Here is a 144,179-nt window from a genome sequence, read left to right as displayed (position 1 = left end):
ATTGACAGAGCCAGAAGAGTACCCAGAAGTTACCTACTACAGGACAGGCCCAACAAAGAAAATAACAGAACGCCACTAGCCATCACCTTCAGCCCCCAACTAAAACCTCTCCAACAAGGATCTACAACCTATCCTGAAGGACGACCCATCACTCTCACAGATCTTGGGAGACAGGCCAGTCCTTGCTTACAGACAGCCCCCGAACCTGAAGCAAATACTCACCAGCAACCACACACCACACAACAAACCCACTAACCTAGGAACCTATCCTTGCAACAAAGCCCGTTGCCAACTGTGTCCACATATCTATTCAGGGGACACCATCATAGGGCCTAATCACATCAGCCACACTATCAGAGGCTCATTCACCTGCACATCTACCAATGTGATATATGCCATCATGTGCCAGCAATGCCCCTCTGCCATGTACATTGGCCAAACCGGACAGTCTCTACATAACAGAATAAATGGACACAAATCAGATGTCAGGAATTATAACATTAAAAAACCAGTCAGAGAACACTTCAATCTCTCTGATCCCTTGATTACAGACCTAAAAGTTGCAATTCTTCAACAAAAAAACTTCAAAACCAGACTCCAAGAGACTACTGAATTGGAATTAATTTGCAAACTGGACACCATTACATTAGGCTTGAATAAAGACTGGGAGTGGATGTGTCATTACAGAAAGTAAAACTATTTCCCCATGTTCATTCCCCCGCCCCCCCACTGTTCCTCACACATTCTTGTCAACTGCTGGAAATGGCCCACCTTGATTATCACTACAAAAGGTTTTTTTTCTCTCCTGCTGGTAATAGCTCACCTTATCTGATCACACTCCTTACAGTGTGTATGGTAACACCCATTGTTTCATGTTCTCTGTGTATATAAAATCTCCTCCCCACTGTATTTTCCACTGCATGCATCCGATGAAGTGAGCTGTAGCTCACGAAAGCTTATGCTCAAATAAATTTGTTAGTCTCTAAGGTGCCACAAGTACTCCTTTACTTTTTTCAGATAGTATTGCCATCTAAACTGTTTCTTCTACGAATATTAACATTAGTGAGCTAAGCCTGCTGATGCGGTCTTTTTTCTCTGTCTGGCTGATTCAGCAAGATATCAATGAGCCTGCAAAACTTCTCTAAGTGCAGCTGAACTCCCTGCTATGAATTGCAGTGCCAGAGTCATCTGATAGTTTGTTTCCTAGCTGTTACTCTGTGCTGCATATTTTAGGTCTGAAGTGACTCAATCTGCAGCCCAGGTTAAAAATAAACAAAAGGGGGAAAAATTACAAAGTTTAATTTGGTTAAAGATATTTTTGTCCTCAACCTTCTGGTTCAATCTTGGCCTTTTAAAAGGCCACCTTCAACTTGAAAGGCAGCCTTAATTCCTAGGCATTTTGGCTCCTAAAAGGCAACATAATACAATATATGGAAACTGTACTGTTCTGGATTCAGAGTCTAACAAATTCATAGAACCGTCCAGAATAGGAATGGAATGGTATCAGTTACAAAGGGGGAAAAATCTATTTCCAGGCCAATAAAAAGGACCCCCCCAGCATTATTTTAGTCAGGCGGCACACTCTCTGTACCCTCCAGGTCTAAGAATTTGGGGCCTGATTTTCAAAGTTATCTAGATGCAGATAGGTGGGATTTTCAAAAGCTCCCAAACTGCTTAAGCACCTAACTCCCATTGAAGTCAATGGGAATTAGGCAGCTAACTCACTTAGGTACTTCTGTAAAACCCACTAGGGCCCAGATGCTCACAGGCCTAGGCCCAGCTCCTGTAGGCCTCTTTAGGTACCTAAATCCCATTGGAAATCTGGCCCTTTGACTCTGCATAGCTGGCCAAAGGACAAGGCCTTGCTTTGTGGGTATGTTTACACTTGGAGCTGGGAGCATGATGTCACACAGACATAGTCATGCTAGTTCTGGATGAGAGAGAGCGAGAGAGCAAAAAGTAGTAGTGTAGCCAGGCTAGAATGGGCAGCAGCGAGCAGCAGCACACGGGCTAGCTAAACTGAGGACAAATCTGCCTGAACCTTGTGGGTGTGTATTCAGCATGGCTGTCCCGTGCCGCCGCTTGCCACTGCCCATGCTAGTTCAATCAGAACTAGTACAAACATGTGTCCGTGAACTTGGAATCACACCCCAGTTCCAAGAGTAGACATAGCCTATGTGAACCTGCCTCCTTAGAATAATATTATGTATTTTCCCCCTCAATATGGCCCTGATCAAAAATGCACTGAAATCAACAGACCTTGCATTCAGAAAGCTGTGCATCAGGCTTTATTTACAGAGAGTCACAGATTTTCAAGAAAGAGATGGAGCGAACGATTATTGAATAAGAACAAGTGTGGGATGGTGACAGGGAAGGGACAACAATGAGCTAGTGAGAAAAAGAGGAAGGCAGAAAACATGCACAGAATAAAATCTTCCTGCGGTCCCTGGGATTTGTGGACAATTAACAAGCTGAGGATAAGGATCTAACATTGCTGCATCTTCAATTCATTTGCGCCAAGTTTTGTTTTCATAAAGGAAAGAGATAACACAGTTACACATACCTATTTGACTTTCATTTATTCTTTTTTGGTGTTGCTTGAGGATTGCTACACATAACGCAGTGGTCTATCAGACAAACAACACAGATGTGAATTTTCCTACCAATTAATTAGTTTGAGGCAATAATACTAATAGCAGTACCCATCTTTCTAGTCCCAATGGGCCAAATTCTGGCCCTGCTTCTCCGCCACACTGGAGACCAGCTGGAATCGCATGGCTCAGGCTCAGTCTACAGTGAGAGTGCCAAGAGATGTTTCTCAAGAATGGCCATATAGCCACTAAGCGCCTTACCTATGGGATTTATTGACTCTGGGACCTAATAATTTTATGGGATAATTAACTTACCTCAATATGGGGTGTGCAATAATTCCATAGTCTCTAGGAGTTGTCAGTGTGACTAGAACTCAGGGCCCTTTGCTTTAACATCCCGCGCTACTGCTGAGCTAATGCAGCCCCTGTGATACCCATAGTAGTATTATAGCTTATATCCTCTCCGGAGACTGAAGGCACTAAAGCACAAAATAATCAAAAACGTGTGCAAGTTTGATGAGCCCTGCTGCAGAGGACAGTGATTCACATCCACACATTTCTACAAAGGTCCTTGATTTATTATGCATTTCTACCCTGTTTCCGTAATAATACAGTATTGTTTTCACTGGAGAAGCATGTCAATTGTTGATTTCGGTATGGCCTTGTTGAAAGGAAGCTTTGTAGGTCATTTTCTAAAAGCACCTATAACAAATTCAGCTTTATTTCCTTCCTTCTTTTTCAAGATTGAACATACAATAAGTATGCATTTGTGAATTTTTAGATATATTGAATAAAACTTTTAAAATTAAAGTTTAAATTAAAACGTTTGTGCACGAGAGAGGTCAGTGGTCATGCTTCACCTGCAACATTTTAAATGGTTAACATTTCCTGCAGTCATGGTGCACTTTCCTGCAACCTTAATGGTACATTTTAAAATCTAGATTTCTTTTTATAGGGAAAGGTGGAGAGGAAGGACAGAAGGCACCAGGTCACAGGTACATTTATTAATGTACCTGCTACTAGCCCAATGCACTATATATATATATATATATATATATATAAAGTAGAACATTGGGCCAGACACTCATTTGATTTACCCCAGGGTAAATCCAGAGTAACTCGACTGACATAAATGAAGTCACTCTGGATTTACACTGGCATAAATTATAAGAGAATCTGGGCCTATGAGTTCCAATAGGAATATCTTATTTTATTCAATAGGATGTGTGCATGTTCTACCCTTAGATACATGCACACATCCTATTGAAGTCAACGAGACCCATGGTTCAGCCATGGACATGTTTAGCCCTGTGTGTTTAGTGCTATGATTGGTATATCTAGCAAAGCTGACAAATGTACTGGGAAGTGGGAAAATAAAGAATATCAGCAGCAATACATGGCAGAAGACAGAATCATAAGCACTTTAGCTGCCCACAGTCAACTTTCACTTATATCCCTTTCTGAAAAATTAATTGCTTTTTTCAGTAAAAGAAACTACCTGTAAATCATTCAAGCTGGCCCAGCTTCCACTCCTTTGCAGCCCTTTCTTCTGGGATCTTCATCATCTCTCTCATACTTGGTGAGCTCCCTATTGTGCACGGGGCATTTGGAATGCCATTTTTGTACCACTTCCATGAGAGACCCATGTTACTTGAGCAGGTCAGTAACACTGTATTGATCTTAGGCATTTCTCATGATAGCTAGATATTGGGAAAATCTGAGGTATGTGCCACAGGTGAGGAGACCAGTTGCATAGTGATATGGCAATAACTTAGGTCAGCCACTAAAAGCCACATATATCTTTTATTAAGCAGTAAATGTGATGCTACAGCAGCTTTCATAATGGAAGAGAGATTTGGTTTGGTTTCTATATTCAGTCCATGATAGTGTTAATCCCATAAGAATATAAAAAAGCCAGAATTTCTTTCTAATAATTGTAAACATTGCTTCCTTTGTCAACTTTTTGATATATTGGAACTTATTATACAGCTAGACGTTATTGTATTTGCGTATGATACCATAGTAATCTTTTCCTAGGCTTTCACTTTATTTTGTTACATTTATCTAGCAAGCCAGATTCACACTCCCACAGTAACCATATGGAGAAAAGCCACAAAAGCTGTTAAGTACATTTAATTACTGTTTTGATGAGCTCATATTTTAATTATGTTTATTGATTCTGTGTGTGTTAAAATAGTTTCAGCATTTCAAGAAAAAAAATCAAATTAATGTACTGTAATTAATGGGCTTTTTATTATTTTTTTGTGTAATTAAAACTTTTATAAAATAATTTTTAAACACTTTTTACTGATTCTTCATCTGCACTTGGCTCCATTTCCTACTATGCTTAGGTAACCTCTAGTTTTCATTCTACTTGAATATAAAACTAAATTCAGAGCTAAATGTATTTGCTGTCAATCCTTACACCTCCTTCTTAGGAAACTGAAGATAACATGCATATAGTATTTAGTAACGAAACTATCATCACAACACAAGGGTAATTGATGCAAGCTTCCCTGTGAAACTGTACTGTCAACACAGGCTAGCACTTAGCTGTCTCAGCCATTAAGCTATTGCTAAGTAATAGGTCTTCTTAAAGTATCTATCACCATCCTACTTCATAACAGTAGTTGGTATTTGTATAACAGGATATTGTCGTTTGCATAAAACACCACAAACAAATCTTCAATTACACCTTTGGAACAACATATTTAAAGCTCTTCCTTTAGTCATGGGCATTTTAATTTGATCTATCTAGTTTAATCTAGATCAGGAATATTAGATGACTTAACGTTGTCAGGAATTGTAATATATGGAGAGAGTTATGAGGCCAGATCCTCAGCTGGTGTAAAACTGTTATAGCTCCATTGGTTTTTATGGAGGTGTCACAGAGGGTCTAGGCCTGCCCATAATTCATATTCCTTGACAAAAGAAAATTGCTTGGAACAAGAGACTTAGTTGAAAGTAGATACAACCAGACAATCTAGTCTGCAAAAGGTGGTATCTGAGCTACTTTTGGCCATTAATCCTCCTGAGGGGAACTCTCTTCCTCAATGGACCATCTTGCTGAGGGTGGAAAATGCAACCTTTATGGTGGAAGTTAGTGTGAAAGCCTGAGTAGCTGCCCTGGACCACTGGAGGCATGCAACTGTACCCGGACATAGGGATTTGATAAGCGGGTTCTGGGGACAACAAGAAGTGTTGGTATCTGCACAACAAGGGTGGCTACTAAGATGACCAGAAGGGTCAAGGAGAGGAGATTGTTTTCAGGAGATGTAAGCTGTTTGCCTTTCCTTTGTTTTTCTCTGTAACTAAGCAAAGGAGGCTTTACAATCCATACTTGATGGCAACCACAACCTGACAGAAATCTTTCCCAAACACTATCTTCTGGCCTTCAAACAACTCCACAACCTCACCAAGTTCATCATCAGAAGCACATTCCCCATAGCCCAGGATATACCAACTCAAAAGAGCACCCAATCCTGCTAGAACAACAGATGCAAAACCTGCAGACGTATCTCCATTACTATGATGATCAATACCCTCCACAACACACCTCTGAAGAGCCATCGGTCCTACACATGCCTACCACAACTTATGGTGTACCTCATCCAGTGCATCAAATGCCCCAAAAACAACTATAGGGGAGGAACCAGACAATCACCATGCTCTTGAATGAATTCACACAGAAAAATGATAGAAAACAAACATCCTATTACTGTGGGCAAACACTTTTCACGAAGGGATCACTCTGTATCTGACCTATTCGTCCTCGTCCTCAAAAGAAAGCTCCAAAACACTTTCAAAAGATGAGCATAAATTCACAGCTCTGCTAGACACTAAAAATCATGGTCTCAATAGAGGCATTGGTTTTATGACTCATTACAATTGCCCTTTGCCCTATAACTGCAGAAGTGTTAATTGCCTACTTAATTTTAAGTATTTTTTTGCAACGTGTTAACTCCTTGTGCTTAACAATCTCTCTCACCTTGTATTTCGCTGTGACAACTCAGGTTACGTTTTCCAGACCAGAAGAACAACTTTCTGAAGCTTGAAAGTTCATCTCTTCCATCAACAGATGTTGGTCCAATAAAATATATATATTACCTCACCCACTTTGTCTCTCTCAGATTATGGGACCACTATGGCTACAACATCATTTCACATACCTTTCCTATGGAATTCATCTTATATTGACCCAGACATAAGATGTTATTAGTAAAGCTGGCAAACTAGGTGTTGACTGAGGCAAATAAGAGGACTTCCATCTATTTTAGTACTGAACACCATCTGAGGGTCATAAGATTATTGTGACAAGGGGCAGTCACTTAGGCAGTACTTATGGCTCTAATGACAAAGAGGCAATGAGGATGAAAGAGAATATTTCCATAATTGATATAACTGGAATTACCTGAAAGGAAAGTCTAACTGATAGGAATAGTACAGAAGCATTAGATGACTGTCTCTTAGGAACATGAGGGGACATGGTTGGAGAAGATTTCAGTACAACCCCTATTATATTTAATATAATATAATAGAAGCCAAATCTGCAGAGCACTATACGGCCTAGAACAGTCATCAGAACCCCATTGTCCTGGTTAATTGCTACTACTCAAGACTAGAAACATCCTATAGAATTTAATAGCAATAAAACTAATGGGTGTCTATAGAAATTGCTCAAAAAACTATTTAATTTAATACAGAACACTCTCCATTTTATAGGGTTTTTGAATTATTTTAGAGATTTCTATAGCAGGGATAAGATTTTATATTAAACTATACAGGATGCTTAAAAAAACCCATAGAAAGATTATCAGTTCCAGTTTAGTTCCATAGAGCTTTTTCAGAAGGAATGAGGCAGAGTGGACATTGAAACAACATGAAGACAGGACCTGTCTGTCTTTAACTTGACTGGCAACAAATTGCTGGTATCATCTTCTGCAACCATCACTGAGCCACAAAGGCAGTGGCTGGTTTTCATGTGTGTGGTGCCAAGCCAAAGCCAGGCTGAGGGGTCAGGCTTCACAGTAGAGTCTCTTCAGGAGTTTGTAACATAAGGGTCTGATTTAATGTCTACTGAAGTTAATGAAAGTCCTTTCCACTGACTTCAATGGGCTTTGGATCAGGTCCTTCTTGTCCATTAGGATGCTTCATTTATTTTATTTATAGATATTCCGACTGCGCTCACCACAGCAGCATCTGAAGAACATTGATTTTGTTTATTCCGACATATTTTCCCCAATCCTTCGTTAATCTGGTTTTCCCTAAAAAAAAAAAATAGAGCTTACGACGGGTTTGTAAGAAGGATCAAATAGATACAACTAAGAAAAAATACCGAGTTAATTAAAGAAGAATCATTCTTTCAAGTCAGAAGCTAGAGGTATACATTCTAAACCGAAAGGGCCAAATTCTGTGCACCGTTACAACACTGTAAATCCTGGGTAATTCAGATGAACTCAAAGGAACTATTCACTATTTACACCAGTGAAAATCAGAGTTGAATTTTGCCCCCAAGCAGCACAACTTCTTACCATTGGCTTCCATGGTAGTTTTGAGAGCTTAACGACTGCAGAATCAGGTGCTAAAGCGGAGGGAGCAGACAGCAGGGCCCTGGTGATGGAGTGCTTCTGTTTAATTTGTGCTCACCTTAGTCCTTCAAAATGAAAGATTTTAAGTGAGAGAGACTTTTTAGCAGTGGAGGTGAAATGGTTGATTAGGCTGATAGTTGTCAGAAGCATGAATTAGGAGCAGTGTCAACCATACCTTTGAATTTCCTGTCTTTAGTGTGTGCAACAACATTAGTGTTGTTTCAACATTTTTTGTTTGTTTTTCTTTTCATTTTTAAAAAGAAACTATAATTTATTGAAGGTAATAAATTGCATATTTTCTACTTAAGAAATGCTCTTATGGTCTCACTGGCATATATGTATAGGCAATTTTTTAAGCACCGTGTTATTTACCTGATAGACTGGTACAGCCTCTGAAGTGGTTCTTGTCTACTGGATAAATAGCCATTTATAAACTTCTTTTCAAAGGTGTATAATTTACCTGACAGGCTGAAATGGCTCCTGTGGATTTGTTACAGCTCCAGACAACTGTGCAAACAACATTCAGAAGAGCAGCTATATATTAGAAAAGCATTCTGCAAATCCTTTTGAAAATTGGTGAGTACACAAACACAGTAGACATGTTTAATAACTCATCTGTTTTCCTTCTCTCCTCCACCATTCACCCCCTCCAAAAATACTAACTATGGCCCCAATTTGGCAGTTGCCATGCACATAAAATTCCCATAATGAGAGTTTTGTGAGCAGCAAAACAACTACAAGGTTTGGCTCATTGACTGGCTTTTTTCCTCTTTTACAATGCATTTCTAAATTGAAAACATTTTGAGTTATAAAAAACACAAAAAGCATCATACTTTGGCACTTCCCTCCTTTTCTTTTCAATTAACATTTTGGTTGCTTCACAGGGGGGGAGAGGTATGCAAGAGTCTCCATCATTCTCACCACTAGATAGATTTGAGACAAATAATTTAGTGGTATTAGACTTTTATATGGACAATGAGAAGATCCACAGTTACATTAGATAGGATACAAAAATTAAAAAGGGTACAAATGATCAAAGTTCAAGGAATAAGCCAACCTCAAGTTGACAGGGTAAGAAGAAACTTCCCCATAGGTTTTTCTATAATTGTGCACCACTGGTTTTCTTGCATCTTCTGCTATAACACCTGGGACTAGCTATTGTCAGACACAGGACACTGGACTAGAAGGACCACAGGAATGTCCATACCAGGTCAGATGCATGTTCCCAGCTCTGTTGCTATGATGCAATAGCATGGAGTTTGAAGCATCGTCCAGCGGGGTTACTCAAAGTAATGCAGCTCGGCAGCAACTTTGACAAGAAGGATAGTCACCATGCTATGCCTCTGTACAGAATTTTACACCCATTAGTCACATTAATTCCCACCATTGCTTAGAAGCAGAGCCTCATGTTCTCCTGCCTTCAGTCCTGGAATTGGATCCGCCCCATCGTTACCCAGTAAACCACAAATATCCTCAGGCATGACAGAGTTTAAACCATGAAATTGGAGGTAAATTAGGAATAGTTTGGTCCTCATGATTTCATCACATTTAGCATATCTTTTTGAATAGAAATATATAGGTCAAACCCAGGTCAAGCTGCTCAGGAAATGATTTCAGTGCTTTGTCAGCACCCCTTAAGACACAGCCTGATGGGCACTTCCCAATTGTTCAGTTTTAATTAAGCAGTATTTTCAGCTATTTTATAGGTATTGCCTAAAATAGCTTCAAATCTGTGTTCACTTTTGCTTACTCCTTTTTTAGGTTAAGGGGACTCTTTTGAACATCCTCTTAAATTTACTGCTGCAGGTTATTTTCCTACATACAAAGGGAGACCTTAAACATTGTTATTCAGGAGACCAAGGTTCAGAAGCAAACTCGAGACTTTCACTTCAGACTAATGAGCTGAGAGCCTTAAATAGATGGCCGGCATGTTCTATAGGGGAGGGAGTCAGCTGGTTCACTTGTTGAGGGCCTGCCAATGAACAATTCGTGTAATAATGCTAACCTCAGCTTCCCTAAGAGCCTTTTCTTCCAGCGAGAAGTGACTATGGCAGTTAAGGAATAGAGAAATAACAGAAACAAAATGATTAGAAAGAGTAGCAAGGGACAACTCCCCTGAGGCCCTGTGTATGAGACTAATATCCTGCAAATTCAGAAGGAAAGAAGCTGGAGGAGCCTCTTGATCTCAGAGGTTGCCAAAAACAGAGTCTTAAAGTGATACTGATGTCACGAAAACCAGACTCTTACAAGGTGCTGAGTAGCTGCAGGGTCTGCAAACAAGTATGGAAGTAAGGTTGTAAGTAGCGCAAAAATCTATGCTATCATCACAAACTGTGCAACAATTGAGCCACCTAAACTAGTTATTGCACATTCCAAGTAATCTCACAGGGCTGCTAAACATGCTGGTTGACTGGCCAGTCCTAGAATACTTAAGGAGCTGCTGCACAAAATATTCTTCTCAATTCATCTCACTGGGCCAGATTGCATACGGAATCAGAGACTTATAAATTAAAATGCATATCACCACTCCCCCAACAAAGAATACCCTCAAAAACTGGACTCCATGGGCTCAATTCTCATCTCACACTGCTTTTACCAAGTGTCATTGATACCACTGATTAAAATGGAGTGATTCCAGATTGGCACTGGTGTAAATAAGTTCATAGTCAGGCCCCATGGGGTTTGAAACAAGGTGTGAAGGTTGGGCTCGTCTTTTCCCCAGGTACAGTACACAGAAGAGGAGGCCTGAATTTGGTTGCTAGTGTTTTAGTGTGGGAATTATTCTTAAAACACAAGTAGTGCAGTGCATAAGGAAAAATCAAATTAACATTGCAGGGAAGAAGTGGTTAAATATTTTTGCTTCAGTTAATAATCTGTTAGCAGACATCAATAACCATTTATTTTACCGGGAGGTCACTGTTCCCCACCCTCGCCCCCAGAAGCTCAGAGCAGGTTATTTAGGGGAAGGGGAAATAAGAGTGTTCATGATGATAGGGAGAAATCAGAGAGCGTACAAAGTTTCACTTAGCTTTAGATTAGTCTAAATTAAATAGAGTGGCCTGGTGAGGGGGTCTCAGCCTCTGGGGCAACCTGATAGTGAAGCTAGAATCACATTCTATCTATGTACTAAATTGATGGCAATGAAAATAATACTCCCCAGACACAAAAGTACACTTGTTTTCAGATTAATGCATCCTGAATGTTAGCTTTTCATCCCCTTTCTGAATGAGTTAACGTGTGCTCACTCTCCTTGGCCAGGGTCTGAGCTATAGTCTCACTATTTGAAAAACACATTTGCTTTAAAGTCCATATGGTCAGTTGCTCATGAAGATTATTATTTTTTGTTATTTGTAGTCCCATAGCACAAAGGAGCCCTAATCATGGTGCACAACCCCATTGTCTTAAGCACTGTACAAACACAGAACAAAAAAACAAAAAATCCAGTCTCTGTCCCAAAGAGTTTTCTATGAAAAACCCGGTTTCACAGGCTGTCCTTCTGGGGAAAGTTGTTTTCCAGTGGTCGATAAGTGGATCCACGACGAACCCATGATTTGCATCTTATGTTTGGTCAGCAACGGAAATGGAAAATGATCAATATGTAGCTGCAATGGGGCCTGATCCAAATCCCACTGAAGTCTACAATGGCCTTTACATCAGGGCCACAGTGAAGATAAATTATATGTTTTTTTAAAAATTCATACCACACACTGATTATATGTTTATGCTGAGCAATGTTGTCACCTTGCACCAGTGTTTTCTGTTCTCTCTAATTAGAGAAGAGTTTGGCTATCTCCTGTTAACTGCCTGGTTTTACCTTCATGTAAATTAATCCCTGCAGTGCTTTGTAAATTACCAATATGAACATGAGTACTGTAAAATGGTTTTAAATATGTTGTCATTTCATTTGCATTTTCTAGATGCTGTTGTTATTGGCCCATTTTCCAAGGTAAAAAGTCTTGGAAAATCATGATGCCTTTTCAGGCTCCATAGGGATCTCTGATGTACTGTATCATGGTTTTCTTACTTATCTGTGGTTGAAGAGTCAAGGTAGCTACAAAAAGCAAAGGGCAAGATAGTTCCTCAGCTGGTGTTTATCCATGTAGCTCCATTGATTTCAGTGGAACTAAACCAAATTTACACAAGCTGAGGATCTTGTGATTTCTTTATTCTACTTGACAGAACTTGAGACAAGGTACTACATCAAAGGAGCTAGTATGATTTTTTGGAGAAACATACAGTTTAACAAAGATATTTTATGTAGACTGGAAATTCTGTTTTGCAAAGGATTCCAAAATTTTGAAATTGGAATGAGAACTGAATTGGAATGAGAACTGAAAATTTCAAAGTTCTCCACAAAGAAGAGTCTGAATTTTTTCCTTGTTTTGAGCCAGTTTCATTTTTACTTTTTAAAAATGTGTATTATAATATAATACAAAATCAAAATTCAAAAAGAGAAGTCATTTGAAAATGAAAAATCAAAATGTTTCATTTGGCAAATGTTGAAATGGGATATTTTGGCATTGTTGGACCTTTTCTAAAACAAAATTGACCTGATTTTATGAAGCATTTTTATTTACAGAACTGATGGAAAAGGCTGTGTTAAAGTTTCTCCAACAAGCTCTAATTTTATGTTGCTCGTCAGGAGCCCATTTGGGTAATTCCAAAATAAATGGGGCGTATTTATGTGTTTGGATGCTGCTGAAATCTTGCACAGACAACTATCTTTAGTCCTAAACAGTAGAACTCTTCCAAACACAGTTACCAAGATATTGGTACTATTGAATCTGAACTCCCATCCTTGCCTGCATTTGACTTCAACCTACCTAAAATTTTCCTCATGCTTTCAATTAGACACAGTAGACTTTAGTTTTGGCCCTGAGCTACTGTACAATATTACCGTGCACTTTTAAATGTTTGCTGGTGTCCATTCCTGAACTGGCTATATTTTGAAGATGAGGGATGAAAGGCATTATATATATAGCTACACAGAGAGAGAGAGAGAGAGAGAGAGAATGGAAGCTGGTTTGTAAACTTGCAGAGTGCCTTGTGATCCTTAGCTGAAAGTTACTGTCTAATTATCACTATTATTTATACCACATATGTGATGGTGATATCTATATGATAAATTGAGAAACCATCTTAGAAATATTGTCTTCTTTCCCTCATCTCTGGAATTTCTCTCAAAGTCATCCTGGCTATAGGCCCAGGACACACAATCTTCAATCCTGTACCAAAAAGAAAAGGAGTACTTGTGGCACCTTAGAGACTAACCAATTTATTTGAGCATAAGCTTTTGTGAGCTACAGCTCGCTTCATCAGATGCATACTGTGGAAAGTACAGAAGATCTTTTTATACACACAAACCATGAAAAAATGGGTGTTTACCACTACAAAAGGTTTTCTCTCCCCCCCACCCCACTCTCCTGCTGGTAATAGCTTATCTAAAGTGATCACTCTCCTTACAATGTGTATGATAATCAAGTTGGGCCATTTCCAGCACAAATCCAGGGTTTAACAAGAACGTCTGGGGGGGGGGGGGGCAAGAAAAAATAAGGGGAAATAGGTTACAAGGGGAAATAGGGTGGTGTTTATGTGACCATCGTTTATTAGCACTGTAGTGTCCAGGAAGTGGAACTCTTGTGTGGAGTGGACCAGGCTGAGGTTGATGGTGGGATGCAAATTGTTGAAATCATGGTGGAATTCCTCAAGGGCTTCTTTTCCATGGGTCCAGATGATGAAGATGTCATCAATATAGCGCAAGTAGAGTAGGGGCGTTAGGGCACGAGAGCTGAGGAAGCATTGTTCTAAGTCAGCCATAAAAATGTTGGCATACTGTGGGGCCATGCGGGTACCCATAGCAGTGCCGCTGATTTGAAGGTATACATTGTCCCCAAATGTAAAATAGTTATGGGTAAGGACAAAGTCACAAAGTTCAGCCACCAGGTTAGCCGTGACATTATCGGGGATAGCGTTCTTGACGGCTTGTAGTCCATCTTTGTGTGGAATGTTGGTGTAGAGGGCTTCTACATCCATAGTGGCCAGGATGGTGTTATCAGGAAGATCACTGATGGATTGTAGTTTCCTCAGGAAGTCAGTGGTGTCTCGAAGGTAGTTGGGAGTGCTGGTAGCGTAGGGCCTGAGGCGGGAGTCTATATATACAGACAGTCCTGCTGTCAGGGTGCCAATGCCTGAGATGATGGGGCACCCAGGATTTTCAGGTTTATGGATCTTGTGTAGTAGATAGAATATTCCAGGTCGGGGTTCCAGGGGTGTGTCTGTGCGGATTTGATCTTGTGCTTTTTCAGGGAGTTTCTTGAGCAAATGCTGTAGTTTCTTTTGGTAACTCTCAGCGGGATCAGAGGGTAACGGCTTGTAGAAAGTGGTGTTGGAGAGCTGCCGAGCAGCCTCTTGTTCATATTCCGACCTATTCATGATGACAACAGCACCTCCTTTGTCAGCCTTTTTGATTATGATGTCAGAGTTGTTTCTGTGGCTGTGGATTGCATTGTGTTCTGCACGGCTGAGGTTGTGGGGCAAGTGATGCTGCTTTTCCACAATTTCAGCCTGTGCACGTCAGCGGAAGCACTCTATGTAGAAGTCCAGTCTGCTGCCTCGACCTTCAGGAGGAGTCCACTAGAATCCTTCTTTTTGTAGTGTTGATAGGGAGGTCTTTGTGGATTAGTATGTTGTTCAGAGGTGTGTTGGAAATATTCCTTGAGTCGGAGACATAGAAAATAGGATTCTAGGTCACCACAGAACTATATCATGTTCGTGGGGGTGGAGGAGCAGAAGGAGAGGCCCCGAGATAGGACAGCTGCTTCTGCTGGGCTAAGAGTATAGTTGGATAGGTTAACAATATTGCTGGGTGGGTTGAGGGAAACCATTGCTGTGGCCCTTTGTGGCATGTAGTAGTTTAGAAAGTTTAGTGTCCTTTTTCTTTTGTAGAGAAGCAAAGTGTGTGTTGTAAATGGCTTGTCTAGTTTTAGTAAAGTCCAGCCACGAGGAAGTTTGTGTGGAAGGTTGGTTTTTTATGAGAGTATCCATTTTTGAGAGCTCATTCTTTATCTTTCCCTGTTTGCTGTAGAGGATGTTGATCAGGTGGTTCCGCAGTTTCTTTGAGAGCGTGTGGCACAAGCTGTCAGCATAGTCTGTGTGGTATGTAGATTGTAATGGATTTTTTTACCTTCAGTCCTTTTGGTATGATGTCCATCTGTTTGCATTTGGAAAGGAAGATGATGTCTGTCTGTATCTGTACACGTTTTTTCATGCAGTTGATAGATTTCCATTCCATACGGCTAAATGCAGTGCCTTGAATAATGACAGGTTTCAGAGTAACAGCCGTGTTAGTCTGTATTCGCAAAAAGAAAAGGAGTACTTGTGGCACCTTAGACCTAAGGTGCCACAAGTACTCCTTTTCTTTTTGCGAATACAGACTAACACGGCTGTTGCTCTGAATCCTGTACCAGTGAATCATCAGGAATAGAAATGGGAACTTTACATGATCGGAAAGGAGTTGGACTGTCCCCTTTAAAAAGGCAGAGAGTTGCTACCTGATTACTCACAAATGATCATAGCTTAAAAGCACACCACCATGATTTTCAGAAAAGCCATTTGAGAATATTTTGCGAGACCCTTTGTGGCCTGTTCAATGGGTCTCTTATCGTACTACAGTAACCTAGTAGCTATTTTTCATTATACAAAAGTATCCGGAACGTTTTTTAAAAATATTTTTAACATACCAAGAACTAAACTTTGTATAATAAACTTAATTTATTTTCATTCTATATAGAACTAAATATTTCTAAAGTAGTAGCTCTGTAAAATATATGGCACAAAGAAGATATGAAGGTCTGATTGGCATGGCATGTATAAATCACTTTTGGCTTTACCACTTACAAATTATGTTGCTATCCCAAGCTAAGGCCAATAAAATCTTTTCATCACAATACACAATCACGTACAGAAACAAGATCCTTATGATGATGCCAATGTAAGTCAAAGGTATAATATGATCCAATGGTGGGAAGTTGAATCTAGACAAATTCAGATGGGAAATAAGGTGTAAAAATTTAACAGTGAGAGTAATTAACTATTGGAACATTTATCAAGGGCTGTGGTGGATTCTCCATCCCTGGCAATTATGAAATCAAGATTGGATGGTTTTCAAAAAGCTCTGCTCTAGGAATTATTTTGGGGAAGTTCTATGGCCTTTGTTATACCGCAGGTCAGGCTAGATGATCACAGTGGTCCATTCTGGCCTTGGAATCTATGAAATGTCAAGTTAAATCAGAAAAAAAAAAACAATCCCTAACATCAGTGCTATTTTATGAAAATGGATATATACGCTTAAGCCTCTCCTTGACTGCCCTTGGGAGTTCTGCATGCACACCTATACTTGTACTGGTGGTCCATTGTAGCCTAAATGATGTAATCCAAAGTAGCCTTTTGTTCTTCAGTTTTGCTATATTTAGATTCAATGTGCTATATCTCAACTTTAGTAAGGCTTTTGACACTGTCTCACATGACCTTCTCGTAAACAAACTAGGGAAAATATAGTCTCAAAAATATACTATGAGGTGGTTACACAATTAGTTAGAAAATCATGCTCAGAAAGTAATCATCAATGGTTCACAGTCAAACTGGAAGGGCATATCGTGTTGGGTCTTTCAGGGATCTGTTCTGGGTCTGATTCTGTTCATTATCTTCATAAATGATTTGGATAATAGACAGTACACTTATAAAGTTTGTGGATGATACTGAGCTGGGAGGAGTTGCAAGCACTTTGGAAGACAGAATTAAAACTCAAAATGATCTGGACAAACTGGAGAAATGGTCTGAAATAAATAGGATGAAATTCATGAAATGCAAAATACTCCACTTCGGCAGTCATTTCCCATTTTGAATTTGTGCAACTGATTCCTAGGAAGGAGTACTGCAGAAAAGGAACAGTGGATTATATAGTAGTTCACAAACTAAATATCAGACAACAATGTAATACTGTTGCAAAAAGAAAAAAAAGTGAACATCATTCTGGGATGTATTAGCAGGAGTGTTGTAAGCCAGACACAAGATTCTTCCACTCTACTCAACAGTGATAAGGTGTAAACTGGAGTTCAGTTCTGACACCATACTTCAGGAAAGATGTGGACAAATTGGAAAAAAATCCAGGGGAGAGCAATGAAAATGATTAAAGGTCTAGAAAACATTACCTATGAGGAAAGATTGAAAAAATGGCTTTGTTTAGTCTGGGGAAGAGAAGGCTGAGTGGGGACATGAAAACATTCTTCAAGTATGTAAAACGTTGTTGTACAGAGAAGAGTAATAAATTGTTCTCCTTAACCACTGAGGACAGGACAATAAGTAATTGGCTAAATTGCAGCAAGGCAAATTTAGGTTAGACATTAGGAAAATCCTCCTAACTGTAAGGGTACTTAAGCAAGGGAACAAATTAGCTAGGGAGGTTGTGGAATTTCCATCATTAGAGGTTTTTAAGAACAGGTTAGATCAGTGGGCCGCAGGTTGCCCACTACTGGGTTAGATAAACGCCTGTCAGTGATGGTCTAAATAACACATAGTCCTCCCTCAGTGCAGGGAACTGAACTAGATGACATATTGAGGTGCCTTCCAGTCCTACATTTCTATGAACTCATCCATGCTCTCCTTGGTACTCAATCCCACCTGCACCAGGAATTTTGGTGGCCTAGCTCTGAGGTTATGAAAATTGGTGTTCTACCATGAGATAGTCAACCCTATAGTGCAGCTGACATCTTGGAGACCTTGGAGGTTGGGGCTGCAATTCTCCGACTTCTCCACAAGCAATGCGGCATCATTGGTGTGGTCTTGGTTGGTAAACACTTCTTCACCAACTTTGATTGCAACATGTGGAGTGGCAAATCCTAATAACCAGTCAATGACTCAACAAAATAGTGCCAGGACAAGAATGTATCTCTGCCACACACCTGAGGTTGTGCAGAAATGTGTCATACCTACACACACTCTCACACCGGTACCAGTGTGAATATCACCCACCAGATTTAGCAAAACATTCAGAACACTGACTCCTTTCAGTTTGAGCCAAAGTGCAGACCTGTCAACTGAATCAAAAGCTACTTGGATGTTAATGTATGCCACATGAAGTGGGCAGTTAAATTCTCAGTGCAGCTCAGCCAGAAGCTAGAGGGTAAGAACAGTGTCCATTGTTGATTGCCTTACAATAACACCTGATTGTTCCAGATGACAATGTCTGGTAAGGAGCAGCTGCATCCTACCAATTGGAATGAGAGCAAAGACCTTTCCAGAGATCATCAATGAAATTGGTCTTTAGTTGCCACACACAGTGTGAGATCCTTTGCCTTGTACAGGGTCACTATGATGCCACCTTTCCATTCGGCTGGTACTTTGCCTAATGCCCGCACTTTTAAGAACAGTTGATTCAGGCTGATGCTCACTGGTTCCAAGACACCTTTTTGCAGCTCAGGTGGAACACCACCAGGTCCAGCAACACACATCCACTCCATAACTTTTGGATGGCCTTTTGTACTTTCTCAAAATGATAATCAGTGTTCATCCCCGGATCTGCAGTAGTTTCCAGACAATTTCTGTGTCATCCGAAAGGGTTGCAAGGCCACATATGTGATCCTGCATGACCTGTGTGTATTTCATGGCTTCAGCAGGATCCTCAGACAGACGCTGGACATTGTACTTTTGATAGATGTCTGGCTTGCGAGGCAATGGACGATGAGTTAGAGCTGAGCACCAACTAGTCTATGGTCTGAATTTGCTGGTGCTTCTGCACTGCTGAAGACCCAGTGAGATTTCACTATGGAATGATTTCTGACAATGATGTGGTCAAGTTCCTTCATGCACATCCACTGTTTGAAATCCAGGTCTCATGGTGGACATTAAGGCATTTTAATCAGGACCACATAACAGATAAGCCCTCGCTGGCATAAATGTCACAAGCAAGGTGTTGTAGTCATTTGGGGAACCCAAGCCCAAAGGGACCCAGCACAGCTTTGTACCCAGTTCAGTCACAGTCAAGCATGGCATTGACATCTCCAAGCACTAGCAATGTGCCCTGTGGCGGAGCTGGCTGGATTTTTGCTGCTGGCAAATGAACATAAATTGTGTTCACAAATCAAAAGTTAAGAAATCTGCACTCATTGGGGCTTTTAAAAACTGGGAAATTTTACAGTCTGCACAGGTTAAATACAAATAATCATTTTACTTACCATGTACTTTTAAATCATTACAAAATACACAATCATCTGTCAAAGTGAGAATATAAATTCCCGCATTCTAACAGTTATTTGACTGAGCTAATATTGAAACACTTAATAGCATTTAAACAAAAAAATGTTGAAATTTCTTTTTAAAAGTAGTACTCTGATCATGAGATTTAAATTATCATATTCATTAGAGATAGCCTGTGTTAAGAATGAAACTATAACATTATAGTGAACAAAATTGACACACAGAAATATATTTGCCTTAAAAAAAGAGAGACACTAATATGATTTATTGGAGTACTGAAATGCTCCTCTTCTTGTGTTATTGTATTTTTCCCCACTAGAGCAAGTTAGTGCGTAACTTTCCACCCAGCTCCACAAATAATGAATATTTTGCGTGGACACATTAAATAGTAGATTTAAAATGTGATAGTATCACAACAGTTAGCAAATGGATCTGGCATGGTCGAATATGGCTTCATTTTCATTCTATACAAACGAAAACATGGGTGTTTATCTTTAAGCCTGTAGACCAAAGCATCTAATTGATCCCACTTGGGAGACAGGCTTTGAATAAAGGGCCATTATATTTTGATGAGATACACAATTGCCTTGAACTTGCCAGGAGTTCAGGTGTGGGTATATCCGTACCACGGGCAGTTGCAGGAATGTCAGTTTCTACACAGTCCTGCTCATGCATCTGCCCAGTGGAGCTTTGTAGAGACTAGCTCTATTTCACTTGAATAACTTGGCTATTTCTAAACAATAAGGTTCAAATTGTACTTTTCTTTAACACAACATTAACTCTCAAAGAGCTGGAAATTCAGTATTCTGTTTCTTGAGCTTAGATTCCAAATCAGTGACTGAGAACATTATATGAGCAGTAATCCCATTAAATATATCATCTTGCAAATATCTAAATCCAGTTAATTAACTTGTATTGCAAAAGAGCTCAAAGATATAATGTTCAGTGAACAACCATACATTTTAGGTCTCTATACTAAATGAAAATAAAAGTTAATTTCAGACTTCCCTTTTTATAAGAATTGGAATAAAACTGTTTAAAAAACCATCATCATCATCAATACAGTGGGTACTATGTACATATTAAATAGAAAAACAATCCAAACAATCATAAAAAATATTGAACTTCTTTTAATTCAACTCTTATCTTGTAAAGAGATTATTATGTATATTATAAACACCAAAATGCTTAAAACTGAGAACATTAATTTTCAGAAAAGAAGCTAAAAACGTGCATTACATGAGTTACAAACTTAGCCCAAAAAAGGGCTGGACAGGTGTTTTTTTTGTTTTTGTTTTTACTGAGATTTGCAGTCCATGAAAAATGCAGCAATACAATCCTCGTATTTACTGTAGTTTACTTCAAGAGTTCCATTGTGGAACTCAGTTTACTAAAGGTTAAATGATGAGAACAGGACTTGGTTGGAAAAATGTCAAAGATATTTGCAGCCTTAAGTGATGAGGAGGAAAAAAAAATTCAGAGTTTTAAGGGATATGAACCATGCTGTTTTCCTCTCATTGATCATCTTTAACTATGCCAGCAGATACCCTTCTCCAGCCTGCACCATGCTCTACATAAAGTTCAAAGTCACCATTTCCTATGGAATCACTTCATTTACAAACAACAAAGACCAGCTATGACTTTCTCCTTAGGCTACTCAGTCCACACCCTAGACCTTCGCCGCCCTTACATTCAGAGGGGTAATGAGTCATCTGCCTCAGTAATTCAGCAGAACCCACCTAAATTCTTTTCCAGAAGGATCAACACCTGCTAACAGGTCGGGTAGTGTGGAGGTCCAGGAAAATACTTCCAGTCTGTTACTGAACCATAATTTGAACCAGTATTCCCAGTATGGTATATGAGGGTATGAATACCCAGACCTGAAGAAGAGCTCTGTGTAAGCTCAAAAGCTTGTCTTTTTCATCAACAGAAGTTGGTCCAATAAAAGGAATTACCTCACCTGTCTTGTCTCTCCATATGAATATAATATTTTAAAGACTGCACATACTTGTTCTCTGGGCTTTTCAAAGGAACCTATACTAGTGTTTAAGAAGTATTTAAAAAATAACTTCCTTTACAACCCCCAAAAGTTTTTACTCTTAACAAACATTCTGGATTTCTTAAAGTACTGATTGATATAACAATAAGCGGCTTTGCTTGAGTGCTTCACCCCCCAGGCCTTTGTGAAGATAGCTTCATATTTTCAAAATCTCAGTTCAGCAATAAATATTCCCCAGATTTGTGCAGTGGAGGCCTGCGGGTCGTGGATCTTGGCTCACGCTACCTGGCTTGTTCAGAAAGATATTATTCCATTTGCCAACCGCTCTGATTATTTTCTGGCTGTACCATATGTAGGATTATATAGTATAATACCCTTTATAAAGGCAAAAATAGTTATTTTGATTGCCAACAGGGCCTGATTCTTTTTGCACTTACATGACAGAAAATCAGGAATACAGCCGTGTAAGAAAGAACAAACTTAGGGCCCACTGGCTCTACAGACCTGTAAAGTCAGTTGGAATTTTGTTACTCTCTTCACCAGCAGAAGGAGCTTTCCCAAGGCCATGCAAAAATCAGATTTTTGGCTCTTTCATAGGTTTGTGTGGTTTTGCATGTTGTGGGAATGCATGATATTTCATAGACGGTCATTTTTGTACAGACAAGGCCAGATTACTTTCTAAATTAAACCAGTTTCAAATCACTATCATTCCACTGACTTCTATGGAGCTACTCCTGAGTTAGGATCTGATCCTGCACTCACTGAAGTCAGAAGCAAAGCTCCCATTGACTCCAGTAGTGTGGCATCAGGTGCACAATTAAAACAAATGTTGAGTAAAATTCTACTCTTGGTTACAGCCGTGTATACGATATACAGGGGATATACTTTTCCATTGGAAAATGACAGAGGGGGTGGCCAGGCCAAATTTGAGTGAGTGGCATTGTGAGGGTCACAGAACCGCCTGGAGTGGAGAGCTGAGCTCTGCCCTGCGGGATGGGACCTGCCACTGCTAGGTGAGGGCGAGTCACGTGCACTCTCCAGCCCCATGTGAAAAGGCACCACACATACGTGCCATCAGGAGTGGGGCAGTCACCATCATCAGCTCTGCCACTGACACCAACCTATTTGGATATTGATATTCTAGTGACTCTAATCCATTTGCCTAGCACTTCACAGACAGCAGTCAATATGGGGAGCATAAGAAGCACAAGTCAGACCTGTAGAATCTACATAGAGCTGCTGACATGGGCCTAGTGGGCTGCATATGAGCACGCAGATATGGGCTGTATCAAAGGAGTAGTCAATCGGCAGTGTCACATGTCTAAAAATAAATCAAACTAAATCTAAAACTACAGGAAATGTAGAAGAAAATACATTGATCGGATTGGAGGGTTCAAGGAAACAGTGTTCAAATCCAGATTCGTTTTTGGGTATGGTTCCAGGCCAAACGAGGGCTGCATGGTTTAAAATCCAGCAACTTTTTAGCACTAGGTGGCTAAAGTTTCATGAATCATAGATTCATAGAATCAGAGAATATTGGGGTTGGAAGAGACCTCAGGAGGTCATCTAGTCCAATCCCCTGCTCAAAGAAGGACCAACACCAACTAAATCATCCCAGCCAGGGCTTTGTCAAGCCAGGCCTTAAAAACCTCTAAGGATGGAGATTCCACCACCTCCCTAGGTAACCCATTACAGTGCTTCACCACCCTCCTAGTAAAATAGTGTTTCCTAATATCCAACCTAGACCTCCCCCACTGCAACTTGAGACCATTGCTTCTTGTTCTGTTATCTGCCACCACTGAGAACAGTCTAGATCCATCCTCTTTGGAACCCCCCTTCAGGTAGTTGAAGGCTGCTATCAAATCCCCCCTCACTCTTCTCTTCTGCAGACTAAACAAGCCCAGTTCCCTCAGCCTCTTCTCATAAGCCATGTGCCCCAGCCCCCTAATCATTTTCGTTGCCCTCCGCTGGACTCTGTCCAATTTATCCACATCCTTTCTGTAATAGGGGGCCCAAAACTGAACACAGTACTCCGGGTGTGGCCTCACCAGTACTGAATAGAGGGGAATAATCACTTCCCTCAATCTGCTGGCAATGCTCCCACTAATGCAGCCCAATATGCCGTTAGCCTTCTTGGCAACAAGGGCACACTGTTGATTCATATTTAGCTTCTCATCCACTGTAATCCCCGGGTCCTTTTCTGAAGAACTGCTGCTTAGTCAGTCGGTCCCCAGTCTGTAGCAATGCATGGAATTCATGAAAGCAGGTAATATTGCATAAATTTTGCCATCTTGGACTCCATCTGAACCTGGTCCAGAATACAAGCTTTCTACAGTTTGGGATTTGACCTGGCATCAAAAATTCACAAATTCAAATCCGAGTCCCTAAACCTACAAATACAAGAAGCTTAGATTTTAATGTTTATTCTGGGGCCCTCTGTAGTTTAAAAGACAAAATAAAACTTATAAAAAACATTTTGTTCATAGACAAAACAGTTGCTCCTTGTTTTGAAAAAACAATCTCCACTAAGCAATGCCCTGGACTGTAGCTTAAGGTGTTACCAGCATATCCAACTGTTTGTGTCTTTCGGTCAACAGCTCACTATTATGAATCTCAACTCAAACTAACCAGCCAGCATGAAGAGGCTCCTAAGTTACAAGCAGATCAATTCTAAAGGCTATAAAATGTGTATTAGTTCCCCTTCAATTACATTGTGAACAAGAAATATCATTACTCTGACACACTGGATCTCTTTTGGTCACAAAGGAGGTTGTCATACATTTTTCACTTACAAATTGTTTTGCCAATAATTTTTAAACACCTTTGACTGGTCTGAGACCCATGAAGAGGAGGAAAATAGTATGAATTGACTATGAAATATTAAAAAAATTAAAATAAGCTGCAGTCTTTTAGTTGGCATGAATATTTATATTTATTTTCATCTAAAGGGTTAAGTGCCTCAAGTCATTTTTCATGGCTTCAACCCTTTTTGGATCATGTTGTTGAAGAAAGCAGGGCTTCACGCACCATAGCAAACTGCAGCAGTATCCTAATGACAGTATAATTAGAAGTATCATTGTGGTAATGATCCTTTTCATCTGGAGAAAAGGCTTAAACAGAAAAGGTCTCTTATTCAGCTAGGTTTCACCTGCCCGTTCTTCTACCTCTGCAGTGTTTCATTCCGTAGGTCAGTATCATAAGTTAATACTGGGTGTTTGACAAGGCCTCGGACTTTTGTGCTCGTCAAACTAATTAAAGAGAAACACATCCAAATTCTAGTGAATTATTTTACTTTTTAAAAATGCTGCCCATTCATCTTGTTTCAAGGTTTACCTGGCTCAGTGGGTTTGATTAATGAAAAGGACAATGGGGCTCTTGTCAGCACAACCTACAATCACTTGGTTCAGGGTCAGCGGGCTGAGCGAGAGGCATCCATGTCTAAATTTAGTCTCTCTTTTTCTACTTGAAAATCCAAAGGATTGAAAAGTTTCTGATTTTATCAGCCTGGCTAAGACCTGAAAGAAAAGACAAGCACTGTCTTGATCTGCAAACTTTATTCAACTTGTATTGGTTTGTTTAACTTAAATACCACACAGCAGAACTTCGCTGTTTGTCACAGACATTGATAAGTAGGACGGTTTTAGTTAGGCTAATACCAAAAACGGCTAATACCAAAAACGGCTTTTAAGTATTTTAAAAATAGGATCTGTGCTTTGAATAAGCTCATGAAAATAGATTCCTGTTAATGGTTATAGGGGGAAACACACCAGTCGGCTTCAGAGTAACACAGATTTTTACACAAAATATACAAAACAAGAAAAGCAATTCTTATAAGCACATGTGTGATTAATATTAAATGACAGAGGATTTATAAAATAATCACCAAGGTTCCAATTCTGCAAACACTTATGCATGTACTTTACAATCATGAAACTGCTCACAGTAGTAAAGATAGGCATATGTGTACATTTTTTCAAGAGTGGGGCCTAATTAATAACAAATCTTCAATTGTGATTTTGCTACAGCTGCAAGCAAGGGGCAGCCCCTATTTATACAGCCCCAGAAGCAGACTAGGAACCAGATTGTGACTCAGTCACAATGTGATTCGTGGTTCCCCCTTGCTTTGGGCAGAGGGAACTAATCCGTACCAGATTTCTATTTAGCCCAGATTACTTCCCCTGCTGTTCTGTCTCAGTTGTGGTGCTTTGGGGAGGGCAGAGTCTCGACTTCACCCATTCCTTATCCACTGTTCACCACTCCCTGCTCCCATGCATGGGAGCATGAATAGTGGCCCCACAGAAGCTACCAGCCATGGTACAGTATGAGCCCAAAATGTAAGAGAGTACCTTAATTCCCTTTGCCTCCCATGCAGGTGCCTAGTAGGGATCTCATTCTGGCCCTAAGTGGTTAATACATTTAATATTGAACATCCAAATACCCAAAGATCTCTGGTTGCTCTTATACAATCAACAACATTGATAATGGTCACATTTAATATTAAAGAAACATTCAGAAACAGTTTATAAATAATTAATAATTAGTTAATAGATATTTTAAACAGTTAATTAATTGTTAGAGTGTCCAACAGCTTGCTTATAACCAAGGTTTATAATAATCAATTATAAATGCCTTCTTATTGATGTGCTTATAACCATCTAACACAAACTACTCATGTCTGTAACATGCTTATAATAATTTATTAACCTTTTATAAAGTATTTATAAATGTACCTTAAAATAAAGTATGACCATGATAATCTATACAACATATAATAATCCAGTTAGAAAAGGGTTTAGAACAAATTGATAACCTAAACAGTCAAAAGTCATAAGGACCAGATGGTATTCGCCCAAGAGTTCTGAAGGAACTCAAATATGGAATTGCAGAACTACTAACTGCAGTATATAACCTATCGCTTAAATCAGCCTCTGTGCCAGATGACTGAAGGATAGCTAATGTAAAGTCGATTTTTAAAAAGGGCTCCAGACAAGATCCCAGCAATTACAGGCTGGTAAGCTTAACTTCAGAACTGGGCAAATGGGTAGAAACTATAGTAAAGGACAGAATTATCAGACACATAGATAAACAGGATTTTGCGAGGCGAGTCAACATGTAGGGTTGCCAGCGTCTAATGGCACAAACTCAAACATCCTTGCCCCGCCCCCTGCCCTGCCCCTTCCCTGAGGCCACACCCCTTCCCTGCCCCTTCTTCAAGGCCCTGCCCCTGCTCACTCCATCCCCTCCTCCCTCCATCACTCGTTCTTTCCCACCCTCACTCACTTTTCCCAGGCTGGGACCGAGAGGTTTGGAGTGTGGGAAGGGGCTCCGGGCTGAGCCTGGGGCAGCGGATTGGGGTGCAGGAGGGAGTGTGAGGTGCAGGGTCTGGGAGGGAGTTTGGGTGCAGGAGGGGGCTCAGGGCTGGGGCAAGGGGTTGAGGTGCAGGAGGGGAGGTCAGGGTGTGGGATCTGGGAGGGAGTATGGGTGCAGGAGGGGGCTTAAGGCTGGAGCAGGGGAATGGGGTGTGGAGGAGGAGAGGAGTGTGGGCTCTGGCTGGGCAGCACCTACTTCAGTTCCCAGCCAATGGGAGCTGTGAAGTCGATGCTCAGGGTGGGGGCAGTGCACTGGGACCCCCTGGCCGCCCCTGCGCCTAGGAGCCAGAGGGACAGGATAGTCGCTTCTGGGAGCTGCGCAGAGCCAAGGCAGGTAGGGAGCCTGCCTGAGCCCCACTGCACCGCTGACCAGACCTTTAGTGCCCTATTAAAATCTCCCGGATTGCTTTCAGTAGCCACCTGGAGATCAATTCCGGGAGACTCACAGCCAACTCAGGAGGGTTGGCAACCCTATCAACATGGCTTCTAGAAAGGGAAGCCGTGACTCCCCAGTCTATTAGAATTCTTTGAGGGAGTCAACTAGCATGTGGATAAGGGTAATCCGGTTGATATAGTGTACTTGGATCTTCAGAAAGCCTTTGACAAGGCCCTGCACCAAAGGCTCCTAAGGAAATTAAATTGCCAGGGGAGAACAGGGAAGGTCCTTTTATGGACCAATAACTGGTTGAAAGATAGGAAACAAAGGGTAGGAATAAATGGTGAGTTCAGCTAAAGATTTATTAACTAAGAAAAGAAATGAATGTTATTTACAAGGTTAAAGCAGGTAAACATACTCACAGAAATGAGTCACCATCATAGGTTTCAAAAGATGATAGAAGTAGGGCTGTCAAGCGATTAAAAATATAAAGCGTGGGATTTATCACACTGTTAAACAATAATAGAATACCATTTATTTAAATATTATGGATGTTTTCTACATTTTCAAATATACTGATTTCAGTTACAACACAGAATATAAAGTGTACAGTGCTCACTTTATATTTATTTTTATTACAAATATTTGCTCTGTAAAAAAGAAAAAAGAAATAGTATTTTTCAATTCACCTAATGCAAGTACTGTAGTGACATTTCTTTATCATGAAAGTTGAACTTACAAATGTAGAATTATACACAAAAAATAACTGCACTCAAAAACAAAACAATGTAAAACTTTAGAGCCTACAAGTCCACTCAGTCCTACTTCTTGTTCAGACAATTGCTCAGATAAACAAGTTTGTTTACATTTACAGGAGATAATACTACCCTCTTCTTGTTTACAATGTCACCTGAAAGTGAGAACAGGTATTCGCATGACACACTTGTAGTCAGCGTTGCAAGATATTTATGTGCCAGGTGCAGTAAAGATTCATATGTCTCTTCATGCTTTGCCCACCATTCCAGAATACCTGCTTCCATGCTGATGAAGAGTTCTGTTTGATAACAAGCCAAGCAGTGTGGACCGATAAATGTTCATTTTCATTATCTGCATCAGATGCCACCAGCAGAAGGTTGATTTTCTTTTTTGGTGGTTTGGGTTCTGTAGTTTCCACATCAGAGTGTTGCTCTTTTAAGAATTCTGAAAACATGCTCCACAACTCATCCCTCTCAGATTCTTGATCCTTGGGTCAAGTTCTGTAGCTATCTTTAGAAATCTCACATTAATACCTTCTTTGCATTTTGTCAAATCTGCAATGAAAGTGTTCTTAAATCAAACATGTGCTGGGTTGTCATCCGAGACTGCCATGACCCGAAATATATGGCAGAATGCAGGTAAAACACAGCAGGAGACATACAGTTCTACTCCAAGGAGTTCAGTCACAAATTTAATTAATGTATTATTTTTTTAACAAGTGTCATTGGCATGGAAGCATGTCCTCTGGAATGGTGGCCAAATCATGAGAGCGCATACGAATGTGTAGCATATCTGGCACGTAAATACCTAGCAATGCTGGCTGCAACAGTGCCATGCGAACAACTGTTTTCATTTTCAGGTGACATTGTAAATAAGATGCAGGCAGCAGTATCTCCCGTAAATGTAAACAAATTTGTTTTTCTTAGTGATTGGCTGAACAAGAAGTAGGACTGAGTGGACTTGTAGGCTCTAAAGTTTTACATTGTTTTGTTTTTGAGTGCAGTTATGTAACAAAAAGTCTCCATTTGTAAGTTGCACTTTCATGATAGAGAGTGCACTACAGTTCTTATATGAGGTGAATTGAAAAATATAATTTCTTTAGTTTATCATTTTTATAGTGCAAATATTTGTAATACAACATAATAATATAAAGTAAGCACTACACACTTTGTATTCTGTGTTGTAAATTGAAATCAAATATTTGAAAATGTAGAAAAACATCCAAAATATTTAATAAATTTCAATTGGTATTCTATTGTTTAACACTGCAATTAAAACTGCGATTAATCGTGATTAATTTTTTTAATTAATTTTTTTGAGTTAATCGCGTGAGTTAACTGTGATTAATCGACAGCCCTAGATAGAAGCTGTTGTAATATGCAAGCTCAAAATGTCCTCTGGGCTAACCCAAATTAAGCAGTTTGGGGATCTCTTACTTATGCTTAGAAATATTATTCTCTCCAAATTCCAAGCAGTGTAGTGATACAGTTTCTCCTGGTCAGGGATTTTTATTCCCTTTCCCCAGAGTTCAAACTGTGATGGGAGGCGGGTTTGTTCACATCCCCTCTTCATGGATGTAGGGGTTGCAATCAACAAAGTCTGCTGTCCAAAGATGTTCCACAATGGCTTCTGGTGTTTATAGGCTTCCTTCTGTTAGGCAGGAGATGACACCTCTTGTGGTAAACTAGCATTTCACATTTCATACAGCTCCTGGAGTTTTTAATGAATCTGTAAACTTGGGCAGGGAGAGTCGTACCCTATGACTGGAGAATTGCTAATATAGTTCCTATTTTTAAGAAAAGGAAAGAGTGATCCAGGAAACTACAGGACTGCTAGTTTGACCTGAATTGTACGCAAGATCCTGGAACAAATTTTGAAAGAGAAAGTAGTTAAGAACAGAGGTGAACAGTATTTGGGATAAAATACAACATAGTTTTATAAAAGGTAGATTGTGCCAGACCAACCTGATCTTCTTTGAGAAGATAACTGATTTTTTAGAAAAAGAAAATGCAGTAGATCTAATCTACCTGGATTTCAGTAAGGCATTTGATACAGTTTCACATGTGAAATTATTAGTTACATTGGAGAAGATGGGGATTAATATGAGAACTGAAAGGTGGATAAGGAACTGGTTAAAGGGAAGACTACAACAGATCAGACTGAAAGGTGAGGTTGCTAGTGGAGTTCCTAGGGATCAGTTTGGGGACCAATCTTATTTAACATTTTTATTACTGACCTTGGCACAAAAAGTGAGAATGCGCTAATAAAATTTGCAGTTGACACAAAATTGGGAGGTATAGCCAATATGGAGGAGGATCAGATTATAATACAAGATGATCTGGATTACTTTGTAAACTGGAATAACAGAAATGGGATGAAATTTAATAGTGGAAAGTCACACACTTAGGGACTAACAAACAAGAATTTTTGCTATAAACTGGGGACTTATTTGTTGGAAGCGACAGAGGCGGCGAAAGATCTGGGTGTACTGATGTTGATCACAGGATGATTATCAGCCCCCAATGTGATGCAGCTGTGAAAAAGGCTAACAGTCTTAAAATGCATCTGGCGAGGTATTTCTAGTAGAGACAGGGAAGTGTTAGTACCATTATACAAGGCACTGGTAAAACCTCATCTGGCTGAAAATTAGGTGAAGGTTTCTAACCATCAGAGGAGTAAAGTTCTGGAATAGCCTTTGAAGGGAAGCAGTGGGGGCAAAAAACGTAACCGGCTTCAAGACTGCGCTTGATAAGTTTATGGAGGGGATGGTATGATGGGACTGTGTACAATGGCATGTGGTCCATCAGTGACTGCTAGTAGCAAAAATCCCTAATGGCTGGAGACGGGACACTAGATGGGGAGGGCTCTGAGTTACTACAGAGAATTCTTTCCTAGGTATCTGCCTGGAAGATCTTGCCCACATGCTCAGGGTCTAACTGATCACTATATTTGGGGTCAGGAAGGAATTTCCCCCCAGGTCAGATTGTCAGGTTTTTCATCTTCCTCTGAAGCATGGGACGTGGGTCATTTTCAGGTGTAAATGGTGAATTCTCTGTAACTTGAAGTCTTTAAACCATGATTTGAGGACTTCAGTAACTCAGCCAGAGGTTAGGGGTCTATTACAGGAGTGGATGGGTAAGGGTGTGGCCTGTAATGTGCATAAGGTTAGACTAGATGGATCCGATGGTCCCTTCTGATTTTAATGTCTATAAGTCTAACAAACAGGTGAGTCAGACGGGTTTCCAGCTATTCATTTGTCAGTGTTCAGTGAGGCTGAGGGACCTTGGCATATACTGGCACCTGGTCTGCCAGAGTCACAGTTGGGAAGTATTATTTATAGGTGGAAAACTTGGTCCAAGGTCACAGAGCCAGCCTAGCAACAGGAACATCGACCCCTTTCCACTGTTTTACTGCTGAGGCCAGGTTAAAGTTTGGCTCCTGATTACTTCCAGGGATAAAAAACAGAATCAAAAATTCTGTCTCTGGATGAAGATCTGGATGGTCAGACAAAGTTGGGTCAGCCCTGCTCGACTGAATTTCAATGGTGGCATTTGTTGCTTGTGAGGTTCTTCAGGGTCTGAGTCACTATGCAAAATATATATTGTAACTTACACCTTTACAAAATTCCTGACATATTGGTCAATCTTTTGTTTTCTTTCTTTTTTTTTTAAATGTGTAAGAGGAAAAGGAGGCATTCTCCAAGACCACTGAAAAACTATGATGGTATTGAAGGTTCACATATGGAAACAAATTAAATATACACAAGACTTTGGAAATATTTTATCCCAATGAACAGGCCATGCTATTCTTGATATGTTTCATCTCTGAAACAGATTCTTGTTACTATTTAATATTATTTTAAATGTGATGTACCCTTAATAAGCACCAATTTATATAACCGTCCATATTGATCTGCTCATGTCAAAATATCAGCTTGGTGCACAGCATTTAAGCTAATTATTTTAACTAGGGTAATAATGACATTCCCTCTATCATTGCCCTTCAGTGCAAGCCTCCAGAGAGTACAGAATCTAGCTAACAGTGCCAAATGCTAAACCCTCCATTTTATCCTTTTGAATTAGAGAACAAATACTGCAGAGGAGTGTGTCCTTAATTATTCACATTTTACTCTGTTCATGCTGTAAACAGGTACCCAAGGATGAACTAATGAAACAAAACAAAACATGGTGCAGTTGCAAGTTCTCCATAACAGTTTTGTTTAGCTCTTGCAACTGCACCATGTAACTCTAAACAACCTATATGTTCAGTCAGACTCCTCAAAAGCATTATTTGAGTTTTAAAACCCTCCTTCATCAGTGAGGCATTACTTATTCTTTTACAGAAAAATAGGAATTTCTTTCAGTAATAATTTAACTTGCTATTAGAAAAATATCCTAATTATGAATTCAGAATGAAAGATTTTGAGATTCAGTTTTCAAAGATGATGTGACTTGTGGGGAATTGGTGGTAAGCCATACACCCTCTTCAGAAACCTGCAATTACTTCTCTGCATAAAGACATCAATGTCATGTTTCAGAAAATAATGGCTAATTATATGACTACCAAATAGAACTAGCGTTATTAATTACCTCACTGTGAACACACAGTTTATTGACAGCTTTGAAGGCCATTCATCCAATTAAGTATAATAACTAAAGCTTCAGTTAGCCCATCTGTATAACTTTATAGGCCAAGAACACTGTGGGTATCATTCTGATCTCATTTACAATCCATGTAAATTGAGAGTAATATCAATGACACTGGTGGAGTTACCTGAGATTTACATCAGTGGAACTAAAGTCAGAATCTGGCATGTAACCATGATATGGAAAACACTGTAAATTGACACCTTTAATACCTTGAGGTCTTTTGGTTATGCAATACGACAATCTGTCATCTCTTGTGATTGTTATTAAGCATTTTGCTTCCATTATTATCAACTTTTGTTTCCATTCTGTCATCCATGCCTGCATAAATTTCAGTCACAGACAGTTTAGTTGTAGAGTCCTCTCAAATTTGTTACCCTGCATTCTTAGTTAACAATACAGTTTTCTCCCAGATACAACATTAATTCTGAAAATCATCTGGTTTTATTGAACCTTATCTCAATTTCAGGGATCTGATTCCAATGAAAATGTGGAGTAACTGCACTGAACCAGTGGAATTATTTTGGATTTTCCTCCATGTAAATGAGATTGGAACCCAGCTCCAAATCTTATTCTATGTATCCGTTGAGGCATTTATACTGTATTCATCAGCATGCTATTTTGCTGATCAATTATTTTAACTGGTGGCAGGAAAATCTTATTGAGCAGTACATAACTCAGCTAACATGTCTCCAAGATAACACTGTGGCTGTTAACATTATGACCATTGATTCTATAGTCATGGGTTTTTTTTGCTTGAACAACAACAGATCGCTGGTGACTTGTGGTTACAGTTTCAAGTTTCAGAACAATTCAAGTTGTTCAGAACAACAACAAACTACATTGATACAATAAGGTTACAAAATTTGTAAGTATTCAGTATAACATCATAGACTTCACTAAAGGTTTAGAGCGTGCCAGCCGCAGCAATAAACTTTTTAGATCTATCTACAACCTGAGTCTTAATCACACTCAGAAATCCAGTATTCATACTCACATGAAATCTGGAAACCCCTGTCTGTTAAATGGAAAGTGACATTCTGGCTAAATGACAAGTGATCACAAGTGCTTTGTTTCAATACAGTACTGAAAACTAAGAGACTCACAACCTTGTAACATCTGACTTTGCAGAATCACTTACTGCAGCAAACATGTCTCTAGAGAGTTTAATCAATCCTGTTATATGTAAATGTATGAACTGTTCTCAAGCGGTAGGTCTTGATACTGGGCAAACAGGTTGCAACAACAATACTTATCAAAGGTGTTTACAATGTGCAGCAGTCACTTTACCTGTTTATGCAGAGCCATTCTGTCTACAATGTAATGGATTTAAATATGGACAATAAATATAGATCTGTGGTTCAGTTTCATGGCTCAGCTAATCAGCACTTTTTTTTTGGGGGGGGGGGGGAGAAAACATGTTTCTAGAATCCGTCTCTTACATAAGAGAGGCTCTGAATAGGCTGAGCAAATCGACAGTAGTTTTAAGCCTGCTAAGAATTGCTAAGAATCTGGGTCAACAAAATTCCCCACTACCTTTTATCAGTGGCCTAGTTCATTATTAACTGCTTGAGCTTATTTAGCGGGGACTTTTAAGACGCTGCAGTATCTGATATTATGATAGATAATGTTTCCTACATGGCAAGTATGAATAAACATCCCAAAAGATCTGTTACTTTGCTTGTCCCAAGCATTCTTACTGAGTGACATTGAACATTTATACTTTCCAAAGGTAAACAAGTGTTTGGCTTTCAGGAACATGATGTTTAAGCATAGTCCAAATAAAAAGTTCACAAATATTGAGCATCTAGCCCCAAAAAGTGAAAGATACAGTCAATTCTTCTTTCCCCGAGCCATTTATCACAGTTACGTATATATGGTTCAGAGCCGTTCAGTATCACGGAGTATATTCTGAAAAAAGGCATTTCATAGCAATGATGTAAGTCACAAAATTTTGATCCAGATTCAGACTGAAACTTCTCCAAACTTCTGGAGTGTTGGGATTCAAGTTTTTGGTTTGGGACCATCCACAGAATTTACTGAAGCAGAAATGGATACATCCCCTGACATCTTCTCAGAATTCTTCTGAGTCTGATTAAGAAACAGGATTGTCAGATGGCATCACTTTCATTGTGTCACACACTGTGCTGTTAATGAAATGATGATGATTGTGGAATTTTAAATCATGGCTATATCCTGTCACCTTGCATGGGGCTGTGTAATGGATCTTGTGCACAGAGCCCAGACAAAGCAAGCAGGAAACTTGGTATTGTAGTTTCTTGAAATCAAAAGCATCAAAAAAAAAAAAAATCAAAAGCTGTAGCTCACGAAAGCTTATGCTCAAATAAATTGGTTAGTCTCTAAGGTGCCACAAGTACTCCTTTTCTTTTTGCAAACACAGACTAACACGGCTGTTACTCTGAATTCTTTCAATTTGTGATCATGTAACGTAGTTTGAATCATAGAATATCAGGGTTGGAAGGGACCTCAGGAGGTCATCTAGTTCAACCCCCCCTGCTCAAAGCAGGACCTAATCCCCAACTAAATCATCCCAGCCAGGGCTTTGTCAAGCCTGACCTTAAAAACCTCTAAGGATGGATACTTTATGCCTCCGATGAAGTGAGCTGTAGCTCACGAAAGCTTATGCTCAAATAAATTGGTTAGTCTCTAAGGTGCCACAAGTACTCCTTTTCTTTTTGCAAATTGAAAGAAACAACTTCTGTGCATTCTATGCAAGATCAAAGATAAGAATGTCACAGTGTCTTGGTGCAGGTAAGATAAGCAACATCAACTTTTTGATCTTCAGGTTGTTGCAAAGCAGTAACTATCCATAATGAGGCAAACATTCAAAAAACGTCACTAAGTCATCAAAGATGTTACAGTTGCAAGCTGCATGCCATTTATGTTGATTTCTAAAAAGAATCAAACATTTTTCAATTTGAATCTTTCATGAATTCTTCTCAAATATACTAATAAAATAACCCTTTTCTTAAATTAAATGAAAGAATTTATTTTGCACATCATGATGATAATATTGGCATGAACAGCAAATTACCAGTGAAAACAAATCAACAAATTAAGTAACAAGTTCCGTAATTTTAACCTTATATCTGCACATTAAGGTCCAACCCTGCAAACATTGAAGTCAATGGGATTACTCACATGTTTAAAGACATTGCACAGGTACAACTATTTGCCGGATTAGGGACAGAGTAAGGCCTTATTTCTAAGTATAATCTTATTTTCCCGCTGCTTCCTAAGTAAGGCCTTGATATTGCAAACACTTACACAGGTCTTAGCTTTACTTTCATGAGTAGTCCCACTAATTTCATGGATGATTCTAGTGTTTGCAAAATCAGGGCCTAAAGTTACATGTAAGATATTAATATATTTTTAACTAAAAGTGTTTTTAAATTATTGAATACATTAGAATCTATACATTAGAAAAAGAATGTTCTCCACAACAGAAAAAGGGAAAAAAAAAAAAAACTAATATAGTTACTCTGAGATGCTATCCTAAGTTACCCTAAGCTTGATAAGTTTATGGAATGGATGATATGATGGGATAGCCTAATTTTGGCAATTAATTGATCTTCAACTATTAGCAGTAGATGTGTCCAATGGCCTGTGATGGGATGGGATCTGAGTTACTACAGAGAATTCTTTCCTAGGTGTCTGGCTGGTGAGTCTAGCGCACATGCTCGGGGTTTAGCTGATCGCCATATTTGGGGTCGGGAAGGAATTTTCCTCCAGGGCAGATTGGCAGAGGCCCTGGGGGGTTTTCGCCTTCCTCTACAGCGTGGGGCACGGGTCACTTGCTGGAGGATTCTCTGCACCTCAAAGTCTTTAAACCATGATTTGAGGACTCCAATAGCTCTGACATAGATTAGAGCAGGGGTGGGCAAACTATGGCCCGCGGGCCACATCCAGCCTGCGGGACCGTCCTACCTAGCCCCTGAGCTCCCGGCCAGGGAGGCGAGCCCCCGGCCCCTCCCTGCTGTCCCCCCCCCCCCCCCCCCGCAGCCATACTGCTGCACAGGCAGCATGGCTTGCGCCCGCCCACCTCCCAGGCTTTCAAATAAGCCTGTCCTGCCGCTCTGAGTGGCCTGGTAAGGGTAAGGGGATGGAGGGAGGGCAGGAGGTCCTGGGGGGCAGTCAGGGGACAGGGGGTGGTTGGATGGGGGAGTTTCAGGGAGGGGGTTGAACAGGGTGTGGGGTTGGATGGGGGAGCAGTTAGGGATGGGGGCCCTGGGGGGCAGTCAGGAGACAGGAAACAGGGGCGGTTGGATAAGCGTGGGAGTCCCGGGGGGCCTGTCAGGGGGTGGGGGTGTGAATAGAGGTCGGGGCAGTCAGGGGACAGGGAGTAGGGGGGGTTGGACAGGGTGTGGGGTTCCACGGGGGCGGTTAGAGGCCGGGGGTCCCTGGAGGGGGTGGTCAGGGGACAAGGAGTGGGGGAATTGGATGGGTCGGGGGTTCTGAGGGGGGAAGTCAGGGGGCGGGAAGGAGGAGGGGGCGGATAGGGGGCGGGGCCAGGCTGTTTGGGGAGGCACAGCCTTCCCTACCTGGCCCTCCAAACCGTTTCGCAACCCTGATGTGGCCCTCGGGCCAAAAAGTTTGCCCACCCCGGGTTAGAGGTTTGTTACAGGAGTGGGTGGGTGATATTCTGTGGCCTGCGTTGTGCAGGTCAGACTAGACAATCATAATAGTCCCTTCTGACCTTAAAGTCTGTGATTCCATGCTACTTTCTAAAGGCCACGATAAAAGATAGTGATATTATGTGGGCTTACAATATCTCCAACAAAGTCATGTGGTCACCAAAACACGCAAGCAGCAAACAGAGCAAACAATAATATTGCAAAGTTGACAGGAAATACTGGGGTTTTTATTGTACTGTGATTGAAAAAGTAGGATTACTTGATAACAGAAACATTGCTTTTAGAAAAAAATATTGTGAAATAGATAAATGAGGTTTAACATTTTTCATCATTATTGTGCACTGTGTTAAATCAAGCTAGACATAAGGCTCTTGAGGTAGGAATTGTATCTTCAGATGCGCTTGCACAGCACATTACACAAAGAGACCCAGATCACGACTGGGGCCTCTGGGCAGTAGTACAATACAAATATCACCACCACAAAAGTATAGAGAAACCTGTTTTACATACTCACACGAGGAAATAAGGAAACAAACTATGATACCCACACAAGGAAATAAGGAAACAGATCAACAGAGCCAGACGTGTACCCAGAAGCCTCCTGCTGCAAGACAAGCCCAAGAAAGAAACCAACAGAACTCCACTGTCCATACAGTCCTCAGCTAAAACCTCTCCAACGCATCATCAGTGATCTCCAACCCATCCTGGACAACAATCCCTCACTTTCACAGGCCTTGGGAGGCAGGCCAGTCCTCGCCCACAGACAACCCGCCAACCTGAAGCATATTCTCATCAACAACTACATACCACACCATCGTAACTCTAACTCAGGAACCAATCCATGCAACAAACCTCGATGCCAACTCTGCCCACATATCTACACCAGCGACACCATCACAGGACCTAACCAGATCAGCCACACTATCACCGGTTCATTCACCTGCACATCCACCAATGTAACAGACGCCATCATGTGCCAGCAGTGCCCCTCTGCTATGTACATTGGCCAAACTGGACAGTCCCTACGTAAAAGGATAAATGGACACAAATCAGATATTAGGAATGGCAATATACAAAAACCTGTAGGAGAACACTTCGACCTCCCTGGACACACAATAGCAGATTTAAAGGTAGCCATCCTGCAGCAAAAAAACTTCAGGACCAGACTTCAAAGAGAAAATGCTGAGCTTCAGTTCATTTTCAAATTGGACACTATCAGCTCAGGATTAAACAAAGACTGTGAATGGCTCACCAACTACAAAAGCCGTTTCTCCTCCCTTGGTGTTCATACCTCAACTGCTAGAAGAGGGCTTCATCCTCCCTGATTGAACTAACCTCGTTATCCCTAGCCTGATTCTTGCTTGCATATTTATACCTGCCTCTGGAAGTTTCCACTACATGCATCTGATGAAGTGGGTATTCACCCACGAAAGCTTATGCTCCAATACGTCTGTTAGTCTCTAAGGTGCCACAGGACTCTTTGCCACTATTTTACATTGGAACTTCTTTATTTCTGACTGCCTAATGATGCTAATGGTCTGTTAATCCTGCATAGTCATACATAACTTCTGATTTTGGCACTATTACAGAAAGATTAACAGGGGATTTACAGCTACTACTGGAGATTTGATGTTCCATTCCCTTTTATATGGGTAGTCACTATACCTCAATCACACTAACTGGTCAAATGTCTCTGAAATCATGCTGCAGACAGCATTCTACTAAAATAGTATGGCTAAACTATGAATGAAAGAAGTATAAACAAAACAGTCAAAGATACTAATTTTATATTTATCCCATGTATAGGGAAAGGGTTCAGTTTAGAGCTCTGGTCCTGATAAAATCTTTCACTAAAGTCAATGAGAGATTTTATTGGGCCAAGAGCACTGAGCTGGGGCCTACCACATTAAAAGATAAAATCATATATAACTGATGTAAGTCAGGGAAAAAACTGTTAGGCGAAACATTTATCTTTTCAAAATCTTTCTTGAGGGCAGGGTTGAAAAAGGTCAGTGTGATTGAAGCACAGGGTCATTACTTGCCAGGGGAAATACAGGGTGTTAAGTGGCTGTTTAACCTGCCTTCACAGTGCAAACATGTTGGTTCTCAATTTATATCATATTAACTTTTAATCTTTCTAAGTTCTGCAACTGAAAATGTACCAGTAAACTCAAAAGTCCAGTTAAAATTAGAGATGGATCCCAACTGCCACATTCTAATCCATCCAGAGACAGTTGTGAGTTTTCCCCAAGGTTGGGAAGGGTCAGCTCCAGATGTTTATAGCTTAGATCCCCATGTCTAGTTAGAATGAGTTGGTCATAATTTGCCCTTACATACACCAGTGGAAATTCAGAATAATGCCACTGAAGTTAGAGCTGCTTAGATTTACTCAAGTGTACTCTAATTTAGAGCAGAATTTGATCCAATATACTTGTTCCTATATGCATTTATAAATGCTATAAAAAATAAACTTCTGCTTAATAACCTTTAATTATTTTCTGTGGATGCTTTCTATGCAGGCGCTTCACTGTCTTCCATGGTTTAGCAACTGTAACACTTTGCTCTGATTTAAAGAATAAAAAATCTCACCTTTGGTTGTCGGGAGCTTCTGTTTTTGGCATTGGCAACACCCCTGGAATGCTGCAGAACATGAAAGGATGCTGTGCCTTATACCCATATATGGAAAATGACTCCCGGGGTGATGTGTTAAAGTCTGAGAAGAGCATACTCCAGTAGAAAGGCACATGAGGAAGGGGTCAAAGAATCCGACAGAATGCACCACTCTAACAGAAGGCCTTAAAGGCAAACATACTGCATGCCAGTTCATGTCTATCAAAATGGTCAGAACAGGCCTTTTCAGATTAGACATCATAAGATTCTCAACATGTTGCCAAGCAGAAATGTTGACACGTTGATGTGCATTTGAACACAGATGAACAGCATCATTACTCCTAAACTACTTGGGCACTTACTCTTGTATGACTCAGACAATCATGCCACTGGCTAATCAGATAGGGTAACAAAGATGACATGTTTAGCATTCTGTTTAATGTTATTCTTCTGATCCTTGTGTAAATCCACTCAAATTTAGGCAAGTTATAAGCCTTTGAAAAGATCTCAGTTTGCACATGCTCAGTAGAGACTTGTTAGAGCTTCACAGCTCAATTCCTCAAAGACTCTATCTACATTCATCATGGTAAGCAGGACTTTCTCTGCAATTGCAGGTCTGGGGTGTTGTGAGTTGGGATGGGATGAGCTGTGACTGGGCACAGAACTGAGCAGGGAGATTCTCGCTCAGTCTCCTATGTTCTCTACTAAGCATATGAGAACTGCAATTTTTCAAAGGCTTATAACTTGAGCAAATTTGGATAGATTTTCACATGGATAATAAAAGGCATAACTTTTACACAAATGCCACCCACCTGCAGATTTTCAAATCCCTGCTCAAAGCATGGGTGTACCAGTGCTTCTCAAAGAACAGCTTGCTAGAATGTTTTAACATGAGCAAAACAATATATTTTTCTCCAGCATCATTTTCAGAAATGGTTTACCATTTGGGCTGAAATGTGTCAAATAAATTTACCCAGAGGCAGACACCTTTCATGGAAAAAAATTAGCTGATTACAGTTAAATGTTAAAGTTTGACAAAAAGTTATAAGCAACTGAAAACAGGGGCTTATAATGGGAAATGTTGGGAAATCTTAATAGGTTGTGTTACCAGCTCCACCTCTAATATATTACACAAGCACATGTAACCCACACACCTTCTGGGTGTAGTGTTCTGTCCCATCTAGTGGCACCAAGACAACTCAGAGAGAGAGAGAAAATGAGTTTGCTCTACAGCCTTAGCTAACGCTGTAGAGGCTCAAGCACTAAGCTCCAGAGGCCCTAGGTTCAATACTGCCCGCTGACGACTGAGGTCTGTCGGAATTACACACTTTTTGTGTGTGTGTGTATATATCTACATAAAAACTTTTTCACCAGTGATATCATTAAACAGCATGCCTTTTTATACTCAAAACTGCCTGGACTATGTTTGGGAGCAACATTATATGCTACACACGTATTCTAATATTAGGTTACAAAAGAAAATTGCATGGCAATAGCCACAATGGGACACTAAATCCATCTCTTATCTTTCAATACAGTAAGCTCTAAGGGCCAACTTCTACTTCCAGTTACACCTGTGTAAGTCTCGAGTCATTTCATTTGAAATCAGAATTTCGTCCTTTAAGTGGGAAAATAGTATGGAAAACTGACATAAGTGTATCTGTTTGCATGATATCACAAAGGAAAGCAGCTCACAACTCTGGCAGTCTAAGACCTCACTTTCCAGCTTCAGGAGCATTGGCTAGCCCTGCAAAAATGACTAAAAACAAGAATTCTGTTTTGTGGAAAAAAAAAAAAAGGTTTCAGCATTTGTTTCTGTTCTGAAGTACAATGAAACCAAGACCTTCCAACATCTTTGTAGAATAAATAAGAGACACCTCTGATGCTGTCTAAGGGGGAAAGTGACCATCTACACGCATATGATCGCCACTTTTAAAAGTGTGATAAATCTTGTTCAAAGTATGCTTTGTGAGGTGTCACCGGACAAGTGGTCATCTTCTCAGTTTTATTATTTTGTTGTGTATTATTATCTTGTGTGTATCAAAACTGTGTGTAGAATTATGAAATTTTGCTATTTGTTTTTAACTCAAACATGTGAGTCTGAGAAATGCGCACAGGTTAGCTCTTCAGGAATAACAAAAGAACTATAAACAAGGGCCTCCCAAAGACACCTCAGATGGCAGGTAAGCAGGAGGTGCTAGCAAAATTTGCAATTCATATCAAGGACTGATGGCAAAGCACATACGCCAAAGTACAGGATTTTTCCAGCAGAAAGGGTCAGGATATAAAGAGAGATAACAAAGGCCCCTGGCCCCCTCTTTCCTACCCCATCTCTGGACTGGTGAATTCTAACTGGGGAAATTTCAGACAGAAGGACTGAGGTCTCCAAAACTATTTGGGCAACTCAGACTGATAGAAAACTAACGGATTTAACATCCCTGCTAACATTTTGAACGACATACTTCGATCCAACTGTAACGTATGTTATTTGCTTTGACCTTTTAGTAGCTCTCATTCCTTTTTCTACTAAAGAGGTGACTACAGTTTGTTTTCGGTGTAAGGTCCTGAGCATCTATTGACCTGGGGCTGGAAGAACCTAATGTGTGGTGATTTTTAGTTTTAATAACCTTTCATCACAGAAGTCCTGTTTGTCTGGGTGGTAATATGGGCTGGACTGTCTAAGAGGACTGTTTGTGTCTTCATGTTAAGCTAGTACAGTGACCCAGGAGCACATATGTGTTGCTGGTTTGATTAAATCTAATTATAGAATATACCACCAGTGCAGGAGCATCTGCCCAGGTTTTTGACAGTCTGACCTGAGTTTGGCCCACACAGCTGTGACCCTTACCAAGCACAGTGACAACACCCAGCTTAGAATAGCCTATATCGTGGTGGATAGGGCACTCACCTGGGACGTGGGAGAACCAGGTTCAGTGGTCTTTCACATCATAGGTGAGGATTCTAACCATCAGAGTATTGTCTGTTCTTGGGTGGATGCATTGGTCTCTCTCTCCGTCTCTCATTTTGACCAGGATTCTATCCTGGATCTGAGAAATCTACACATTGAAAGTTTAATCAAAGCTGATATGTTTCTGTGACAAGTTTTGGTTTTGATAAATTGTCATTTCCCAGTCAAAAACCATTTTGTCTAAAAGTTCCCAACCAGCTCTAATGGTTTGGCACTATTGTAGAGAAGTGGACTTACCACCAAAAGCTTCTGTCTAATGAATTGAGATACTCAAGAAACTGTGAATGTAAAAACAATGTAAACAGGTAAAAATTGCACCAAAGATTAATAGGAAATGAGTGCGGAGAGCTAAGAGGCCAGGAAAAGAGACATGGGGACTCCAAGAGAAGACAGAAGAGAGACAGACATTGTTTTAAAAACTTGCTTTGTGGACATTTTCACAGACACTCCTGGGAATAGATGTCAGAAGGTGACATAAAAAATGAGGAGTGTGATGGGATTTACAAGCCCCACACTAAGGCAGAGACAGGGGAGGTGCTGGAGCAGTAATGGGTGAGGGAGGCCCATACCCTCAGGCAATGCTGAGCGTGATCCTGGGAGAAGACCAGGAAAATGGGAGCTTCAGCAGCCCCAGACTGATGGGTGCGGAGGAAGAGAAGAGAAGGGCCATTTCCTGGAGGAGCACTGCTCTGCAGAAACAGGAGGGAAAATCGTGGGCAAGGGTTCAAGTAGACCACAGACATTGGCTCTATGCTTTGAGGGGTTTAGAAATAAAGACTCTAAGTCCACTGTGACCACACACCAAACTGAGATGCAGTGGTGGTAGGAAGTGGCCTAGGGAAAGGTGAGAAAGCAGGCTAACCAAACCTAGGCCAGTGCATGCTGCTTCATTTTTAGGGTCCTTGACCAGGACCCAGAGGAGAGAGAGGGCCTGGGTCCCGCTAGCCACCCTGGACCTATGCCCCTGGCCCCAAGGAGGACAGGTTGTTAGGAGTTACTGTCCAAGAGGCCAGTCCAGATAAGTCCTCATGCAGAGAGCAGGGTCACCTTGAACTGACAGAGAGACTGGAGTCAGAGGCCCAGACCTCTAGGATTGCTGACCGAACAAACCACGGAAAGAAATCAGATCACACCCAAACAAATCATCAAGAATAAAAGTAAAACACAAGAATGAAAATATGGTCCAGTGATTAGGGGATTAGCCCATAACTTGGGAGATTTAGGTTCAATTCCCTGCTTTGCCACACAAGAGCAAGTCACTTAATCTCTAGGTGCCTCAATTCCCCTTCTGTCAAATGGGACTAATAGTACTTCCCTATTTCACAAAGATGTTTTGAAAATGAATGTATTCAAGATTGTGATCCCCACCCCCCTTGCTACAATAATGCCATACATGTGCCTAAAATAGATGGGCAAGTTAGGAGCCCCAAAAGAGTTCTGGGGAAAGTGACAGGGTAAGATTTAAGACAACTCACCTCCATTTCTTCAATCTGTGCACTATGGGTATGTCTACACTGCAACTAAAAACCCATGGCTGGCCCGTGCCAGCTGACTCAGGCTAAGGGCCTGTTTAACTGTGATGTAGACATTTGGACTCAGGCTGGAGCCTGGGCTCTAGGACTCTGCAAGATGGGAGGATCCCAGGGCTCAGGCTGCGGCCTTAGCCTGAATGTCTAATTTACAATTGATTATAATGAATTCATGGAGCAGCTGCCTATGGTGGAGCACTGCTTCTGGGCCTGAGAAATGAGCACTGACTGGTGGGATTGCATCATCATGCAGGATTGGAACAATGAGCAGGGGCTGCAGAACTTTCGACTGCAAAAGGACACATTCCTGGATCTATAAGCCGAGCTCACGCCAGCCCTCCTGCAGACAAACACTATAATGCGAAGTGTACTGACAGCTGAGAAATGAGTGGCAATCACACTATGCAAGCTTGCAACACTGGATTGTTACTGGTCACTTGGAAATCATTTTGGAAAATCCACAGTGGGGGCCCTTGTCATGCAAGCATGTAGGGTCATTAATCATGTGAGTAAAACAATGAAAACTAGATCCTGGTATCTTGCTAATTAAGGGTTGGGTAGGGCGCCAGCTTCACACTTAAACATTTTAGGGGAAAATGCACTTACCCAAGTTTCTTTCCTCTGGATCAGGCTTATCCATGCTTGGCTGGTGGGACTGGCTAAAGAATAGCTGAGTCTTGAAAAGATCCTGGCTTTAGTTGTTCATATAATCGATTTTCCATATTTCATATTTCTTCCAACAACTCTGGAAATTGTGATGTGACAGGTAAAGCTTCATAATCCACTGTGTCCTGGATACACAGAAGTGGGTTGGCCTCCAGTTTTACCAACTTGCACTTTGATCTCAACAGATCACACAAGCTAACCAAGGTAGGGCTAGGTCATAAATTGATAGGAGACTTCCAGGGAAAACATAGTTACTACATATATTGCATGGATGATTTAGTAGCTGGTGGCAAAGCATATTAGGGGGCATGGTGGCACTGGAGCTTCCATCTTTCGTAGAGAATACATAACAGAGGATCTAATCACATGTGATCATTAAAATCCCATGGCACTTTTCACAGTAGGAGAGTTATTACGCTTGTTGTTCTGGATACTTACAGCCTACCTGTCCTAAACTGTTGTACGGTGCTGTCCTATCACCCAAAAGGTGGTGTTATTTCACCGATGGATGAAGCAGTTTCAGGATAGACACAAGTTATTTCCATTAGTTCCCTAAATGTTTATATAAGATAGATTCATATAAAAGTATGTTACAAGTTATGGCCCTGACTCTACGTTGACTTCAGTGGCAGTTTGGGGTGCCTAAAATGCAGGATTGAGCCCTATAATCCATGGTGTGAGGGGGGACATTAGCACCAATTAAGGTTTCTATAACCTACACCAGTTTCTTCTAGGGTCCTATTCAACTGGGTTTTAAAGCTGCCAAAGAGACTCCTTGTTTCTTGTGTCATGAGGAGCTTGATCTCAACCACAGGAATTTGGGGTGCAGCTCTTTTCAATACAACAGTTGAAGTTCAGATATTTTTCCTCATCCAGTTTTATTAGGGTCTCCTTGTTAATTTTGGATAAGCTTTGGACTGCACTCTGACAGTTAAATAAACTTGGGACCTTTTAGACGTGGCATCTCTCAGCTTTACATCCTATACTCTTCACTTTATCTCCGTTAGATAAAGATTTTCTTCCAAGCTTTTCAGTGTTGTTCCAATTTTACAACTCAGACAGATGAACTGGGTGACTTGGAGATTGTCCTATAGCTCAGAAGAGAGAACAAATGTTCCTGAAAGCTTCTTGATTAATATACTATCTACTAGCTCATCTTGGATGTGTTCCTCTGTATTAATACCAAGGTCACCATATTCCACTGATTCATAGAAGGTCCATATAAACATATCCACACTTTCTCTGGGCTTCTGAACTCTTTGGTGAAAGCACTCCTGATCCATGTACATTTTTTTAAGGAATGAAATGCCCAAGCTTTTGAAGAACAATATAATTGTTATTCTCATCAGTTTATTCTCAGCAATTTCTTACAGTTACCTCCTTCCTCCGGAAAGGTAAATGATGTTAATACATTCTTTCAGCTTCAATGCCCATTGCATAAATTGACGAGCTGACCTTGACTTTGCTGCACTGTGTGTTAAGCTTCATTGCACTTTGGAATCTGATGTAGCACTCCTTCTCCTGAGTTCATTCCATGGATTTAAAGTCCCAGAGAGTATTTTCCTCTTATTTATGCTGGTTCAAAGTCAGTTTCTCCATGTGTCAATGGTGAAGGCTCACAGAAAAAGTCATTTTCTTCTAACATCAAACAAGAAACTATGAGTAAGGAGAATTCTATCATCCTCAAAGCTACACCTCTGTCTTCCTTTGTTTCACTGCAGAGCTTCTGTCTAGAACCTCTTCTGCTGGGCTTCAAGTTATAGATTTAAAGAAGCAACACCCAAAGCCTCACAGTGTCAATTTTCCCTTCTTCCATTATCCACACTCTCACCCAAGTCCAGGCTTTGATCTGAGGTCTGGGGTTTTTGGCACATTCTTCAGAGCCTCCCCTACTGTGTCACTGGCTGTCAAGGTGGGCATGGTCAGTGGCTGAAAAACACTGTCCTTTTCTTTCTCTGCTAGCCAACTGGGCAACCTCCTGCTCTGAGCTCTCTTCCAAAGAGGCAGATAATTGAAAGAAGTGGAAGAGCCCAGACCAAGAAGACTGAGCAGCTGGCAGAAGGAGAGGGAGAGGCTTCCATTGGCCCAGTAGCCAGAGCTACTGCAGCCACTGAGCCAGGTACCAATGGACCAGGAGAGTGTGAGGTTTAATAGACTGGGTTGAGGAGTCTATGATGGAGAGTTGGGAAGATAGAATTGATGAGGAAAGAGAATTAATTGACTGAAAAGGAAGCTAATGCAACTGTAGATGGAAGGGGGAAGAGTGACAAGGAAAGGAGAGATGAGCTGAATTGTGAAGAAGAAGATTGATGTACATATTGGTGAAAATGATGGAGTAGATGGTTTTGTGTAGTTGGTTCCAATATGGAGATTTTATGTAAATTGCATGCAATTTTTTCCCCTCAGGCAGTACCAATATAGACAGATATGCCTGCCCCTGAACCCTGACTCCTAACAACCCCTTCCCTCTCACAAACTGGACCAGAGCGCCCTTCAAATTGCCCAGGCAACACCTCCTGCTCCCCATAGCTCACCAACCCAATTTTCCACTTCCCATATTAGCTCCCATCAAAACCAACCTCCACCCATATGCTCAGGCTCAGAACTGCCCCTCCCCGTTTTAGGCACCTTTACCTGTTTTGCCAGGCCCGGAGAAATGCATAAAGCTGGCAGGAACTCCTGCTGAGCTGAGTCCCTCCTGTCTGGGCTTCAGGCAGTAGGCACTTGGTGAGTCCATACAGGGTATCTAGAATTAGCCCTTCAGAGTCCTGGATTCTGGACTGTGCTGTCTCATCCCTTGCTGGCTGCAGAGACTCCAGGAACAGGAGAAGAATCAGCTGCACTAGGATCCTGCTGTGACAAAAAATGGCCCTGCAGAACAGCAGCAACACTGGGGCTACGTCTATACTTGGAGCTGGAGGTGTGGTGCCCAGATCACTAAAACCAGTACGGTAGCCATGGTAGCATAGGCAGCAGTGAGCCGGGCACAGGCCAGCCGCCCCAAGTATGGACCCATAGAGTCCCGGCTGGTTTGTACTTTGGGCAGCTAGCCTGTGCTGCTACTAACTGCGGCCTGTGCTACTGCAACTATACTAGTATTTTTATATAGCTAGCGCAAGTGTGTCTCCGTGAGCTTGGAAATCATATCCCCCGCTAGGGTTGCCACCTCTGTAATATTTAAAAACCAGACACTCCCACAGGAGTGCTGGAATCTCTTCCACCCCACCTCTTCCCCCCGAGGCCCCGCCCCTTCCCCCCGAGGCCCCGCCTGATTCACTCTTCCTTCTCTCTCCCCCTGTCACTCACTGATCTTCCCCTCCCCCCCCCCCCCCCCAGGTCAGGAGGGACTCTCCTGCAGAGCTGGGGCTGGGAGCTGCAGCTGCTGACACGGAGGAGGCAGCCCTGGCTGAGTAGCGGTTGGTGTGGGTGATGACCCGGTGCCTCCCCACCTCCCCCACTCTCAGTAAGTGGACTTTCGGTGTCCAGTCAGTAGATCTGACCGGACACTGTCAGGTCCCCTTTTCAATCTGGCTTTCCAGTCGAAAGCCAGGCACGGGGCCACCCTATCCCCAGCTCTAAGTGAAGACAGACCCTTAGTTTCTGATGCTCTAGGGGATCTTGATGCAGGAGTAGGACCTTGGTTCAAGATGTTGAAAAGTGACTGGTGATTTTGTTTGCTCAACTTGAGATACCTTAAAAGGGGCTTGTTTTCAACAGTAGGCCTCTTCAAGGTTTCTCATGGTAGACTCCCAAATGTTGAAGTACCCGAAAATCACTATCCACTTTTGAAAATCTTTGCTTTACTCTAGACATCGTACAATCTCTGGTTGCTAGTTGGGGCATAACCCTATGAGTCCTATCCTTGATGTCCAATTCAAACAGTTTGAATATCAAAAACTTTTTAAACCTCTCATGAACAATCTACAGACCAAAATATAATAATAATAAATTTGGTAAATATGTTGAATAATTAATACACGTGAAAAAGTCACAAATAATTCGCAAATTATTAAACAGAAAAAAGGCAAGGTTTGTCAGATGAATTATTTGTTACAAATTATTTGCCCAGCTCTACCTGGAGATGAAAATCCACATCATTGCAACCAATGTTGTGTAATTGTTAAAAATTGAGTTAATTGAGTATTTCCTCAAATATTTTATAGCAAAACTAGGGACTTTATTCCATTGACTTGCATTAAATTGCATGTTCAGTTCTCTATCCAGCTTTTCTTTAAACAGCTGTATTGATTCAATTGCATATGATAAATCCTGTAGAAAAGAATGCATGTTAAAGATCAAATGGGAATTCCCAGCCAGTTCAATTACCTTTAAAGCTACAATAGAGTCTGTGGGTAGAACTCAAAGTGAATGTTTAAGGCATAGCTTCAGCTGTTTGTAACTTTGGTTTTGATTATCTGGCAGATCAAATTTGGTTTCCAGTTGCCAAAAATTCAGCAACATATTATTTTGATATAAACCCCCTATGATCCTGATGCCCTTCTACAAGTATTCCTACCAAAATATCATATTTTCAGTTTCACATGTCCCCCAGAGAAAGGACTGACTTGAAAGTTAAGGGACTGGGTTGCTTAACTTATGGTATTGTATCCAGATTTCTACTGAATTGTAGAATGGGACCCAAATTATTTTCTGGCGCCACCAAATCGTAACCTGTTCTTTACTATTTGCTAACTCTCATGGAATAATCAAGGCAAAGGTACAAATCTGTTTTTGAAAAAGTTGGAGAAATGAACCTACTCATTTGCTAAATATTAAAAGTAATCCCAGCTCTTCTCGGCACCCTGCACGATTTTTTTTGTTTTTTTGTAAAGACACATTTAAAATACTATGTTTACTTTACATTTGCAGTGTTGTACCCGTGTTGGTCCCAGTGTATGTGAGAGACAAAGTGGGTGAGGTAATATCTTTTATTGGACCAACTTCTGTTGGTGAAAGAGACAAGATTTCGAGCCACACAGAGTTCTTCTTCAGGAAAGGCCGAGTATCTCTGCTCTGATTATCTAGTAAATCAAATCTGTTTTTCAGTTCCACAAAAAAATTTAAAAAAATTCAGCAATATATCTTGTCTCTTTCCCAACAGAGGTTGTTGTAATAAAAGTTTGCTTTATGATGTTTTTGATACCATACAGACAGGTCTATGGCATTCTGGATTTTTTTTTTAAATCTCATTAGTATTGTAATGGAAGTTTACTGAAGATGCAACTCAGATGCAGTTGGGTTAGTCTGAATACTCTCCCACATTCTTACCAGTACTTAATTCCAATTTGTTATTGCGATACAACTGATTCTGAGTAGAGGATTTGTTATCCTTTGCATCATCAAACAGATCTTCATTTGACACTATACCTAGATATAGCTTATACTTTTCATAACCAACTTGAGCTGGCAATTGGCTAACTTGATCCTAGGGTAAAATCATATATTAAAAACTTACATTTATACTTGTGACCTCCAGAAAAAAATTGTTAAAAATTCTACTAATTTTATCAATTTAAGAACACCTTATGCGATATATCATTTACTGTTATGGTTTGTAACACCTTGAATATCAAGTTTCCCTCTGAGTCCTAGAAGGTAAGTAATTCTAATGCCAGTATGGTGATAACATATCTTTACACATTGCCTCTCTCATACATTTACAGCTGTTGATTTAAATCCATTATTATAAGACTATTTTTAGTGGAGAAATCCTTGTTCGCTGAAACATGGATCCAATCCTATATCCCTGATTCACAACTATAGTCCCGTTAAAATCAACGGGACTACATACAATAATAAAGATTTCAGGGTCTGACCCTGTATTTTCTCTGCATCTTAAAGAGATATCCCAATTCCACCCTGTTAATACAACATAAAGCCATTGGGAGAGCTGGTGAGACAATATGGCCTGAAGTGGCCGCCGTATGCAGATGACCCCCAGCTTTTACATACAGCTTCTTTATGTTAGACATCAATAGCACTGTCTATGGTAGTCCCATAGATACTGAATAATTGGTAGGAGAGAATCAAGCCTTGTGGATGGTGCAAGTGAGGGCTCTGGAGAATAAGGAGCAGTTATCCATAATGACCCTGTTTGGTTTGGTCTGAGAGGAAGAACTTGAGCCAGGACTCCATTCACTCCTGCAGACTCTAGGAGGTAGAACAGGTGTATTTGGTGATCAACAGTATCAAATGCCAGCAGGATGCCCATGGCCTATTTAGTCAGGACTAGTTAAGGGTTCAGGATTGGTAAATACTGGCTCAGGAACTGAACAGCAACATTTACAAACGTACTTTAATGTATAACTTCAAGATTAACATAGCATACTTGCCTTGACAAAAGCAACTTTTAAAAATATTCCAGTGGAATGATCTTGGAATCATTTATTTGATTTATTACAGATCTTGTGTCTTATTGTTCATGTAAGTTACTTTCTTATTTATTATAGATGTCATAGCAAATCCCAAAATGCACAGCTGCTTGTAAAAATGGGTGGAACAAGGTTCCTATATCAGATGCCTGAACAGAGTCCAGTATAGTGTCATTTTTCAAAAAAACCCGTCCTGAATAATTATTATGGATCAGTGAACCTGTCAGTTTTGAAACTCTTAAACAGTTTCCAGGCTAAAAATGGGAGTTACTTGAGGGAGAAAATGCTGACAAAACCAAGCTACTTTGGTTTTTTTTCCCCCCTGAAGTTACAAGAATTTGTGTACAGTAACGTAATATTTGCTAAAATGGTGACAATCCCTTTTAATTGAATAAATTTGCTGAAGAGCTTCATTGATGTAATGGTTTTATGAGTCATTTAGTAGAAAAGATTGAGCTCCTTAAGAGGATCCAGCTGTAACTTGCCCTGAGCATTGTATGAATTCTTCTGCAGAGTTGATGACTTTTTTTTTGTACGGGTGGTTGAAAGTGATACCCAGTAGTTTCTTGTTTATCAGTGGGAGAACTTGTTTAAACACATTCAGGACTTTGCTGCTGTTTTTTATTGAACTGAATCCATCTGTTTCCCTTATTTAGAATGCTTTAAGACAAATACAGTCAACTTTGTGAAACTGTGCACTTAAGATTCATATTTAAATTAAGAAACAATATAACTGCAGTGTGTGATGATGCTTTCCAAGCCACAAAGAATGGCGAGGCTACAGTAGATCTGCATAGTATTTTTGGCAAAGCAGCAGGGTCTTTCATAATAAAGAAAATGACTTTTCTCCTTTACCAAGAAAATTGAAGTAAAGTTAGTTTTTGGCAAATTAGTCATCCAATTTTACACAAAAGTCAACCAAATAAACTGCATTTGACCTCATATTGTAGCATTGTTGGATGTCACCATCTCACACTAATGAAGATTGTTTTACTAGTTCCATTTATCTGAAGGTATAGGAGTTAGATCTTGGAAAAATACTTAAAACAGCTGTGATGCTGTTTGTTTTAAACTCCAAGAATTTAATAAGTTAAGTCTCTTATGCCTTCGTCTCTCTCTGACTGATTATTTCTAGATCCAGAGCTGTTGCCTATAGGTTTAACCCAGGCAAACTAACAAAACACTATGTGGTGCCAAGATGCTGCAAAAGCCACATGGTAAGTCAATTACCTTCACTGAAATTATGCATTTACTATATTGTTTCTTGCACAACAGAATTTTCTTTTTGACAGGATGGGCATACAAACACATTAGCATAAAACTGGTATGTGTGTCAGAATTACTTGTCTGAAGAATTATTGCTGTCTGAAGAAGCTGAAAAATCAAATTGTTCTGTCATTTATACCCATGCAAACCCACGGAAGCTAAGGAAGCTGTATGGACGTAACTGCATACAGGATTTGGTCCACTGTAGGTTTCACACAAAATCTGACCTACCTTCAATTGCTATAATCAGGTGTATTCTATGGATTCTAACTGTGGATTCTGATGTGGCTTTGTTTTTGAAAAGCTGCTGTTTTGAAAACCAGTGATGGGACCAAACTTCTTGTACTCCTGATACCATTTTAAATGGCAGAGATATTTGTAAAAGTGTGTGACTTAAAAGCGCCTTGACTTTCTGGAGAGGATATTTTAGGCGATATATTTTTTAATCAGACTGTGCTTAAGATGAACCTGGCACAAACAGTGGTTAACTAATACTATACTGAATTTAAGGGAGAAGTTATTAAGATACATGCTTGGGAGTGTGCAAATATATCTGGAAAATGCATCTAGTGTGCAATTAAGGAAAACAATGTGGATGGGCAATATATTATTTTATTTAATTTATTAATATTCTTAAACTATTTTTTCCAGCTTACCAGAGCACATGTTCCATGACAATTTGAATCCAAATCAAAATTTTAGGAGCACCAAAAAGAGCATTTGACAAATTATTTTAGTAGCGGGGAAAAAAAATAATGTTCAGAAATATCAACTAAAACTGCAGATCTTCTTCCAACTTCCGCATAAACATATTTTTAGGTTGAGAACAAACCAAGAAATTTCAGCCCTAATTGTCACTTTTCAGTAGGGAAGTTGTAATATTCTACAAAAAGGAAAAGTGTAATTGTAATTGGTGATAGTGATAAGATTAGAAATAAATAGAAAGTGACTAAGTAGACAAAATTTACAATTATGCCTTTTCACCTAGGATGGAAGTCACTTTGACATGGATTCCCCTGGCTCCTGTCTCTCACAGTTGTGTTCTGGATCTGTTCAATGCACCCAAAGGGAAGTTAGCAGGGTTGGTAAATAGCCTGCATCTTTTAAATAAGGATCAGGAGCAGGGTAAGCATTAGAACAGGAGATAACCTGATGCCACTGACACCTTTTCAGAATCCTAGGCTATGGGCAAACATTTTAAAATTGATCCATGGGAGAGGTCAACATGTCTACTTCATAGAGACTGTAGAGTCATATTCAATCTTTATTAATTACTGCTTTGTAGACATGTGGGGTCAGCTTCTATGTTGCCCTACACCATATGTAGTCATTTAAATCAATTCTAAGTGCATATGATGATTATTATTCTGCTTTAGTAGCATTTTACACACACTTTGAGATAGTGTAAATTACTATACAAGTTGCAGGGACATGAAGATCTGGCCTAGGTTTGAAAGATCAGAATTATGTGAGGTCCACAACTTTATATTTGGTGAAGGACCAATGCCAAATAAACTATAGTATGACTTCCTGAAAATTTAAAGGAGTCTGAGTTTTGCTGCTCATGAAAGGTCATCTAAGAGCAATGGCTAGAAATATACATAATGTTAGCAGGCATTGGGCAGGTTTTCTCCAAAAAGCAGTAGACAAAACTCCTGGACTATGTGTAAGCATCATCTTGAGAAACATAAAGACTAGATATGTACGCTTTATGCCTCTGAAAAGCTAGGTGTTTTGTTTTCCCAATAGTTTAATTAAATATCCAACAGTTTGAGAGATATTCACTACTAAAAACATATTGTATTTGCACTAAGTGGAATAGAAAAGCAAGATAATTATCAGAATGATGTGATTTTAAGATCTGAAATCTCAATCTGCATGAGCTAAATAGCAAAGCTTTGTCAAATATTTTTGGAACAAGTAAACTTTCTAAGCACTAGTCCTGCTCCAGCAATCAAAAAGAGTGATGAAACCCTGGGATTCTTTCTGAAAAATTATAATTCTATTCCTTAGTATGTTTTTGTTCTCCATATAAGGCTATGTCCTTTTTAAAGATTTAAGACAAAAAATGTGGTTTGATAACTGGAGTTTTGGATACTTGAACTTAATGTATTAATAGCATCACCTTTACAGCTGTGAACCTGTGAGTGTGGCAACTATTCTGTTGTGGTATTAACTAAGGGAAGCAAATTATGTTAGGAGCTAGGATTCATGATGTGACGGAGAGACTGCCAAGACTCATCAAACCCTCGGATCGCTACCCCTTCCTGCTTCTCCACACGGGCACCAAAGATACTGCCAAGAATGACCTTGAGCGGATCACTGCAGACTACGTGGCTCTGGGAAGAAGGATAAAGGAGTTTAAGGCGCAAGTGGTGTTCTCGTCCATCCTCCCCAGGGAAGAAAAGGCCTAGGTAGAGACCGTCGAATCGTGGAAGTCAACGAATGGCTACGCAGGTGGTGTCGGAGAGAAGGCTTTGGATTCTTTGACCATGGGATGGTGTTCCAAGAAGGAGGAGTGCTAGGCAGAGATGGGCTCCACCTAATGAAGAGAGGGAAGGGCATCTTCGCAAGCAGGCTGGCTAACGTAGTGAGGAGGGCTTTAAACTAGGTTCACCGGGGGAAGGAGACCAAAGCCCTGAGGTAAGTGGGAAAACGGGATACCGGGAGGAAGCACGAGCAGGAGAGCGCGAGAGGGGAGGGCTCCTGCCTCATACTAAGAAAGCAGGACAAACAGCAAGTTATCTCAAGTGCCTATACACAAATGCAAGAAGCCTGGGAAACAAGCAGGGAGAACTGGAAGTCCTGGCACAGTCAAGGAATTATGATGTGATTGGAATAACAGAGACTTGGTGGGATAACTCACATGACTGGAGTACTGTCATGGATGGATATAAGCTGTTCAGGAGGGACAGGCGGGGCAGAAAAGGTGGGGGAGTTGCATTGTATGTAAGAGAGCAGTATGACTGCTCGGAGCTCAAGTATGAAACTGCAGAAAAACCTGAGAGTCTCTGGATTAAGTTTAGAAGTGTGAGCAACAAGGGTGATGTCATGGTGGGAATCTGCTATAGACCACCGGACCAGGGGGATGAGGTGGATGAGGCTTTCTTCCGGCAACTAACGGAAGTTACTAGATTGCAGGCCCTGGTTTTCATGGGAGACTTCATTCACCCTGATATCTGTTGGGAGAGCAATATAGCGGTGCACAGACAATCCAAGAAGTTTTTGGAAAGGGTAGGGGACAAATTCCTGGTGCAAGTGCTGGAGTAACCAACGAGGGGCAGAGCTTTTCTTGACCTGCTGCTCACAAACCGGGAAGAATTAGTAGGGGAAGCTAAAGTGGATGGGAACCTGGGAGGCAGTGACCATGAGATGGTCGAGTTCAGGATCCTGACACAGGGAAGAAAGGAGAGCAGCAGAATACAGACCCTGGACATCAGAAAAGCAGGCTTTGACTCCCTCAGGGAACTGATGGGCAGGATGGGAGAATAACATGAGGGGGAAAGGAGTCCAGGAGAGCTGGCTGTATTTTAAAGAATCCTTATTGAGATTGCAGGAACAAACCATCCTGATGTATAGAAAGAATAGTAAATATGGCAGGCGACCAGCTTGGCTTAACAGTGAAATCCTTGCTGATCTTAAACACAGAAAAGAAGCTTACAAGAAGTGGAAGATTGGGCAACTGACCAGGGAAGAGTATAAAAATATTGCTCAGAATGAAATCAGGAAGGCCAAATCACACCTGGAGTTGCAGCTAGCAAGAGATGTTAAGAATAACGAAAAGGGTTTCTTCAGGTATGTTAGCAACAAGAAGAAAGTCAAGGAAAGTGTGGGCCCCTTACTGAACGAGGGAGGCAACCTAGTGACAGAGGATGTGGAAAAAGCTAATGTACTCAATGCTTTTGTTGCCTCTGTCTTCATGAACAAGATCAGCTCCCAGACTACTGCACTGGGCAGCAGAGCATGGGGAGGAGGTGACCAGCCCTCTGTGGAGAAAGAAGTGGTTCGGGACTATTTAGAAAAGTTGGACGAGCACAAGTCCATGGGGCCGGATGCGCTGCATCCGAGAGTGCTAAAGGAGTTGGCGGATATGATTGCAGAGCCATTGGCCATTATCTTTGAAAACTCATGGCGATCGGGGGAGGTCCTGGATGACTGGAAAAAGGCTAATGTAGTGCCCATCTTTTAAAAAGGGAAGGAGGAGGATCCTGGGAACTACAGGCCAGTCAGCCTTACCTCAGTCCCTGGAAAAATCATGGAGCAGGTCCTCAAGGAATCAATCCTAAAGCACTTAGAGGAGAGGAAAGTGATCAGGAACAGTCAGCATGGATTCACCAAGGGCAAGTCATGCCTGACTAATCTAATTGCCTTCTATGATGAGATAACTGGCTCTGTGGATGAGGGGAAAGCAGTGGACGTGCTGTTCCTTGACTTTAGCAAAGCTTTTGACACCGTCTCCCACAGTATTCTTGCCAGCAAGTTAAAGAAGTATGGGCTGGATGAATGGATTATAAGGTGGATAGAAAGCTGGCTAGATTGTTGGGCTCAACGGGTAGTGATCAATGGCTCCATATCTAGTTGGCAGCCGGTATCAAGTGGAGTGATCAAAGGGTCAGTCCTCGGGCCGGTTTTGTTCAATATCTTCATTAATGATCTGGAAGATGGTGTGGATTGCACCCTCAGAAAGTTTGCAGATGACACTAAACTGGGAGGAGTGGTAGATACGCTGGAGGGTAGGGATAGGATACCGAGGAACCTAGGCAAATTAAAGGATTGGGCCAAAAGAAATCTGATGAGGTTCAACAAGGACAAGTGCAGAGTCCTGCACTTAGGACGCAAGAATCCCATGCACCACTACAGACTAGGGACCGAATGGCTCGGCAGCAGTTCTGCAGAAAAGGACCTAGGGGTTACAGTGGACGAGAAGCAGGATATGAGTCAACAGTGTGCCATTGTTGCCAAGAAGGCCAATGGCATTTTGGGATGTATAAGTAGGGACATTGCCAGCAGATCGAGGGACATGATCGTTCCCCTCTATTCGACATTGGTGAGGTCTCATCTGGAGTACTGTGTCCAGTTTTGGGCCCCACACTACAAGAAGGATGTGGAAAAATTGGAAAACGTCCAGCGAAGGGCAACAAAAATGATTAGGGGACTGGAACACATGACTTATGAGGAGAGGCTGAGGGAACTGGGGATGTTTAGTCTTCAGAAGAGAAGAATGAGGGGGGATTTGATAGCTGCTTTCAACTACCTGAAAGGGCGTTCCAAAGAGGATGGCTCTAGACTGTTCTCAGTGATAGCAGATGACAGAACAAGGAGTAATAGTCTCAAGTTGTAGTGGGGGCGGTTTAGGTTGGATATTAGGAAAACCTTGTTCACTATGAGGGTGGTGAAACACTGGAATGCGTTACCTAGGGAGGTGGTGGAATCTCCTTCCTTAGAAGTTTTTAAGGTCAGGCTTGACAAAGCCCTGGCTGAGATGATTTATTTGGGGATTGGTCTTGCTTTGAGCAGGGGTTTGGACTAGATGACCTCCTGAGGTCCCTTCCAACCCTGATATTCTATGATTCTATGTTATGGTCACAAATTATGTTACGGTTACAAGATCATCATCATTTTGCGAAACAATTTCCGGCACAGAAAGGGATCTACCATTTTAATATCTCACCTAAAGAACAGCATCATTCCTGATCTGCATTTGTTTTTTGAACTAAATATTAGGTTCCAGTATTTGTCAGATTAAATGTCACAATTTTCTTTGTCCAGAATCAAGGAGGAAATCAACTAAGACTATGGATGTCCTAATGTAGCTTATACTGGTATGTACATGGAATTTGTTCCCTGAAAGATCTCAGGGGCAAGTAATTCATTATTTAATCCAAGTTTGTCAGTAATAAGGTCCTGGAGCTGCGCCTGCTCAGTCTCCTGACAGCCTAATGAACACATCTGGGCTTCATCAGCTAACCTGCCTGAAGGAAAGTCTTGCCTGATTGGATGAAGAAGCTAACAGGCTTGCACTTAAGCCCAGCAGCAGCAGCAATTCACTGCCTGCTCAAAGTGTTCACCCTCGGCTGTAATAGCTCCTGTACCTGCTTGTTCCCAGCTTTGCTTCTGTCCCACTCCTGCCTTGTTCCAGCCCTACCTCTCCCTCGCCTCACTTCGGGTAGCCCGGTCTGACCCTCAACTCCTATTCCTAACTTGTCTTTGGCTGGCCTCTGACTTCAGCTCCGACCTTCAGCTCCAATCCCTGGCTACCAAATCCTGCTCCAACCAATATGCATGATTGCCCATATCCTGGTCTCTGACTAAGTCTTTCATTTTTTTGTTTTAATTAGGATTATTTATTTTTGGCAATTACAGATCACAGTGCCTTGTGTACTCTCCAAGTGGGAAACTTACTGTACCAAGTCAGAGTTGTTGTTTTAGTGACTTGAATGTTTTTTCTACAAATATAGCTGTTCCAAGATCCAGCTTTGGAAGTATCTAATTTGTGTTATTGGGAAGCTCATCAAGCCACGTTTTTCCCTTTCCTATTTTATATGAAACATTGTCAGAACTAATTTTATATGTTGTCTAGTAGCATCTGAACAAAATTTCATTTCTTCTGGATTTCTGAGACTTTTCTATAGAAATGGTCTCACTGTCAGGTGGATTCCAGAGCCGAGTTCTGCTCAACGTTATGCTTCGTTTAAGTACTGTTTCTCTTCTTCATCTCCATAGAATACTTATATCTCTCTCACTCCAGCAGAGCACTGCATCCTCCCCGGTCAACATCAGCTACCTTTGCCTGGCTACACAATTTTTATCAGAAGTATAATAATGAGGTAACAAATAATAGTTTAGGACTGACCAGTTACGCGCACAGAGAGGAAAGATGTGGTCCCTACTTTTCCAAGCAAATAGGGTGAAATTAATGAATTTAAACCAGACACTGCCTTAGCCCTAAGTAAGATGGAAAAAAGACAAAGTCTACCCTGTCATTGGCTTATTCAAAGCTAGATAGATATTTTTTTCAGAAAAACTGATCGCATACTTCATCTTATTGGAAGATGCAATAGTTTGTTTTTAAATGCCATTTAGCTAAGTCACTGTCAATTAGTCAGATGTAGCAAGAACATGGATCCCTTTTTTAAGCTGCAAGACAAAGGAGAGCATGGTCACACTGACCTATATGCACTCAGCAATTCACCTGTTCAGTCACTTCCTTTTCCCTGCAACGTATGCTGGCGTATTATTTTTAACTTTTGCGACTCAACTCAGCTTTTAGTTGAACTATGTTTCTCATTAGCTCTGCTGCTGCTGCTGCATTTGAGTTAGCCTCTCAAATCTCACCTTCTCTGTCAAGACCTTCAAACAATTACCTTGTTCCTGTTCCACTTCCAGTTTTACCAGTCAGTGCAGTCACTTTGAGTCACACTTAGGCCCCAATCCAAAAGAGACCAGGAATTGAAAAAAGAATAGCCTTTAAAAATGACTACAACTAAACTTTTTCCTAAGCAGGTTTAGCCCACCAATATGCATGGGAATGGTATGTGTTGGAAGGAGTTTTTAAACAGTGTCCAGAAATACTACAGAGACGGGCACTACGGAGTAACTAAAACACAATTTGCAAACACAATTTTAACATGGCTCAGCTCCATCAGTGCTATTTAACTCTTTGAAATCAATTAAACTGAAACAATGGTTAAATACAATAGAACTTGATTTGAAGCCCACTTTCTATGGAACCCAACAAATCTTATGCACTAGCAGTTATGGCTCTGCGTTTCTATACTAAAGTGATTATTCTTTAAGGTTAAAATGAAAATACCAGTGAAAATACTCAGCAGTATTTACCATTCAGATCAAACAACATCAGTTTTTTATTTTTATTAGACTTATTTCTCTTCTTCCTCACTCTTGTTGCTGGGTTCCTTCATTTGGCATCTCAATTTAAAGTGCACATTATTCCAGTGGATTTTATGTTGAGTTGTGATGAGGTCACTTGAAAAGGAGTCCCAAACTGCAACTGTCATGTGACTGGTTTAGCCAATCATAATCCATTCTTTAAACAAATAAGTTCATGTTTTAGAAGGCTTATATAAATCTAACAAAAGACAGACAGGCAGTAGTCCTACAACTAATCGTAAGTGCACAATCCTGGAAACACATTAGCCCCTCTTATTGACACTCAATATGTCCTAACAAGAAACAAGATTAGACCATGTCTCATAAAATGTGTCACCCACCTTTTTCCTTGATCCTTTAAGAGCAACATTTAGCACCTGCTGTACTCAGATTCTTTCTATTTCTCTATATTCAAAAAACAGGACAGTGAATTTGAGGCAAGCCTATTTGATGAACTAGTCCTTGAGACTCTACACAGAAGTTTAGCTACATTAGTTTAACACAAAGATTAACAGAAACATATAGGTGTAAGTTTACTTTTAAAAAAGATCATTTTTAATTTATACATGCAAAATAAAAGTTATACCAGAATTTGCCCAGATACCAATTTATTCTTTCTATATATAAAGCATATGTATATTGCTGCAAACACTTATTAAAAAAAGCCCAAATAATTCTACAATACTGCCCAACACTACAGTAATTATTGAAGTATTGTAAGTTGTGGTGTTTTAGACCATTACTATAGAATACTGTAGCATATTTTTATAAGGGAATGTGAAAGCTATTAAAAAAGATTAAATGAAATTTCTAAATCTAGAATGGAATCATGTATGAAACTATTTCAGAATGATTGTGATTACTCACAGCCTAGACAAATGGAGTCATTGTGTCCATAATTCAGGTCTAAAACAAATATATAAAAAACCCTACTTGGGAAGATCAGGTTCATGTTCATTAACATATTTATTAAGTAAATTATTATTATAAAATATCAATATATTTAAGCCATATAATTGTTCACTATTTGCAAGTTAGTTAAATGCACAATCCTTTATAATTACAAACTTTATAATAAAGGGACAATAGAACATACTGATAACTGATCAGTCAACAGCTGTTATTAAAATAGGTTATTATGTGGTTTCCGACTGTGTTCTGGAATCAGTATATTGACATAACTGGTGCAATGAGAAGACATCTTCCTTATGCCATTGTACGAGTCCTTTACAAATGACTTAAAATTCATTAATTTTAAAACTAGTCACTTTGATGGAGCCTCTAAAGGGGTCCAGGGGAGTCAATTTTCAAGGAATTCTTAATGTAAGCAGCAGATATCGGAGAAGGAAGCCCTCATCACCTAAGCATGAATCATTTACAGAAGGAGGTGACGTGACACATTTCCGCATTTTCCTTGTTACAGAGTCATTGACACCTTGTGACAGACACCTATATGGGGCAACAATAGAGGCAATCTGGTCTGCCACGTGATGAATCCAACACCAGATCTCTTGAGGCACTTTCTAACTTCCCAGTGAAACTGGTTAGTTTAATCCCTAAAGATTATAAAAGTGTCCAGGTGGAGGTGACAGCTGGTTGAAGCTCTTCACTTTTGCCTGACATCTGCCTTATAGGTAACACCCTACTAACTAATCCATCTGCTAAACTTCCCAGTGTTAGCTACTCCTGCTGCATTATTTTGTTTCTCCCATTTTCAGTGTGATGCTGATCCTGCTAATAAAGGATGCCACATTCAGTTCACTTGAAGAAAGAATCTGGCACATGTCTAGCAATTGGTTCAATGGGATATTAGTGGTATTTGGATCAGATGCCCCAATGTATAGCCTAAAGACAATTCTTCTCCCTTCATCAATTTGCTTCGTTATATTCGATATTTTAGTAGCTCAAAGACAAGATGCATGGTGAAAAGAGAAGACAATCACAGGAAATGGTTCTCTTTCCCTTAATTGGTTCCATTTTAAAATGTTTGGGATATAAGCATGAGTGCTATCAATACCTTTTAAAAATGATTATTTTTAAACTAAAAGCACATCAGAACTTAGCCACAGATTGTGCTTCTGAGTATAAGCCAATCGTTTTATAAAACGCACTCAGAGTATGTCTAAATGCTGTACAAAAAAACCCACTATATAAATATTGCAAATTCCAGATGCCAACCAGCCCACGCTGATTCTGTGTGCTGACCTTTATTTAGCTATTGCAGACACAATGTCCTGAAGCCCCCCACTTTTCAAGTTGCATTTTATTTTGCATGGTAACACCTTAAGAGCCTGCCTTGGAGAAACAGCACCATTTTAAGCTGACAGCACTGTATGGGCACCAGGACTAGGCAGATTTCCTTAATGGTTATTCTTACTCTTACCTCTCATAAAATGATGCTCATTATAGAACAATTCCAACATTTAATGTACTAGTGCAGAACCAATGATAGGCTTTTTTGGTCATTATTTATAGTTTTACTGAAGAACCCAAATTACAAAAAAGGGCAACATGTCCTAAATAAGCTGAGGACCAAGCTAGCAACAATACTTAAATAAAAATAGCATACTGTTTGGTCTGTTATTAAAATACAGAAATGAGATCTTGAGCTTTGTTCTGATGAGCACCGCAATCAACCAATTTTGGTTTACATAGTTGGAGAGGTACTGCCCCCTTCCTGTCCCTTGTAGATTATATCTAAGGATTTTAGTAGCCCTCTCAATATATGTTGTTGTTTTTTTAAATCTGTAATTCAACTTTCATTGAGGGTTTTGGGGGGCGGGAGGGGGGGAGAGAATAAAAAGATTATAACCAAATCTAATATAGAGAATCTGAAAGCTATGGAATCTATCCAGAACTATATCTAAGAATTTATATTGCCCCTATAACCACAGTTTTTGAGCACATAACAAACACTGATTTTATCTTCACAACAGTCCTGGGGTGTGGGGACATATCTTCATTTTACAGGTTTAGAGAGATTAAGGTCTAGAACATCTGTGGCATAGCTGGGGATTGAACCCATATCTGCAGTGCAGTGCTTTAAAAGACCATTTTTATTTTCTTCAGCTGGAAAGGACAGACCTTTTAGCCCCCTATTCAGTGAGGAGAGTTGCAAAGCTCCTGAGGAGGGCAAGTAGCTAGGGCGAAGGGAAAGCTAGAGCCAAGGAAAAGTTGCAGAAAAGTGGGGGGAAATCTACAGTAAATTGACTAAAATTTTCCATTACCAACACTTGGCATAGATGCCTCAAAACACACAGCAGCACTTGTGAACCTCATTCTCAAGACCATATTGAGAACTAAAAATCAGTAATTTTCTGGTGGCATAAGCTCCAGAAGGCAACATGTAGGGACTGACCTATTCAAGGGACAAGTCCACCCACTGCAAGAAAGTCAAAATCCAAACAGCTGTGCATGTATAGGAATAAATTCTCCACCTTGAGGAGTGTTGCTCTCAATTCCCCCCCAACATCAGGTGAAATTACTATTGTCCTGGGTTAGGCTCCACCCTCAGGTTGCCCCAAGGAAGTAGAGGGGCAGAACAAGAATTAGACTGGGTGGCTTTAGTATGGATTCATGGGTTCAATTGCACCCGCAGAAATCACGAAGCCCAGGCCCTGTGTCACGGTGGCTCTGCTCCCACCCACATCACTGTGCGATGTTATCAGAGTCGTATGCTCCTTTGGATACCAAAGAGTAAAATCTCCCAGAGGGAATTTGGGAGGTGGGGATCGGGAGATGCCCCCAAAAGTCCAGGAAGCAGGTACACATGGCCAGGATGCTGGCTAAGGGCAGGGCCTTCCCCCACTCTGAGCAGCCGGATCTCGATGCTGAGCAGAACTGCGTTCCCTAGAACATATCGGGTGGGGTCTCTCTCACTGACTTGTGTAACTGGGACCGTCCCCGGGGTGGCTGTGCAGAGTAAAGCAGGCTCTGTGCTAAGGCCTGGTGTACCCATTGAATCAGAAGGCTACTTCTGCCACTGAGGTCCTTTATATTGATAAAAACAGGTGAAATCATCATCCTTATTGATGGGATTGTGGAAAATATGACTTCTTTGGAGCGCCCTAGTTGTAATCTCTCTCTGGTTGGATTCTGTTTTGAAATTGTCAGACAGGGAAAGTGATGTGGATTATATATCTCCTATCATTATCTTCCATGGATGATTGTCAGCATGGTAAGTGCCACCCCAGACATGAGTATCAAAGCCCTCATTACTATATGTCAGGTTTCAGAGTAGCAGCCGTGTTAGTCTGTATTCGCAAAAAGAAAAGGAGTACTTGTGGCACCTTAGAGACTAACAAATTTGTTTGAGCATAAGCTTTCGTGAGCTACAGCCGATGAAGTGGGCTGTAGCTCACAAAAGCTCATGCTCAAACAAATTTGTTAGTCTCTAAGGTGCCACAAGTACTCCTTTTCTTTTTGCGATTACTATATGTGATGTTTTTGCTGTATGAAGTCAGAAGGGCATGGGGTTTGGTGACTGTTTCCTCTATATTAAAAGACACACACACACACAGCACAATGGAACAAGTCAGGTCTCTTTCAACAATTATGTTCTCAAGAGGGTATCTAAGAGGAAGCTTCCAAGCAGCTATGAAATACATTTACAACTGTCCTTGAGAAAATACATTCTCTGTAATTCTCAAAAGCATGGTCATTATGTCCTGAAACTACACACTTGATTAGAATGCTGAAATCTTGCATAATTTTGCACACATATTAGACACATATTAAACTACAAGACATTTGCTGTAGTGCACTGTGTTTTATTAGCGTTACACATGCAATACTGAATGAAAATGAATTCAAATATTAAGATTACGTATTTTAATCAACTAAAGAGAGTTCAACACCTAGTGCATAGAACAAAAATGTTTCATGCAATATCGTACGTATACAGTTGTCACGGGTGCATATAGTTGTGAATCTGTAACTTTAAAAATGTACACAAGCTACCATTCATTGCATGAGACAAATCAACCCTTTTGTTTTAAGTAATGCTCACATCTTTTACAGACCTCCTATATAACTTGGATCTTCAGCATTTTATTGTACCTAACATAATACAGGCCAGCTGGAAGCTTCTAAGAAGAATAAGAGTGACTGTATCATTTGTAATACACTTAACAGCAAATATAGTGGATTTTTCAACGTACAAATTATGAAAGATAAAATAAATGCTGTCTTTGCCTTTCTCAACAGAAATAAATCTCCCAACCCTTCAAAAACAGATTAAAGTGCCACCTATTGCATATTAAACACTTCCAGCGACTATATCTAGATTTAGAAGTTATAAATCTCTGAAAACAGGGGTTTCGAATGAAAATACTGATAAACCCTTAAATCTAATATCAGGAACACAGCAGTGCTATAACCCTTCACCATTTACCTCAAAAGAGAGCAAGTGGATCAAGAGGCTATAACCATTTTAAAATGCACAACTGACACCTCTAACATAACTACCATAGTTATGGATACACAAACAGCAACAAAGCATGAGTTTAGTTTAAAAACTTGGTGTAGGACAAGTTTTTTTTTTAAAGCTATAGGTGTAAATAAAACTCCAGTGCAGTAGTAAAAATATTAAGACAGCAGTTCTGTTTCTTTTAAGATGCACCTAGTTAAAGAAAGTACATCCTTACAGCAAAATAATGCAACCTGGTTACTAATGAGCTCAGTTCTGTTTGGGTCCCCATTTGTAGAACCCTTTCAAATACAAGGCATCATTTTTATAGTTGGAAAATTACAACTAATTCTTGATTTACAGACAACAGCACTAGATGGAGTTATGTATAATCTATGGATAATGCTACACTCATTCGTAGGTGGCAAAACCAAGCTCAACATAAAATACAGCAGCAAAAAGTAATACATAAATATTAAACAGTCTTATTGAATGGCAAGAAGTTCATTGGTTATTTACAACTCTAAAATATTGCCTTGATATTCATTCAATAAAGTAGTTAAACACATTGCTAGTACCAGAGCTGTTTCAAAGGAATATTTCAAAGTACAGTACATATACTGATGAAGCTTCATGTAAACTTTTCAGAGAAAAGATCAATAAAAGTGTGTGGATTGCCACTGTTTTCATCTTTAGATTTTAGAGTACTGAAAGATGGATTGTGTGTGGTAAGGTATTACAGATTCAGAAGCTGTTAGAAGATGCTTTTATAGTGTTATGCTTAAGAGTAAAATCAACAGAAATTTCCTTGTGTCTTATACACGTATGGAATATTCTGTATGAAGTGTTTTGATTTGAAAATTTTGCATGGTCCATAAAATACTTTTACAGTGAAGATGTCCTTGAAAAATAGCCTGTAAAAATCCCCACAAAATGTGAATCATTTTAAAAAACCTACTTAAAGAAGAAAAGCATGTGCATTTAATATCTTTCCAAAATTACACCAAAAATAACTTGTACCTTAAATTACACAAACACTGTACAAATATTTTTATAGTTGTACATGCTTCATTCTGCATATTTTAGTAATTGTACCTTTTTCTAAGCTACATTTGTCTTTTTCTCCCTTTTTGTGATAAACTAGGAGAAACAAAAGGTGCTTTTATTCAGTTATAGATCAGATAAAGAACTAGATAGCACATTAAAAATTTCACAAAATTTCTTCACTAATGCAGTAAAATTGATCTTTTTGCTACCTTTAATCTGCTTATCATTTCTGCTATGCAAATATGTCAAAATGATCTACTCTTAATCAATTATGCATTTTGATATTCCACATTAACATTCCAATAGAAGTCATTTCAGAGGTTCTAAATACAGTAATGTTTCATTTCAGTAACTATAGATTGGCTTGGAGAAGTTTAAACTCATTGGGGAATATTTTCCTACTGGTTTGCTTGTGAAATTCCTATTGATATGTATAAGACAGTGATGAGAGAAGAAACCTTACAAACGTAGGATCACATAGCGCCAGTGATTTTTGAAATTAAGGTGGAGTTCAGCTTCAAATTCAATGGCACATTTCCCCAGTATATATATAAGTCATTAGCTTTAGACAAACTACTCTAAAATGTTTGAGAATCTTTGTGGGAATACTGAATAATTGACATACAACCTTGTATAATTTCTAAATTAAAATCTCCTTCAAGTGCAAAAACTAACTGAACAATAAATGAACTGTAACTTAATATGCTATCTTTGGCACTTTGAATATATTACAATAAACTTAGTCATTTAGAGTTAAGTAGACAAAAGAACATTCATATTGGTTTATGAGGTACAATACCTGATGAATCCTTGGGTGGTCTTAATAGCAACTACTTAGTAAATCAGGCCTTAATCCTGAAACATGATCTGCTAACGCAGAACACTACAACCAGGAGGAGTCTCACTGTAGTCACTGTGGCTCCGCCCAAGCATAATGCTTCATGATAATATAGCCCAACACAGGGTCAGGACTTTCATACTTAACACTTTTTACGAACCTGGCACAATCAATCAATCTTTTTTCCCATCCTAGGTACTGTCCCATGTCATTTTGGAGAATGAAAAGTAAAACAAGAAATAAAGTCAAGAAGTGAAAAGTTATTTACACTATACAAAGAAATAATTTTCTTCGGAGTACAATGCAATGCTGTTGTAATATAGTTACATTGTCAAGAGCTCTCTGATTCCAATGGTTTATCTCATAATGTCCAGAATCAGAACAATTCAAGATGGATTTATTCATTTTTGAAGTCTTAAACGTGAAAAAAAAAGTCTTATTCTTTAAAACAACAACAAAAATCGGAAGTTTAGGCTTTTTTCCTCCTCAGAAAAGCCCACCACATGCCAGTGTAAGAAAAATAAGCAGTTTACAAGAACAAATGGAGAAAACAAAAAACAAACAATCCTGCCACCATGCACATAAAATTTTCTTTCAAAACCAAGAATTTTAACTTCTTAAATCCAATGCTATTATATTCTCCTGCATAGGTTCTGATACACCTCAGAATTTCACAGTAACAGACAACCCATTTAAGACTTACAAGGCAATTAAAATAAAATAATTTAGTGGATATTAGTACAGTAAAGTTTTTTTCCTTACACCATTGTTTCCTATCAGAAATTGATTACTGTATTTTGCTGATGTGTGAAACAGTACACACTTTTGCACACCATATTATACGCAAATATAAATGATTAGATGCATGCTTATTTAAATACCTCTTCCATCGTCCTTATTAAAAGCAGACCTTTAAAATGGTTGAAAAGGAATACAGATCTCCTCTTTTTAGTTTCAGGTCTTTGTGAGAAATACTCCAGGCATGCCTAAGCAATACACCCTTTTCCTAGCAGCCTTGGAAATCAAAGGAAAGATGCATCACATGAAAAACCCAACTTGAGATTGGGTCACTTTAGTTCTTCAGAATCATCTCTCTAAGTCAGTCTTCTTATTTCTCCTCCTAAACTTTTTTTTCTGCTGTAGGATTTGACTGAAAAAAGTATTAACCTCTTTATCCACCACTTTCTTCAGTCCTTCTTCTGACTCGATTAGCATTTTGTTTACACTATTTTAATGTATAAAAAGGCATGCAATAACTTTACACCAAAAACCCATATCGTAATTAGCTTTTAACTTACTGATTTCAAAGTTCAGTGTTCATTGTACACAAAATCCAGAATTTAAGTGTGAAAATAACTGATTGCAATACATGCCATTGTTGAACTGACATGACATTTTAAAACATTCTTAAAGTGTACTGTACAGGATATGGCATTTCCTCTTTGTTTCCACTGAGTTCTCTCTAATAAATGCTGAGAATTAACTATATTGAAATATCACATTGCAACAATCCATATTCACATCCGGCAAAACGTACCATACAGACTTTAGCATGACACCCGTGATGGAATGCTCTAATACCAAAAAGAGTGACTCTGCATAATAGTGTATCAATAAGTAGTAAAAGTAGACATATGGTATCAAACCGCAACAGGGCTAGGAGAAAGTTATCATGTAAAACAACTGAATGGACATTTTCAAGGTGTATTATTTACAGTACTGCAAGTAAAATATAGCTAACTGTAATTTCCAAAAAAGAATGTGAGAAATTCATCTACTATATCTCCTATTTGTTTTTTCAAAGTTCTTTAATAAACATAGCAGACTACTAGTTTCGACGGTCCCTGCTAGCATTTGGAGGACAAAACCCTGAATCTCTCAGAATGGGAAAGGAGTGGACAATAGAACAAAATTAAGAAATCAAAATATGTAGTGCAAAATGTCCTTCCATTAACACATTCAATAAAAAGAACCATGAAGTGTTATTGCCTTAGCTTTTGGAAAATTTGCCAGCTCTTCGAGAAGGTTCATATGGCACTCTGAGAATACTAGGTGTTTCCTCCATTACTCGTACAAGAAGATTGTCAATGTAGTCCTCAAGTTCACGGATATGGGTGTCTTTCTTCCTAAGTTGCTCTTTATGTTTCACCAGCTCCTGCAAGACCTCTTCATATGTAAGATTACGGTACCCTGCAGTGGCATCAAAAGGATTTCCATCCTATAAATGAAAAAAAAGAAAAAAACATCACAAAATTTTAGTAGACATATGGGAGACAATCCAATATTGTGAATTAGTTGAGAGGTTATGAAACAGAAAGTCACTTATGATATTGCTCTCAAGCAGGATACACCTCACATCCAGAAATAAGCTTCTCTCCATGGTAATATAATGCCCCTAAAATGACTGACCCACCAAGGAGGGGAAGAAGCATGACAGACCTGGACTATTCAAACCTTACCACCACTATTTTGAGTCCTCTTTCTTTTATTTTTCATCTTTTGAGATGACTACAACAAAGACTCTATCTAGCTTTTTAATGACCTCAGGACCCATCTGTCTCTAATTTTCCATTCTTGGCCTTCAGTGGCTCTCCAAGTCCTGGCCTCACTCTCTGCTTATTGTATATTAGAACTCCTTATTTTATATTTTGGATGAAGTTAAAAAGCTGCACAAGAGCACTAATTGCACAAGAGCACTTACCTAGAAAGGAGAACTAACAGAAGTTGAAAAAAGCATGTGCTGCACTGAATTCTAAATTAAGTAGCAAGAGAAACAGCAACATTTCCAGCAGTGCTTTCTGATGATTCACTACGTGTAGAAGTATTAACAGAGATGGGTACGTTTAATTCCCGTAATAAAAGCAATGTACAATCCAGGAAACTATAACCCTGAATGCCTTATTTTCTACTGGGGAGAGATAACATATAATTAAGAAAAGGATAATTAGCAAGAGTGGGTTTATGAAAATAATAGCACTGTTAGACGTGTATAATAATTAGCTTTATCTAGTTCAGAGACTGGGACATTTAAAGATATAAAACATTTGACTAAGTAAAATCATCTAACCTCTCAATCCTGAACCACTGACTTAAATATAAGGTGAAGTAATTCTTGCTTAGGAGATATTTTTTGTTTACATTTGAATCTTCTCATTAAAAATGATAAATCAGGCACAATCAGCAACCACTCTGAGCAGTAGATACATACAGAAGTAGCCTGCTTCACTCCTTTTCATTTCAGCACAGCTCAATATTTACACTTTGGCACCCATCTCATCATTAAAATATGCAGGTGGCCAAAGTTTTCAAGTAGGGCTAATTAAAAGCGATGGTGTATTGCAAATCAGTTGGAATGCTACAAGTTAACCAACCTCTCTCCATCAATTGTTTTCTATTAGTAACTCTTGGCACTATTTAACATTTTAGGATTTCTGACTGATTCTGTGAGATTTAATTTCAGCTAAACATCAGTATTTACTAACAGTTAATTTGCTATTGTCAATTTACTAAAAAATCATCATAGCAGATAATTTCTTTTCCTTCATAAAAATACCTAAGTTGGTGAAACTTACAAATTATTTAGTACCACCTTTCCAATAATATGTACAGAATAGAAAGCATTTCCAATTCTGAGTCATTCACGTATTTTGCACATTTTCTTCCACCCTGAGGAAGGAAATTTTTCTGTTTACAGTACTAATACTTCATATATATCAGAAAAAAATATTAACACTTCCATGTCTAAAAATAAAGGGCTTGCTCAATTTTATAAATTGGAAAACATCTAGATCCAGTATGCAATGATGTTTTTAACTATTAAATATTGTTTCCCATACATAATATGTATGTTTTAAGAGGTTTTCTTACATTCTTTTTTCACCAAAACATCAAGCAGATATACAAGAAAATTCCAGCTAAAGAAAAATAAAGATTCAACTATATATCAGTATGTCTTTAATACTTAAGGAAAGGACAATGCCAACACTATGGGGATAACTCACATTTTGGTTGTAATTTTCCATTTGAACATTTAGGCAACACAGCACGTTAAAAGATTAAGGAATAATCTAATTTTTACTTTTCAAAAAAATTGCTACCAAAGTTTCACTAGGACATAATTATCTTATAAAATTTAAATTTTAGCAAAAGATTTTAAATAGCAAAATATTTAAAGAAGGGTTGTCCTAGTAACCAACTTTATTGGGGTACAAACTGACATCCACAGCAACTGAAGGAGAGCTACAGAGATAAGATAAAGGCTTGGCATTCTCTGATCCTATTGTTCTAATGAGGAATTTTGCTCTGGGAATATCATCTCAGCTGCTTTCACATCTTTTGTCCTACATGCTTCATCTCCCTTTCAGTTCTTAATTAGGCCTTAAAGAGCTCATGCTGCCCTTTCAATTGGCTACTGCTCCTGTTTAAACATTGCTTTCAGAGACAGGTGTTGGCACCAGAGTAGAAGATATACAAACTTAATTGCTAAACACTACATCCAAGGGAAGAAAAAAAAAGTTACTTGGTGGAGGGCTATTATTGCAGAATATAAATGACTTCAAATATCTTAACAATAATCATGAACATTCAAATTTTTCAAATAGTTTCCTTCAAAAACTAAGGGATATAAAGATAGTGTCTTCTCCTCTTAATTATATCTTACATTAAATGAACACCACCTCAGAATCCTGCAACTGACATTTAGCATAGTTGGTATTCCAAAGAAACATCACAACATCAAGGATTTCTTTTATCACCTTTAAATAAAATAATTCACATCATATTTCTTAAAAGAATTCTAACGATGCTTTTACCAACAATAAATTACATGATTTGAGGTAGTACATTTACAAGCACATAGAAACTGTAATTAAGGTTACTTTACAGACAATAGCTGCTAAGTTAAATCAATTTTTTGATGTTGCTTTTTGTCAGAGATTAAGTAACTGCTTGGTAGAATTCAGTTTACTATCTGATCAAAGGCAGTCTTCATACATTCCGACATCTCCCACCAGTTTCTTACATTATGAAAACTTGGGCATTTATTATGAAACATCAAAAGTTATTACAAGTCATTTACATAATATAGTGAAATACAAACAGTATAAAGTCCTATCTATTTGTCTATGCAACTTATTTTTTTAAGAGGGAAAACAAACCCACTTTTAAAGATCTGATCCGCTCATAAAAGAAATTGTAGCAAGATTATATTTTCTTTTGTACAAAGAAATTACATAGTAAATGTGTAGAATTTTTTTTCTTTATTTCTTAGTACACACTATATTTTTGCTATTTCTAGGGCCAAACAACTATTCCAAAGAATAACTTCAAGTCTCTTTATTACAAGGCCTTATTGCTGTTCTTCATTAGGTTGTTCATTTGTTATTTGTACTTCTAACCATAACATAATTTACTCATTTACCTAAACCTGCGGATGACTTGCATTTTGATTAGCATACTAAAAACTGTCCTTCATAAAGAATCATAGACTTCACAGATGGGAAAGACCTGTTAAGATCATCTAGACCAGGGGTTCTCAAACTTCATTGCATCATGATGCCCTTCTCACAACAAAAATTACTGGGGGACTGAAACCTGAGCCCACCCAAGCGGCGGCGGGGGCTGGGGGGTAAGCAAAGCTAAAGCCCAAGGGCTTCAGCCCCAGGGAGGGGTCCTGTAACGTTAGCCCTGCCGTTCAGGGCTGAAGCTCTCGAGCTTTGGCTTTGACCCCAGGCGGTGGGGCTCAGGCTTCGGCTTCTGCCCTAGGCCTCAGCAAGTCTAAGCCAGCGCTGGAGACCCCATTAAAACGGGGTTGCGACCCACTTTGGGGTTCCAACCCACAGTTTGAGAACCGCTGATCTAGTTCATCCCCTGCCAATGCAGGATTGTTTGCCAGGCAACACATTCTAGTGCTTTGTCCAAACTTATTTCAAAATGGCTGAAGCAAAAGGTGTCTCACTACTTCCCTTGGGAAGATCTATTCTACACTATAACTTCAGTGGTTATTCCAAATACTCTGCAAAGTCTCTTTTCAGTTCCTTTGAATTAACCCAGTCTCCGACCAGGAAAGAGAAACTTTTGTTAAGAACTGCTGGATAAAACAAGCAGGAAAGTTTTTAAAATGTTCATATTAGAAGTTAATAAAAACCATGTTTGGTTATTTATTCTATTTCAGGCACCAAGTAGGTAGAGAACTGACAGTTCTCCAATACATTGTCACTCACCCTTGTTTTCCTGAGGTCTTCAATGCTTGCAGGATTCATAGTAAAACTACGGGAATAACAAAAAACAAAATATTACAGGTATGTACTCATCAACAAAAACACCATTTTGAAAATAACTTTGTACCGAATGTCAACATTACTAAAATAGCTTATATGAAATGTAGAAACAGTCACATAATTTCTTGACTTCAAACACATTTAAGAAAGACACAAAATCAAAGATAATTTCCATCAAACAATATGTAAGCAACATTTCTAAAACCTGTAAATATATTAGAGTTAAAATCATATTATAATTATACTGACCATTAAACACAGAAATTAAGGCTTTGGGGAGATGGTTGCAAATGATAATTCAACAATTTGCTCTGCAGTAGTATGCAAAATGCATTTTTCAGAACTTTATAATTTTAGATCACGTTAAAACTCAGATTTTCATTTTTTGAAATCGTGTTTTCTACTCTAAACATACATGAAATTGCTATAATTTTTCATTGAAAAATAGAATAAAAGCCTTTTAAAGATTTTTGTTTTATTTTGTTTTTTTGGTAAGTGAATCAACTGTTCAACCAATAGCCCTGGAAATTCAGGTTCTCTACGGATGAGACCAGCTAAACTTCAGATAATGAAAGTCACAGTTTGCACATATCACAGTGTCATTATGCTTCAACTTGACCTGGGAAAGATCATCTCCAGAGGTGAGATGCTAATACAATTTCCATGTCCACTTCGTCATACACATCTAGACTGAAATTGTCATTACAAAGGTGCCAATTAATGCCAATTTTTCTGGTGTCTTTTTACTGGAGATCTGCTTTTCAGAAACCCAGTTCAAATCACTAGCTCATTTTATAGGTCGAAAAACCATCTCACATTAACAATGCTTACCCCTACCAGATCTAACATGAAACAATTTTTTTCTCCTTCCAGTTTTATACTACTTGTCTAGCTTTTCTTCCTTGCTCAACACTACTGCTGCTAGCTTTATTCTGATCCAATTCTTTTAACACATTTAGCTCCTCACCCCTCTTGCTCAATTTTCCAAAATCCCCATTAGTAAACTTCCCACAGAACTTCTTGTAGCCCATTGCTTTCATTTAGCACGTACCTCGAACTCCCCTACTCCCTGCAGCAGTCATAAACAAGTATTTTTGGTGATCCAGCAGTACGCACACACATTTAGAATGCTTTGGTTACAGTGTATTAATAAAAATTAAATACATATTTAACACTGGACAGTATATACTTCATTTATCTGTTTTTATATGGTCAGACTAAAGGACAAGGTACAAATATAAATAGCAACATGCTTTAAAAGAAGCACAATAAGATCAATAAATAACCACTCAAACCTATTAAATTATTCACATATAAAAACACACCTATTTTAAAATTTTCCCAAATTAACTGGGACAACAGACTGCTGATATGGATAATACTAAAGTTGCCATTGTCAAAGTGGCAGGCATGTATGTATATATGGTAATTTTCTGAATATATTTTCATTTTCAAAACCAATGCTTTTGTATCCTTTTATAGTTGTTACAAATGATTACTGAAATAACATTTACTCTCTGGAAAATGGGTTCAGATTCTGGATTATAATAATAAATTATTTGACAGCATTATTTTTAGTCCCTGTATTATATATCACAAAATCTACTATTTGGTAAGACTGTAAAGGTTATATATAGCCCAGGAGCACACATGTACTGAAAGTGCTGAGGCTGAAGCTTGCTGGCAGAGCTTTTGCCAAAGGGCCCTTCTCAATGCTTGCTTGCATGTAACCTGTATCAAACCATTCTGATCAATCCAAAGCCTTCTTGGCTCATGAGTAATGAATTCACCTTTAATTTTTAAAAGGAAGAAGAAAAAAAAATCTCAGTAGCCTAGTACTCATGAATACATTAAACAAGCTGGTGCATGAAAAAGGAAAATTAAATTTGGTAATGAAACATTTCAATTTCAGGCTACTGAAAGGTTATTACAAGCATCTGAAAGAACAATTTTAAAGCTATGAAAACACTGTACATCATTTGTAGTTTTAATATAAAAAAATTAACCTAAAATAAGTAATGGCTATTTTGTTGCTGTCCATTCCTTCCTTTGCTAAGCCTATAAACCTTTGATCATATATGTAGTTGATACGGAAGAGTGGAATGGGCATATTTTATATAGAGGCTTGGAAGGATTAAATTTTTGTTGGTAAATGTCAATTTCACTACACACACACACACACACAGTGGAAGAAGTATTTCCATCTATAATGACAGAAATTCAGACAGACAGACAAAGTAAGAAAAAATGCTGCTTGAAAACATATTAGAGTTTGATTTAAGATCTACTTTGTATATTTTAACATTTGATGTTGATGACTTGTGTTTTAATGGTTATAAAGCTTTAACTTTTTGAATCTCAACATCTACTGTCATTAAATAATTGTTGTCTATTGCCCCCCCCCCCATAATTTCCTGCAATGGTGAAAATTTAAATTGATAAAAAAAATGAAAAAAAAAAGTTTAAAAAGTAATATACTTCCAAATTATAAAAAAATTAAACATTGAATTCTCCCAAGCCTATTTATATAGCAAGTATTTTGCAATTATACAGCAATTAAAGGCCAAATGAGCTCTAGGAAAGTTTGGTCTTTGGTTTATACTGAAGCACAGTGAACCAATTGCAATATTTAGAATATTACATAAAGACTGGATTACATGAACAGTCACAATTGTGAGGGAAAAGGTGTCTGAGGAATCAAGTTCTGGTTGATTTCTATTATACCAGTTTGTAGAGTGATCTGAGGCGTTCTGTCCTGTTCACTAGAGAACAGTTTTGAATGAGGGGCCTCTTTCATCAGGTATTGTCCACGCATCTAAAGGCAGGAACCCTCTCACAAGGTCTGCCTTTTAGTCTCACACTGATGTGTCAAACACATGATGAACTACTCATTCATGGCTGTCTTTTGTGATCTGTTCTGAGAACAAAAAAAATGAGTTAAGTGAACTGGATCGAATTAGCTTGGTGAAAACCAAGAATGTCTTTATTTAATGAAGTGTGGCGTTAATTTGGGATACCTTTCTTTTGGAACGGTTTCCTCATGTTAGACAAGATACAGAATAATACAATGACTGCTCAACCGAGTTTCTGAAAGGTTAAGGAAGCAAGATCTTTTATAGCACTGAACCACTTAAATGCTCCTGTGAAGTAAGTTCTGAGATACCTGCTCTTCTTTATCTGCTATTATGGAAGAGTAACAGTCACTACACAATAAATCTGTATTTTGAAATTAGAAATGTAAACCATTGGGAGTACTGACTTTTTTAAAACTGAAAAACATGCACACTTATTATGACACAGCGGGCATCTTAATTCCATCTACAAAATTAGCAAGTGTTATGTTTGGTACGTAGTTAACTGCAATTGCACACAAATATGACAGCAAGATTACAAATGAAGCACACACTATTCAAGTTTTAAGACATAAATGGGAAATACTCTCCTTCCCAATGAAGGAGGAAGAAACAGGTGCTCTGAAACCTTGTAATTTTTTTATTTTTATTTTTAAATGAGAAGGTCTACTAACTAACTTGGGAGCTCCATGGTCTCATTGAGCCTAGCATGGTTTCCTGCCAGCTCTTCCAACCAGAGGTGAGCCTGAGCAGTTCCAGACTCTCTCAGCTGTACTCATAACTCACTAACTGAGAACCCTAGAATACCTTTAAAATTGCAAATATAGGTTTTTCTGCATGTGTTGTGTATTTGAAGTTACTGGGCTCCTTTTGTTTCATAATGCCACACCCTTAACTTTAATTTATTATTTTATTTGACTATAATTATGTAAAAAGAAACAAAATGACATACTCCTTTACACTATATATAAATACAGTATTGATCATAAGCCTTTCCATCTCTTCAGCAACATTTTCTTAACTACACAAGGCCATTCTGATTTTTTAACTGCAGTCACTGATGTAACCAATGCAACATGTTTCTATAGAATATGTATATCTGACTGATAAAACAAAGTATATCAGTTTGCTGTTCTTCTAATGGTAGCAGTACACAACACAGCTAAAATAGTTAAGGTCCTATCCTTATTTTTCCCAGGGTTTGATATACTGGCAGTGAAGTTTTTCCGTGGAAACATGACAAAAATATGTTCACAGCTTGGAAGCATTTTTTTCAGTTTGTTTTTAAAGTGTGGTTCCACTGTCAAAAGTGACTGTAAAAATTGGCATTGTGGTATTTTATATTTATTGTTTCTCATTTACTTCAAAACTAAATTTGCTCAGTTTACTAAACAGCTCTGTCAACTCCTCCTGGGAACCAAAAGTCAAACTGGTTCTTTCAGGCTCACAGGTCACCACCATCAAAACTGTGTGACGTGTATGCCCGGTTAATATTTCACAAAATGGATTTTGTATGTATTCGCTATTAGAAAGGCATGCTCACATGCAAAGTAAAAATCAATTTTAACAGGATTTTGCAGCTCCACAAACAACCGTTCCAGAAGACAGGGTACCATTGCTCAGTCAGCGCATGCATGATCCTAATGTAAATGATCTATTAATTTTAGTAGGAATAGTATGTAAAGTGTAGTTTAAAATTGCCATTATAATCCAAAATGACTAAGATAGATATTAAAATAAGCTTCATTAAGATGACACTGGGCCCAAAGACGCTTAAGAAAATGAAAGAGATAATTGGTAGATCAGCTGACTTCTGCTGCTACTAAACACTGCTTATTTATTCCTTCTGCTCTTTTTTAGCACCATGATCCATGTAGCTCCTTTAACTCCCATCCTGTGTAGTAAAATAACCTCCACGTCTTCTTTCAAATCCCTCCCGTGTAATACACTACTCCTCTGAAGTGTTTTCAATGATAATCCACCCACCAATCTGCCACAAACATTATACCACCAACTTAAGATCTAGTCTACACTTAACAAGTTTTTCTGGCAGAACTATGTTAGTAAGGGATGATTTTTTTTTAATTAGTTTAGTTATCCCAGTAAAAGCTCTACTGTAGACACAGTTATACTAGAATAAGGAGCTTTATACCAATAATGCTTATTGTGGTTCATTAACCAGAATAAACTATACTGCCATAAATATTTTTATACTGGTATAATGGCATCTACACTAGGATTTGTTGGGTTTTTTTGCCACTTTAAGTATGTCAGAATAGTTAAAGTGGAAAAGCTTTTAACTGTATATAAGGCTTTAGTATTTGTGTGTCAGAATGGTGTTATTCCAATTAATTTTAATGGGATTATCTATGAGAGTAAAGTTAGGCTATGTCTACACTGCACTGTCGTTGGTAAAACTTTTGTCGGTCGGGGTGTGAAAAAAAAAAAACAACCCATCCCCCCGACCGACAAAAGTTTTATTGACGAAAAGCGCCGGTGTAGACAGTGCTTTGTTGGCAAGAGAAGCTTTCCCACCGATAAAGCTACCGCCCCTCGTTGGGGGTGGTTTTACTTTGTTGACAGGAGAGCTCTCTCCTGCTGACAAAGAGCGGCTTCATTGTGTACCCTACAGCAGCACGGCTGTGCCACTCTAAGGTGCGCAGGGTAAACATAACCTTAGACACATACATAAGTGTCTCAGGATTAGGATCTTAAAACGTAAGAACTTTGAGGCAGGGACCAGATTTTTCTCTATGAATGTATAATGCAAAGCATTCTGATGACACTCAAATGAGAAAAAAAATGATGAAGTGTTTTTTCCTAGGGGGGAGAGATCACAATTAATAAAAGGGGAAAAGTACAAAAGATTGTTAAAACACAATAAAGGGCTTTGCTTTTATCATCAAAGCAACAAAATATTATGATGTTTGAAATGATGGTTGTCACTGCCCTGAGCTGTGCAAACTTTTGATGCAGAAGGAGTTTCAGACAAGTCCTACATGCCACATGTACAGTATTTAAGCACAATGGTGAGAAGTAGACACTTAATCCACAGAACATTAAGGAAGCTCATTTACCTTCTAGTTCCTATTCCGTCCATCACCCTAAAGGAATCAAGGCATTTCACTCCCCTTCCATGACTCCAGATTGCCAAAACCACCCCCAACAACCGCACACACTGCCCACAGCATGCTCTCTTCCCAACTTCCACTGCTAGCCACATTGTCAGACTCTACATCCAAGTGCCATGCTGGCTTCCATGAATGTTCCATACCTGGTCTCTCAATGCAAACATCCCTTTATCAGTTCTACTCTCCAGAAGAGGGGTCATGACTTAGCACAAGGGAAGTAAATCACATCAGCAGAACAGGCCAATGAGAAGAGTATAGACGCAAAATCAGCTGCCGTGAAATGGCGTAGGAAGAAACATTCCAATCAAGAGACCTGTCCAACATCCAAATGCCAGAAACCTAAGCTCCCTCCTAAGCACAGAAAATTCTACCTAGCATAGTCATTAGCCAATTCCCCCATGTCACTCACCTGGGAATCAGCTAGCTTCCTAAGGGTTATATTATTTATATCTGTTATTTTTATCAGATTAATTCAGACCCTTTATTTTCCTGGAACTATTTTTTAGAATCTAAATTTTATTAAATAGTAAAACCTGTTTGAAATTTCCTGGCTTTTATTACTTTGACTTCAACTTTAACTTATTTGAAGTCACAGCTGAAACTCCCCTTAACTCCTGTCACAATGAAAAAAAGTGACTAGAAAAAAAATGACATAAGCTAAGACAGACAGACTTACCATAGTTATGATTTTATGGGTTGTCTTGGTTTGCATCATGACCATAAAACATATTATTTTATACTTAATTTATCATGTGTGTATGATTTTTCCACCAGTTAAATACATTTATTTAATCACAGTGATATAAAATACCTAATTTTCCTTCCAATACAGCCACCTGGAAAGAGTTAGATAGTTTGGTGGTTGTACATTACTTGAATAGTCCTTTCTAAGTTGCTCTGATCAGTTTTATGATTGAGACTTATGTTCTTGAAGATTTATGATGGTAAACAAATAAAACATTAGACATATTGGCTGTTTAAATACTTGGTTTCTAAATATCTAGAGATTAAAGCAATGTTTATAAAAAACTGCTCAACAACAAATTTAAAAATATTACAGCTGGAGCAGTTTACTTTGACACTGTGATGAGTATATGGCAAACATTTCTAACATACTGTATGTAAATCATATTTCCCCTAAGGAGCAAGAGCTTTTTAGATACTCATCTTTCACTATTCAGGTTAGTTATACAATCACTACGTGTGTATAACTTTTCAGTATAAAGTATGTATTTACATTAGTCTTTACTATTCAAAGTATTAAAATCTTCTTGGTTAATGTAATATCAACACAGTTCAGTGAGTGCTTTCATCATATGTTACACAATGCCCATTTTACAGGTAATTTGCAAGTTACACCAATTCTTTTTTTACTTTACTTAACATGGGTATTTTTAAGGTGAAGTAGATCACTCCTATGCAAAATCTTTGGACTGTGGAATGCTTCTTTACTCAGAAGTGACATACCTTTCAGGTTTCTTTCTTTCTTTTTTTTTAAAGTAAGTTTCATGAACTTGAAATTAATTGTAAATGTATTTTCATAAAAATATATATGAATATAATCCTACCACCAACATACTCTAGGGGGAAAAAAGGAATAAATGCAGATGATATAGTTAATGAAATTCAGACACTAACTTTCCTTCAAATATTACCAGCCATAGCAGGCTAGTAATGAAGACACCACTTCCTAGGGGAAATTACAGTGCAATATGGCAGTTATGGAAGGATGGATTGGGCACATTATTGCCATCTCCTTCCCAATGAGATTCTGGTAAACAATGTTTTGGGATTCACTGCTATATAAATTGTTCTGCCACAAAGCAATCATTCAGGGCTTTCTGGAGTTTATGTGACCCACAAGGTTGCAAAAATAATACCAGGAATTGTTGTTGTTGCCATCCTTCTATTTTGTTAACATTTCTATGAATTTGCAAGTTAAGGAGTTAGTAACAAATCTTGGATGGAAGACACTTTTTGTTGCACCTCATCCTCCATCTACATGTTGTGTATACAGACCCTGATTCTACAATAAGTTATGCACGAGCAGACTTCTGCATTCTTATGGAGCTCCATTAAAGTCAGTGTGAGGCTCCCTGTGGATTCAAGGAGCCTTGTACACAGAGCTCATTGCAGAATTGGGGCCTTAGACTGTAAACCCTTCAAGGCAGGAACCTTTTCCTCATATCTGAAGAGCACTTACTATATAACTGATTTAGGGTATGTCTACAGAGGCGACGTTCAGCGCTACGGTGGCAGCGCTTTAACATGGCTGTGTAGTCTCGGCTCCAGCGCTAGGAGAGAGCTCTGCCACTGTACACTGCCACTTTACAGAGCTGAAACTTGCATCACTCAGGGGGGGTGGTTTTTTACACCCCTGAGCGAAGGAAGTTTCAGCGCTGTAAGTGTAGACAAGGCCTTAGTACTATACCAATAATGTTAATAATGAAACTTTACATTTACATAGAAATTTTTATGCAGAGAACCCAAAGAACTTTGCAAAACTTAGACCACGTCACCCTCTCAACGAGGGGTTAGATTAATTTTGAAGATTGGTGAACTGTGGAAAAGTGGTTGTGACTTGTCCTGGGTCACATAATAATATTCTCCACAGATCGGATAACGGAACCTAGACCCTTTGTTGCTCTAACCAATAAACCACAATTGTTCTCAGATATTGGACTTAATCTGATCCATTGTACTAAGCAACCGTCAGCTGTTACATTGAGTGTCTATCACAACTAACAGCCTGCCTATTCATGTATAAAAGAAAAGAGTGGCTGCTCAATAGAGGCAGAGAGAAAAAAACAGACTGAGTGGAAGTGAAATATAGGTCAAAAACTTTTCTTAGTAATTTAGAAAACTCCAACCAAATACTTTTTAATCTGGGATTAAAATTAATGTAAACTGCAACAATACTTCTTTTAAAAGTACAATTTATGTGATTTGAAATTACATTTTTTCTTTTGAAAAAGTGCAATCATGAAATATAACAACTTTAGAACACCTTACTGGAGGTCGCTTTGTTATATTTATAAACAAAAGATAAAGGACATAATTCTCCATTGCTGTGTACCTTATGTAGCCATTTACACGTGTGCAAAGAAAATAAAAAGTTGGTGTAAAATGCCAAACGAGAATGGTAGTTTTACCCCCACTTTGCACACATATAAATTGCAGCAGAAGTGACATGGCAGTGGAGAATCAGTTCTACACTGGGTTGAAGGCAGATTCCGAGACACATAATGGGGCTTTCTGAAAGTGCTGAGAGAAGACCAAGTGTGGTAGGCCATGCACAGGGGCCCTGCTGGGATGATGGTTTAAACTCTCTCAGGCCTGGTCTACACTAAAAAGTTAGGTCAAGCCAGCTATGTCACATCCCTGAGCGATGTAGTTAAGCCATCCTAACCTTTGCGGTATACAATGCTAGGTTGAAGAAAAAATTCTTCTGCTGACCTAGCTATCACCTCTTGGGAAGGTGGATTACTTACGCCAATGGGAGAACCCCTCTGCCTTTGGCATAGGTGGCATCTATACTGAAGCACTACAGTGGTGAAGATGCACAGCTCTAGCTTTTAAGGGTAGACAAGCCCTTAGAGGCAGTTTCAAATATAAGTACCTTGAAATAAGTGAACTAGCACTTTCAATACAACCACTAGATGTAAGCACCACTATTTCCAGATTACTATTAAACATGCAAGTGCAATAATTGAATAATTGCACAGGGATTAAAAGACTATTTGAACCTCAAATATAAAGCTGCAGTGATTTTGCACTTTATGCCAGACTGAATTTTATTGCAGTTTCTATAAACAAAATTGGCTAATGACAATAACCTTAAATAAAAAGGGAATATTTCTAAGCATTTAAATATTTTTCTTTTTATTAGGCATTTTTATACCAAGCTAAGAAATCTAGTTTTGAACAGATGGTGCTCTACCTGAATGATTAATGATGTTTCATCCTCAAGAGATGTACTATGGATCATTCAGGTCACTCTAGTTTAGGTTGTGTAAGCACTTGAACTATAAGGCACAAATTCAGGGATCTATAACTCAGCTCGAAAAATTCACTCCAGATTGAAATTAGGTATTTAAAGTCTCAAGGTCAAGAACTATTTCTAAAGACTTCAGAACTAGTTCTTTTATTAATTTATTTTTACTTCAGTGAGAAAAAAAGGGAAGTTTATCAGTTTTAGATTCTTTATGCATTGGTTTAAATTAAAAAAGAAAAAACAACTTCACTTGAATAAATGAAATTTGAGAAAATAATCTAAAGCAATTACAATTTTTTAAAGACTTGAATAGCCAATGCAGTCTGCTTTGAGTGGAGTCTACTATATATGCGCAAGAACTGAATTTCAAAGGATTTTATATGCCTTAATATGCATTTACAAGACTGTAAACGCTTGTAAAAATCTTGTAATTATTTAGTAACATGAACTTTAAGCACCATCAGTATTTATAAAATAGGTATTCTAATCAGAGATATCTGATTCGTTTACTCAAGTCAAGACCAATTCAAACTGTTAATAGAATATCCCGTAAGAGTCCATCACTGTTCCAGTCCAGCGTAGGTAGTGACTCTATCATTGAAAAGTTGCTTTGTAATGGCCTGGGGGTTGGTGGTTTCAGCCCTGTTCAGAGTTCATTTGTGTGCACGTCACAAAACCAGAATCACAGCTGGCAGGTTTAACTCAAATGTCAAGACAGAGACATGAAGATGTAACTACTCTCTCATTATAAGAGATGATCCTTCCACATCAGAGATTAAGCACACTGGCAGGGTGGGAATTCTGTACTGCTCCTGCAAGCATTGTACTTGTTCTGTGCTTCAGAAAAAGGTCAGACTGGTGCCTTGCGTACTGAATTCACAGTTCATATTAAAATTCTATAATAATACAATACACTGACTCATTCTATCATTTTCATAATATTCTCAATAGGTTAGGCGATTAAACCAGTAATCTAATTTAACTAGAAATGTGGCAATTTAGCTATAATCTCGTGAATACCAGCAGAGGAAAGTGAAGAAAATAAACAAAATGCCATCCAAGTTAAAGTTAATACAGTAACAATGTATGCAGCTGCTTACAGAGAAGAAATTTTACAAAGTCAGGAAAAAGAAATAAAAATTCAAAACAGTGTAGCCTACACACCTATGCTTTATGAATGATTGACAAAAGACAAATACATTGAGAGACTTCATTACTGCAGCAGGCACAATAATGGGTTTTCTGGAAGCAGGATCTCCAAAACAAAGTGTATGAAGGAAAGTAGCTAAGAAGAGAGATGCATTGCTTATTCCTTTTAAAAGTTACAACATTGCACTCCTTTGCACTGTTCCTGTAATGGGCTCTGTGCAAGAGCAGGGGTCCACTCACATGGAGCTTATTGCAGAAAGAGAGCCCCAGTGCATCATGCTTAAGGGCGAAATTGAGAAGTAACAGTGACACATACTAAACTTTAATGAAATTTTAAAGCCTGAAAATATACTGTGTGCTGCTCTTTGTCCTCAGTTGGTATGTTCTGGTCACTTTGATGCTCTCAAAATTCCTGTAATTTTTGTGCCATCTGACTCTCAAACGTTATGTTCTGTGAAATAGCATCTGAAAATGAAGAGACGGCAAGAGCTGTTTGGTGAGAATACAGTGATGAGAGGTCAGGAAGACAGGAGCAATGCAAAAATCTGTGTTATTTCAGACTTTCACAATTAGTTGAAGTATTTGTAAAGAGGAAGTTATCATCATCATTACTAACAGCAGACACCCAGCAACAGCCAGGGCTGACTGTTAAGCATGACGAGATGCACAACCATTGAGATTCACTGAAGAGACAAACTGTCAAATCTAGGAACGGTTCTCAAAACAAGAAAGATAAGCAAAACAGAGTAAATAAAAGCCTTATTTTTTTTTAAATGCAACTTTTAGCTGTGTTTGAAGTAGCAAAAGAACATTTAAAAACACAGTAAGTTGTCACTATAGATTACAGGATAGAAGGAATGCAGGTTTTATTTGTATTTGTTGTTATGCTATATATTCAAATAGATTTCAATTTCTATAAGAATTTTGTAAGTATTTCTTACAAACACAATTGTATGTAAAGATGTTAATATTACGGTATTAATGTAATACACATAAGAGGTGACAAAGTTAGTATGGGAATAACGCCTATATTTTAAGCACTACAAATTCTCTTTTGGAATCAACACAAAAGATGGGTAAATTTCCACCCCCCGTACGCTATTGTGACCTTTCCACATTAACAGTCTTTGACCAAATTGATAGTATTTTTCTTCCAAAACTGTGTGGCTGGCCAACAGATTGGTACACCTCTACCCCGATATAACGCTGTCCTTGGGAGCCAAAAAAAACTTACCATGTTATAGGTGAAACCGTGTTATATCGAACTTCCTTTGATCCACCGGAGCACACAGCCGCAGGCCCCCCCCGAGCGCTGCTTTACTGCATTATATCTGAATTCGTGTTATATCGGGTCATATTATATCGGGGTAGAGGCGTATATCTAAATGCATATTTGAAGAATCCCTCCTTCTCCACTTCTACATTTCCCTTCCTCTTTCCTTAAAATACACAACATAAGAAGTATTTTACAAGAAACCAGAAATCAAGAAAGTAACCAAATTTTCTCTTATTTTTTCTGAGTGGTTTCATCAGAACTCGATATGTGAGGAGAGAAAGCTCTTCTTATTTCCTATAGAGGCATTTAACTCAATCTAAGTCTGCTCAGCTTCTGGAACATCTAGTTCACAGAAAGTTTAGTCAGTTGTTCAACTGACTTTTTTCAAAAACAGACAATGATTATAGATACATGGCACTTAGTATGTCACTTCCCTTTTGGGGTGCTACATCCATTTGATATTCTATAATGAAATTTCAATCTTAACTAGCTCCTACACTGTTTAAGTGTAGAATTGCCGTTATGACGACTACTCTGTCATAGAAATATAATCTAAAGGGTTATTTTTAAATCATTCTTCGGAAGTTCACATACATCTATCACATACATCACTTTCCTAAATCTGCCATTTGATCATACTAGTAACAACCTGTCAGCTTTAACTATTGGACTATTTGTTACCCCGTGTCCAGTACCCAGAAGCTCATTAATTACCTAAACTCCTTCTGTAGGTCTTGTTAATTACCCGTCTTCTGTCTCAGAGGACCTTGTTAATAACTTGTACAATCTCTCTAAAGAGGTCCTAACAACACATTAGAATTAAAGATGCTTTTCTTTTAGCACCTGTCAAGTGGTGTAAATTGAGAAATTTTCACATCAGTTTTATTTTTTTAAACAAACAATTTTAGAGAAAAGATGCACAAAGGTTTGGTCATTTTATGAAGGATTTTTATTTTTCTAAGACAAATATCTATTTATTTAGGTGTGTTCGGTATAAAGACAACATGGCTGGTGTCCACAGATTAACCTCCTGAGAGCTCTATCAATTAATGGGAGCAATTACAATAATAAATGCAATATAATATATAGGGCAAAAGTTTCAAAGCAGTGGATTAGGAGTTATGAAGACAAATCCTATTACTGTTAAAGGATGACTAGGAATACTAGCATATATTGTATGCTTAGTGACTGTTCATTGGCTGCATGGTGTAAATGCCTTGGAACTAATGGATTTATAAACATTTACAAAAAGTGCGTTTTCTTTTACTGTAAGCCCATAACTTATTTCAAACATCAAGAAGTTAGCATAGAAGTGTCTAATGCTCATTTACACCAGACAATAAAAGAGGAAGAAAATAATCCTTGCCATTTACACAATACATTACATCTTCAAAGCCTTTTAATCAACTGTAATATCATCCTCACAAAATTTTTAAGGGGTACAGAAGCATCATCCCCATTTTACAAATAAGGAAACTGAAGCAGAAAGGTTAAATGACTTGCTCAAGGGTAGAGAGCGAGCTCTTGCCAGAGTGGAGATTATCAGAAATTATGAATTCCTATATCTCCATATTTCCAACATCTCTTACTCTTGCTGATTTTATTGTAATTCTCTAACAGCAGCTTAACCCTTATTAAGCTAACCAGACCAATGAAAATGAAATCCTGCTTTCCCTACTGCATCCATCTAACTGTTAGGAACAAATAGGTGCTGTAAGCAAACTACTCACATCTCTCTCCACTTCTGAAGTGGCAAACACAATTACTTTTTATTTTCATAATGTATTGTTTTATAATAGCAAGGATAATCAATAAGGTGGGCAATTAGTGGATTGGCTAGGTGGTGAACAAAAGCCTCCTTCCAGGAACTCATCTAGCCAACAATTATCTATACTACCAGGAAATGCTATTCCTCAAATTATTATTGTTTAATCAAAAAATGCCAAACTAAATTAATTAGGATTAAATTGGAGTCTGATATAAAGCTCACTGAAGTCAACAGAAAGACTCGCATTAACTTCAAGAGGCATGGTAGGCCCACCAAGAGTTCACGTATGTGTGTGTGGAAGTTAGCCACCTAATTACCTTTGAGTATGTGTGCTCCAGGTAGCTTAGGTAATAAGTCAGACAAAAAAAAAAAATTGCCTGTCTTTCAGATTCACTTGACCCAGACAAAAAACTTGCATCATCCCAATCTCCAGTCAGCTATGATCAATACCAAAACTAAAGCCACCACCTCAAACCCTAAGTCCCAGATTCAAAAAGGAGATAAGCTTTTAATGTTGAAGGAAGTGTAATTGTCAGCCATCCTGATGCCTGAAAAATAGACCCTGTCCTACCAACCTACCTTCACAATAGTTTTATGTTCTTCATATAGTCTCCATTTAAACTTCGTAAATGACAAAGAATTTATATTTCAGCCTTGAGGTTCTATCAGATAATCTTCAGATACATGCTGCATGAGGCCAGGTATACGGTTTCTTTGTAATTTAAGCAAGACAAGAGCATTTGTCTGTAATTTACATTACCTTGCCTTTTAAACCTCTAGTTGGGAAATTTATCCAGATATTTCTGAGTGTACTAAGATGGGGAGAACTGGAAGAAGACTTCAGACTAAAAACTGTTATTACGTAGTATCAAAAATATGCTAGGTACTTGATGAGTAAGGAAACAAGGTCCCTTCCACAAAGAGGTTAAAATATGGAGAATGAGGAAAATAGAAATTAAGTAAAAAGCAGCTCAAAATCCAAATTCTCAGTATGTACATTTTATCCGAATATTGAACATGCATATATTAAAGCGGACTTTTTCAGCCTAACTTATGCTGTATCTATAAACATATACATTTAGACATTTTGTACCATATCACTAACACCACATGTACATTAAACATTCTATTTTACTTACATTCCAATTAAAATTTGTAAAAGTAAAGTTAAATTGTGAAGTTATTACATATATATGTTTCATAAGTAAAAGTTTCTAATTCAAAGAAAAATATTTGCACATAATATATGTCAACACAGGGAGAACACACAAAGATTTTGATATGACTATAATACTGGAATGTGTAAAAAGTAAAATTTTTCATTTAAATCTATTACATGATGGATATTTTCTTATAATATTAATCATATAGTAAAGACGACTAACTTTTATACTTCTGGCTCTGCGGAATTAATGGAATGAAATTTGCATTATAAATGCGACGTGTAATGTGACCATAAACTAGGGGAAATTAGGAGTTATTCTAGATCCAGGTAGCAAATGCCATTATAAGATTAAAATTTATCAATACTTGCACTCTGTATCTAAAATATCGCAATACTTCTACTTAACAAAGGAAATAACTATCTTATCTTAGATACAGAGGTGTTGTAATAATTAGTGACTTCTAAAAAATGATCACTATTTAGATTCAGTAGTAAACAAGCCTCCATCTAAAGCCAAGACTTTAAAGACAAACCCATGCTGAAGATGTATAATGTCTTCAGAAACTCAAAACCAAACAGCACTCACAGCTCATGTTTGCAATACACAATGTAACTTCAAAAAGATCCTTAGAAGTATACCACTGGAAAGAAAATGATCAAACTATATGAGAAATTCATCCTTTTTACTTACAAACGGATGAGCCGTTGTATAAACGTATATAATCTGCATGCTTTATTATATACTTAAACACATTTTCATTTATATAACATGCTCAAGATATCAGGTCCAAATAAAGTAAAACTTACCTAGATGTAGGCAACATGCTTGTGGGCTTGAAGTTGGTTGTAAACGGATTACGTGAATCATAATCAAAACTCTCCTTATGACTTGCACCAAATGCACTAGGGGATTTCAAGTCAGTGGAACTGTCTGATCCCCCGTTGCTAAGTTTATCCAACTTCTTGCTATCTTTTTTTCCAGTCACTCTTTCAAAAAGGCTAACTTTCTCCTTTTTCTCTTTTTTAATTTCTTTTTTGATTTCAACAGGCCTGGAAAACAGACTTATGTTTTGGTCCCATGATGCAGGGCTTTCTTCAAATGGATTTTTCTGTCTTGGAAGCGTAGCGAACTTTTGGGGTAATGAAGCACTCACATTTGTAAAGGGGTCATTTTGTGCTTTAGATGCTGATTCACTTTCATCAGCTGTGTTGTCAAGCTGGTTCATTTTAGAAGTATCAGCACTTAATGTCCTCCTATGTGGAGATTTTAGACCTCCTGCAAACAATTTTGTTGTTAGTATATAAGCAGTGAGACATTACCTCACACTTTATGACCGGTGGAGAGCTCATGTTATTAAATTCAGGTTTAGAAGTTTTGCAATTGGTTCTAATTTCAAAAGACAATTTTTACTGAATTTTTAAAAAAAGCAAAGCGGTTGTGGTCCCCAGTATGTGGTTAAGGAACTTTTAAGGAATCCATATGCTGTGCAATAAGCACTTGTTTTCTATCTCAGTGGTTCTCAAACTGCGGTCCGCGAGCGTACTCCAGGGCGGTCTGTGACTCATGTCTGGGGCCACTGGCCCGCTGATCAGCAGCATCCAGGAGGTGCTGGGAGGGAGGAGGAGTGGGGACGGGGCATGCTCAAGGGAGGGAAGAGGTGGAGAAGAGGAAGGACAAAGGTAGGGAAGAGGTGGGGCAGGGCCTTGGAGGAAGGGGTGGAGTGGGGGCGGAGTCTGGGGCTAAGCGGGGCTTGAGCACCCCCGGGGAAAATTAGAAGCCGACTTGGGGGTCTGCAAAAATTTTTAAATCACAGTGGGGGTCCTCGGGTTGCTAAAGTTTGAGAACCACTGATATGAAAATTAGGTTGTACACATGAGGTGGCTGTGACTAGTTTGAAGTTTTAGAAAATGACAAACATATTGTTCTGCAAGAAATTTTGCACAACTGAAAACATTTTCAATTCTTCATCTACATTAGAGTTACTCTGGTGATAGTTTCTAGACATTCTAAAAAACATGATCAGATTCATTTTTTTCTTAAACATTTCTGACCAGTTAAACCATTTTTTGTATTGGATTGCTACATAAAATGTAATGTTATTACTGTATGCTTTAAACTTAGGAAAAAATGGGCAATGAAACAAGTCACAGAAGCTAGTTATTCCCTGTTTCTTGGCAACAACATTTAAACAGGAAATACGCATCATTTACTGATCTAAACAAAAAGGCAAGACTTCTATGAATTAACCTACCATACAGAGAAATAATTCTAAACTTCTTTGTCTGGAATTTAAAGCATGCACTAAACTCAACAGATACTTAAATGTTTTCACACTGATAGCAATGAGACTACAATCATAATGACTAAGATGAAGAAAAACATGTTTTACTTACCACTTTCATCGACAGAACTAAAAGATTCTAACTGACTTCTGAAAAGGTGCGTATGGCCAATTGTGCTGGATTTCATTTTTTCTGAAGAGACATGTGATCCAGTTAAATCAGACATTGAATGAGCTGAAGATAATCGCTGAGGTCCCAAAAGGAAAGGTTTTTTTGGTTTTGATTTTATTTGTATTTCATTACTGGAGATGTTAATGTTCGTATCAGGTATGTGAGTACTCAGAATGATTGCAGAGGATGTATCCGAAAGTGTCCCATCATTCTTTCGACCCTTCATTTTGTCTTTCAGTTTAGCAAAGGGGGATTTTGTTTTGTCCTTCATTGACAGATCAAACATGCTTGCTGTCATATTATTCCTCATAAACTGAATATTGACCTTTATTTCTCCTCTGTCTTTAGTTCTTTTCCCTTGTTTGGACTCTAGGCTAAACCATCTTAAAAGAGAAAGGAAGCAAAAGAGAGAGAAAGTTGAGATATGTTTCATTATGAAGACTGGTCATAAAGCTGCATGCTATTTACAAGTTAAAATAATCTTGATATTGTAAACTGAACACCAGTACTATGGAAATTTTTATTCAAGCAATTCTTGGTTAAGATTTTCTATGTAATAAATTGACCAAATTTATATTTTTCCAATATAAATTCTTGAAAAGGAAGCTTGAAAAATTACTTTGGCCTTGGAATGTGAGACAAGTGAAAAGTCAGACTTGGTGCAAGTGTACTAAACCCCACTGACATCAGTAGAGTTTCATATGCTTAACAAGGCTGAACTTGGCATCTAGCATTAAACACCCAAATAATTTTTATTTTGCAATTTAAAGGACATTGCGAACTTTTCAAAAATAGACTTTATTTGTTAATAATGTACTACATAAATGTATATTGTGTGCCAAGTGTTCTACCCAAAACTCATTTTTTTTTGGTTTTGCTTAAGTTTATATGCCAGTAAATATTTTTTTGCTCCCCTGCTGAGGTTTACGTGGGTGGCACTAGCAGAGAAGTGCTCACACACTGCTTTTGGGACCTCTGGTAATTCAGGGCCAAACATCCCATCAGTTATGCAAGTTCATCTCCACTGCCTTTAAGGGTAGTTGCAAGAACACAAATAGAGTAAACAGGTCCCACTTAGGTATGCCCCCACAACGAAGGGCTTGCTCCTCCTCTTTGCTGGTCACCGTAGCACTAACATCTACCCCCTTCTGTCTGGTTTTGGAACCATATGGACTCCCCACCCCTTCATGGAGGGGACAAAGTGAGGTCCCCAACATTTCCCGTTTCCCCTAAAACCAGCCCAGTGATGCTCCCTGGTCAAAAGGATTAAGGGCCCACCTAACCCCAAGCATGCTCTATTCCTACTCTGTTTTGCTCCGTAGTCCCCAGGAGGCATCTGTGGAGCGAAGAATCCCTCTACTTTCTATATCTACTCCACCTGTACACAGGACTCAGTGAAGGTCATTATCTCCTCCCATGTTTCTTCCACAACTACTTCCCATGTACGGAGCAGAATTCGGGGGGCCTCCAAGACACACACACAGAGTCCCCAATCCTGAAAGAGGGGGAATAGGCACAGACTGAAAACATGCCTACATCTCTTCTTCCATTTCTCCTTGCCCTAAGGGGGTTTGAGGTTTCCTCCAGCTCCCGCTGCTCATACAGCTATGTGAAAGGTATCAAGGGAGTGTGGGAAATCTTCGTTCTCTAGCATCAGAGAAGAGAGAGAGGAATGAATGAGGGAAATAGGCTGTCTCCATGGATCAATGAAAGGGTACAAGCAAGCAGACACCCAGATACCCACCCAGCTGCTCATTTACTTGGCTCTGGCAGGTGTCTAGGAGGTGATGTTACACGTTGGTTCCTGAAAGACCAAAACAATTTCCCTAACAAACCAATTTTATATATATATATATAAAAAATGAGGGCTTATCTACACTGGCAATTTGAAAGCATGGCCACGGCAGCACTTTAATGTGGCTTGTGTAGTTGCGGCTCTAAAAAAAAAGAAGAAAAAAAACACCTCCATGAGGGGCGTGATTCCCAGCGCTGGTGCACCGGGGAGGTGTTTTTTCCACACCCGATAGCGAGAAAGTTGCAGCCACTGTAGACAAGCCCTGAGTTAGTCCACAGCAACATCCAGCTAAACTGTGAAGTGTCAGCAGCTCCACAGCTCCTGCACTGTCTGGAAAAAACACATGCATATGTATTCCCACAACAGTAGATTAGCATAACGTTACGAAGTTAAAACAGGAGAGTAGGAAGTGACACTATCAACACAGATAAGAAAATGATTATGCACATGGTACTATCAAATACTCAAAGTAAATAGGCTGAAAAAGAAGAGAAAAATAGTTCAATACCCTTTCAGGTTTTTTGTTTGTTTTCTTTAAACAAGTGATGGCTTAAGTAAATAAAAAGGTTTCAGATCCAGAAATATTAATTCTGAGTTGAGAATGTCCTTCAAAAGATGACCTGCCAACGAAAAAATAAAAAGGGAGAAGAAGGGACATTGTCTTTTTTTTTTTTTTTTTTGCTTCTTCATGATGTATAAAGAAGGTCCAAAAAGTTTTATACATTCCCAGTATCAAGTCTTGTCTTCCTTATTTTTACTAAGTATACATTTGAAGGCCCAGATAAGAGGATTGAGAATTTTTTCATCCCTTCACAAAAGGGGTAGGAGAATTACATTTCTAATAAGGATACTCTTCCTTCTAATTGTTAGGCATTTAATTTGCATATACGTTAAACAAAAAGCAAACAAAGAAGTGTAAACAGTGAAGAAAAATATTTCTCTTTTCAGTTAAGCCAACTTCACCTTCTTTGGTATCAGTAATGTCACCAACCTAACTAGTTCGTCCGACTCTTTAACGGAAAAACAAGGTAGACAAAACCTAAAGTTCTAATGTAAACAGAAAACACATACACACACATATACCCGTCCTTTGTACATCATAAAGTAGCAAAAGAAGAAGTGAAAAAAACAACTCCCCGGAGCCCTTTGACAGGTCACCTTTAAAAGAAAGCTTGATCAGACTCCATATGTTCTACTGTCTGTATTTAAACAAAAACACAAACAAAAAACCAAAAAAAATCCACACACATATACCATACACAACCCTTATGTTCTATCACTGGACTTAAATTGTACATTATTAATTAAAGCAGATCCAGCTTCTCAGACAAGCAAAAGCTGAGGTAGTGAAAGCTCCCTCTTCTACACCATTTACTGGACAGGCCAAAATTTCACATGGGATTGTGGGTCTGGTTGTTGTTGGAGCACTCTAGAAGGGGAGAAGTAAATTCTGGCAAGAAAGACCAGGAAACAAAAAATTATACAAGCTTTAAGTCAGTTTTTCCAAATTTAAGAAGTCCAACCTCAGCAGTGATTAAGCATTTTCCCCCCCAATAAATCTCAGACAGGAATATTGTATCTTTGACAATATTCTTGCAAGGATATTCCTGAATTTGCATATGTTTTCATTTAGGGATCAGAACATTACTGTAATTTTAGACTGACATCTGATGTTTATTAACTTGTTTTGTAACAAATGTCAAAACACACATTTAAGGTTTAAAAACAGAAATGTTAGTATATCTGTGTGTGGATCTTTTACTGTTTAATGTAAGCCAACTACTGAAATCAGTATCACAAGTTAACTAATGCATGCATCCGAAGAAGTGTGTTTTAGCCCAGAAAAGCTTATGCCCAAATAAATTTGTTAGTCTCTAAGATGCCACAAGTACTCTTTGGGTTTTTTTGCTGATACAGACTAACATGGCTACCACTCTGAAAGTTAACTGATATGTGTCACTATCGGTATCACCTGTTGTTGGCACACATACAGCAAACTATTTTGACATTCATAAAAGCCTGAAGGAGTTTCATTATAGAATGTTTCCAACTTGCATGTTGCCTTCACAGTATGCGCAACTTGCATTTAAAGACTTTAAAGATCTTCATACCAAAAAACTAGTTCAGTTGCGAAAATGAAACAAACAAAACAAAAAGTCCGTTGGAAAATAATAAAAGGACATACGGTACTTGATCCTGCACCCACTGAAGTCAACAGCAAGGGTCGCATTGATCCACTGGTACAAGACTAGGCCAAGGGAGCCTGATCCTGAACTATTTACTCATGCAAAATTCTCAATGATTTCAGTGGAGTTTTGCTAGCGTGAGGACGATAGGATCAGACCTTTCTTCTTCTTGGTATAAAAACACACATTTGATTTTTATGGTGAATACAAGGTTATTTTGGTGACTTTGGAGACTGTATCTTACATTTTAGTTATAATGAAATTTCCATATGAGAGAAAAAGACTCAATTTCTGAATTTTTATTCTGAGTCAAATATGTAATTTTTTTTAATACTGATAAGAATAAACCTTAGTAATAACAAATCTTGTGAAGAGTTCATTGTGAACAATCAATTCTGAAAGAAAGTGAATATTTCTTATTAGAATCTGTTTTTAAAGTACAAGGTTGTGTGCAGCAAACAGAAACAATGTACATAATAGGAAAAGGATTTGGAAAATAAAATTACGTTTTCAGATAGCAGCATATTGGGCCTGAATTATTAAATTCCATTATACTGTTGCCAATTTTTATATTGTAGTGTATTATAAAAGGTTATAAAACTTGCTATTTTGGTTTTGCTTACAGTACTTTTAACCACAATAAATGTTGCAGTTGACAGGATGCCATGAGCTTAGAAAGCCTGCATAAACTAGGAAAATGGCCAGTAACATGCATGAACAGGGACTTTTATTTAATAACCAAGTATTACATCTATTCTTACAGTCTTATATAAACAGACTTCATACCAAGGCTCAACTTCAAGGGAAGTCCTACTGCCTTCTGCTTCAGATTCAAAATTCTTGCCCTCACCTTCAAAGGTTCTGAAGACGATGCCTTTGCTTATATCCTCTTATTTTTTCCTTACTCCTCTTCCCTCTCTGAGTATGCCTCCCATCAAAACAAGTTTTGTTTCCTTTTCTCATACATTTCTGAGAATCCTGATCATGGGCTTTCGCTCCTCCCACACAAGCTTTTGGTTATCTTGATTTTGTAGGTGGTATTTATTATTTGTATTGCTCTACTACACTCCAGCAGCCTTCTCAAAACATAAAGACTAGGAGACAGAAAGGTTCAAGACAAACTAGGAAAAATCTTATTACCTAGCAGCCCAAGACAACCAACAATCCAGTCTGAACAAGCATGGTTATTTACTAACCACTAAAGAAATTACTTAAGAATCCTGTAATTAATAAGGAACCAACATCCACTATTCTGGCAATCTTCTTAATGACCCTCTCGATGCTACATATATAAACACCACAATATCAGGAGCACAGACTCCTTTACCTTGGCAGTAGTAGACTGGGAGGGTAAGGAGGAAAACATACTGTGTTTCTATTATAGTGTATACACTAGTACATACTAATTAAGGCCAAATTTTCACATATACAAAAAGTCAAATAAGACAGCAATTCAAAACGTTCACTCAGTGTAGCAAGAGAGCTATAAGCCCACTTCTGTTTTCCTGGATTTCGGAAGCTGTTATTTTCTCTCTCCTCATTTTCTTCTGATTCTGCTGGTTTCTCCAACTTACTTTTTTCATATTTGATACTGTTAAACTTACACACTTTACACCCTGCTTCCAATAAATCTTTTGTGACCAATACTTAGTTTCTCTCCCAGTCATGGCGGTAGGTCGTATTACGGTCACTGTGATTCCGCTGTCTTCTCTCTCTCTCTTCTACCAATTGCCACAGAACTTTCCAGTTCCAACATTTAATCCTGTCTCCTGTTAAAGGAGAATCACTTAAAACATTCTGTTCATTATCTGAATAATAATATGGGTGCCGCAAAAATCTATGTACATTCTGTTACAAACCATAAAGTCTGTTACATATAGTCTCATACAACTCCCTGTGAAGACAATGGGAGACTTTCTATTCACTTCAGTGGGAGATGGATTGGGCCATAGAATCATAGAAGATTGTGGTTGGAAGAGACCTCAGGAGGTCATCTAGTCCAACCTCCTGCTCAAAGCAGGACCAACCCCAACTAAATCATCCCAGCCAGGGCTCTGTCAAGCGGGGTCTTAAAAACCTCTAAGGATGGAGATTCCACCACGTCCCTAGGTAACCCATTCCAGCGCTTCCCCACCCTCCTAGGGAAATAGCGTTTCCTAATATCCAACCTAAACGTCCCCCACTGCAACTTGAGACCCTGCTGACGAGCATATTCAACCTGTGGCTCAGAATGAAAGCTGTCCCCCACCTCTGTTTCTTGCCACTGCCAAACATGCGAAGCAATGGAGTTTCCCCACTGAGTCCACTACTTCCCAAAGTTCTTCCTCTTTTCCCTCTCTGCCAATGAAGTATCTACTGTTTTCAGTTAATTTTAAATTTAGGCAAAGATTTAAAAAATAGGAATCTAAGGTCAGTTACCTAAATCAGGATCTAGATTTCTAAATTAGTTGGTTGATTTTTGAAAGTACCGAGCACCCACACAGAGTGACCACTATTCCTATGGTTTCAGTGCTTTGATTCCACACAGTGGCCTAGCGATTAAAAAGAAGAAAAGAAAAAGAAAAAAGGGCTCAGCTAGACCAGCAGTTCTCAAAGCCAGTCCGCCGCTTGTTCAGGGAAAGCCCCTGGCGGGCCGGGCCGGTTTGTTTACCTGCCACGTCCGCAGGTTCGGCCAATCGCAACTCCCACTGGCCGCGGTTCGCCGCTCCAGGCCAATGGGGGCTGCGGGAAGGGCGGCCAGCACATCCCTTGGCGTGCGCCTGAACAAGCGGCGGACCAGCTTTGAGAACCACTGAGCTAGACCACTTACCAAAGAGGAAAAAGGAAAGTGCCCTACACCAGCAGTTACCTCTAAAATGACTTATAAATACCATCAAAATCCAAAACAAATGAGAGAGCACATGCAAGTTCAACAAATCTTTTAATCACTAGACCATCTGCCTTTCAAGATAAATTGCTCCTAGTGGTAATCCTCACTGTCTTGTAATATTGGAGTGGTAGAAAGTGGGTTTTCTTGAGTGAACGTAATGAAAGCAAACCCATGCACACGCACATACACACCCGTCCCAAAGCAAAACCCATTTTTGGACTGAATGCAGATACGAATGAATACCCCAAGCGTTTCCAGTCCCATCAGTCCCTTGCTTATAAGGGAACCATTTACAAATCAAAGTGTTTCCAAATCTTGTGCATGAGGATAAAGCACATGGGCATTATCCATCAGGTATTAGAATTTTTGCTTATATTTGAAATAAATGTTTACTGTCTCAATTCTAACTTCATCTTAGACAGGCACTGGAAAGGACATTTTAATTTATGTTAAAGTGAAGGCGAAACTAAAACATAACACCCAGTGAATCAGACATGCAAAAATCAAGGAAGTAAAAATAACACTCCCTACGATAATACTCCAAGAGAGAACAAGCAGAACACAAAGAATGTCTTAGATAATCACAGCTGCAACAGTATTTCATTTTAAGTTACTTGAGAGAATGAGACCATAGCCTGAAAACTGGGATAACCACATTTTCTTGCAAGAAAACCAAATTTGAAATCTTCGGTGCTCATGGGGAAATGATCAGCCAGGATTTCAAGTATTCCAAGGACTGACTCAGCATTGGGAATAACTAATTTTTCCATTTAGATTAGTCCCTTCAAGATTAGGGTTTAAGTACCCTGAACATTTCTTCACACAACTTGACTAGTGTGATAATCCATAACTATCTGATCTGTGAGTAGAAAGAGGACTTCAGTGTCCACAGGTATAAATTCAACATTTTTCACTATCACTAAATTTAATTAGAAAAAATGTAGAAGGCTGTTTTCCTGGTAAGATGATCAGACACCGTATCAACAATATAGGTTGCATCAAATCAAAAATTGATAAATGGTTAAATTAAGGAAGGAAACAGAACAAAGATTGTACTGGTTAGGGAGGGAAATGATGGGGGAAATTGATTCATTATTTATTAAAATAAGATCTAAGATATCATTGAAAAAGATATAAACCAGGACTGGAAAGCAAACATTATTTTCTGGAAACTAACTTAAGATGTGATACAGAGTTTAAAAAAAAAAAAGTATACAACAGCAATATCATGTCACCACAAAATAAATGGAAGTAGGTGTACTAGGATATCTGACTATGGGCTTGTCTATACATGAACTGGAATCAAAGTAACTAAATTGGCGTTAATTCACACCGTTACTTATTTCAGCAAAGACTATGCATGGACACTCTTATTTTGGAACCAAAGTAATTAAAGGTGTGAATTTAAATAGTTAGTTATTTCAGATTCAATTTGTGTATAGACAAACCTCTAATGTGTGACTGAAATTGAAGCCTGAATGAAGTTCAATCCAGATGAGTGTGTGACAAGTAATGAGTTAAAGGTTAGACAACCTATAGATATGGCCGGAATTACATCTGCCTCCCTCATTCAGAGTGCATGCTCCCACTTGTTACTGAAGTTTTCATTCAGGGAGTATTATTGGATCTTTAGTTACTGTGAAACGATCACACAGCAATCTGGGAAAGGAGCTTTCCTCTTTATCTGATCAGAATATTATGACTGTTTCTTTCAGAGGTGGACCTTGCTACTACCAACTATGCCTTTGTGGCACCTTAGAGACTAACCAGTTTATTTGAGCATAAGCTTTCGTGAGCTACAGCTCACTTCATCGGATGCATAGCATATCGTGGAAACTGCAGAAGACATTATATACACACAGAGACCATGAAACAAAACTTCCTCCCACCCCACTCTCCTGCTGGTAACAGCTTATCTAAAGTGATCATCAAGGAGGGCCATTTCCAGCACAAATCCAGGTTTTCTCACCCTTCCCCCCCCCCCCCCCCCCACAGACACACATACAAACTCACTCTCCTGCTGGTAATAGCCCATCCCTCTTTGAAACCTCTCTTTATAATGCGCATGATAATCAAGGTGGGTCATTTCCAGCACTAATCCAGGTTCTCTCACCACCACCCCCACACACACACACAAACCCCTCCAAAAACCACACACACAAACTCACTCTCCTGCTGGCAATAGCTCATCTTACAATGTGCACAGCAATAATCCAAGGTTAACCAGAACGTCTTGGGGGGGGGGGTTTGTAGGAAAAAAACAAGGGGAGATAGGCTACCTTGCATAATGACTTAGCCACTCCCAGTCTCTATTCAAGCCCAAATTAATAGTATCCAATTTGCAAATGAATTCCAATTCAGCAGTTTCTCGCTGGAGTCTGGATTTGAAGTTTTTTTGCTTTAAGATAGCGACCCTCATGTCTGTGATTGCGTGACCAGAGAGACTGAAGTGTTCTCCGACTGGTTTATGAATGTTATAATTCTTAACATCTGATTTGTGTCCATTTATTCTTTTACGTAGAGACTGTCCAGTTTGACCAATGTACATGGCAGAGGGGCATTGCTGGCACATGATGGCATATATCACATTGGTGGATGTGCAGGTGAACGAGCCTCTGATAGTGTGGCTGATGTTGTTAGGCCCTGTGATGGTGTTCCCTGAATAGATATGTGGGCACATTTTTTGGAGGGGGGTGTGTGTGTGGGGGGGGGGTGGTGAGAAAACCTGGATTAGTGCTGGAAATGACCCACCTTGATTATCACACGCATTATAAAGAGAGGTTTCAAAGAGGGATGGGCTATTACCAGCAGGAGAGTGAGTTTGTGTGTGTCTGTGGGGGGGGGGGGGGGGGAGGGTGAGAAAACCTGGATTTGTGCTGGAAATGGCCCTCCTTGATGATCACTTTAGATAAGCTGTTACCAGCAGGACAGTGGGGTGGGAGGAAGTTTTGTTTCATGGTCTCTGTGTGTATATAATGTCTTCTGCAGTTTCCACGATATGCTATGCATCCGATGAAGTGAGCTGTAGCTCACGAAAGCTCATGCTCAAATAAACTGGTTAGTCTCTAAGGTGCCACAAGTACTCCTTTTCTTTTTACGAATACAGACTAACACGGCTGTTACTCTGAAAACTATGCCTTTGTAACCTAAATATTGATATAATACAACGTGTTACAACTAAAATCAACTTGAACACAGAGTCTAGCACAGAACGCTTTACTTATTACTTGTCATTGAGTCATTTTATAAAAATATAGAAAAAGCACCAATCCACAAAAAGCTCTGGGCTCCTTGCCATCGTAGTATATTAAGTTGGTGACACCAGTGCACTGTGATCTGCACTCGTAGTCCATTTCTGGGTGGAGTGTACGATGTTGTTTTGGAAGACACCTAATTCAAGAGATTCCTCCCTCCCATGGCATACTTCCACAGCAACAGTCAGAGATGCTCAAGGTGCAGCCCCCTCAATGAAAAAGAGAGGGCAATGCCAGCAAGACAGTAACCATAACTAGCCATAACTTTTGGAGAATCATTGGTTTAAAATAGCCTGAATCTGTCAATAAGACATTCAGCAAAATCATTTAAACAGGCTTTTGAGGATACATGAACACAATAAAGGACAGGTGTTTGTGATGAGGGGATGTATTGATTGGAATTATTTAAGTTTTGGTTATTTTCGGAGGCAAAGGAGGTTGGGATGAGCAGAACATGCTGGCGACTATCTTACATGATGGCAAAGGTCTCTGTAGCCTAGGCTGGCTCCTTTTTGTGTATTAAATAAATAGCCAAGAGAAAAACCACATACTTTTCACTTTTGTCAATAGTACCTACAAATAATTTTTCGAGGTTAGGTCACAAAATAGAGATTAAAAAAATCCTCTGCAACAAATTTCAACATGTAAGAAAAAGTATAACGAAGAAAAGCTCAAGTTGTAGTACTTCAGACAAGTGTTGCATCTCAAAGCAGATCACTTCACCAGGAAAAGTGGTAAAGGAATTGATAATAAATGGTTAGAAGCCAACAAGAATGAAGAGGATGCAAATGAGATGAGTGACACCAGAAGTAAAAGTTAATGGAAAGCCATTGTTGTAAAGCTCTATGAATTTAAGGTATAGCACATGACAATAAGAGTTAAACACAGAAATGTAAACAACTACAATTAAATAATTTGCTACAACATTTTTAAAGAGTCAATTATTGGAGATTATTGTTTTCATGCTGGTTCAGGAATTTATAGTCTTTTATTTTATCATGTTATGCTTGTCAGGAGGCCAGAAGACTGTGGGCAGAAATGACCAATAGATAAGTAGATGTATGTACAAATATGTACATATGCTTTAACACACACACACACACAGAGAAACATACACACCCAGATATTAAATACAGACTGCAGTGGCAACAGGGATGTATTTACTTTGCAGTAACAGACAAAAAAGCTGCAATGAAAAACTTGGTTTATATAATGGAAATACAGGCATAATTAGAGCCCTGCGCAGATACAAAAATGTGGATCTGCATCCAATCCGCATCTGCCAGGATCAACCCATGCTCCACTAGCCATCTTTTACCTGTATCCACACCCACATCCGCAAGCCATCTCACAAGGGCTAGCAACAAGGGGTGGGGGAAAGGGAGCGAGGTCTTGCAGGCAAGAGGCAGCGCGAGGGTGGGGACTGGGGGTAAGGGGCAGCATGGGGGCGAGGTCTTGAGGATAAGGGACAATGTGGAGTGGGGGCTGGGAGGAAGGGGCATCACATCATGTGCTGTTCCCACGGGCAACGGTACACGGCAGCAACAAAGCATGTTGCATTCCAGTGGGGCGGAGGGTGCAGTCCCGGGGTCCCGCCAGCTCCAATCCCCATGGCCGGGGGCAGGCCCTGCTGCCCAGGAGAAGGCGGGCCAGGCCTGGGAGCGTAGCCAGTGCTGCTGGGCCAGACCATAGTGGGGACGCTGGTACTGCCCAAGGGACCTGAGCTGCTGGACAGGAAGCGGCATGCGAGCGGGTGCTGGACACCCCTGACTCCAACCTGCTGCCCAGCCCCAGCCTGCTGGTCCCGAGCGCGCTGTGCCACCCCCTGGACTGCCTTTGCTGGTGACTAGAGCCCTGTGCGGTTGTGTGCCGCTGGTGACTAGACCCCTGTGCGGTTGTACCTGCATCCGATCCACTACCCGCAACAGTGGTCCACGGATATGAAGCAGATATCCACGGATTTGCAGGACTCTAGGCATAATTACCATACTTGCTAAAACAGCTTCTTTTATGAGGATATAACACAGAAATCTTAAAGAGACCTTTAAAGGCCTATTCTAGAGATTATCCTTTAAACAAATCTGACTATTTCCCAAGATTTTGGAACACTAAAAACACAGCATATTCAGCCTGGCCACCAGAGTGGATCAATACTCTAGTTTTTCATCTCTAGAAATCTGCATTCAAATTTATCACATGAAATGAGTCTGATGACCCAATGTAGTTCCAAATGGACAGAAAAGCAAATTACAAGACCACCACAGCATAACTGGCACTTTCTCACCAAGACAAAGAAAGAATTGGAACTGGGGTGTTACATGTTCATTGACTGAGGTATCAAGGAGAAGTTTGGAAAGTGACTGCCTGAGTCACAACTGGATTTAGCCATTCCAACAACTTTCATTTTTATGAATGTGAAAAATCATCAATTGGTGAAAGAAAGAGTAAAGATATTGCATAATGGCATGTAAAGATTTTTTTTACCATCCAGTTATAATAAACATTGTGTTTTATTTTCTTAAGTCTTGTGCCAGAACAAACATTAGAATACAAGATGTGTAAGTCCTCTCACCATGCCTCTGCTTGAAAACTTTGTTGTTCAAAATATATATATTTAAAATCACATTTTCTCTAAGGTACAACAAGTAGCAAATAAAAAATCTAAATGAAAGTCTATTTTTTCCTGTCATGTGTTCTTGAAGCTGCAATGAACTTGTAAATATACTAACAAACAAAACTGTACGTCATACACCCTGCAGTGTTCCTAGGAATTCAAAATCAGCTGGTAGCCTTCACTTCTCATACCTATTTCTATAAAGCACTGAGGAATTGCTGACAAGGTTCAGCATTGTGCAGAATATTAAATATCTTTTTTGTAATACTCTAGTGACTCTTGAGTCTGTCTCTTACAATGCCATATGCACAGCTGCGTTGGAAAGAGGAAGCTATTAAATATATTAAAAGGTAGAAATATTACCAGTAAAGACACAATCAAATAACTGGATCTCATTTATCCCCAAACAAAGCAAAAAATGTTAACACTACATTAACATAAGAAAATCACTCTCGATGTAATAATACCACAAGCCTGTTCAACATACCTGAAAGCAGAATCAGAGTTTAATAAACTAAATTAGTGCTTCTGAAACAATCAAAATAGCATAGAGGCATCAGACTTATTTGTGGTCAAGAATAACAGGCCTGACCCTGAGATGTGTTAAGCATCCTCAACTTTCACTGACTCAACCAGTTAATGCTCATGCCGGAGAACGCTGTATTTATTCTAACTGCCAATGTGAGGTTAATAGGATGTTACACCGCCAAAAAAATCTTTAATAATAATAAAAAAGCCAGAATTTAAAAGAATGCTTAAGATTATTTCACTTTGTTAGAGAGCCTGCCTTGGTGTACGTATACCTGAAGGTTTGTTCTCTTCTCAACAAACATGCCTAGATCTCCAGTTAACAGTAATCGGAAATAATGCTGACATGTATGTATGCAGATACTTATGTAGAGACAGTAAAATCTGCAAAACCACCTGAGTGCATTAGTAGCCTAAGCCGAATTTTCAGAAGAGTCTTAGGGCCAGATGGTTCAAGCTATGTAGGCACCTAAAAATGAAGAAACGTGCCTAGTACATACTTTTGACAATCTCAGCAGGTGCGTGTCTGCATCTTTAGCCACATAAATATCTTTAAAAATCTGACCCTAAGTCACTTCTGAAAATAGTTCATGGTTGCTTTTGAAAATTTACCCTTTGGCCCCAATCTTGAAAAGTGTAGTTTGTAGGGCACAGCTGCAGCTTTGTGGAGCCCCACTGGCTTCAGAAGGGCTCTGCAACAGTGCACCAATCTCTCACATTTTACATTATGCAGGATAGGGGCTTCTTCTCAAACTTGAAAATAAAAGCTATAAAGATACAGAACATATGTAAACTTGTGCTACCCATAAATACACAAAAAAAGAAGTATCTTGAATGTTCATTCAGTTATCACAAGGATCTTATTATTTCAGCGCACACAATCCTGGAAATCAAGTCAACTGCATTTTCCGGGAATAATTTTGCAATACTACAGTTCAACCATTACTTTCAGTTAGATTATAAAAGAGATGTGAAAGTACTGTGCAAAAAAGTTGCACTGCCCTAAATGGAAGGAGTGATTTTTCACAATAGTTCCAGATTGCTTCATATGCATCTCATTTTACCTTTTCCACTTTATGAACATGTATATCCACTTTGATTTACTTAAATCAAGTTTTTATATTTACTGTTGTCTTGTTTTACTTTGTCTGTCATTTCGTCTTTTTGTTTTCAATGGGACTAATCACATCCTTAAAGGTACGCATGTGATTAAGTGTTTGCAGCACAGGGTTTAATCATCACTTCCAATTATAGAACACTTAATAACACTTAAGAACTAATTTTGAAGAAACAGTGAAATGTGTTTGAATCAAATTGAAATAGAAATTAGCACACCATTAAGGTTATAAGCATTAGCATCTATTTCAGTGGAACAGTTGCAATTCTTTTGGCCTGCCTTTAAAAAGAGAATAAATTTAAAAAACTAACCTATGCTATGATTCTGCAACTGACAGTCTGAGCAGACATCTACACACATGTAGAGTTAATTGCAGAACTGGGACTTTAGATGGTTAAAACAGAAACAGCAAGTCCAATTTCACACCTAACTTATGGCTTGTCAGTTCTTGTACTAATTTAACTATATTGGTTTGAGACTTGTACAGTTAAAGTTATATGACCTCTAGCATGGATACAGTCATACCAGTACAAAGGTACTTACACCAGTACAGCTTATTCCCATATATTCAGAAAAATAAGCCACACTGTACCAATATAATTGGGTCCACACTAAGGGTTGTACCAATTTAACTACTTCGGTTAAAAAAAAAAAAAAAACACCTACACCCTAATAAAAAAAAGTTAGATTGGTACAAAAAGGGGGGTGTTTACCAGGCCTTAGGATATTCAGTCTTTAAATATATAGTACATTTACTGTGCAAAATGATATTTATAAACCTAACTTTTACATTATTTCCTTTGAGTTCTAGTTGCAGAATTTGTTGGTTAATTAGAGTTTTATATGGGTGCTGCTGAAGGCTACTGCAATAGAAGAAACTTCTAGGAACTGGACTAACATGAATAGACCAACTCCAGTTTGTCGCTAAGGCCCAAACCCTACCACACAAGCTTCTCTGCATGGGCCTGCAGTGCAGAACAGTTTGCAGGATCAATGCCTAAAATTCTAATCAGAATCAGAAAAGTACAGTACAGCTGTGGTAAACCTTAATTTAGTCAAAGTTCATTAAACACTAAATAATGTGGAAAATTTAGAGTCGCTTAGTTTTGCAGAATATGAAGACTGAACACTAGATTAGACAGGTTGATGCTAGACATATGCTTGAACTTAAGGACTTCCTCAGTCAGAAATATAGTCCAAACTGTGTGTCACAAGTTGAAAATGGTTGTACAACTGAGTAGTATGAAAAAAAATTAAAAATAAAAAGTAAGAAGATGTTAAAAATTAATATATTTAAAAATTGTAGACAATTTTATTATCTATGGTCCCACTCTGTCAAGGTGGGCCCATGTGGTCACAAGAAGTCCTACTGACTTCAATGAGGATACGCCCTTGAAGAGCTCATTGTAGGATACAGGCTTATGATACATCAGGTAACAAAATATAATCTTAGATACCTGTTAATTTTACTTTAGCTGTAAGGCTTCTGATCTGCAAGTACATACCTCAAAAAACACAACAACTATAATACAAAACATGACTTACTCTGTTTTTCTTCGTTGCTTGTCCTCAAATATATCATTTAGATTTATTGCCACCTGTCCCAAAAACTTATCCAGCCCCACCAGCGACCTGTGCATGACAATCAGGTAGAGGATGTATTTCTCTGGATTCCCCTGCATCAATAATCCAGGGAGCTCAAATGAGGCCTCTTCTTTCCAGACTGGCTCTAGGGTCTTCTCAGCTACCGAGGTGGAGTATTTTTCCTTGCCCAGTTGTATAATAGTGTAGGTATCGTTGGTGCCATTTTTGCCTTTTGGCTTCAGATCTTTGGCTTGAAGAACTGTAACCTGCACGTGGGTTGGGAACCACTTCTGGGCTTGCTCTGCCAACATCATCCTTGAAGGGTTCAGCAGTAGTAGCAACAAAATAAAGTCTGTATATCTCCTAATTACTGCGTAAGTGCACTTAAAATGGGGATAGCTATGAAAGCCTCAGTGTTTTTTTCTCTAAATACTTCTTTGGTTGTTTTGTTTTTTTGAAGGAGAGAGAGAGACTAACCATTGCTTACATTTTCCCTCCAAAGAAGTAACACCTTTAGCTCTATTACTAATTTTTGAAACAAAATTCTCTAATATTATGTTTTTCTTCCACAGCAATTAATCAATCCACTCTTCTTTACTCAGCTTCTCCCCTCACACCATAAAAAACAACAACAACAAAACCAACTCCCATATCCTTTCATGATAATCCTGAACTTTTAACAACAATTTCCCATTCCCTGCAGGGCAGCCTAATGGGGCATGGCAGGTCCCTCCTTTGCAAAGGGAAGGGGGCAGAGGGTGAAGGACTGGGGGTTTCAAGGGCTGTAACCAACTCTAGCCTGCAGCTCTTCTCACCCACAAACTCCCCCTAGTGATAAATACACCCTAGTCCCCCCGGAAACCATATCCTCGCAGGAGCCCCAACCTACCCTCCCGCATAGATCATCCCTGCGTCTGGAGTTTGGGGTCCCCTTCAGCAGCGCTCCACCACCATGCCCCACTTGGTACTGGGAAGCCCTGGGGTCCCCCCCCTCAGATGTGGGAAGCCCTGGGGTCCCCCACTCAGTTCCCCCCACCCACCTACGTGGGAAACCTGGGGTCCCCCCCTCAGCTCTGGGAAGCCCTGGGGCCCTCTCCCTCCCCGGGTCTGGGGCGCCCTGGGGGCCGCTCACTCCGCCCCTCCCGCCCCCGGCCTGGGAAGCTCTGCCCCCGCTCTCGCCGGCCTCCCGCCGGCCCCTTACAGCCTCGGCGCCTCAGTCCCCAGCCCTCCCGCGGCGGAGGGGGGACGGGGGGCGGCTCCTGGAGCGCGGCGATCCCAGGCTGGGCTCCCCGGCGGCTGACGGACGAGCGTGCCCGGCGGCTGGCGGCGCGCTCGCGCCCCGCACTGACGCCGCCCCGCTGCCCGCCCGCACAGGCTGCGCCGCGCTCGGCCTGCCGCCGCCGCCGCTGCTTCCGCCTTGCTGCTGCGGCAGCTGCCTCCTCGGCGGTCAGAGGACAGGGGGCAGGGTTCAGTCCCCTCCCTGCCGGCCCCCGGGTCCTGGCAGGCCTCTGCCAACCGCACCCTGCTTCCTGGGCTAGCTTCAGGGAGCCGGTCCCACTCCCGCCCTACAGTGGGGAAAGAGGGGACCCCCTAATCCTGGGGGACTCCCGAACAGTAGTAGAGAGGCAGGGTCCCTTATTTCTGGGCAGGGGGATTCACCCTACCAGCGGGGGCAGAGGGAGAATAGAGGGGACCCTCTACTGTGGGAGGGGGGAACCTTTGCATTAGGAGAGACGAAAGCCCCCTAATTTTGGGGTGGGGGAAGGAAAGAAGGAATTCCTAATGTTTTTAGAGGCAGAAGGGCCCATGGCGGGGTTGGAGAAAGGAAGAGGGAACCTCTAAGCATCTAGATAGGGCGAGGGGAGGCCTTGAATCCCTCCTTTTTTAAAGCAGGGCAGGAAGAGATCCTTGCTACTATCTTGGGTGGGAATGCACAGTTTTGTGGAGGAGAGACTCCCCCAGGCTGTGATTAATTTTAAAGCAGTGTTTGAGAAAGGAAAACAGGGGGGGCTGATAAAAGTCTTCTGATATATGAAGGGCTTTTATGAAAGAGAAGAACGATCAATTGTTCTCCAGGCCTGCTGAAGCCAGGACAAGAAATAATGGGCTTAATCTGCAACTAGGGAAATTTAGGTTAGATATTAGGAAAAAAAACATTTTCACTTACAAGTGTAGGTAAGCTCTAGAAGAGGCTTCCAAGGGAGGTTGTAGAATTCTCATCATTGGAGGTTTTTAAGAACAGATTGGACAAACACCTTCCAGGGATAGTGTAGGTTTAGTTGGTCGTGTCTTGGTGCAGAGAGCGAGACTTGATGGCTTCTCAAGGTCCCTTCCAGTCCTACCTGGCCTTTCTATGATTCTATGAAAAAACTCTTGCAACTGACAGGCGATATTGTTGCACATTTAAATAAGACATTTAAAATATCACTTTATCATTCAGATTGTCCCAGCTTTTTGAAACTACCAAATATTTCACCACTTCTGCATTAAAGATTAGTGTCCACACTTGGGGAACAAATCTAGATGTACAACTAGTCCAAGCCTGTCACTCATATCTGCTACTCTAAAAGAAGTTTTAAAAATTCCCAGTCTTGAGATTCAAGATTTTGTGAAGTCTGTTTCAAGAAACTCATTTTTTTCAAGTCACCCCACTTTGACAACACCTAAAGAGCAAAAGTAATTTTAAAGTGTTTGGGGATACAGTTGAACACCAGAATTACGAACTGACCAGTCAACCACCCATCTCATTTGGAACCAGAAGTACGCAATCAGGCAGCAGCAGAAAAAAGAAATAAAAAACAAATACAGTACAGTACTGGGTTAAATGTAATCTAAAAAATAAAGAGAATGTTTCTAAAATAAAGAAAGGTAAGGAAAGTGTTTCTGTGTTTGTTTTGTTTAAATTAAGATGGTTAAAACCAATATTTTTCTTCCACATAGCAAAGTTTCAAAGCTGTATTAAGTCAATGTTCAGTTATAAACTTTTGAAAGAATAACCATAATGTTTTGTTCAGAGTTACAAACATTTCAGAGTTATGAACAACCTCCATTCCTGAGGTGTTCTTAACTCTGAGGTTCTACTGTATATAGTTTGAATGGTGTTACCCCCGCCCCCGGGAAACTTTTGTGTGTGTTTGCCTGTGCATAGTCATAGCTACAGATACTAGCTATATTTCTACATACACAGGCAGACACTTTATGGTTGCTAGACTATATATCCCACCAACACAAACCATAAAAAGTAAAGAAATAAACAATTATGTCATTCTACACCTCATGCACACTAGTCATCAGTTCCCCTTTGCAACCACAGCTGCTTCTGGTACACAGCCCACATGTCTCCACGCTCATACTGTACAACTACTGGTACTCTTGAAGTCTGATTGAGGACTGGCTATTTGTTTGTGTATGTTTATTGATGATTAAATAGGGTTGGTGTGTCCTTCATAAATTACCGTGTATGTAGTTTTCTTTTGGTGTAAGACTGCGAGATAATTTTTTTTGTAATGGTGAGAAAAAGGTAAATGGATAATCCATGTTAATGTGATAAATTTGGTATTTTTGTGTGGAAATTACAAATATTAAATCTGCATATCTATTTGCTAAAGTGTATTGTATCTGTGGTCAGAATTAAGGCTGCACATTGGCTGTTCAAGATGAACAGCTCTTCCACACACATGCTCCTTCTTTTGTCTCTCCCATATCCCCTTCAGCATCCCCAATAATCATCCCTTAGATATATATGGCAAACACTGGAGTGGGGGTGGGAGGATATAAGGAACATGAAGGGATGAATGGTCAAGGGGAGTCAGCAAAGATGTTGATGATGGTAGGTAAAGTGTAGGGGAGAAGATAGGTTAAGGTGGGAGGACTATGGCAATGTTGTTTTGCAAAAAGGCTGATTTGGGGGGTGGGGGGAAGGGAGATTCTTTGGGATCTTGTGGAACACCTTGATTATATCTTCCACAAGTATTCACAATGGAAACAGAATTTGCAATTTGAGTATTTGCAGCAGATACTAAGAGAGCTGGTCATCCAATCAGGAACAAAATTATACCGTGTGACCTATATGTCCCCTCAGAACTAACCAGGACCACCCAATTATCCAAAGTTTAAAACAAATAGGTACCAGTGATCTGCTGAGCAAAAATTATTCCCCAAAGTTATCTAGCAAATAATTCCAAATAATGCAGAAATAGCAAACTCTTCAATTTGCAAACCGAAAGCATAGAGAAATTCATTCATCAAATAAATTATTTGCTGCAATTTATTCATTTACCTCTGCAAGTACAGACAAATGTGTTGATCCTTTTCGGTAAGTACTGTTCTGTATGCAATCGGAAATGAAACAGAAGAATGGAATGGTCTCAAAGCAGCCAAGTGTAAAAGGAGAGTGTTTTCTTTTACAGGGGCAGCCAAAGTATCAACTCTGATGTGGAATTAGATGTATTGTTGGCTCACTGGGTGAGAGCAGAGAGAGTATTTAAAATTACTGAAAATGACAGAATTCTGCCACAACTCTTGGAATTCCACAGGTTTATTTAAATACTGATCTCTTGGGCCAAGCACATGTAGAAGAGTGAATTAATAGAGAAAGGTGGTGCACATGAGAATTAAGATTCTGTATACAAAGTATAACTGTCACAGTTACAGGGCAAGTTTCAGAGTAACAGCTGTGTTAGTCTGCATTCGCAAAAAGAAAAGGAATACTTGTGGCACCTTAGAGACTAACCAATTTATTTGAGCATAAGCTTTCATGGTGACTAACCAATTTATTTGAGCATAAGCTTTTGTGAGCTACAGCTCACTTCATCGAATGCATTCAGTCCACTGAAGTGAGCTGTAGCTCATGAAAGCTTATGCTCAAATAAATTGGTTAGTCTCTAAGGTGCCACAAGTACTCCTTTTCTAGTTACAGGGCAAGACTCCCTTGTCTTGGTCATTATTTTGTTTACTGATAATTTCCTCCTTACAGCCTCCTTTTAGTTAACTCTATATAGCCAGGGAGGATCTTACCACACAGGTAAACCGAGGACCATACGATATTTATAAACAATAATAGACATTCTCATTCTCCACAGCACTGCTATCCATTATTATTCTGTGATAATTATTCATTTTTAAAGTCACGCTGATTGTTATATGTTATTCTTTATCCAAATTCATTTACTCTAAAGACATAAACCAAAACGTTCATTTCACCCTTTCTGATTTTATTGGTTATGGTATGTTAGATTTATATTAAATATAGGAGTGCAAATTCAGTAAACATAGAGTCATACTCAACCCAGCTTGAAGACTTGTACCAGGGATATATTTGGGTTACAGTACATAAATATCATTTATTTTCAGTTTTTCATAAATATCTGCATTTCCTTTTATGTTAAAAAAGTTTCAGATATTTATGACCTTCAAACAGATTTACTGGGTTGGAGTGGGTGGTACAGAGATTTTGTAAGGATGACCAAAATATTATCCATCTCTACATATGACATGCTTTTGTGTTTTGTCAAACCTGAAAATTGTTTTTAAAAAGGAATAAAGCTATTGGAAGAATATGGTCCTCTATCTGGTTACCCAGTGAACTATGGAAAAATCAGATACTTTTATCATTTTCTGAGTCTTAGGTGTCTCTGGAGACATTTTTCCTGGGGTTTATGTCTCATTCTTTTATAAGCTGGTAATAAGTTTCCAGAGATCTCAAAGACCATTATGTCACAAATTATCCTGAAATTATCAACTCCATTAAGGACAATCTCAGAAAGTACTACTGTTTCTCTCCAGTGAAATCATTTTTTTAAATGAAATGAGTCTCCAAAACAAAATTATTCTCCTTGTTAGAAATAATTCCAAATACTGTATTATGTCTTGCAAAGTTCTTGGTAATACTACTTTGAACTTGCAAAGCACCTTTCTTTCAATGTTCTCAAAGTGCTTCACAAGCATTAAATATTCAGCTTCACAACACTGAGTGCCCTAGGTGTTGTTATACCCATTTTACAGATGGGTAAACTGAGGAAGAGAGAGACTTGTTGCATGTTCAGGGTCACAGAGTTGATGTTAGTCAGGAATAGATCCTAGGAATCCTGAATCTCAGCTCCCCACTCTATTAGATGACATTCTTTTATAAGTTTTATATTGCACACTGCGAGATATGATGTGCAAATAAAGATCAGAGGGCGTTAGTATTTGCAAATATCTGAAACTACTATACCTCCATTGTCTTGGTATGTGTTAAACTGGTAGCTCACTGTAAACTACTCACCTTTAAATAAAAGAGTCAAAAAGTCACTATTATTGGGTTTCTTAACCAAGAGAGCAATTACAAAAATAATATACATAAATTTTGGTCTCTTCCTAGGCCTGTTTCCCAGGCTTTAGCAGTTTCTAATATTCTTCCCATTAGGCCTTCTCTGACTCTGTCTCCCACTTCCCTTCTCTTCAGAGAGCAGTTCAATGAGGCACATCTGTTGTGACGTTTTGCAGTTCAATCCAGACCAGTGAGAGATTGTGTCACCACCTGCCCTGAAACCTGGGGTCTTTAATGCTCTGCTGCTGGATCTTGCAGCCTGAATACCAACAACTGGCAGACAAACATGTAGCTCCGTGAGGGTCTGTGTGCTAAGCAGCTCTGATTCAACACTCTGACCCCAGCAGCCTGCCTGCAACACAACAGCTGCACCCTTGACTCCACCAGCCTTGGTTACTACTTGCAGAGTGACCCCAACACACTCCCAGTCCCGAACTTCCCCAAAACTGTTGGCCCTGAAGTGTGCAGCCCTCTCCTGGAACACTCAAAGAAGTAATAAGGACCTTTGACAGAAGTACAAGATGTGGTTTCTTTTGTTTTCCTAAGCAAGTTTTTCCGTTCCCAAAGAATTCAACCCTCTTTGTTTAAGGACCTATCTTTCTCAGCTTGCAAGAGCTCTGGCCCCTTGTGACTGTCCAGTGATGGATGCCACGATGGCTCTTTCTTTATATCATCTCAAACTCACTGTTTTTTCACCAGACACAGGTTGACCTCATGCTGGTCTTCCCTGCCTGTGGACTTCCCATCCCCCTAATGATTTGTATGTAACTAAGGCTTCCATTGTTTTGGTCACACCTTGCTTAACTGCACTGGAGACAGGTTGATAGCTGCCTTCCATCCTGTCTGGAAGAAAACCTGCTTCTCTGTTTGGCCAGACTTTAAAGCATATCAGTGAGTATTCATAGTTCGTCATAGTATTAATACATATATTTTACAGTGATATTAATCACCAGTATGTAATTAGCTTTCACAAAAGACCTTAGCTGATACACTTTTATAATACAATAATATTGCTTCTTCTTTGGGGTTCAGATCCCCTGTCTTTATAGACCAGTAAACCTTTGAAATGTATTTTTAGATAAAGTTCCTTTTCTTCTGTTACAAAGAGATGCCATGTAGTCTGCTGAAGACTTCATGCTGGTTCCTCCCTCGCTGGCGATAGTTGAGTTGTTGCCTTGGTTAGCTTGATAGCTTTGTTTACCTTTTATGTAAATATATTCGTTGTCTCTGCCTGACAACCAAGCTAGTCAGACAAGCAAACTGTGCTTGTGCATTGCTTGCTAAACACATTTTAAGTACATAATTGTAGCACATATCCATAACTTTTTGTACATATCCCATACATACAACATGCAAGAATATTTACGATCAGTGAGTGATTTATTTTCCAATTATATATTACATGGCACCTTTTGGGTTTATATTATGACTACAGTGTGTTAGGTGTAGTGAGTGAGCATCAGTGAGTTGCTGTTACAGAGTAGTGAATCACCAGTGGGTCACTGTGTTACATATCCTCTAATTACTCAGCAGTACTTCACCTGAATCGACTGCAGGGTCCCAACACCTAGTAACAGGGTTGGACAAAAGAGAATCCTACCCCTCCAGTTATACCAACAAAAATATCGTGGTATATGGAAGATGACATTATGTCGCTGTTCGACTCAATATCCCTCCTCTTTCTACCTGCTCTAGATGGTAAGGAATATTCCAACTATTCATCATATGTTGCAGATCTGCTATAAAGCCCAGGTGGGGGGAAATAAAATTAAATTGGTATTTTGAAAGAAGATTTCATTAACTGAGTGAAAGGATCAGTGTAGATTTTAAATCAGCCCTGTCCTAAGATAGGGGTTCTCAACCTTTTCCTTTCTGAGTCCCCCCCCCCCATAAAAACTCCATAGTTCAGCTGTACCACAATGGTTTTTCTGCATATAAAAGCCAGGGCCGGCATTAGGGGGTAGATAAGGAGGGCAATTGCCCGGGGCCCCATGCCACAGGAGGTACCGCAAAGCTAAGTTGCTCAGGCTTTACCTTCAGCCATGGGTGGTGGGCTCAAGGCCCCAGGCTGCAGTCCCACGCAGTGGGGCTTCAGCTTTCTGCCCTGGGCCCCAGCGAGTCTAATGCCAGCCATTCTTGGCAGACTCCCTAAAACCTACTTGCAGCCCCACAGGCAGCCCTGGACCCCTGGTTGAGAACCACTGCTCTAAGCAATTTTAAATTTGGCTACAGCAAGTTCTTAATATAAATATGTGATAATAGAAGGATGTGTAACCCAAAATGTTGTGGCTAATATTTATGCAGGTTAAGCTTGTGCACTCCAATCTACCATTCTCCAACATTACTAGCACCCTCTTCCCTTTGGAGCACTGCTTATTCTTAAAAACCTCAAGCTGATCCTAAAATTCTTCTCTCAGTAACGACAATTTAGTTAAGAACAAGTTATTGAGAGAAGAATGGCTATAGAACTTGTGCATGCAAATAGGGAATGCCAGCTGACTGTAAATTCTATTCCTTTATGAGCACAGATAAGAATTATCTAATACCAAGTCATACAACAGATACATGTCACTCATTCCAAACAATCTGCTGTGTATCTTCTTTCCTGCACTAAATGTTGGAAGAATTGTGAGGGCCGTGGGAATTCTGTACATTTGTTTTGGCACTGGCTAGAGTTACAAGCATCCTGTAAGTCAGTACTGGATATAGTCTCATAGTCTGGATATAAATTAGCTTTAGGTGTATTACTGGAATTATCTGGGGATTATATTCTGAAATTATATTTAGGGCCTTAGATAAATCAGTTACTATACTGGGGCCAAATTCTGCTGTCATTTACATCATCATAACTCTATGATGCCTCCACTGAAGTCAGATTTACCCCTCTTGTAACTGAGAGCAGAATTAGGTCTTTGATTATTATTTACAGCTTTAAAGACCATTCTTCTATACTGGAAATTCACCAATTGTATTCTACCAAATTGGCACAGTGTAGCATTAGAACTGTGTTTGGCAGAATTACCTGCTTATGGAAACAAAACGATGTGGTCTGTTTAAGCAACTTATTCTTTGGGGAACTCTTATAATAAATAAAAATCAAAAACAGTTAGTTGTTGTAGATTATTTTTATTGATCTCTCATTTGGGATAACATTTTTATCTGTATTAATTTGCCCCTAATGCTGCTCCCTCCTCTCCTAGCTCCTGTCAATGTTAGGGAAATTTTCTAAAAGTTTCCCATCATTCCTAATACTGGCTCAGCTCCACTTGTGAAGTGCTAGTGCACACAGGCCACCTTCTGAAGCTGTTTTAACCACACATTATTAAACCTGGGATATATGACAAGGTGGTTAAAATACTAGTGGCAGGGTGTCAGCTCATCTACACTAAGTCTGGTGGAGCTACATTAGTATTGCAACCGTGGAAAATGTTCCTACTGTAGTCAGGATCTTTGAATTTCCAATGTATATTTGTATTATTTACTGTTTATTTGATGCACTACTGTTCCTGTGATTACCATTTACATATACAAAGATATATGGCTATCTAATTGTGAAAATGCAATGAACAAATGTAAATAAAAGTTGTCTACATCAGGATATGTTTTGAAACCCAAGCCTGCCAGAAAAAGTTCAAAACAAATACGCTGAAGAGTACCAGTGATGCAAGATAAATGGAGGAAACTCTAATCCTTAAGAAAATTTTCCTCTAGAAATAGCCTCACTAAAGAAGGAGCAAAAATAACTGCCCATGTAAGAACATAGATGGCTCATCATGCAGCAACATTCCTGACTTTATGGAATGCCAATGAATGGATATAACTTCCTAGCTGTAATTCAAAACTGGTATGCAAAGCACACTGGGATACTAGCCATATCTTTTTCAATGCAGTTTATTGTTCTAATGTGAAGAAGTTGTCTAAATGTATCTTTTGTGAGTCATAATGAATTAAAAAAAAATAAATTACCCAGATCTCAGAAGTGATTTTAAGTTACCATCAATATTTTGTCTTCTTTCAGTTCTCCTTCATTTCCTTGATGCAGCTCAATCTCTTTTTCTCTGTCTTTTCCACATGCTGCTGTAGCATCATGAGCAGCTCAGCCGGCAATGGCAGAAGGGGTAATTCAGCATTACGTATTACATGTTGGCCTGCTGCTGGTACTAATGAGTAGCTGTCTTCAGGATCTTCTACTGTGATTTCTTCCAAAGATCCAGCTCACTAGATCCCCAGTTTCTAGGAGACTGACAGGGCCAAAATGTCCCAGAGATGTATATTCAGGGAGATAGAAATAGCACAAGAGTCTGGTTCCATTCATGGGTGGGATGGTAATGAGGCGCTGAATAAAAGAAATTCCAAAATATTAATAAGCTCACTTCAACCGATGAAGTGAGCTGTAGCTCACAAAAGCTTATGCTCAAATAAATCGGTTAGTCTCTAAGGTGCCACTAGTACTCCTTTTCTTTTTGCGAATACAGACTAACACGGCTGCTACTCTGAAACCTGCCAAAATATTAATATTACTGTTAAAATAATCTTCGGTGGTGTCATTCATAAACAATTCTCAATACTGACTTTAGATGGTCTCCACCCAGAAAATCAGTCCTCAAACACATCACTGAAACAGCCTGCAGGTGACTTATATCTCACAAGGCAGCACCCAGTTCAATACTTCATTAAATATCCAGTATATTTTCTGTTGGCAAGCCACTTTACCGACAAGTCTTATCCAACATCAAGCCTGAGATTTAAAAATATGGGAAGAGACTGAGGAATGCTGAAGATAGGTAGAAGTAGAAATTACAACAGTTAGGGTTGTACATTGCACCAATGGATCTGAATCAGGAGCAAGATTTGCTCTCATTTTTACACTCTACATAAAGATATGTCTGTTGAGATGTACAGTGATGACAGGCTTGATTTACAAAGGTAGTTAGGCACTTAAAGATCAAGATCGCTCCTGTGGGGGGAAGAGGCTCCCCCAAGTCCCCTCCAACCCCCACTTCCAGTCCCTTACAGTGTCCTCCCCCCAGCCCAGTTCGTAGCACATAAGGGGTTCTATGAATAAAACAAACAGACCAAAGAAAGGTCCTCTCACCTCTTTTTCCCTTATGAGAGAGGGGACACTGTATGAAAACAAAGAAAGGCAAAGGTGGCCTGGCTATCAGGCAGTCTTCCTGGATTCTGCCCTTTGGGCTTAGTCTACCAGCTGGTTTTTTGTCTTTTAATGGGGTCTACCTCCAGCTCCCCTCTTGGGGCATACTGTGATGCAGCTAGGCCATGCAACTTCTGGAGCAGTGAGGCCTGCTACTGTCTCCCTCTAGGCTGGCCTGTCTCTGCTGTAAGGAGGTTCTGCAGTGGAGCAGCCCTCCTCCTGTCCCAGGTTTCCCCTTTTTAAGTTCCCTCCCAACCCTCCAGGCAGGAACAAGCCCTGCAAGTGTGCCTTGTTAGAGCTGAACAGGCCCAGAAGAGCTGACTAGTCTCTTCTCCACCAGAGTGAGGGCAAGTCCCTTCACAGGTGTCTAATGGGATTTTCAAAAGTGACTAAGAAGGTTTGTTGCCTAACCTCACTCCAGTTGAAAGACAACGGGAGTTAGAGTCCTAACTCACTTAGGTTCTTTTATAAATCCCACTAGGTGCTTATCTGCATCTTTAGGCACCTAAACACCTGTGCAAATCTGGCCTGACATCATTAGTGGACAACCAAGGTTGGTGAGATTCTCTGAAATAATTTCTACACAAGATTGGTAGGACTGCTCTAGTTAATCTGAAGGATGATAATGCAGCGGATAATCAAAGATAGCATGGACTTTCTGAAAGAATGAGTTACTCAGGAGAAGTTAACTTGTAAAACTACGACTGACACTGTCTTGTCAAAGAACGAGAGATAGAAATGAATATTTGGTTATGGGTTATTATTAGTTCTTTCCACTTAATTACACTGAGGTCTGATCATTACTGAAGTTTATGATATAGTTCTGAAGTCTGATCATTATTATCTCATGGTGAGTCTTAAAATTAGGTTGGCAATGTTGCATTTATATATATGAGAAGATACTAAATGGCCCAGTTGCACGTCATAATTAAAGTGACACTAAATTACTGAAAAAACTCTCCACTCCAAGAAATATGCACATATCAGTGTTGAGTCAGAAACTGGCAGTAATGATACCAGCACTTTTTGTAAAAAAAGTATACTTTTACCTTTTGTATGACTATTTCATGACCTAAAAATATTGCCAGAAAAGTGTCCCAGGTTTTGACTCTGAAAATATGATTCCTTTAGGCATAGTGAGAGCATAGACCAATTTACTGCAAATTGCTTATTCTGAGTATAATATATTTCTTCAGGATCTTTAAAGATTGATCCTTGTAAAAGTTAAAAATAAAGTGGCAGTTTGTATATTTTAAGGCCAGAAGGGCACATTACATCATCTAGTCTGACCTCCTGAATAAAACAGGCTGAAGAATTTCACCCAGTAATTCCCGTATCAAGCCTCAGAGTAGCAGCCATTTTAGTCTGTATTCGCAAAAAGAAAAGGAGTACTAGTGGCACCTTAGAGACTAACCAATTTATTTGAGCATAAGCTTTGCATCCGATGAAGTGAGCTGTAGCTCATGAAAGCTTATGCTCAAATAAATTGGTTAGTCTCTAAGGTGCCACTAGTACTCCTTTTCTTTTTGCGTATCAAGCCTATAACTTCTTGGTTAAACTAGAGCATATCTTTTAGAAAGAATTGAAAGACTTCTAGTGATGGAGAATCCACCACATCCTTTGGTAAACTTTCCAGCGATAAACCTCACTGTTTAAAATTTGCACTTATTCTGCAATCTGAATTTGTTGAGCTTCAGCTTCCTGCCATTGGATGTTTTTATGCCTTTGTATGCTAGATTAAAGAGCCCCCTACTATAAGAAATCTCATCATGTAGATCTAATAGATCATGATCAAGTCACTTATTAACTTTTATTTGATATACTAAATAGAATTATAGAACTGAAAGGGACCTCAAGAGGTCAACTAGTCCAGTCTCCTGCACTCATGGCAGGACTAAGTATTATCTAGACCATCCCTGACAGGTGTTTGTCTAACTTGCTCTTAAAAATCTCCAGTGGTGGAGATTCCACAACCTCCCTAGTCAATTTATTCCACTGCTTACCCACCCTGACAGTTAGAAAGTTTTTCCTAATGTCCAGCCTAAACCACCTTTGCTGCAGTTTAAGTCCATTGCTTCTTTTCCTATCCTCAGAGATTAAGGAGAATAATTTTTCTCCCTCCTCCTCGTAACAACCTTTTGAGCTCCCTCCTCCTTGTAACAACCAATATATTGAGCACTTAAATCTCTCACTGTCAGACAGGATTTCTAGAGCAGAAATTAGTGTTGTAGCTCTTTTTTTATCCCTTTCCAGTTTTTTTCTACATCCCTTCTTGAGTGTGGACACCAGAACTGGTCACAGTATTCCAATAATGGACTTGCCAACCTGTATACAGCTGTGGCTGGTGTGCCAGAATTTGAAGTCCGGTAATTATATCTTTGCTTTATATTTAAGAAATGTAATATTGGGTATTGGAAACCTGTTCTTTCTTTTTCAGTATAATTAAAATGTTTTGAAAGATGTCATTAGTTAAAAATAAATGCAAAAATTCTACATTAAAGCATCATTATGGTTGCATAGATAAAAATCCCCAAAACTCATAAAATACATACATTCAGTTTCCAATAGCAGTGTTCATGAAGCTGCATAGAAAAGTTCTGAGAGGTTTTCAAAAGCTATGCTCCAGTTATATCCTGAATCTAAGTCTGCTTATGGTCAAGTCACATCTGTATGGCAGCAGCATAAAGAGAATGGCATGCCATTTAATATCTGTCAGGCCTTTTTTTCAACCACTTAATAAGCATGTATGTAAATTCTGTGCAATAAAACGTTCTAACAAGTAGACCAAGAATAACTTTTTATGTGGTGGCTCCCACCCTAAACTCCAGCCTCTGGATGTGAGTTCTCCCTTATCATATCTACCCCCTTCTCTCCATTTCTTGATGAGCGCAAAGAGGTTTGAAAAATTACTTGTGGTTTCATTCCGGGAACTACCATTTCCCTCACACAAATTCAGGCCTGGACAGAACACCATTGACTTCAGTGGAGCTACACCAGGGGTGAATTTGGCTCTTTAAGCCCTCTCACCTGGAGAATGCCAAGGCAACACTTTTATTCTGGCTGGAATAGGCAAGTGCCTGGCCTTCCTCTAGGTGGGTTGTGGTTTGGCTCTTTGGACTAGCCAGCAAGAGCTATGTTTTTATGCAACCTCCATCTTCATTCACCATCAAGAAAGAAACAGAGCTCCATAAATGCCACTTTCCCAACACCACCTGCAGCCTTTAGCATCGAATAGGATCTAAAAGTCCACTGAAAGCTAGTTTGTGGGGTTGCGGAAACATAAAATACTAGGAAATGAGGGTCTTTATTCCAGATTCGCTGTAACTGCACTTACAATAATCGGTGGTGGCGGTGCTTTTCTTTTACTGTTTTTTAATAAGACACATTTATTGCTGCCTTTTGATAAACAAAAGTAAAGCTGTAAAAGTGACTTTCATTTCACATTCTTTTGAGTTCTGTCTGGGTCTTATTCAGCCTCACTTGTTCAAATATATTTTGCTTTACATATCATGCTTGCCACATTTTTTTAACAGCTAGTCATTATCTCATTCAGTTGTTATAGAAAACAATTTTCATTCCCGGAGCCACCAAAAACATGAGTTAAAGTTGTGTTTCAGGTTTTGGAAAACTTGTCTGAAACCTGATCCTGTATCCTTACTTACATGAGTAGTTCCATTATATTCAATTAGATAATTCACGAGTAATACTCCTATTTAGCATGACTAGTCATAGATTATATGTTTAAAAGTGGTTATGTCTCTTCCCCTCCCCCCCCAATAGTTTAATATGTTAGCTATGCAAGTTGATTATAGACTCTTACATTTCACATAGGGTCTAATCCAGCAGCCTTTATGCAGGCAAATCTCCCACTGACTTCAGCTGGACTGCAGGATCTGGCCTATGGATGACCTAGGATATGTCCATGTGAATTAAAAATAAATACTCCTCTGGAGATTCGTCAGTGATTCCAAACTATTTAAGGCTTCGACATTTCCTTCATCTACTGGACTAGTAAGCATTTCACCAAATAGGATTTCCAATATTGCCGCTAAACTCTCTGGAAATATTCTTTAGTACTTAACAATTCACCTTCTTAAGTTAATACCTATTAAAACCCCAAAATGAATTAGATTTGGAATTTCCTGGATTCTTGTGTTTGTCATGCAAATTTTCAGTTCTGTTCTTTTTATGATAATGTGAAATAAAGTAGTTTCTTATAGTAACATTGTAAATCATTTGCTTTCTATTACACGCAGCTGGTTTTGTTACAGTAATGATTTTGTATGGGTGCACATTGCAGAGCATATTAAAGGCAACGAGACATTCTTTTTCAGGGCTCACAAGCAATTGATGTTTGTACAAATATAATGAGATAATGGCAAAAAAGTAATTTATTATAATATATTTCTGGGGTTGTTCCCTCCCCCGCCATTCACCTCCTCATAAAAACTTTGTTTCTGGTTACAAAGATTATTCTCCCCTTCGCCCCCCAAATATGCAGTCTACAGTTTTCAGCTCACTAGGGATCCAAAATCAAAACTGAAAACAGCTGGTGTTGTTATGTGGGTGTCTTACTTTAGCTTACTCAAAAGAACACAAAATGAACAGTAAGAATTAAATAAACCACAAATTATTTTGGACTGTCTGGTTTATATTAGAAATAAACATTTCACTGCTGGTTGTTGTTTCAAAAATACTGTATTGCCTCTATTTTTGATATTCCTCCTTGTGATCTAATATAAATGATGTCCTATTAGTTTAATCCATTGTTATTCCAGGATTATTTATTAATTATTATTATTATAGTCATGCGCAATAAAATATTTCTCACTGGGTTTTGTTTTGGCCATTGGCCAAAGAGTAATATTGTTTCAAGTGGCATGAAAACACAATATTAAAAGAAATATTTCCCTTTGTTGTTGGCTCGTTCCAATTTCACACCTTGAAACGAGTCTAACCACATCAAAATGTGATGTGTCTACTTTCAGTGCACTGACTAGTAGAATACTAGAGCGAAGTGAGAGTCAAGAAAACATCACAACTGTATCGACATTTTGTTCATTTTTGTGCATAACTGCAACTGAAACAACTCTCTTCTGTAGATTTTCAAGTTGCTTATACATTTATAAAATATGTAAAAATTATATTTTTCTGTTTTTTTAAATAAATTGCATGTTGTTTATTTATTTATTTATTTATTATTGTTGTTTTGGTAATGAAAATGGGCCACCAGGAATGGAAAAAGTCAATTTAATTTTATTTAACCTGTGCAGCCTCCAAATGGGGATAGCATATCGTACATGTCAAATACAGGTACCTTTGACTGAGTAGCAAATACATACATCTGATACTTTGCAAAAGACAAGACTGAGAACAGAAAGGGCAGGGTATTATACAGCACTTCATTACCCAGTAAAATGTAATTTGATCCATTTGCAGGAGTGAAGAACCAGAGATGGCTGTTTCAGAGTTTAATTGTGCCAGAAAGATGTAAGTATCAAAATGTTATTTTGTTCATGTTTTATGGAACATGTGTAGTTACATTTTTTTACAAGGTACTAGGTTGCCCTAACAACAGCAAAAAGCAAAATCTGTGTAAATGTTAGAAATCTTCATGTACATTACTTCAGTCAAAAATAGAGCGCAAACTCATATATTTTTGCTATAACTTTGTATAAATAAAAAAGAACCAGATGTCCAGGTCTGGCTGAGCTGAGATCAGCACAGCACCTGGGAAGGGGAGGGAAAAAGGTGATTTTAATCCAGATTTTCACTCCCTTAGTCCTGGTGCGCTGGGGGCTGAAATGGAGCCTTATGAGAAGCTACATCTATGTACAGCATGGCAGGGTTAAAGATGGAGTTTCAGCTTCAAATCTGAACTAGACTTGGTTAGTCAATTTTAAAATAAACTCTTTATGAGTGGTTTAAAATAGTTTTGTATAGAATTTTACCTATTTGTTTTTATTTTGAGTATAAAAAATAATTTTGAATGTTGACCCTATTGTCTTGAACTTTCAACAAACATATAAGCCCAAGAATGTGCTTGTCTCTTTAAATGTGAGAGACAGAACTTAATTAGCATATACTGCCTTATTCCTGAGTCCCTCTGGGCTGGGAGCAAGCAGACAAAAAAACTGAGGAATGAGAGAAGTTGCCCTCTGCACTTAATATGGGCTGTTGTAAAAATTACATTAGAAATATTCGTAATATGAGACAATACTGCACCTGGTAAAGTGTTTAGTAAACCAAGGGCCTGGGAAAGATGGAAGAGGCACACAAGTTTTGTGTAAAATTCAACTCACTGCTGCTGCCCAGTTCTGTTGCCCTCATCCCCTGGATAACCCTGCCAACTCCCTTTCCCTTCCCCAGAAATACTTCTTTCCCTCATCCCTGATTCTTCTAGCAGGGATGGGTCTGACTCCTGAAGATTGGTTCTGGGGGGCACACACTCCTGGAATCCCTTTTCCACCCAACTTTGATTTCCTCACACCCCTGTTTAATGCTGGATAGAAGGAAATAAGTGACAGCTGTTTCTGCTGCCCCCTTGCTTCTCCATTTGCCCAGAGGATTACTGTGTTCACATGTTCAGCACGTGCACCTCAAACAGGGAAGCAAAGATTCACTCTGCAGGACACAGCAAACTCTACAGCAGTTCTGCTGGTAGCAGCTGGAAGTGCAGCCCAAAGCCTGCAGTTCAGTCTCTCAGCAGCAACCTCTGGTGGCTGCAGTCGGAAGTAACAGCATCAGTTACAGCTCAAATCTTGAGCTGTCAGAAACTTCTCATGAGAGGCCCATTTTAATGCTGCAAAATCACAATAATCACCCAAATAGTGCAAAAGTTGGCAACCCTGTACATAGTAGGGATGAACCTCAGCTGCAAAATTCTGATACTGATCCAGATCCGCAGATCCAATTCAGAGTGTTTGAATCTGGGTTTTGGTTCAGGCCCCCACCCCCAATGCACAGTATCAGTATGTAGAAAGAATCTTTATAATAGAGATTTTAAATGTGTCTAGAGGCATGGAGAGCTCTTGGTCATTTAAACATGTTTTAAACCCCCCAAATGCACAAAATTGGATCTCATTATCAAATGGGCAGCGCTTAAGCTCAGAAGCATCTGAAATCCATACACTTTATTTCTTCAAGAAGAAAAGGAGTACTTGTGGCACCTTAGAGACTAACCAATTTATTTGAGCATAAGCTTTCGTGAGCTACAGCTCACTTCACCGATGTTCTGATGAAGTGAGCTGTAGCTCACGAAAGCTTACGTTCAAATAAATTGTTTAGTCTCTAAGGTGCCACAAGTACTCCTTTTCTTTTTGCAAATACAGACTAACACGGCTGCTACTCTGAAATCTTTATTTCTTTACACTCAAGTACTACTGTAGATGCCATTGAAATATGCCTATAGACAGGAAATCTCAAGACTCACAGCTATATAATATGGAATAAGGCATTCAACACATTTTAACCATATGAAAAGGTATGGCAGCCAGAAACTTAACACATTGGTATGTTTTAGAACCAAGCTGTTATAATGAAGAACCTCATTTAGCTTCTGAAATGAAGTTTTATCTATTTGTGCTGATACAATATTATACAAAGCAAATATGGAAAGTAAACAAGAATTGGCCAGGGCCAGCAAGTCTGCCCTTAACATCTATCTATCTATCTGTATTTGTAACTTTTTATTTAATGAAAGGGTTGGATACACATTAATTTTATTTGCACAGTAATTGTTTTACCTGCTTTGTAATAGGAAGCTGAAGCACTCTTGTGAACTGACCTCCTCAAAGTGTCTCTGAGTTCTCTACCTAATGTTAGGGGCCCCACTCTGCATCTGCTGAAGTCACACAAACTCCCATATATAATCCACATTGAGTATGGATTATATAAAATAGTGTGAGAACATCAGGATTTATCACCAGAAATTTAGCTCTTTGCAGCCTGATGTTTTATTTTAAGTGTAGAATTAAAAAAGGCACAGGGGAAAGAGAAAAAAAAACATTTAGGGTTGCCATTAATCCTTGATCTGTATTTAATTATATAAGGTTTTTGAGGAATCTCCATGTCCATAAAAAAGGCCAGGTTCTCTGCTGTGTCCAGGTTATACTGGGTGCAAAGGAGGCCTGATCTTCTGCCTTCTGCCTTGCACTCTGCACACGGTTCCCAAGAGACCATCTGCAAACTGAGGATTGCCAAAGTGCATCATACTTCAGCCACTCCTCAGCCGCATTCCAATTCACCCTTCCTGTACTGGGGCCTCAGGGAGGGTGGTATAAGAGTTGGCTGTGTTGGCCTTATCCCCTCCCAAGCAAGGAAATCCCCCATAGGAGATCCATGGCCAGTCTCTGCATGAGTGGAGCATGGCAGAAAGCCATTAGCGACACAGAGGTTATATCTAATAGGTAATAACAGTGCCTCCTCTGAGCTACACACAGCAGCACTTACCTGTAATAATCACCATTACTGGTGGTAAATATACTCACAGTGCAATACAGTAGACCAAGGCAAAAAAAAAAGATTATCTTGCCCAGACCCGACAGAACATATGAGCACATGTGATAGATGGATAGAAAGTCACCCCAGAAGTCAGCTATTTACAACATACGTATGAAAACAGCTTCCAGCGGAAATCACAGGTGTTCATCAAATTCAGCATGCATCCCACAGAAAGGAAAGAGATTGTGAAACGTTTAAGGCTAATGAACTATTATCCTGGAATTCAGGGGAAAAATAACTTAACTCTTAACTAAAGTCATGCTAATGAGAAGTGGACTTTGTTGAAGTGTTCCAAGCAACTTTGGAGGCCATTTAGAAGGTTTGGCCCTACGGTCTCGTCTACACTACAAAACCAACTAACTAGGTTGATTAGGGGTATGATTTTTTACTGACATCGTTATGCCAGTAAAAACCTCAGAGTAGACATAGTTATATTTATCAGTATAAAGGTACCTTATACCAGAATAGTTTATGTTAGTTCCTGAACTGGAATGAGTGATACTGGCATAAGCATGTTTATTCGAGTATAACTGCATTCGTGCTAGGAGTGTTTTGCCGCTTTAGCTAGGCTGGGTACAGCCGCAAACCTTTTAAGTGTAGAAAACCCATCAGTAGTAGCCCCCATCCAAATCCTGCCAACAACTAGCCATGCTTTGCTAAGCAATTCACTTGAATTTCAACAAGACCGTGTCTTGGTTTGGTTTATTGACATTCAAAGCCAGAAAGAGTGGAGGGAAAGAGCTTCATTATAATCAGTCCTTTCACTATGGCCTGTTATTAGTGACTCTTATTCAAGCCAAGAATTTGCCTTGTACAGCTGCAAAAGCTATTTTTTATTTTTGAAAGCTCCTCCAGTTTAGAGTTGGTTTAACAGTGGGAGGCCATATCCTTTTACCCATTGCTGGGAAGCTCAGGACAGACAGCTGTCTCATTGTTATCAGCTGGTAGTAATTCATTCAGCACCCAACTTGATGTACGTACATGGGCTCCACTACTGACTACACTTATGGCCATCAATTAGCTTAGCACAGTGTCTGCTAATAGTTAAACCTTTCTACAGTAGAGCCAAGCAGCTATAGATTTAGATGAGAAGCCTGCATGACATCTGCAGAAAAAAACCCTTATCTATGATACCATTGAAGCATTACCGCTACATTAATCGTACCTATTGACAATCACAGGCCATAGCTATTGACAATCGCTGCAGTTGGAAAGGAATACATAGATGTCAGGTAGGTCTGATTGTCCATAAGCCAGAATTTATTGTAGTGGGCGCCTGGAAAACCTAAGGAGACTACATGGAGTGCCAGAAATCATGCAACAAGCAAATAGTGATTGTAGGTGCTTTGTGTGCCAGCTACAAAGTCATGTCTTAGCTTGACAATAGGGGCCAACATCAGGTCAAATTAAAAACACCATGACCAATAAGAGAGAGTTTACATATCAGTCTTTTTGGCAAAAAAATATCACTGCGCTGATAAATCAGTACAGCAATCCCCTACTACTGACACTGGCCAAGATATTCAGAGCACTGTGTGACATAACAACAAATTAAAATACAATTAAAAATAATTTTAAATCACCCTCTTACAATTCAATCAGATAAAAGCAAATGAGAGGGCTAATAAAAGAAATGAAGAAGAAAAAGGCAAGAGAAGAGACAGTAGTAAATGTGGAGCCAAACATGATTATTTAAAAATACACTGTCTGGAGAGGAAAGATTTATGGGCTATTTTAAAACGCATGGAGTGAGATGGACCGAGAAAGGTTTTAGATGTGTGTGAGAAAGCGTGAGCCCACCTCAGTCAGTGCACAGCATTGTACGTGCAATCTATCTCCTAGCCACAACAAGTTCATGTATATAAGTATTAATTACTATTATTATTATTAATTGAGCACTGACAGTGTGCTTGGCTCTGTACAAACAGAGGACGGCATGGTCTCTGACCCTTGGAGCAGATCAGTGCAGTAGATCAAATAGATTAATGCAGTGAGTTGTTAGCTCCAAGACCCAACACTCCAAAATAAAAGATATTTTTTAATTAATGTCCGGTCCTATTAGGCACAAGGTTGGAGAACATGTGTTTCCTTTTATAGATGAACTGCTACACTGGTATTGTTGTCAGAGCACCTTTACCCCCCTCACTCCCCCACACCACCTCTGTGCTGATGTGTTAACATGCAGACACAGTGCTAATGACTTGGATATATGTAATCTTAAAAAGTAATTTTGCCTTAGTCTTTCTTGAGTGCTCAGTTGGGTCTGTCTTATATCTTCAGCATGGGCTGTTTCCCATATATGGACATGTTGAGGGGAGGCAGGCAGTGCCAAGTTGCTTGTGGATCTTAACTCCTCATTACCAGATCTGATTTCTATGCCCAAATATAACTCCCCTTAGACCCATCCATACCTGGTTTTTTGTTTGTTTTGGTTTTAATCAATTTAAGCACTGAATCTAAAGAGACATTAATAGAAAGAAAGTTATCAGACTATAAGGTTACATGAAGAGTCTAGTATTAGTATGTAGGTCAAAGGATTTTCCAGTGCCAGGTGAGAAGGCAGTAGTAGGGCAGGAAAAAAATGAGATCTGTTTTTTTCCCCAGTGTTTTAGTTCCTGGATTCAAGGAACAATGTGAGACATTCAGATCTCATATTGTTTTGGCCTCCTGGCTAGATATAATAAAAAGGCTCTTGCTGGCCAAGCAAAGTGAGGCCTAACACTCAAATTGCTGGCATTTCTCTAAACTAATTTATTTGTGCTTGCTGCTAACATTAGCTCTGTTCAATGAGATCTGAGAGCACGCAGCACCCCAAGTTCATGGTCTGACCAGACTGTGGGCACAATCTTGTACCCTTGAAATGAATGGGACTTTTGATACTGATCAAAGGGGAAACAGGAACAGACACTATACACATAACATTTTCTTTCATGAAATAAGCTCTTCATTAAGCTAGATAACTTTCAGAAAGATCAGAGTGTAGAAGCTACAGTCTACATTTTCAAAATGGGCTTGCTGTGGGTGTGGCAGTATGAAAATTGCACCTGCATTTCTTTTGCACTCATAGTAAGTTCAATATTAACAGTTGGGTGACTAACTGCCTAATTTACAACCACAAATCCAACTTCCCAAAACTGTTCAGCTACTATTTTTGGAAGCCACAATGAATGGCAGGGCACAAAATGCCATTCGTTGTGGCTTCCAACTACAAAAAGAAACCAAAGCGGGGCCTTATTGTAAACTGTGGTAATGAGCACCAATTGTGAAATTCTTATGTTATTAGACCTAACTTACAAGATTATTCACATTGGGCTCAATCCTGCAGTCCTTACTCATGTGAGTAATACTTGATGACACGATTAACCCCATTGCTATTAGTGAGACTAAGTATTTGAGTAAGGAATATTCAAATGAGTAACGGTGGTGGAATCAGTCCCATTGAAGTAGCCTGAATGGAGACTACTTATTTGAATAAGTGTTGGAGCATCTGACCCATGTTTAGTACATTTCTAGGATCTGTGGCTGTCTAGTTCTCTAGACATTTATTTGCCATCTGCCCCTGCTGTTGGTCAAACTAAAATGTTCCATAGCTCAAATACTTAGGAACAACTATTTAATTTGACAATTTGTAGATGGTATTCTTGTATTACCCTTTAGGACCTTAATAATAGTTTTTTCTTTAGTGAAGCATTAAAACATTAAAGGCCATAAATTCCACAGTCACCTGTATCCATTTATTGCTAATTTATTATGGAACATATAATAAAACTTTGCTTGACATATAGGCCTCTTCATAACTATAAATCTTTTTTCAACTGTTTAGATAACTTATGCTTAAGTTCAACAAAAGACCTCTAGGAGCAAACATTTAAAACATCTATTTATTATGCAGTAATAATACATGCAGGCTAGCCGTACTGAATACACTATGAAATATTAATCTCTATTCAGATTATTTATCACTTCATACTCTTAGAAAGATATATTTATTATAAAAAGAAAAAGGTAAAAATACAAATTATGTGTCAGGTACCTGTTTTATTAAATGTTTTAAGAGGTCTAACTGAATAAAGCTGTTATTGTAGTTAACATCAAACACATAAATGTTTCTCTTAAGATTAAATTTGTCATTTGTAACCTTGGGACCACTGAAAGGATTTCAAGTGCAGTTCATACAAAGATGTTGTAAATAATGTTGAATATAGTGGAAACATAGGAAACTTTTCTAGGCTTTATAATTTTAGATAGACACTACTTTTGCAATAGAAATATCAATAGTATTGTTATTGCTATAAGACCTGCTCCAATTAAGTCAATGGGCAAACTCCCACTGACTTCCATGGGCTTTGAATCAGACCCAGATACAGAAATATTTGGGACATTTCATTTATGTTACATCAAAACAGAAGAGATACTATTTGACATTTTAATCTGCACAATAAAAAATGTCAGAAAGAAAAAAATAACTTATGGTTTTAAGACCAGAAACAACCACTTATGGGCCAGATTGTGCAACCTTTGCTCATGTTGGTACACACATAGTGTGACCACTCATCTGGGTAATGATCTTGTGATCATTGAAGGCAATGGCAAAAACTCCCATTGGCTTCAGTGGGAGAGAAAGCCTTTTATATTCATCACTGTAAGGTTAGCACAACTGGGCCCTTTCTAAGTTTTTAAAAGAAATCAAGTATCAGAAGGGTAGCCATGTTAGTCTGTATTCACAAAAACAATGAGGAGTCTGGTGGCACCTTAAAGACTAACAGATTAAGGTGCCACCAGACTTCTCATTAGTTTAAAAGAAATCAGTGTGGAAAGAAACAACTCCAAAAGCCTCACGATAATATTTTTATTCTGTTTGCTTTTCAAAAATCTTTAAATGTGTCACTGTTAAATAACAAAAGGAAAAGAAGTACTTGTGGCACCTTAGAGACTAACAAATTTATTTGAGCATAAGCTTTCGTGAGCTACAGCTCACTTCGTCGGATAACAGAATTTCATAGTCAAAAATTTTACTTACAATAGATGTTCAACAGCAGATTTTGTAAACTGAAGCCAGCCTTCAGCTGAATGCCACTTTTTGCTATAAATATTTCTACCAGACTGAAGTTTAAGGATTACTGCATATAATAAATGAATTGTATTTAGTATATATTTATATGCATGCAGTTTGTGTTTCTGCATCGAGCAGGCCTCTTTAACAAAAGCTTCGTATTCAAAAAATGTTGGATGGTGACTTTGGAGTGTCAGTAGGAGACTATTTTATGCCTCTCCATCTTTATTATTACTTCCTGTTATTCTACAACATAAGTTGTCTTGAATGTCGAGGGAGATTTTTGTTTTTTTATACAAAGTTACCACAACCAAGGACTGAATTAGAGAAGGTACAGTCCCTTAAAACGAAAATCCTTAATCTTATTATATGCAGGGGATTAAAGGTTCCTACTTGGTCCTATCTTCATTACCCACACTTGATACTTGTTCCTATGTATTCTGTGGGCCTTATCAACTGTTCAGCTAATAAAACTAAGCTAGAACACATCAGCTATGGGTTTTAGTGGTCTAAATTACAATGGTGTAATAGCCCCAATTTCCTCACCTACTAAGTATTTTAAAGGTAGAAAAGAGGGAGGGAAGAACAAGTTCAGGTCAAAGGTAGACTGCATGAGGCCCATTAACATGGGCCTAATGGTTATTTTTCATATTAAAATAACCCAGATTGGGCAGGACCAGGTTCAGGATAAGAGCTCTGAAGATACAATTGATCAGCTAACTCCCCCCAGTCAGTGTGTCATTAGCACCCAAAAACTCAAAGCAAACCTCAGACAAAGCCACAGAATTTTTTTGGTCTGAGACTAGGAAACAAATGTTAATTGGTGGAAACCCACACATTTTCTCTTGATTTCCTCAGCATCTCTCTTGTCACTTTGGGGCATTTCTAGTGATCCTTCATTGTTTCCATGTGGATTGGAGAAAGAGTACTGGCCTCCTTCTGTTCCAGAGAAAACGATACATAAATAGGCTACCCAGACGCTCCCTAGTGTGATTTTCAAGTGTTTAAGTGAATTAGGCACCTACAATTGGAGTTAGACACTTAATTCACTTAAGCACTTTTGAAAATCCCACTAGGTCTTTATCTGCATCTTTAAGCTCCTTTGACAACCTGGCCCTATGTGCCTGTAACTCCCTATGAAGTGCAGTCAGTCATCATATGATCATCTGTAACCCTGTAGTTTTGTATGTAATGGGTGTCTTGTGAATTGGAACTAGCTGCTTTTAGATTGCTCTATTCAACTAGATTACACTGTGAATAAAAATATTTTCAATTGTTATAAAATAAGGTTTTCATTAGTTATTTGATTTTTATTTTATGGGTTTCAGGGATCCTCCAATTAAAAGCACTACTATCTGTGTTATATATTTATCTGCTGCCATTCATTGGGTTTTAGGGTGTTTCATTAATGCTCATCTTGGGGATAGATTCACGTAGTTTCATTTTGCATTCCTGTGAAGCCAGGAACCAGTATTGTTCATCATCATATATTTTATAATAAAAAGGCAGTTTTTATACATAACACAGATCTATGCAAGAACTACACTTAAGAGAAAAACCATGACAAATTTAATTGTGATCTGGAAATTTGTAACTAGAAATTTGTTGCTACCAAAAAATAATGGGTCTTTTGGAGCAGCTTCTGAGCTGGTGTAAATTGATATAGGCCCATTAACTATCCTGACCTTACTGAAGTCGATGGCAAAATTCCCATTGACTTCACTGGGAGCAAGATCATGCCTTATTTCTCAAGAAAAGTCTTTAGCAGCCACAGCCTCCTCAAAGTTCCAAACTATTTGTTTTCAAAGAGTCAAACTGGAACCATATTTTTGAACCACAGTTTCAAACAAACCCTGTCTTTTTGAACTTTGCAGCTTCGATTGATTAACAATAACACAACACATCGAGTTCTCACAATTTCAGACAAACTGTGTTCAAAATATTCAGATGCTGTCATTAAAAAGCTCCCTCTTCATCTCCATTGATGTTCTTTTTTCTACACCTCACCTTACAGCATTTCTGTCACTTATAGAAGTAGATAAGGTAACTGTTAGAGAAGGGCCTGAAGCAGTTGCTCACCCTGTTTGCTGTGGAGGGTTTAACTGGATAGGTAGAGGATACAGTAGATATACCTGGGACCTTGGTCAGAGAGTATAGGGAAGCACCTTCTTCCCATTCAGCTGTCATGTGGGCCCCCAGGTATGGGGAGAGGTGGAACTTGGAGTGACCCTCACCTCCACAGCCCATTAGCCATTTTGTGTTCTGTTAGGGGTGAATCTTTGTTCACTTGAGTATCGTTGGTTGCTTATGTACTCATTACATTACACTCTCACCCACACTGGCATGAAGTATTTAGGTTTGAGACAGGACTGCGATAATGGAAGTGACCCCCTCTCCCATCTCCATTGGTTCATATTTTATTGTTGCAATGATTTCAGGATGTTCTTGACTTCCCTGCTGTGCTCTTGACTTTGCAAGGTCACCTTTCTTTGGCATCCTGAAGCAATTTGCCTACACCACAGATTGGCATGTATGTGTGGAGTTATTGTCCTTTCTCTGAGTGCTCATCAGGAGATTTGGAGGGGAGGAATGTTCATTACTATGTTATGTTGTAATTGTGCAACAGGCATCCAGGGTGAGTTATTTAAGGGCGGCAGGAGCTAGTATTTCCAGTTTACATCTTTGAGCGTGTAACTGAGTGATAACTGGGCAGGACTTAGTGGGCTGTTCAGGGTGAGGGATAGGCTCCAGTGTCTTGCTCTGAATGGGGCACCCCTTGTCTGCACTCTCATCCCTTGTGCAAGAAAAGGACGGTTAGGATTTTAGCTACTTGGGAGCCTTGTGATGCTAACAGGATCTCCACTGGTAGTGCTAATCAGTACTCCTAGCCGCAACTCCAATGCCCAAGTAGGCCACCTTGCAGCCACTGCTAGCTCCCCTTTGGGACCTGGGGAGGAAGTAAAGAGACGAGACTCTCTAGATGTGAGTCTAACCCCCTAGTAGGAGGGTATTAGGAGAGACTTCCACATGAAGAGACCAGCCCACGGTAGAGGACCCTTGCTGGTGACGGGGAGGATGCCTGTCCTAGATCCCAATCATCTGGCCCTTGTGCCCGCCTTTCAACCACACTCTCTTACGTGTGAGATCTCCTAACAGAGTGCTCTTGTACTCTCCATCCATTCATCATCTTTCTACCACCTTTTGAGCTGTTCAGTGTCTCTGCTCACCCATCACCCATTTTCTGCTCAGGTAAAAGGAGATGGAAGAACTTTTCCTGGAATCCACAGGGAAATTTTCAAGGAGCCATCTTCTTGCCTTTTGCCCACCATATCTCCTCCCAAAATCCAGTTCTGCAGAACATTTTGTAGGATTGTCTCTGAGGACAGTTCTATTCCCACAGCACACAGAGAAAACATCACTAAATATGGGTAGTGCTTCCTTTCCTCGCTGCCCTAGGTTGGGTTCTATGGGTGAGGTTTTCCTCTTTTAACCCCGACTTGGGAATTGGGTTCCTGCAGAACGTTACTGATTGTGAAATCTCTCTGGGCATCTATCCAGGTTCTAACTAAACTCAGTGTATGTCATTAATCCCACAGGAAAATTTGGTAAAACACATGCACTTATACTCCCCTCTGGAGGGAGCAAATCCGAAGCACCTCTTTCTTCTGCTCCCTCAGCAATGGTCAAGTCAGAACCTCTCAAGGGTGGAAGTGGCTCATGAGAGCAGCAAGGCCTTTCTTGACAATGGCCAGGAGCAGCATCAGCAGGGCAGGGAGAGGCCTGCCTACTTGGGGTCTTCTGCCCACAATTACAGCCCTCAGGCTGTTGCCAGCAAAGACTTTTAGCATTTGAACTCTAGACATTATTTTCTGTCTCTTGATTAATTGTTTGCCCCAACCTCTTCCTGCCTCTCCTCCTGACAATGCCTCTGCTGAATCCTCCCTCTCTTTGCACTGTATACTATCACCCATTCTTCCCTGCCACTGCTGCTCTTGCCCCTCAGTTTCTCTCTTCCCCCTCTTCCTTTTTCTTTGAAAACCCTTGTTCCTATTTACTTTTCCCTTCCTGTTGTTCCCATCTCCTGCACCCATTTCCCATAATAAAAGATAAGTGCCAGGTTCTGATAACCGTACTTACATTGAATAGTACAGTGCTCACATTGAATACTGTAGTGCTAATATCACAGTCCTATTGATTTCTGTGGGTTTATTTGATGATTAAAGTACTACGCAGTGTAAGGGTGACAGAATCTAGTCCTAAACAAATAATTAAAGAAAGAAAAAGAAATGGAACTCACACGGCGTGTTCCCATAATCATCCGTATTAGTCTATTTGTTTGTTATTTCCCTTTCCATTCTGTTTTCCCCCCCATTTAGATTGTAAGCTATTCAGTGCATGGACTGTGTTAAATCCCTGCTCTGCATGATTCAGACCAGGGACTTGAACCTGAGTCCCCACATTTTTCAGGAGTGCCATAAGCACTGGGCTACTCTAGGGTCTCTCTCATTTTCTCTAGTTTTGACCAGAAATTCCATCCTTGACCTGAGACACCTTTCCTGATGAAAGTCTCATCAAAGCTGGAAAGTTCCTGCAAAAAGTTTAGGGTTCAACTAATTGTCATTTTCCATTAAAAAAACTATTTCATCAAAAATTTCCTTGCCAGCTCTATTGCTACTAAGAAGAAGATAATAAATGCGTGTACACCTGACAAAAATAAATAGGACCATGAATCATAAGCACAGACAGTCTAACAGAATAAAATTAAAATATATTTTATCAGACATCATTTTAATATTCCTTTTGTACTACGTGCTTTGTTGCAAAATGCTCCTGGCCATTTTCTAACTTTTATTATACTATAATAAATAACATTTTATATTACTTTCTTAAAGTTGACCCCTCATGGATTGTTAAATTACGTTGCTGATATCTGACAGCATAAGCAATTTACAGAGCTTTTTACGGTGTCCGATTTCACTAAACTATATGTGCAATGTGTCTTTTAACTGTTGCCAGGCTCTGTGAAAATTATCAGCCTCAAGCAAAGAAACTTATAGAACAAGACAACTTTTTAAAGCTGTACCCTTAGTGAATTTCAATTACGAGTACAATCTTCCCAGAATAAGAGAATTCTCTTTAATATGTTACAAGACAGTCTGTGATGGGATTCAAGAAGCCAAGTTACAGCTATGTTCAAATGCTTTGTATTTCTCCATAGAGGACCTCTAGGCCAGACTCAGCTCTGGTGCAACTTCACTTAAATCAACAAATGCAGTTACACCCGGAATGAATTTGTCTCTCTGTGTTTTTCTAAATAGATTAGGGGTCATTTGAAAAGCTGTAAATAAACCTTTAAAATTCTTTAAGGCAAAAAGAAACAAACGTCCAAGAGAAAGGGAAAGAAAGAAAAAAAAAATGATTTATTCTGCTTTCCCAGCACTGCTAGTTTCCAGGTGTTCACCTTTTGATCTGGCTACAGGCAATGATTTTCTGAAGTGGTTTCTGATGGTGTCTGACATCATTTATGGCACTCTTGAACAATCTTGTAATGTGCTAAACTACACAAAATTAAGTGAGTTAGTGGCTAACAAAGAACACCAAAAGGGCCATGGGTATCATGAGTATTTTGCTACCTGCAACGGCATGTGCCAATTGCTTTGGAGCAGTAGTATTTCTTTGATTCCGTGATGGATAAAGATAAATACTATTATTAATAATTGGTATTATAGTTGTGTATAGAGACCCTTGCTCAGAACTGAGGCTCCATTGTTCTAGGCAGTATACCAATTTAGAGTAAAAGCACTCTGCCCTGAATAGCTTATAGTCTAATTTAAGACAAAACACAACTGTGGGAGTGACAACAAGTAGAACAGAGAAGAGGAAGGAAGATGAAGAAAACAGCAATAAAAACATGGATTAACTTCGACATTAACATAGGTCAACTACGAGCATAGTTAGATGGCCAGGAACCACTTTGTATGATTGCTTTTTAATTTGTAATATATGAATACAAATAAGTTAAAAGTGGTATGTGCCTGCCACTCAGCTGGTGGCTTGGTGTAGCCATGGGTGGTGGGTATCAAAGGCCAAGACATACTAAGCCTCCCCTGACCCAGGCCTTGGCCCTGCCCATGTTCTGCCGGGAGGCCCTGTCCTCCCTCCCCCTCTACCCTGAAGCCAGCTGGGGCTCAGCTCCAGCCAGCGGCCTGGAGCTCAGGCCCACCAGCAGCCAGGGGTGGCCTGAGGCGGCACCGGAGCCAGTGGCGTGACCTGACACTGGGATGGGCCTGGCACTGGAGCCAGTGGCTCAGTCCGTCGGCTCGGCCCGGCGTGGGGGGCGGCTCGGCCCGGCGAGTAAGGGGCAGGGCCTCATTCAGAAGGGGCGGGGCCAGCAGGCTAGCCTCCCCAAAGGGGGAGTTCACCTGCTGCCCTGGCTGTAGCCAGAGTTTTCAAGTAGATAAAAGCTTATTACAAGAAGGAGGGCAGGGTTAAGGTTCTCCTTAACCTCTGAGGCTAGCACAAGAAGCAAAGGGAGGTTTAGGTTGGACATTACTAAAAACTTCCTAACCATCAGGGTGGTTAAGCACTAGAACAAATTGCCGAGGGAGGTTGTGGAATCTCCCTCTTTGGAGGTTTTTAAGAACAGATTAGGAACAGTCTAGTTACTGCACAGTCCTGCCTTGAGTGCAGGGGACTGGATTAGATGACTTACTGAGGTCCCTTCCAGTCCTATACTTCTATGATTCTATGATTAACAAGTGGATCTTTCCTGTACCATTGAAGTCACTGGGAGTTTTGACACTGATTTGAATGGGTGTAGGATCAGGCCTAGAATGTGCAAATACTTTTTTTTATCTTGATTTATACAACAAGAGCTGATTCAACCTTTATTGCAGTTACACACATTGCAATACTATCATGTCTGTGTCCCACTGCATATGTATATGATGTAGTGTCTTGTCCCTTTGACCACCTCGCCTGCACTTTTATTGTCAAACACTAAGAACACTTGGTAAAAAGGTGCTAGAGCAGATTTACAGAAAATGTATTAAGTCCTTTTTTTAAGAAGTCACACACTTCTGCAGTGCCCTCAAGAAGCGAGCTTTAAAGTCCATTTAAAAGAAAATAATAAAAAATCCCACACAGTTTGACCCTATGGTAATCTATTCCTACCTCTCAATTTAGCAGCATGTCTTTTCTTTTAAGTGTTTACCTTCTAAATGGTAAGCTCTTGGGGCTATGTAATTATTTATTATCACCAATCCCTCAAGCCATCATGTGCTCTGTATTATAGCGTTTTCTATATTTGTTTCTTTAAGGGCCAAAAATTATTACATTTTCTTTCTTTCTTTCTTTTTTTGAGGCAGAGAAAAATGTAATCCACAGTGTTAAAATTATTTTTCACTCACTACATGGCAGCAATTGATAAATATATTGAAGACTCACCACTACAACTATCTGGAACATACAAACTCTTGTGGAGAATTCCATTCTGCTTTTTTCTCCCTGCTGCCTGGTGATGCGAGTGCCTGCATCAAAATTTCAACATGTAGGCTTGTGAACCCAGAGAGCTGGCTTCTTAAATTATAATTGCTCTCACGATGCTTGAAGCAATGGTCTATGGATAATTTATATGCTGAAATATTTCATGACCAGTGTGTGGGTGACTAAGGGATCTGTCCAAACCAGAGTTGGACACCTGGGTTTTAACAGTGAAGTCTCTAAAGGCATTTCCCACATTGGCTCTTGCAAGTATAAATCTGATTCAGGATTCATAAACTGCTTTATTCTGTCCTCAGTGAGCCTAGACTCTTGGTTTCAGTTACACTCAGCTGCCCACTGCTGATCCAGAAGTCATGCTTGCTCACCTCGCCAAGGAATGGAGGGTGACACATGCTTATGACATAAATGCTGATTTAAATGAAAATGATTATTTGAGAACACTGATACCAGTTACAGCAAGCTGCAAGTACACTTGGATCTCACTTGTTGCCCAGAGGGCTCTGCTAACAGACATTTTCAAGATGGTCTCATAGAGCTTGGTTATCAGATGTATTCAGCACCCAAAATTCCAGTTGAAGTAAATGGATGGCTTACACTGATTTAGCCATTACGGGAACTTTTGAAAATCAGGCCGATAATTGCTAAATCATTGTAATTTTTTATTTATGATCTGACTTACTAGGAGATATAAAGACAAATTCTCCTTTCAAATGAACCCTCTGCTACCCCAGTGAGATTAATGGGGTTAAACTGGTGAAATACAGAGATTTTGGCTCAGAAAATGTACATTTTGTGTACTAATCTTTCACTGTGTCTCCCAAATTAGAAGCGTTTCTATGAGACAACAAACATCTGCTGTATATATTGTCTTTCTCCTACATGAAAAGGCCCAAGCATCTGCCTTTAGCCAGTTTTCCTTGGCTGTTGAGTGCAACTGGGAATCAAACTCACTTGTATACATTGTTTTATGGTTTCCATTTTCCTCTTGATGCTCTTGCCCAACACAGGACTCCCGACACACAGCACACTTGTGGACAGTAATTTCCTGTTGGTTGTATGTGAAATGCGGGCATTGTTTTGGTGCATCCAGTTGGTGGGAATGGATGCTATTAAAATGAAATCCCTATCTTAGTTTGAGTAATTGCCCCCCTCTCTCTACTGCCCATTTTCACAAAACACAATCTGAAAACTTTGGGGTGCAGGCTTTCTACCAGTCTGCAAATAATTATGAAAAAATGGTGTAGCTGAAATACAGAACTATGGGAGATAAAAGGATAAAAAAAACCCACAAACCATTGTTTGACCAAGTGACACTAGGCAAACAGGTTTCAGAGTAGCAGCCGTGTTAGTCTTTATTCACAAAAAGAAAAGGAGGACTTGTGGCACCTTAGAGACTGGCAAACAGAATATTGTGTACAGTGGTCATTTAGTCTTCTTGGTGTACATCCTCTGTTAGTTGTCTGTAGGTGAAGAAGCAGCATAGAGCTCACTCCAGAACACATAACAGAGCAAATGTATGCATGCACCATAAGTGAACTAAAAAGCAGGCTGATCTAAAGGATAAACTGGTACATTTTTGTGTATAATAGTCATTTACTTATCATATTAGAAGGCTTGCTTCGCATATCTACATATAGCACATAATAGAGCAAATAGGTATGAGATAAAGGACAAGATCCTGCAATCCTTATTCAGATCATTCCTTTAAAAAAAGAGATATTTGCATTTGTGAAATTGCTTGCCATTGCACCAGAGACTGAAGCCACTGGCCTATCAGCTCTTTGTAGGAGAAGTTCTTTGTCCCAGCCAATTGTATTCAGGGCCACTAAATCTTCCTTGTTGAAATCTCTCAAAGGAAGTCTTCCTTTCATTGTGGCAGGCTAAGGCACCTTCAGTGCTGCTGGATTGACAATGACATACAGTAGTTCGGTTTAGTAAAGAGCAAAGTGTTACGATTAGCAAAAGGAATAGCTTTAGGTGTCCTAAAGACCCTGGCCTGCTACAGTACAAACCTGTTTTCACAGCAACCTCTAGACCCCCACCTGAGTAATCTTCCTTGTCTAAAAGCTGCTTTTCATTGGGAGAGGAAATGTTTTCCTGATTTGTATGTGGCAGAACTTTCCATAGTCAAACCCTGCCCCCCCTTGACTTGTTTTCACGCAGTTCCATGTAGCTGAACATTTAATGAAAAGGAGGACTTGTGGCACCTTAGAGACTAACCAATTTATTTGAGCATAAGCTTTCGTGATGAAGTGAGCTGTAGCTCATGAAAGCTTATGCTCAAATAAATTGGTTAGTCTCTAAGGTGCCACAAGTCCTCCTTTTCCTTTTGCGAATACAAACTAACATGGCTGTTACTCTGAAACCTGAACATTTAATGTTATCGTTGTTTTCACTCCTAATTATCCTAGTTTGAGTGTTTCCAGTCTTTTAATGTTGTTAGAAAGCTTAAGAAACATGACGTTGGTTATAAAAAACAACCACCTTCAGTTAGGTTGCTACAAAGTTTTTTCCAATAAGAGCAAATTTAGGCCTGATTGACACTTAAAAACTTTTGCTGGTATAGCAATGTCCCCGTTATGGTCTGATTTTTTTAATGACATTTTTAGATCAGCAAAAGCCCTAGCATAGGAGCAATTATAGCAGTAAAAAAGTGCTTTTGCTGGTATAGTTTATTTCATTCGGGGACCTGGTATAGGTTATACCAGTAAAAGCACTCTTTCGCTGGTATAAACTGTGTCTACACGAGGAGGGTTTGCTGGTATAGTTATAGCCAAACATTTTCTAGTGTAGACTAGGCCTTCGGGTTCTGAAACTTTCCTTAAACAATTTACATTTTTAAACTCTCATGTCACAAAATCCTATCTTTAAGCAAAAAGAAATAAAACTGAACATATTAAAATACTTAACCAACAATCATTCAGACCTGGCACACCTTGTCCCTCCTCTCATGCATCCTCTTTGCCAGATGTGTGGGGCTCAGTTGGTAAAAGTAAAGATCCTGCAAGATCATGGCACCACTCCTGCAAGGTTTACACCAGCTGAGAGTTCCTCCCTAAAAGGGGAATTCCCTGCAAGGCATTTCTGGACAGAATCTGTCCACCTGGTGCCATCTGAGTAGTGCAGAGCAGACAAAGTGAACCGAAGAATTTTGGGAATTGGCTCACGACTAAATTTCTTCCGTTTGGAAAGAGGAGGTGAGTTCACAAACAAGGATTTCTTTCTTTATGTGGGCATCAGTTCATCTATCCATTTTTCTTCTTATGTAATGGCTCAGATCCGTCATAGCATAAAGAGGATAAGATACTCCTTAAAGCTTGGTGTTCCCTACTGCAGTTAATCATTTCTCTTTCGTGTGAATGGAAACATTTCTCTGGGTTCCTTGTTTGCTTTGGGCCAAATCCTGAAGACCCTTACTCTCTAAGGAGGCAGTGCAAAATTTGGCCATATAAGGTCCACAGGATTTGGATCCTTGTGAAATCCATTGTAGTTTGGTTGAATGTTGCTTTTCTTACTCTAAAAATATCTTGCACTGGGAATACAGCTGTGTAATTTTTCATACCACAGAGTATCCTTTTAGGACTTTGGGCAGAGTTTGGGTGGTGAGGTTGGGAGAGTTTGCCAATATTAAGGATTCATCTTTCAAAAATAGCATTTATATCTATAACTCCTGTAATAGAGTCACCTTTCCACAATATACCAGGATTGTAAATCTCCATGGAAAGCTATGGTGAGTAATTGATCTAATGAATTTTTAATCCTTTGGTACTGCATACATAAACACTAATGCATTTTACATTCACATCTTTCATCAGGAGAT

At 39.3% G+C, this 144,179-nt stretch overlaps 1 protein-coding gene across 1 annotated transcript; it reads right to left on the bottom strand.

Moving 5' to 3' along the window:
• Positions 1–65,315: 65,315 nt before the first annotated feature.
• Positions 65,316–108,792, bottom strand: RAB11FIP2 (RAB11 family interacting protein 2). Its single transcript, XM_074959264.1, has 5 exons — positions 107,801–108,792; positions 91,833–92,275; positions 90,246–90,714; positions 74,047–74,092; positions 65,316–70,043 (listed from the first exon to the last, which is right to left on the bottom strand). Exons 1-5 carry the CDS (start codon positions 108,151–108,153, stop codon positions 69,816–69,818), a joined length of 1,539 nt encoding a protein of 512 aa, XP_074815365.1. The 5' UTR covers positions 108,154–108,792; the 3' UTR covers positions 65,316–69,815.
• Between the last annotated feature and the right edge of the window lie 35,387 nt (positions 108,793–144,179).

This window comes from Natator depressus, chromosome 7, assembly GCF_965152275.1.
Source record: "Natator depressus isolate rNatDep1 chromosome 7, rNatDep2.hap1, whole genome shotgun sequence".
NCBI lineage: Eukaryota > Metazoa > Chordata > Testudines > Cheloniidae > Natator > Natator depressus.
This window is presented reverse-complemented; position numbering and strand designations above follow the sequence as displayed.

Coding starts and splice junctions, on each gene's coding strand:
- RAB11FIP2 (XM_074959264.1), bottom strand. CDS start 108,153: ATGATGTTGGCAGAGCAAGCCCAGAAGTGGTTCCCAACCCACGTGCAG. Junction 90,715..91,832: donor TAGTTCTGTCGATGAAAGTG/GTAAGTAAAACA, acceptor AATTGTTTGCAG/GAGGTCTAAAATCTCCACAT. Junction 74,093..90,245: donor AGCATGTTGCCTACATCTAG/GTAAGTTTTACT, acceptor TTATTCCCGTAG/TTTTACTATGAATCCTGCAA.